General features: G+C 39.0%; 2 long non-coding RNA genes across 2 annotated transcripts; both read right to left on the bottom strand.

The window, feature by feature from the left end:
• Positions 1–42,046: 42,046 nt before the first annotated feature.
• On the bottom strand, positions 42,047–90,658 carry LOC128143371 (uncharacterized). Its single transcript, XR_008235738.1, has 3 exons — positions 90,214–90,658; positions 57,554–57,649; positions 42,047–44,403 (listed from the first exon to the last, which is right to left on the bottom strand). It is a non-coding gene; the product is annotated as an uncharacterized LOC128143371 (long non-coding RNA).
• A 91-nt stretch (positions 90,659–90,749) lies between these two features.
• Positions 90,750–124,041, bottom strand: LOC128143419 (uncharacterized). The gene is made up of 6 exons (XR_008235749.1): positions 123,982–124,041; positions 122,955–123,102; positions 117,558–117,647; positions 117,027–117,111; positions 94,184–100,631; positions 90,750–91,831 (listed from the first exon to the last, which is right to left on the bottom strand). It is a non-coding gene; the product is annotated as an uncharacterized LOC128143419 (long non-coding RNA).
• Positions 124,042–144,179: the final 20,138 nt, after the last annotated feature.

The following is a 144,179-nucleotide window of genomic DNA, read 5'->3' as shown; positions in this document are numbered from 1 at the left end:
TCATTCACATCAGCAGAACAGGACATTTATTCATTTACTTCCTATTTTAAGCTACCAGTTTTCTTCTTTGGAGCACAGGGTAATATGCTATCAGATATATATAAACAAAATTCTTATCTAGAATTTCTGAACTAAAAAGCGGAAGGGTGTCAACCCCTGCTAAGATGTTGGTTTTCCTCTGTGGCTCCTGAATAGCACTCTACAACAATATCAGCTCTGTTATTCTGGTGTTCATTATTACTTCAGTCTTGTTTAATGGTGCCACTGTAAATTGTAACATCCATTGTACAGCACTCTTTCTTAAACTGTAGTCCAATGAGCTCTTGATATTCATATGACATAAAAAGGTGGTCCATGAAATATCAGTGTGTGAAATCTGATTTATTATTTTTTTAATAAAAGCAAAATAAATTGTTGGAGCACATTGTCATAAGCACAGACAAAGAAGCAGTCAAAAAAAATTTTAAAACCCCAAACAATTTATAGATAAATTAAATTTACCTTAATTTTTATTTTATGTGAAGGTGAAAATCTTTGTATTAGCACTGTACAACATGGTCCTTTAATTAAATAATGAACAAAAACATCTATTCTGCACTAGGTGTTTGAAAGTAAATTACATGATGGTAACAGAGGAAGTTAAGTAAGTTTATCATATAATAGTAAGCTTCATGTATAAATGTTTGTAAAGACTCTGGGTGGGTTTTTTTCCAAATGTTTTTGTTTGGTGGTTTTTTGCTATAAAGGACACAAACTATTTTGTCTTAATGGCTCACAGACCAGAACTCCCTTGAACCTACAGTAATAACAGTGCTGCCTACCCAGGTCCTACAGCTTAAAGCAAAGTCTAAAATTATAAGGACTGCAAAATCCATCGTGGATTAGGTGAAAGAACATATGAGACATCCTTGGGATTGGGTGGATATAGGACAGCCACATTATCTGAGGATATAAACAGAGTCCAAGATAACTGATGATTATCCATCTACTACAAGCAAGAGAGGTTACTGCTTTAAAGCTTAGCTTAGCTATATAATATAGCTGCCAATCTTTTTAGAAAAATCTGTGTCTTGAGATTTTCATTCTAACAGTCATTTTGAAATTAAAACATAATTTTTAATGTTTCAGAGAAGACTCCAAAAGCTGTCACAATGTACACATGGGCAGCAGTCACACCATGATAACTAAAACCAACTGAACTTTCAAAATGCAAAACGAATGAATAAATATTTCAGTATCCAGAAAAAAAATTAAAAATTAGATTGGAGAGAGAGAGGGATCATTCACACTAAATAGTACTATACTCCACAGACAAATTCAAGTACGTAGAACTTCTGTAATATGGTGGTGCCAAGTACAAATAAAAGATTCAGAAAGTAACATTCAAATATTTATTTGTGGTACATAGGCTTGCTAAAATTTATTTAGCTTACCTGAATTCATACTTGGCTTAAATAAACCCAGTCAAAGACAGACAGTTCTAGATTCGCATTCTCTTTCTGTCCTACTAAATTTAATACATCTAAGTCCAATAAAAAAATCACGCATATACTTCTAATCATGGGAATTATATTACTCATATATATATGTATACGTATCACAGGATAAGTTCTAAAACAAGTTTTCTTTAAACATTGGCACATAGAACTGTTTTCCACTGTCATTAAGCTGCATGTGCCATATTTTATGAAGAAACAAACCAGTTTTAGATTAAGTAATTTATTTCAACTATAAGTTATTTTTATGCTCAATGACTCGAATAGCTTGCACCTTTCACATTTCTTGCACATTTCGTTTATATTGGATAGTTTAATGTCACTTCATATTAACATTTTAGAAGAGTCTTATCCTGGGTGTAGAAGCCCTTATGTTCATTAAGACAATAGCAAAAATCAAAAAAAGTTGCAAATCCTTTCCCATCAAAGACAGCTAATCGCAAATAAATAAATGAGAACACATCTTTTAGTTTCCCCATTTATAAAAAGTTATTCACATCTGTTACCTACCTGTACTATAAAAATTGCTTACCTTTTTACACCTGGCTCAGCAAAATAGATGCTTTGTAATTTACAGGGATGTTGAGAATATTGATTAGAATCCAGAGAAGGCTCTGGTATAATCGCTTGAAGGAGAGACTCCAGAGATGATATAGTGTTTCCTTCATTACTACATGGACTTCCTACTTGTCAGGCTTACTAGACTCTCTGTGAATTAGCCTGTTTGCATGTATACCAGGGAAACATTTTATTATTCACTCATGTGTTATTTATAGGATTAGATTACTTATATGTCAGTTTAAAAAAAAAGGCAGTTAACTGCAAAGTAAAGTTACACTTAACTGTAAAATGAAGTTTTAAGCTTTTTGAATGTATTTCACAAATATCATCTATTGATGGTAATCTCCAAACCCTGATGCACATAGCTAGTTTTGCAGATTCAACCCCCTGGAATAGTTCCCTAAACATAGGTTCACACAGGAGATGCTGTGACAATTCCTTTCTATTGACAGTGTGGAAAGATAGCTTTCAAAACCTTGGGTAGATAGCAGACTGAATTAGTCATTGTTTTCTTGATCCTAAAAGTCTATCACAAGCACAACAGCTAAAATTAAGTAACTGAAAGTGGACAGAATAAGACCCTTTGGTTATGCATTAAGCTCATCAGCCACCCTGGGGTAGGGAAGGTGGGATCTGAGTGATTTGCATTTACCTAGTAACAACTTTCCCTTAACTTTGATTAAACATGATTTGGTCAAAAGGTTGACAATAGTCTTTCCAATGGCAGCTCAACATATTTCTTGTATTATTAATGGCCCTTGATGGACTGTTACTTAATGAGGCTATGTCTTTATACCTCAAAGAATTATTTGTTAAGTGTTTTTGTAGGGAACCTACACAAATTATACTTATTCCCATTCAATCATCAGCAAGTATTATGCATTTATTTCTTCATCTTTCTCTACTTAAATAGCAGCTTAGTTGGTGGCAAAGGTGGTAATAGTTGGACTGAGGAGGAAAGAGAGCCTGTGAATGGAGAAGAAAGTTCAAAATTACATATAAAAGCTTCTTTGCAGATTGTTTGAGACATAAAAATAATTTCTCTTCCCAAGCTCACCAATGGGGTTTAAAAAAAAAAAATACCCCAAAAAACCCAATTTGGCTTGTGAACACTGAAAAATCAGCCAGGCATTTCAGGAGTGCTTCCAACTTCCTTGGACATTTTGGCAACTAGGAACCTATGTTTAGAGGTGAAAATAGGGAAAATAAGCAATAATTAAAAGTGGAAATGTTTGCTCTTCACAAATGCTGGAAGGGAAATTTCAGACTAAAATATGTTTTGAAACTGTGCAGTGTAAAGCAATACAGCTCCTTTAAAAAGAGAAGGAAGAAACACCTAGTGATTTCAGACTACAGAAAAGATTAAATGATTAGAGCAACTGACATATGAGGAGAGGCAGAGAGAGCTGTGACTTTTCAGCGCAGAGAAAACGAGGCTCATGGGTAACTTATCCATGTGTATAAAAACCTCATGGGGGACAGTAGAGAAGATGAAGCAGGACTCTTCTTAGTGGTGACTAGTGAAAGGACAAGAGACAATGGGCACAAGCTGATATAAAGGAAATTCTACTTAAACATAAAAAAAAATACTTTTTACTGTGAGGGTGGTCAAAAACTGGAAGAGATTACCCAGTGAGGTTGTAGACTCTCTATCCATGGAGATATTCAAAACCCAACTGGACAAGTCCTGAGCAACCTGCTCTAGGTGACCCTGTTTTGAAGATTCTGGCAACCTCAATTGTTCATTGTCTTAGTCTCACTTGCTGGTAACAGGAATGGCTATTTATAAGAGCTGAAAAAAATTCCATGTGCTGATAAAACCAAAAAGAAAGCGGTGTCAAGTGTATTTTTCAGATAGAAAGAACTAGATCCACAAAGGTATGTGGGTGTTTAAATTTAGGCATTTGAAGTAGATATGAAAATTTGGTCAGCTGAATAACTCTCTGTACTATTCTGGCTGTGATAACTAGGGGCTTGGTTCAGCTGGCTGAACAAAATCATCTAACACATTTGAGATTCCCTGGGTTTTCCGAGACACTGGCAATATGCTGCTTCCTACAGGAGGTCTGAGTCCCTCCAGATTGTCAGCTGGAGTCTACTTGGGATACTCTAGATCATCTCAAGTGGTACTTCATGTTCATCTTCAAGCAGACAAGGCATAGAGCTAGTATCCATTAATTTTGATTACAGCAAGGTGGAGGCACCTAGCACATAGGAAGACATGTACATGCAGACATACAACTTCAGGTGTCTTAATTTGTGAGCTAAATCTGACACCTATTATGAATTCTATTGGAAAGTAAGGATCTAAATATTTTGTAGATCTGTGCTTAAGCTCCCTAATGTGAGGAATATTTCCTGAGTCTTTGAATAGTGTCTCTCTCAGTAAGACCCTGACTTGACCAAGACCTTCTTTCTGCTATTGTATAGATGTTATGTAATTAAAAAGAGAGCCCAAGAACTTCAGCTACAATTTCATAGGCAGTAAATGAAATTATCCTGTGGTTTTTTTAACTAAACTCAAGGAGTATAGACTATTCTTAGTACCCTTAAATAAGCTTTTAATCCCACAGGAGAACAAAACTCTTGAAGGATGTGCAGGTGGTAGAAATCCATAAGCAGGAGGAAATTTATCATTGAGATAAGTGAAGAATGTCCCAATCACTTCAAAATCTATTGCATCATGTGCAAATGTCTATTTGTCTTGGGGAAGCCAGTTTGGAAGTGAAAGTGGATAAATTATGAAGAATGATCACATTCTAGCTGTTAAAAAATGCTTAATCATTTTCCTGTTGTGACTATATTAGTTTGCTGGTGCATCAAGTTGTAGATGACAAATAAGCTATACCTTGGGATGCAGTAATTACATATCAGTCTACTCCAAGAAGGCATAAAAAAGAGTAAAAGCATCAACAATTTTCTCTAAAATGAGTACCATTGAGCAGGTAATATAAAATAAACATATCTCATCATTTTGCATTGTAAATATTTCTCTGTCAAAAGATTTATAGTCTTCATTGCTATTATATCTGGAAACTTATCAATATTCTGTCCTTTTTTCTTGGGTTTCTCCATCATGTTAAAATTCTGCAGTTAAATAAAAAGAGAAAGATTAGAGCAATTTTCCTCTGTTGAAGCCCACTATCTCTGCTGAATCAGCTAAATCACTTCCCCACAGGTATACAGTCCTCACAAGTAACTCCACATAGCAGGGAGCTTTTTTCTACATGATTGGTTGAGCTTTGAAAAATGCAGAAATTTCCTCCACTGAGAAAGATATCCTTTGGTACTAGCAGGTACTCAGCAATTGTACATAATGAAGGTTGCACATTAATCAATATAGCCAATTAACTTCTTTCACAATCAAATTGAAACATTTTTACTAAGGTCAAACTCCTAGAAAGCAGTTTACCAGGTGTCTTGCCACTCCTGTTGATTGCAGTTGCAAAAAACTTAACTTTCATTTACATGGGCAAATCCTTATTTGATGCTATGCAGTCACAGCTATCCTCTTTAAAAGCCTTTGCAGCTTCTGACACATGGAGTTTATCGCAAGCCAGCAGGAGAGAGAGAATTTCATGGAAGCCTTTTGTTAAAACACTGCAGAGCAAAGCACTCAATGGAGAGAGTTGCATATCTTGCATTTCCTTGGCAGAGCCCACAACACAAACACCACAGCACAGGCTGAGTGATGGGGAGATATCTTTTTAGCCTCACTTCTTCTAGCCATTTTAGTCAGATGTCGAACCCACACAGAAAACTGATGAACGCAATGTACGTTTGGTCTCCATGGCATACCCCATGTAACATGAGAAACTTCTCTATTGAGCTGTCTCACTCAAGTAAAGGGTTGTTTATTTGGTAGTAGACTTTGTTATATCCCTACACATACCATGGCTGAATATTGTACAACTAACACATCCAGTTGGTGTTTGCTGACCACATTATTGCAGTAGCTAGCAATTTAAATGGTAACTGTGAAGTTAAATATGACATTTTTAAGACAACATTAAAGTTATCTTTTCCAACACCCTCAGTATTTGCCTTGCCAAATACCATCTCTTTGTACTGTCTTGAAAAACTTCTGAATACTGAAGACACAGCTGTGGTTTTGCTATTTTGAAATTATCTTTGTATGAGATCAGTATTTTGTGCTAGTATAAACTTACGTGTTCTTGCATTAAATCACATGTAAAATCATGAAATCCAAGCTAGGTGGAGAACACTGTTGCATTATTCTTTGAAGAGATTGCAAGGGGAACTCTAATTCTAGAGGTGGGAGGAAGAAAAAAAATACTTCTTGTCCTTCATGTCTGAGTACTTCACCGAGGACAGACTAATTTAAAGTGGGAGTGGGCTGTTCATGCAGTCATGAACACTCTGCTACAGTGGTACTTGTTCCTTCCACTTTCCACATACCAACACAAGAAGGGAGAACACCAGCTATATGGACCTGATTTGGGATTAATGTAGGGGCAATTTGGTGTACTCTGTGCAAAAGAATAAGCAAAGAATACAGCCTTGCCACAGTTATATGTAAAATCCACCACAACAGAACATCTTAGCTCTTTAATCATTGTACAAAGTCACTGTGGACTCTGGGTACAGGAGCTGAAATAAGTATTTCAGGGTGGATGGAAATCAAGCCTCAGAAAGAGAAATATTTATTAAAAGACAGTAAATAAAGAAGTGACAATTTGTCATATTAATATAATTTTTAATCATATTAAATGCTATCAATAAACTACCAATGTATAAAAGTATAAGACTTTTTTCCTTAAGGCCAAGTAACTTAAGACACATATTTAACTACGCTAAAAGGCATGTTCATGATTATTGCAACTACATTCACATATTTAGTATCTGAGCATGCAAACAATATGTTAGAGAGCTAGGAGCTCTTGGCACACATAAATACAACTGTGCAAATGCACATGCCCTTTTACAGAACATTTGGCCCCATATTAAAAAAAATACAGTAATCATCTAATTGAAACATAGGAGCAACACAAACTTTGGAGAAACAGATTGCCGTCACTCTCATAGAACAGAATACTACCACTTTCTTTTCCTTGGTTCAATGAAATACTGATTTGTTATGAAGTTATTACACAGAAACTGTGCACTGTTCAAGAGGGGAACATATCTTTCTTTGCATACAAGTAAACAGGTACACTTCAGCAGGGTATTTGTCTAGAGATGATTTAAAATTTATATTTTAGAAAAACATATCCAACAAAAGATAGCAGGAGTGATCATTTTGTGAGAGATTTTTTTAATCCTTTCTGAAATACCTTAATATTCTGTCAAGATTCTAATTTTATAAAACAAACTCCAAAACCACTACACATAAATTGGATTTTCTATGGGGGCTGTATAAAACCATTACTGATTTTCTCAGATGCATTACTGTCCAGTAAGTGCTGTGCAGTTTGATCAGTGTGTCATATATCAACCAATGTCTTCAATTCATCTTTAAGGAATTAGTTGACTGTTCTATCTGATGGTTCATGCTACCTGAGCAAAATGATAAACAAAAATTGGCATTAATCTTTCATGTTCCTGAAGTCTTAAAATATTTCATTGTAGCTCTCAGAAAGATACCAATAGCAACGAAGGTAAATAGCAGGTCTTTCTGCTTATGAACAAGACATCGAAGGTTAGCAACTAAATATACTATTTGATGTCCAAGCTGGAATTTGGGGAAGAACAGAAATGTTTGATGGTGCTGCAGTTTTCATCTGGTAAGCTTATTTAAAAAATAAAGCTTACTGTGTTACCAATAGGAGTACGAACTTGTCCGTAAGAAAGTATAAATGCTCCGTGATGGAAAATTATGTAATAAACTTACAAGGGGAAAATTTCTTCCAAGCTTGAAATTTGTTTCTCATTAATTTAATCTGTAAATTAAAGTAGTACCAAACTTGGCTCCTGAAGCATACTGCCAGACAAAAAAAATTCAGATGCTTTTATTACGGAGAGTTTATGAACAGTTTTAATTTGCCATGGGTTGGAAGGGGCAGTAACAGAGGACAACCAGAACTGCCAAAAATGTGAACTAAGACTCTTACTGCAGCAGGATTATGGGCCATATTATTCCTAGTTATTGCCTGGCACATTTTCAGCTGCTCATGTGATTTACCATGCTTTTCCCTCTGTGCATCAGAGTGAGGAATGGCACACCATTTTCACTCATCACCAATGCCTCTCATATAATAAATGCACAAGATGTAACAGACTCTGGTCTTCTACAGGGTGACATAAACAGTGCATTAAAGCATGGTAGCTCTCATTAAACCCTGGTAACTCTCTCTAGATTTAAAGTCACTTGGCATGCCCCATTATAAGGCCATATCTTAAGTTGCTTATAATTTTGCCAATTCTTAACCACTGAGTTGGAAGATTTCCCTGCTGTCTGTTTCAGTAAAAAAAAAAAAAAACCAAAACCAAAAAAAAGGCATGTCTTCAAATTTCCTAAGAGTACATCAGATATTTCTTAAAGGAGAAAAATATATTATTTCGCCTATGCTAAAACCTTTGTTAAACTGTCTTTCAGTAGCTGAGGGTGATCTATATTTTGGATCGACAGTTTGTAATTTGGTAAGGCATGTCACAAATTGTGTCTTCTCCTGTTTCTATGAAAATTCACCCTTTTCCCCAAGTTTCAACACTGAGAGCAGCCTAGAAGATGTTAAAGACAAAGGAAAGTAGGTTGGGATCAAATGAGGAGTCTGGGGTGTGGAGCACGGAAAAAAACCAAAAAAACTAGGAAGCAGGAGAGCAAGTAGGATAAACAAGATAATGAAAAATCTCGACATGAGAGAAAGAAAATGGAAATTGATGGAAAATCTCATTGCTGAGAGTGGGTGGCAGGGAAGGGGAAGAAGACACTTGATTTATTATCTGATTAAGCATCCAGGGAAGGAGGGCAAGAGTTAGCTGGACAAGGGAGAAATGAGGAAATGGAGGTGGGAATGAGAAAGACATTGAAAGAGGTACGTCCCAGGCATGCATTACAGCACTCTCTTCCCTGGTGCTTGCAGTCACACCCGGGTTTCCTAGTTTTTCCTCATGACCGCGCTCTTATGCAAGGGTCAGGAGTGCATCACATGGCTGATACAGCTCAGGGCTGTGCTGTGAAAGAAACCTGTTCTGTTGCCTCTAATCCTATCAGTATGCACCTCTGAGAAGAGTTTGGCTTTATACTCTGTGTACAGAGAAAATGTTGTAAAAATACTTAACACTACATCATTTTAAAATTTCTTTAAAAGAATAATAATAGTGTCTAATAGACCTTTTGACCCAAATCTCCCTGACTATACCCTTTGCCTTTAATGAATGGTCTCAAGGCCTCAAGACTTGTCTTGTTACTATCTACTTTGTTTCTTGTCAAGAATACCTTTAAAGTTAGTATTTCTGATTAGCTCAAAGGTAACCTAAGTTACATTATAAGATTACAGGCATCTAAGTTAGATGAGATTAATCCCTTCCAATGTCTCCATCTACTTTGGTGAAAAAAACAGGCCCATTGTCTGACCCACTGGCAAGGTGCAACTTGCTTCCATAGAGCTAAACTCTCTTCTCCTTCCCACCACTGTATGACCTCTCTGGTGAGAACAGTCCTCTGCCCTTAAAAGACGGGGTATTTGAAGCCAAGTCGAGACCATGTTTTACTTTACATTCTGGTTCTGCTCAGTTTATTAATACAGTCATAGCCAGTGGTGGCACATGATTGGCAATGAGTGGTAACAATCTCACCCAGATTCTTCTAGAAGGGCTATGATGTTTCCTGTTTCAAAGGAATAAATAGGTATCTTTCACATAGGAAGTCATGTACCCTTCAAGGGAAATAAATAGAGTCATGAACACAAAACTGAGAGCACACACTGCATTCAGGACTGGCTATCTCAGATACAGCCTCTATGCTCAGTTTTTCATCTGTGAAACAGAGAATAGCATCACTTCTCTCAGCACAGATACAGTGAAACAGTTATTATTGTCCAGAAAACGCTACATATCACATTGATAAGCACAACAGGGAACTCCACAGGGAATTTTCAGTAGTGTGAAATAAATGAGAGGCCAGACATTGACGAATGAAAACAATATACTGAATAGCTGCTCAGTCAGTGAGTACTGAGTGAGATTGGGATCTTATGAAAACAGAATGTGTTCCTATAATTAAGGGCTGTGTAATGTGCACACAGAGAAAGAGCAGTAAAAATATGCAAGACAACCTTATTTCCAGCATTTCCTAACTTTTGAGTCTTTCCTGGCTTCTGTTCTTAACAGGCTTCTAACACACTTTTTATGTGTAATACTCTGCTAATCCAACACTTAAAGAGCTAGAGCAAGAGCTGTGAACCATCTGGAACAGTTGCAAAGCAAATTACTGCCAAGAAATGTGTACTGAAATACATCCTACCCCACCCCAGGTCTGCCCTGCATCAGCTTTAAGGCTGCATGACTACAGGAGGACACATGTCCTAATTAGCCAATAACACTTCAAGATGTCTCCAAAGTCTGGAGTCTTTCCACCTACATCTAAACTTCATTAATATGTCAGCATTCAACCATTACTATGAGACCTTTAATTAAAACAGTAATAGTATTATCTCCTCTGTCACTTAGGGTCACCATCAAAGAATGGGTCAGCCAGGTGTATCAAAAGGCATTTTATAAGATGCTCTAAGTTCTAGGGTGTTCCTCTGCTCCTAGATGACATTAAATATCATACATTTATGACAACCAAGCTATGTGAAGACACTATATTTCCCCTTTACATTGTTATGTGAACTTTTATTAAGTATTCTCATAGAGAAATTAAATAGTGAAGGGGATTTTTCTGATTTATATTAGTAGCATCACTTAATTTTAATATACTGTAAATTATACTTGATTATTCATCTAATATAAAATGATTTATAATTCTGAAGACTGTTAAATATATGTATAAAAGAAGGCTACCCAAGCAGTTCCTTCAGACTACTTCACATTGCTAGACAAGCATCTTTGACTGATGGATATTATATTGACAAAGACAAATTAAAAACTTTCATGTCTATATATCCCTCATATCCCCCAAAATCCAAAAGCTCTGAGAAGTCTAGAGCTGATTGGATAGTATATAAATCTGCTTATGAACCATTAGCTAACTTAAAATATAAGTTTTGATCCTAGTTATTCAGACTGATTTAGGGCTCATTCTTTGAGAAGGTTCCTATTTGCAAAGCTTTATTAGTGCAAATGAATTTTATGAACACAGCAAGAGAGCAATCTCTTTCTTAGCCAAATCTCCCTTAACTAGAAACACTCTTTGCTCTGGGAAATGTTTATGTCATGCAGGGAAGGATTCACTTCATCTAATTTTTGGTTATTAAGGGTTAAAAATCTCAGCTTGTCACCTTAGGCTAGTCCCACAGTCTATGGGAAGAAGCAGGCCCTTTGAAGATTGCATGTGACTTACTCAGGAATGCAGGGTATTTCACAAACTTATTGCAGGCATCTGTAGTAAAACGTGTAACATAATATAACATAGAGCAGCCACAATGCATCAGCCCAAAAGCATATCTAATCCAACATCCTGCCTGTAAAAGTGGCCAAAATCAGATGCCTAAGGAAGACTACAAGAAAACACAAATGACACTTGACCTAAGTAACCTCCAGTCCTCCAGGTACCGAGGGCTCAGTGACTTCCTGGGCTAGATGTTTTTCTATGTGTTTAGTAATTTCCTTTATTTTTTTCCCGATGAACTTCACCAGACTCCCATTGAACTTCTGTAAGCTTTTAGTACACCTGAATCATGTGGAAAGGATTTCCACAGCTTAGCTAGACACTGTGAAAAAACACTTTCATTTGTTCATTTGGAGTTTGCCTCCTTCTAGTTTAAAGTAATGACCTCTAATTCTTGTATTGGAAGGGAAGATAATTGGTCCCAATCCAGATTCTTCACGCCTCTCATGGTTTCACAGATCTCTATCATATTACACATTAATTTGTTCTGCCAAATCTCCAAACTCAGAAAATGAAGGTGACTGTACTAACACATATGCTAAGCTTGAACCATGCCTGTTAGCAGCATTTGTGATCTCAGATGCATTAACTTTCCAGAATGACCAAAGCAAGCTCTCAGAGAGCCACAAATACATGACAAAAGTATAATCCCAGACTTTGGGGGAAGAATTAAAAATGAGAAGTAGATAAAAGAGAAACAATATTCTTTGAAGAAAAGATTTCAATTTCTTTTTTACATCAAAATATTGTTAATACATACAAACAGCTTCATCTACTGGCATATGAGAGAACTGGTCACATTACTCATAGGTCCGTAGATTCAAGACAGGAGAATGATTTCTTAGCTGTCCATGTCTCAGTGGTCCCTTTACGCTAATTTGGTCATAAGAGGACACAGGCCTGAAAAGTCTGAACATTAGAAATGTCCTGGGTATGTGAAACTTTTCTGAATGGGACAACGCCAGCATAGACATCTGCATTTCACGACTACTACATCCATTGTAAAAGATACATCAGGAGATGGCTCGGAGACTGGAGGCTTGCTGATGAAGGGAAACTGTGACGGCTTTAACCTCCAGTAGTAGCAGCTGATGTGGCATATGCTCTTATACTATGCAACGTGATCAGAAAAAAACACACAGGGTTGCATTTGCACCCTTGGCAGGTGTCACTATTTTCAGCTGCCAGAACAACTTTTGGCAATCCAAGCGTAAATTAGATTAGCCTTGGAGTTGCTGTAACTCAGGCCAACCCCACCACCAGCCAGAGTGCAAATACAACAAAACAAAAAGGTGACCTAAAACCACAATTGTTCTCATTCACTTGTAATGACTGTATCTCAGCTTGAACCAAAAATCAAGCCCACAGCCTGTGGAGTAGGGGAGAGAAGCGTATTCACTACCCAGAGCTAAAGCCTGCTCTTTTCAAATCCCAAAACTGAGGCTGTTTTTTGCCAGTGAACACCTTTCCTGCCCATGCTGCATGCTCATTAGCTATCATAACGATAATTGATTTGGATAAGAATAGGGCATATAAAACATTGTGGAGCTGAAAGCTCTCGTTTTTCCAAGATGCATGCCCCTTCTTAAGACACGGGAATGCAGTAGCTCTGGCCATGCATGGCTGTTTTAATATACCTCTGGGAGAACAAGGCTTTCCTGGCAAATCTTTTATAAAAGAGCCTTAGCAAGCCCCTCTTCTTTCACTGGGCGGGAGGAGTGGAGTGCTGGGTTCCACTGAGACCCAAGCATCTCACGTGGAGCACAGACAGCCTGAGAAGTTTTATGGTTACTTTGCTCTCACTTATCACAATAAGCCTTATGAGTCTTATTCTACAGAGGCACTTCGAGATCATTTTGCAAGCTTTCACACTCCGTCAACATGGAAAAAGCCAAATAAAATACATCTGTTTCAGGTAATAGTCTTAAATTAGAGGAGTCATAACAGACTCTAAGAAGCAGTGTAAGTTCTTCATTCAAGTAAAAGAGCTACAGGGTGACCTGATTCACAACAAATCCTGGTTCTCTTACAGCAGAGGAATATATAATTATAAAAAAAAAATGGAAGTAACAAGGATTAAATTACATTGCCAGAGCAGCTTGTTTCTAAAGGGCTTATTACAGGCATGAACCGCAAACCTGTGATTTTTCTTTTTTCACATGAATTGATGTCATAATGAGGTTTAAATGGAGACTCGGTGTCTACTTTGCCTCCCAAAGGAGAGGGGTTCCCCCTCTACCCTGGGCAGAGTGCCTCCTTCTGCTGTGCTACTTAATGCAAATGTAAACAAAAAGGAGAGTCAAACCATGAGAGCTGAATTCATTTCCAACTGGCTGTCATGGGTTTTCACTTTGGTCTCCTCATGGTTCACAAGGGTACCTTTCAAGTCTGGTTTATACAGAAGATGCTTATATGATAAAAGGGTAGAACCTAAAGCAGAAATACAGTACTGATTGTGAGGTGGAAACAAATCTGCTTATAGAAGCAATCCATGTGGAACCTTGATTGTAGAAATCTTTAACACTTCTGTTATTGGAACAGCTGAGAATATAGCAGGAAATCTCAAATGAACAGCTATTTTTTCTACCAGTCCTGAAAACTAATGTTTTAGTATAAATCTGTCCTTTCCAACACATACTGCATCCCCTCAGGGCTAACTCCACTGTGTAGGCAGATTAAGTGGTTGCCTATGGCAGCAAAATGTTAGGCACAGCAAAATGTTTAGAGACTGTTTATTGTGTGACTGTAAGCTGGGTGAAGCAGACATTTTCCAGTGTGTTGAGGGCTACAAAAACCCTGGAGACATCACCAGCTTCCCCGGTTCTTCCGCATAGAAGTGAGCAATAAAAATGTGTGGAGTTTCACAGCAAGGAAATCACAAGCTCAGAGACAGAGAATAGTGAAAGCCTGTACTTTTTAATAAATAGATAAAAAGAACATTGAGGAATCCAATGCTGTAGCATACCAATTAATGTGTTTTGTGCTCTAACCTTCAACAGAGTCAGAACTGTGTCATTTGTGTGTCAATCTATTAAGAGCTACAGGGTCATCACCTTGAACTTTTAGCCATGGTGTATTCAGGCAGCTGCTGAGTATTTGAGGAGGCACTTGCCAATCCCAAAGTGGAATGAATACAAGTATGAATGTTTATTTACGCTAAAAATCTGACCACAGGGACTTCTACTCACTACACTTCCTTTAAAAGAAAATTGAGTCACTATTAAGGACACACATTAAAATATTATCTTAGCAGAGCAAATCTTAAACATAGAGAAAGGATGGCCAAAGATGAGAATACAGCAGCAGGGCAAAAGAGGATATATTCTTTCTGTAATGGCACCTGCTTAGTCTCTGGTGCCAAATCTGTTCCTCACAATACAGTCCACCATTGCTCTTTCTGCTTGGTTTATACCCGCAGTCAGGGCCAGATCTGCGTGGTCGTGGGAGTGCTGAATCAGACCAAAACACGAGCCTTCAGCACTGCACCATACTCACCCCTCCATCCACGACAGATATTTCTACACTAGTACATATTAAGTATGTTGGTCATGACTTTTATTGAGTAATTAACGGGACAATGGCTGCATCAGCCAGTGCAAGTTACCAGAGGGGTGCTTAGGCACTTAGAAGAGCCATGCCATTTAAGAGGGTGATGTGGGACAAGCTTGCTTGACAAACATAACTGCAAGGTATAACTGACTGCCATGAATCAGCTCTGCGGGTAGTAGCATTGCTGAGACTGTAGTTTCTGTCAGTACGTTCATGCTAGTTGTCTGGTAGTAGCTGACTTACCATGGCACAGATACTTACGGCACCGCAGGGCTCAGTGCAGGGTCACTGCCTGGGGACTTACCCCAGCTGCTGAGCATGCCGAATGCACGCCTCTAACTGCACCAGGGGACTATGCCGGCCAGCTAGCTAGCTTACGCTAGCCTGAAGCAGCAGACACAAGCTGTGGGGATTAAACTACAGAAACGCACCCCCGTCTAGAAGCAATCCACACCTCTAGGAGACAAGCATTTCTAAGCACCTTTCATTCAGGCTGAAGTAATGAAATGCCCTCTGGTTTTGTTGGGAACTGGAGTCTGTTAAGAAGCCACTGATGTAATGAGCCATAGGCAGGGCTGCACTGTTTGGGCTAGGAAATGTCCCTAGGACAGGAATAGGGCTGTTTTAAGAGAAGACAGGGGAGGGCAATTCTAAATACTGCCTGCAATAGGCAGCCTTCTTGGAAAGTAAGTATCATATGTTGGCTGCTTTCAAATTAATATCCATGCCTCTTGGACTTGATGTCTTAAATGGCACAGACTACAACCAAAGGAATTAGGGGGTGGATTGGTGGTGAAGGTGTACCTGTTTGTTTGAAGTATAGTTTGCAGTATAGAGTAAGGGAAAGAGCAGTGAATCAGAACAAAGAGCTTTGAACAAGTAAAGGGTAGAAGGGCAGACTTGCATTTGTAGGCTGGCTGTTTCTTCTGCCTTCAAGGGAAGAAGATTTCGTGAACTTGTTTAACTAAGCAAACAAATCCACTAGAACTGTATTATCAGTTAGACCCTCCATCAAAAACTACGCAGTAATTCTAACGGTAATTTCTTCAGACAAAAATATAGCAGAGCAAAGCAATGGCACAAGCACACTTTCTCCTAAAGTTAATCAGGGTTAGCTGATGAGTGGCTCCTGCTTTGCTTGCAGTTCCCAGGCAGTCCTTAGCACAGCTGCTGGGGCTGAACTGAACCACAGGATGTGGAATGAATAAACCAGCAGCCTGGTGCACTGTCCCACAATGGGACATAGTTGCCTGCCCATCCTGTTACACATCGGATGTGGAACCCTGCAGCTGGTTTTTTCCCCACCTTGACATTTTTTGAGTCCATTCTCCGCATCCTGCGTGCCTGTTGGATCCCTGCTGTGTAACGGTTTTAATGCCTGAATCTTGAAGTCAATAAATCTACCATAGAAATCACCAGCCAGGTAACCAATGGCAGGTGCCATTATTTAGCAAGTTAATTTATTAAAAAATAATTTCCCCTCCCCTTGGCTGCTCTAACAATCAGTTCCTTTAATTGAATTGTTGTCTCCTCTCACCAGCCTAATTATCATGTATAAATTACTATTTTTGGCTCAGATGTGCAGATGCAGTGGTAGGGTTAAAACCTGAAGTCAATCGGTGTTTTGCTGTGGATACCAAAAGGGCCAGGATTTCACTCAGGGTTGAAAGTTCTGGCAAATTCCAGTAATAGCTGCATCAATTTGTTGACTGCTTCAAAGAAAGTGAAAAGATTTTATAATATTAAATCTAGTTATCAGAAATGCATTGTTTCTTTTCCTACAGATCACTTTCACAATATTTATTTTATCAGTGAATATAAAATCCAAAAAAAAAAAATTAAAAAGGATTCCAAAAAAAGAAAATTATATTTTATTTTCAATATATTTTGCTTCTATATTCTAGAATTTTCTAAATGAAGTTCTGAATTCTTATGCCAGATTTTTTTCTCCCTCTGGATGTGTCACAAATCTTAAACAAGTAAAGGTTAAAAGGGATTAAATAATTCCTACAAACAAAAAATGTACTTCAGCTAAAATTAAAGGTTTCAGATCAACTAAACTTATTATTGTAGGTTTTTGCCAAAACAATTTGGCAATTTCTGTTTTACCCCACCTTGGTCTGAAATTCATTCTCACTACTGGTTTATTTACTGGACTTAAAAATTTTATATTCTTCTATCTCTAATTCTGAGTCACAGATATTTCTTTGGACCGCTACACGCTGCTCTGAGTGCACCTCTTTGGAAGTAATAGAATCTTTTCTGAATGTCATTAGCCTTTTGTCCATAAAAATTCTCCCCCACAGATGGAAATTTCAGCTATAAAGAATATTGGGTGAAGGAAATTATAGGTTTATGGCCCGACTTTTATGTATCAAGTTCAAACTCACAAAATTGATTTATTTTTAATTTATCCCACCCCCTTCATGGGATCCAGACCGCATATGCAGGGCACTTTAATTTCTCTCCTTTCTCAGAATCTGAACGCCCCTAGGAACAGTTCCTTTGCACTCATTATGCATCTCCAGGGTACACAATTCAAACAAAAGTTACCTTGTGCTAACAGAGCGTTGATTTGCTTGTGCTCATGAAAGCAAGGAGAGTGCTTTTCAGGACGGGAGCGGGGCAGGCGGATGGGAGATGCTCTAGGCTTTTAATTAAAATATTCTTTCAGTAACATTGTAGCGTTGTTGAATGGCTGCAGATTTTTCTTTTCCATATTTTAATATTTCTAAAATGCCATTCACTCATGAAAATAGAAGTTTCTTTTCAACACATAGCTTCTATGAAAGAGTTGTCTTGAAGGATACCATATTATTTATGGTTGAAAAATATCACTCTCCTCTGCTTTTCCTCAACATTTTTTTCCTCACCCACAGCATACTGTGATTTTTAGGACTCAGTCCTCACTCTCTACTCATGCATAAACATTTGCAGAACTATGGCCTTCAGCCTCAATCCTGCAAAGATCCAGTCTGTTCCTAAGCCAGTAGATATAAAGTGGCTACTGTTAAGCACACGATTTAGGAAACCTCTAAAATTCTGGAGTAAGAACTGTATTTTATGATTTCTCTGAAGCACCTCTCTGAAATGCATTGGAGTACTTTAAAGTAATTCTCGCTATGGGATATTTTTCACATTTATAATTCATAGTCTCCATAGAGCATCCCAGCTTTCTGCTGTTCTTTTAAACAGTCATTAGACCACTTCAGAGGTGAATAAAAAATTTACTTCTCCTTAATTCTAGTAGGAACCCTGAGAAGTATGTTGTCTTTATGCCACTTGTTATGCATTATTTCCCTGTATTTCTTCCCTTATTCTTCATTGCTAAAAACCTACAGACTTACTTTCTTAGACTAGATGATAATATCTTCTCCATATATAAAAATACTGTTTTGTCTGAACCAAATACACTATTCCCTCATTTGTCAAAAAGTTTCTATTTCCATTCCTAGAGGGGGGAAGTCGAGAGCCTAATGAATATGTAGAGCTGCTGGTGAGAGTGGCAAAGGGCAGGCAGGGTTGGGGGAATGAATGCGTGTGGACCTGGATAGTCAGAGATGAGCCCTGAGGAAGGCTGTGGGAGCTCAGCGGTATGTTTATCAGTAAAATCACAAGCACCAGGCAGGCACTTAGCACTGAAATGGTCTGCCTGAATATTCCTTATAATTTCGTATTGCCTGTTCTCAGAGGCAGATGAAAAATCCTTAGCAGGCAACGGTAGCTGTGTTGGCTTTCTGCTTCCATCTTCCATTCACCTCTTTGATCCCACAAATGTTGCTTAGGCTATGGCAAGCAAGTAGGATCCTGGTGTGGGAGCCATGACCAGGCTTAATTTGACTATTTTTTCCCTCTGCTTCCCTTAAGTGGGCTAAAAATGTATTCCAACATCATTGTACAGATACCATAAAAATAACACTTGAAGAGATTCTGGCAACAGTCCAGATTCCCAGCAAATAACTACATTTGCAAGTGCATCAAGAAGTAAAGAGTGTCATCAAGGGTTAGGGGTAGACCATCCATCTTCAGAAGCTTCCATCAGCAGCAGTGTACTGACCTAAAAGGCAAGATCAGTAGAGGCAGGGTCATCAAGCAGTCAACAATAACAGTAAAGCATTTTTGATAATCACAATGGCCATCAGTACAACAGAGAACCACTCCTTGTAAAATAAGAACTGGAAAAGGGCAGAGAATACAGTGATGACCCTAGCAACTAAGGAAATCCCTGGGCTATTGATGTATGTGACTTCTTGATGCATATTAGCCACAGGTGCCATGGACCAAGAACCTTACAAGAGGTAAATATTGCCTCCTAATTCATACGGCATAGATGTCAGCATTCCTACCCCAAACCTCTCTGCTGGGAAAAGTGGAGTAATACAAGTCAGGAGCTGCCATCTTCCAAATGAAAAAGGTTGCCGCCTTCTCAATGCTAAATTGAGCACCTTAGGATGCTCTATTGCTTTGCCAGATGGACTCAGCAAAGACCTCCATGAACATTGCCTTTTCACCTCAGCATTCTCCCTTCACTGATGATCTTCCCATACTTCCAGAATGACCCTCTGCACAGGCATTGCTTTTCTCATGGCTGCAGGTGTTGCACAGAGTCAGAGCCACGTGCTTTTCAGCCTTGATTGTGGTGTTTCATGAGCTGAGGAACAAAAGCCTAGCAGTACATCTGGCTCTTCTCTTGCTCTTTCTTCTAGGCTTGTATCCTTTGTCACTGCATGCCTTCCCTGAAAAGGAGGCAACGCTTCTCCCAGCAAAACCTGTTTACACACAATTTCATCACGTGATTCTGCTGGGAAACGGCAACCTTCACAGGCCTTGCCAAGAATGGCCTCATGTGGCAGCATACTGAGGCCTGGAGCTGGGATCAAGGATGTGGAAAGCCGCAGACCTGGGTGTGCTCTGGACAGCAGTGCAGTGCAGATGCAAAGGCATCCTCTTCATGCTGATCTTCCAGAGAGCGCTTTCAAAGATGGGGCTGATTATGGACATAGAGGGTCTGCCCTAGAGCTGTGTGAAGGCATGGGTCTGTGGGGCCCAAGCACGTTGTTCACAAGGGGCCTCCTCACCGCTGGCTGCCCGTGAGCTTGAGATGTCTGCTGCATTTGTTAGTCCCAATGCATGTGTACAGCCTCCTAATTACAAGAGCAATGCAGCAACCGAGTGAGCCGAAGCTAGGAGGTAACTCAGTCTTGCATGTCAGGCAGCTATGTTATCAGCCAGCATAAATATCACATCATGCACCCTGGCTAATTCAACAGAAATGCATAGCTGTAAAAACATGTGTTCATACCTCACCTAAGCTTGTGGTCACTAATGCTCAGTCTAGACTTAATGACTGTGGGACCATGACTTTAGTCATTCTCTACGGAGTACCAAGGGCAGGTGGGGTGGGTTTACTTTCTTTCTTTTTCTCCACATAAACCCAACATGACAGGACTCAGCCAAGTACATTCCCAAGGTCATATGTATAGATAGGTGTCCTGAACACAGCTACACAAGGTAGTGGCATGTGCTACAGTAGGTTACTTGGAACATATTGCAATTCAGCATTACATGGCTTTCAACACATTTTAAAAAAAAGCAAGGTGAAGTAAAATAAGCATGTAGGAAATATAAATCTTAAGATCCTTGTTTACTGAAACCCCTGAAGTTAATCTCCAGTGTCTGCATCCTAATACTGTTTATAGCACTTAAATTTTGTTAGGTTTTTCTCTGATTATTTAAGGACTAATCAAAATTGTACCTCACTCCGGGAGATTTTGCACTTTCCTCTGATGACTAATGACATCCCAAACAAATCTGAGTACAGGCATTTTTCTGTGGGTTTTTTCCTCCCCTTAGATGGATTAGTGCTGTCATCAGCAGATGTGGGGAGAACACAGAAGCCCAAGCACCGAGTACACCAAGTAAGCAGGAACTGCATTTAAATTAATTTGAAATGTAAAGGTAGTGACTCACCTCCTAAGCAGGATTTTGGAATGCTGGAGCATCCTGGTCCCTCACCAGGAAAGGATAACTGGTGCCCAGACTGAGGATTGTCTTTCCTGGCCTAATACATGCAGCATTTTTTGAGAACTATTCACATCTGTGACATGAAAATATATATTTCCGCTATCTAGCCAAATATAAGGTTCTGCTGTTGTTGTCTATAAATATATATGTATTTGTAACATATATAAGTATAAAACAACAGCAGAACTGTATTATGACAGTTCCAATTGTAGAGCTACAGTGCAAACAGCATCTGTGCTTTAATAATATTTACTGTTAGCATCTTCCTTGTCTGTTCCCATAGCTCACGCTGGGTCCCATCTGCACTAAGACAATGCAGCAAAACCAGCCTTCAAAAGCCCCATCTACACACGAGCTACAGTAGCCAGTCTCTCAGATGGTGCTCCTTTCATCATGAGTTATACTCATTCTACCTCTTACCTGTCCCGTTTGACTCTGACCCACTGATTTTGAATGAATTTAGGGACAGCAAATTACGTGTGACCTACTGTTTAAGCCGACAGTGCTCCACCTAACCAGGGGTGCCTGAGCACCATCACCCTGTGTTTAACTTTGGTGCCTCTGATGAGTCAGTTCCCTGCTGCCCACCCTGCCAGGGGTGCTCTGACCACAGGGGTCCCTGTCACCCATGGCAGAGCAGGCGAAAGGGTGAAGTCGGGGGAGTCATTAGCTGGTCATTAGCTAATGACAGTAAATTGATCCACTAAGTCTGAGACAGCCTTCACCTACTTGTATTAGGTGTGTCTAATTCGCCAAGGCAGCCAAGAGGATTATGTAAATGGAAAATTTACTTACCTTGGAGAGGGATCTCGCCTGCTGCCCGCTGGGCAGAAGCCGTGGGCAAGCTGCAGGCAGGCAGGCAGGCAGCAGCACAGGCTCAGGGCAGAGCCTGGGGGCACGCAAGGCCCTCGCTGACCCACGGCTCTTGCCTGGCCGCCTGCCAGCCCACCCAGCAGCCTGTAGTGTTTTTCTCAGGTGGTCCGCTCAGCACCTGCAAAGCATCTTTCTCACTCATCCCCGCACTGGGCTCCTCCCGAAAGCATCCCGCTGCCCTCCGGGTACCTCACTCGGCTGTGCCCCTTCCCGTAGGGCACAGGAGCAAACCTCCACCCCTACCTCAGCCCTCAGACACCCACCAGCAGGCACGTCCCTCCCACTGCTAACATGTCTCTGCAGCCCGGTTCCAGGTGGACAGGGTGCAAGCCCCCTTCTGCCCACCCCATCCCCTCCACCCCTGCCTCGGGCCAGGTCTTCCAACTGACACTGAGCTGAGGATCACGCAAACCAACGTAATGACAGGACTGTTTTCAACCATAGCTAGAGTAACAGCCACAAAGGGACGTATGCCTTTGACACTGTCCAGCGTCCACATTTTCACATGTATTTCTACACAAATAAGAGTTCCAAGGTACTCTGAAGCAGATTTACGTTGATGCCCTTTACCAATGCTTTGGAAATAGAAAAAGGCTTGAAAGTAACTGTTCACTGCCAAAGTGATATAGGGGGGGCATATGGAAAATGAAAATCAGGGGCTCTTACATTTTGTTTTTTAATCAAAGCCTTGCAATTCATCATTTGAAGTATTCTTATAACTATCAAAATATATTCCAAGTGCTTTTCGCCACAAATGTTGATCATTATGTAAGCACTGCAAAGTTTATAAAGATTATACCTGCAGTTCCATTGCCTGTATCCCGGGGATATGAAAAATATGCCTCTGTGGCACACACACACAAAGAATGCAAGCACATCACAAAAAGCCACTTTCCATGAGAAATCAGAAGCTTTATGCAAATTCTTTCAAGTGATGAAAAATGTTTAGACCGCTGAACTGCAAAAGGAACAAATAAATGCAATATCATTAGAGTTACAAATTATTTTTTATTTTTATGTTCTTTTTCTGTTTATGTTATAAACCCTGAATTTTTAAGGACTGAAGGCCAAAGATGTAATAATTCCTAGAAACAGTAGGAAAAATTAAAATACGGAGGAAATAAGACTTCATAAAACATGAAGAAAATTCAGAGAGGATTTCCACAGAGGAGCTGCTGTGTGTTCTCGTCTAGCCCTTGCAGAATGTATACATTGTGGTCAGATTCCCCAGTTTAATAAGTTTCACCATTCCTAATATTTCTCTTTATGCCTTGGATTCCCAACCAAGTAATTACATGAGAACTGCAGTTTTCATTTCTTAAGAAAAAAGTATTTTTCTAGTCCTTTGAGAGGACTAAAATTTCCCAAAAGAATAAACCACAAATGAAAAGAAACAAAACCTGTGTAATTTTTAAACAATTCTGCATTTTGTGCAGATACACTCCTATGCTGACTGCTGTACAAAACCATGCTGTTATATTTATCACTTCAGCTCCTGGTTAACTCAGCCAAAGGGCACAGTACAAGAAAGTGTAAATTATATTGATGTGGGCTCTTTTACAAAGTCTGTCAGACTGACTTGCACCTAATTACTGATGTGTGGCTCACACCATTTCACAGCACCTCTTGTCTAGAGTTGCAGTTTCCCAGGCAGGATTCCTTCCCAAGCTGGAGGGAGATGGTGGAAGGGAAGGATGTTCTGTGGAATGCATCCATACAGATGACAATGCAAAATTGAGGTCTCAGTTCACTATCATTTCATAGTGCTAAATTTCCCATTTGTTTTCCTTTGATTGTGGTGAAGACTTATTACAAAAGTAATGAATCACGGAGCAAAATAATATTACCACAATCCCATTTCCATTCATATCTGATGCTACTCTGCATTTAGAAGAACGCTGTAGAGCTTGGGGTCTTCTCTAACTTTTGCTGAGATTAGCTTGTAGCCATAAATCTATTTCCATTATTCCATTCACTTCAGAGATATAATCCAAAAGAAACAGTGCGTAGGTCAAGATTTTTCAAGCAAGCCACTCACATTCACAGGTATTGCCTTAATATATTTAAGCTCTCAGTAAAGAATTTTATAAAACCTAGTAGGATTTCACTGCATTTTTTTGCCTGAATTTAACAATTAACAAATAAAAAGTGATTGAGTCATCAACAGAAAACTGATCAGAATGTTGTTGGGTTCATGATGTGCTTATAATGAAAGTTTAGTTTAAATCTAGGCCTAGATTAAATAAGTAAATCTGATATGCCATGGTCTTGAAGCAAGTTTTGTATGGCATCTTTAATATACATTCAGCTCTGAAACGGGGACAAACGGCATTTTCAGCACAGTGCTTTAATGAAGAATCCTTAAACTGCTGTCTTGACAATCCTTAATTTCCATGTATGTCATTGAAGATTTTCTGGATTTCTGAAATGTTTATTTTAAAATGTACTTATTTTTACCATTGTGCAGTACTAAGGCGGCTTCATTCCTACTGAGTCGGGAAATAACACCCCTCTGCAGTGCATTATAAGATAGCTGCCCTAACCATGCACATTTAATTACTTCACCTGCACTACATCTACTAGTCATACAATCCTTCAAACTCCTTAGGGCACACCCTGTTATTTTCTTCTCATGTTTCTCATCTCTTTCAGGTCCCTTTAGAATTATTTCTGTCTTTTCTGTTGTTTACAGCACCTTCCAGTTTAACATCACCTGTGATTTTTTTCAAAGTGCTTTTTACCCTCTCTTCCAGAACGCAAATTAAAATATTCCATACGATCAGTTCTGAGACATGCACTTACACTGATACATAAGCACACATTTCCAGAAAATCATTAGCCCTATCTTTCTACTGCAATGCACTGCTGCTTACCACTGGTTTGCAAAGGGGAAGTCTGTGCTGTTGTTTGGCTTTTTTAATAACATTGAATTAAGCTATTCATTCTGGGAAACAGCAAGGAAAGCAAAAAGGGTCATTTTAACTTATTGTAAATGACGTTCTGAAAAGAGTGTCTAAAATAAAGAACTAACTAGCATGTAAACAACACTTTCTGACACCTTCTTCATGGACTTTGGTATTGAATTATTGCTAGAATGGAATGGAGGAAAAAAAAATAGGAGAAACCTCATTGTGAGTCAGCACTTTCCTTGGTTAAGTTCAGCAGTAATTCTTAAGTAACTGGGTCACTAGTAAATGATGACAACTGCAGTCAGGTCTCTGGTGCTGTAATTAGCAGCTATTTGTGGAGCTCAAAATACTTGAATTCAGATAAACAAACTAAGGATCTAGGTTCTTTCTATGTAAATAAATAGGAAAAAAGACAGATGTAGCCGTATAAATACATGACAAGCAGGCAAAATAGCCATTTTAAAATGCAGAGCAAGTAATATCAATTTGTAAGCTATCTGAAATGCAAATTTTTGTTAAGAGCTTGCTGATTCCAAGAAAAGACAGTTGGCATTTTGATTATAACTACTTCATTTATTGGCTTAATGCTGTATATAATCTTTCTAAAACAAATACACCAAATTAATAATTACACAAATTCCTGCAATGCTCCCAAAACAGGATTCACTGTAGCTCAGCGTGGTGTGTGTGTATTTTTTTTCCAAGCAATTAAACTGTATCCTTTAAGATCATTAAGGCTCAGGGTCAGACAAGGCTCTTTATTCTTTTAAACAGATGTTTGGGGGATCCTGGATGCCCTTTTTTTTTATCACCTTCTGCTAATTACTATCTGCCTATTCTCTCCACTCCCTGGCTTTCAAACGGCCGGTGGGCCCCTGAATACCATCTGCTCAAAATTCTGGTCCCTGCCCTCTGTTAGACCTCACTAGACCTTAGTCTTTTTTCTTTTCCATTATGGAGATCATGCATGCATTAGGTGGGTCATGTTCCTTTTGCTATACACAGTGGCACGTGCCAATGCCCTTGAGAAATCAGCTGCAGGGCTAAATTTACAATTGGCTTGCTTCCCCAAAACAACATTAAGCTTTTGTTCTCCCACTCACAATTTCATACAATTACAGAGATATAACTGTCTGCTTTAGATTATAATGAAATTTTAAAATATCTTTTTAAAGCAACAGAGCTTAATTAAATGGAGAAAGGCTACAAAAAAAAAGAAAAAAATACCTGCAAAAATTTGCCATTTTTAACTATCTACTTTGAATCCCTGAATTTAGGCAGCTTTCTCAGCTTCCTCTGAACGAAAGCTAAAACATGCCACTTATCTCAGGCACAAGCTACCTCTCTCCACCACTTCATTTCTGTAAATTTTTTATCTAAGGAACAGTGAATATCAAGCTGAAATGAAAAGGAACTTAGTCATCTTAAAGGGCATCTATCCAGCACTGCTTGCAGCTTCTAAAGGTGGTAGAAGGAATTCTCCCTGTAATAAATAGAGTTCCCTCCTCACTTTGGTTGTCACTGTCACCATACAAATTACTTTGTACTGGTCATATACTGCAGACTACAGGAAGAGATTTAAGGAGATTTGAAAACAAAGAGCAGAGGCTGTTGCTTCCTGTACTGCTATTATGATTAAACCCTAGAGACCATTTTAAGACTATGTTATAATTTGCACATCTTTTGTATAACATGTGAGTCTTTGGAGCATCCAACAGTTCACAGTTGGTTGAGTGTCTTGCTTGAACAATTATAAAAAGGCATTCTCTCCCACAGAAGAGATCTAGCTGAAAGCCCATGGATCAGCCTTCCAAAGCCAGTGGCAGTAGCACTTGTCAGGGTCATAAAAATCTTCTCTTGCACTCTTACACTCTGTCATATTCTGTAGGATTCATCTATGGAGGAAATACTTATATTTAAATTAATCTAGTTTCAGCTGTATTATCCCCATTAGCATAGGTTGCTATTATTATCCATACCAAAACGGATTGCTATTATCAGCAAACTTTTGATCATTTCTAACTGGCAAAAGTCACAGCCACTCAAAGCTGATGCTGTTGGAATAAACAATGCTAAAATTTGCATAAATGTAATTTAAACACAACCTATTATATTTTATTCTATTTCCTGCTCCCCTTGTGCCTGTCCACCTCCACCAGACGGATTTTCATAGTCCAAAAAACCTTCCTTAAGGAAAAAACCCATCTCCTGGAAAAACATTTTTCTTTCTCTTCCAGTCTGTGCATTTCCTCCAAAATATAAACACAATTTCTATCCTGTGACACAGAAGATCTAGTTCTGGGCAAACGTCATTTTCAAACTTGTGACATGTTTGTGATGATAAAGTGTAAACACTTTCCTCTGAGCCACAAATGGTTTGAAGTAAGAACCTATTCCAAGCCTATTGATGTAATTTAAAAGACCCATATTGACTTCAGTAGGCTTTCAATCAGCTCCTGGTAATCCGTCTCCACAGACAGAGGGATAAAATGCCCAGGAAAAATTGTATGTCAACTGCTTTGATTATGAAATGTTTAGAGTTTATGGTCTCAGGAAACATAGTGCTTAGGAGAGAAGGTTCAGTCAGCACTTCATTGTTTGTCCTGTATCACTAGGAGTTTTCTGGTATGAAACCAAAAAACAGAAACACCACAGACATACAGGTTTTCTAGTTTTCTTTGTTTAAATCACAAAAAAATTGTCTTGGTTCCAATGTAAAAGTAACAAAACTAATGCCACAACTTTTCCCCATCTTGGAATAAAGCTTCCATTGTGTTATCTTTTCCAGTGTTACTCTTCCTATTCTGAATATCAGTAATATCACAGCAGCAGATCAGAATGAATAATTTTATACCTTTTGGAAAAATGATAGAAACATTTTTCACAAAAAAAAAAGGTTACCTAATTCATACTGAAGTGTAGTTTCAGGTAATTTTGCAAACAACTATTTTTATTCTCAGAAATTCTTTTGGATGTTTTTGTATTTCAATTTAATTATTTTGCATATTAGAAGACATTTAGGGTAACATTTTAAAATGACCCATGGTTATGAAAATAAGTTTCATTTTCAGGAGTGACTTAGCATTTCAATAACAATAAGGTTCCTTCAGCAGTATTGTCAAAGTCTTTAAGTGAGATGGACTTCTAGGACAGGATCCAATTCATTTAACATAGACACTTAATTTGCCCCTAAGATTTAGGTATCTAATGAACCAGATCTGAAATGCTTGCTTCAGTTCCCTCTGTAGAGAATATAGAAACCCTGGCATCCCTGAAGTTCTCCAGGGAGAAGGTCCTGTCCTCACCCTAGGACCACATATTAAAAATCTCTAGGTTCAATGAACATAAGATCAAAGAAGGGTCCAAAATTATGAACCCCAGCGAGAGTCAGCACTTACACTAAGCACCATCTTAAGGTTCCCTCTCATGGTTTTCTTGTAGTTGAAGGCTGAGGCAAACTGGGAGAGCTTGCTCCTGTCTGCGTTTTGCCTATCCTGAGAGGCTACATAATTTTATTTATACATAGGAGACAAAAGAATTTAGGAAAATGTTACTGAAGAGTCTATAAATCTGGACATTCAGTTTCCTACTCTAATCGCTCTTAAACCTGCCAGTCCGTGGGAGTTCAAACAAAAGCTAACAAATGCTGAGTCTGTATTTTCACTCAGCTCTAGCTATGCTCCACATTCGCCTTTAATATTTATGAAGAAAATTGAGAATATATTGCTTCAGAAATGTTTGTGTACCATACAAAGAGAATGAAGCAGCTCCAACACTCTCCTTGGGAATTAGATCTTTTATATAAATGAACGTATTCAAAGAGCTCAGGTATAATAATGTCAATCTGAAGAATGCATGTGTTTTCATTAAAGATTTACAGCTAAATTTGTAATGAAAGTGGAACAATATTCTGAGGACTATTTCAGAATTGTACTGAATTAAAGGGCGTGTTGCAGCTTATTTACTTATTAATTTGATCTATGCTTGTCCTCAATTCTCAATTAGTCAATTAGTTTGAAGGTTTATTCGAGACTTGGACTGTGTCTAAGTACTGATATGTCTATCATCACTGCTATAGGTGAACTTCCCGTGAATCTGGACCTCTTGTCACATAGTGAAAAGACATGGAGATTTTTTGGTATTACCTTAACAAAAAAGAACAGCCTTCCTATTTATAGCAATTGTGGCAGAGGAAGCACCCAGAAAGAGAGTCTTCCAAATGTTAACATTTTTAACATTTCACTGGATAAAATGCCAACAAAAAAAAGAAAGCAGCTGTGAGCAATGATCACAGAAAGAGAGAGTGCTGGTCATCTGAAAATCATCTCCCTTCTGTTTCTAGGCATATCTTTATACCCATTATTGGCTGGGTTCATGCTCAACAAGGGACTCACGTAAATTAGTGTTGAATCCTTACACAATCACACAAGGCTTTCACCTGGTCCAGGACATAGGTGTGGGAAGTTGGGGAACAGTACACATAAGATTCATCATCTCACCTATTCTTACACATCCAGAGCATACACAGCTACATCGGAGCTAGACATTATATGTTCCCATTGCAGCTGATGAAGGAAAATGAACATCTTTAGGATGTAGTTCATCTAATCTTTATTAAACCACTAATTCAGAATGAAAATAATGGTTGTAGTTGGCTAAAATGACTAGGTCCCCATGGCTATCAAGGAAGTCTAAGCCTATGTGTTAACGCTAAATGACTACTGCCCACAACACAGGATTATGTCAGGTCTCTTCTTGACAACTCAAATTTCTTATTAACAGGCTTTCCAAAGGTATTCTATGCAGATAACAGGCAAAGCCTCTTTTAACTGTCACATGGCAGGGCAGAAGTCAAGGGTTTTTTTTCTCCTTCCTGGAAATAAGTTTAAATGTGGGGCAGGGGAGGAAAAGCCTTGTTTCATTTTTGCATCCTTCAATATAGGAATAAAGGACAGAGGCTGATTCCACTGATTCAAGAAGGTGGAGCAACCAGCCCTTGGAGCTTCTCAGTACATTTCTGCTCCTGTGGGAGAAGCACTTTAGTGCACAGTCAGCATCCTGTGTGCCATTTCTTACTTAGTCTTATTCGGTACTTTCCACCAAAATCACATTGATTTCTCTATCTTTAAATGGAGCTTTAGAAGACATATGGCTTAAAAGATAGCACTGCTTGGGTTCCCCGTAGTGTAGCAATACAAATTCTGGACACATGGGTTGCTCTTTGATGACTTACTTTATTAGGTTTCCAAATCACGCTGATGCCCAGAGGGTGTGAATAGAATTGAAATAGCTTTACACTGCCACAGGAGAGTTGGGAAGGCCCCATTTTATGAGGCCGAGGTTAACACTAAAATAACATGTGACAGATGGTCACTTTTTGCTACCCATCTTACTTGACCAGTATTTTTGTAACAGACACAAGCAATCCATTTCTCTTTTCTCAACAGAGAATAAATCCATAGAAAATATTTTAACTGATGACTTATTTCAGCTTTTCTGTTTCTAACCACAGCTGAGGAGGAAAAATTATATACTAGCATGTCAGTAACACTTACTGGAACATTTTTTTCATGAAAAACAGTTGTTGAGTAAAAGAACATTTGTTTCACCTCTAACAGTTTTCTGTTTCTGTATTTACAGATTTATTGTTTTGAGAAAAGTATTCTACCATTTTTGTTTTCAATGTGTGATGAGTTTTATGGTAGTTAAGACCAAATTATATGTTTACTCCAATATCCTGTTTCTGACAGTAGCCAGTAGTAGATGCACAGGAAAAGAGAATCAGAAACTTGATAGGTAGTGAATGGTCCTTCTGCTCATTTACTTTCTTGGTTTCTAGAAATCAGAGGTTTATGAGTTCCTGAGCTGGATGCCTCATCTAGACCTTTGTGGCCAAGATTTATTCCACGAATTCACCTAATCCCCTTTTCAATCAGTTTATATTCTGACTATCACAACATACTGTGGCAATGATTTCCACAGTTTGATTACATATTATGGGGGGAAATTGTTTCTTTTTGTTTATTTTAGGCTTGCTGACTTATAATTGCATTGAATAGTCAACATATTTTCATGTTACAAGAAAGAGTGAATAACCATTCTGTTTAGCTCCTCCATAGACCTCACATCACTTAGTAGACTGATCATATTAACCCACGCTCATTTTAGTACAATCCTTTTTATTCCAAATTAGCTTGTGTGATAGTCTGCAACTTTTTTTTTTTTCTCTTCTCTTGGAATATTTTATTATTTGAAGCCCTAGTCTGATGGCACTAAGAGCCACAGCCCAGTATTTGATGAGAGACAGTCACCTCCAACCATGTTCTCAATTAGCTTCCTTATATATCTATCTCCTCTGAATTTAGAGAGGATAGCATGTTTTTAATTACCTTTTAACAATAAATCTTCCTCATGAGTGTACAGCCTATAGTACAGTTTACCCTAAGCCAGTCCCTGAGTAACATTTGAAACAGGCATTACACAAATTCCTATGGTTATGCCTCAGCACTTTCATGGTTTGCTTGGTCTAGTCTTTCAACCAAGGTTACCTGAATCATCTACATATTTCCAAGCAAACAAATCAAAACAGACCATAGTGTCTTCAAAATCTTAAAGTCTTCTTGATGAAGAGGATTTAAAAGTCTCCCTTTCTCAAAGCCACTTCTGGTATTCTCAGCAAGAAAAGATTTCCAAATCATTTTTCTTGTCCCATGCCAAGAAATATCCCATGCCATCCCTCCTCCTTTCACCACAGTTCTTAATTCCCTCCCTTCAGTGCTGCCTTTCTCAGCAATCCTTTATTACTCTAAGCTTCTTTATTATCCTCAGGTTTCTTCCCACTTCAGACCTCCTTCTCCTTTTTCTAGACCTCTCCAAAACAAATTTTGCAGGATGGGATATCCATGGTATTCTCCCACAATCACCCAGGTTTCAGAATCTTTTATGCTGTAGTGGAGAAACTTACTTGACAAAGAAGGAAACACACACGTGAAGGATTGCACAGATATTAACCACAAAGCACAAGGCACATGGTTAGGTGGCAAAACATACATATTTGTCCAGGAATAGAGAAAGGTTCCTCTCAGAACTGCTTTACACAGATATTCAGATAGATGTAACAAGCCTCAGAGGGGAAAAGGACGTCATCAGTCAGCTTACTCAAGCACCAGTAGTTGGAGTAAAGCCAGCAGTGCAGCCCTCCCAACCATTAATTCTGCTTCTGAAGGTGCTCACAGGTTGCTTTCAGTTCAGAGTGTAACCCTTTACAGTATGTACAATTTTTGCAACAGTGGTGAAACTTAGACTATGGTAATCCTCCATTAACATTTCTATAAACCTCCATATTCCCATAGCAAAGATGGACTCATTGTTGACATCAATAGCAAAATTTCCATCACCTCAGGATCTCCCCCTCAGTGAAGCCTATCAATCAGACTTGTTTTCATGTCTTTGCATATTGCTACACAGTTGTTTTCAGAGCTCAGGGTCCAAGACTTGCTATCAGATTCATTATCTATACACTTCATGGTTTCTGTAACTAATTAAGTTATATTACAGATGGCCTGTATTTTTCGACACACTTAGGGATGAGAGAAAAAGGAGAGAGAGCAAAGAAGATTTTGGTCCTAGCTATGAGGTAGTGTATAAGTAGTGTAAATTACAGTTAAGGAAATGAGTGAAATTATAGATACCTATAATAGTGTGCAAATAAAGTAGGTGAAATCACCATAAGGTCCTTTGATTTTTAAGAATTTCATTGCAAAGAAAATGTAATGCCACTTAAAAAGCTAAGATTGTGTCATATTTCCCATTCTTTTCCTTTTTACCATAGCGTTTTAAAGAACTTTTTTTTATTTTCATAAAAATGCACTCTGAATATTTTTATATTACAATAGCTCCTATTATTCCATTATTTTCATGCTGTAGGAATGAAAAAGTCAGTAAAAAGTCAACAGTAAACAATTAGTTTCTCTTTAAAAAGGGGAGGGAGACAAATTTTGATATTACCATGTCAATGTTTGCTATTTTTTATCAGAGATCATTTGTTTGCCCATTATTAGGCTGTATTCAGAAGGCGTTCAATAGATTTTCTTTTCTACTGACTTTTTTCAGTCAATCTTAAACAATAAATGAATGCATGAGAAATCTTATTTTAACAGGAGAACACTAGACAATACAGAAGACCAGCTGGAGTCCTAGCCCAGGCATGCCAGGTTGATATTAGCTCAGTTAGCTAATGGGCAACTTGGTTCAGCTGCTCAGAAGGAGACCTCCAGACTCAAACCATAACAAAAGAGACTGAGAATGGGAAGACCTAGAGGGGGATTCATCTTAACTGACTTCATATATCTAACTGCAGAAACAGTGGCTTCTGAAATGATCCAGCTATTCCAGACAAGCAGTGAGAATAATGGGCACATTTTAGAGCAATTTTAAGTATCCATTTTAACCTAAGATTTACAGTCTGGATTCTACCTGATACACTGCCTGGATCTCCCCTAACTAAAATGGGAGCCCGCCATAGGTTGTGTTGCCTTCCTCTTGGCATACACAAGGTGCTACTGATCATCGCAGCATGCACACTCAGTTCCTGGTGACCTGAGAAATATCCTGTCATCAGCACTGCACAACAGTTAACACAAAGAAATACATTTTCACTGATAGATAACAGCTATCAAGCTCGGGAAGCACCAGTGGAGAAAATCTGGCTCCGTTATGTGCAAATTGGTATAGCAGAATCAGATTTTTGTTTAGTTGTTTCAGAGATCATCTATTTACTTCACTGTTGCTCAATGTTTGTGAAGTACTTTGATACCTGATTCCATTACGCAGTGTATTTTCTTTTGAATAAGTATTTGTGGTAATAAGATAAATAAAGGAAATTAATACATGACATTTACTGACTTAATGTTGTGGAAAACTGAAGATTTAGTGCCCTTCAAAATAAATGTAGACTTTGGCTTTACCTCAGCAAAATATTAACTCTCATGTCAGTAAGTCTTGATGTTCATTGCTTACTTTAATGGAAGCCAATTTCAGCTTAATCTGGTTTACAGAGAAAACTATATTCCTGCTACAGTTAAATAATTTTATTTCAGCATCATAATGAAAAGCAGCCTTTTTGGAGAATCCAACAGTGCACATTTTCGTGATTATATCTTAGCCTCATGAGGATTGTTGTTTTCTCCTCCTGGAGTCATGTTATTACAGTTATCTCCTCTTTGTTCTGTTAAAATAAAATGAATCATCCACGCTTGTGGTTTCAGAAAAAATGCTTGAAAATATGAATCTCAAATGCTCAAAATGCAAAAGTTAAATAAAAAGAGCCTGCCATTTGCTTATGTTTTCAGCTCATAATTTTTGAGCCAGTACCATCATTTTTAAACACTGGGAATTGCAATCGGATAGAGCAGTTAAGAGATGTGTTGATTTTGTCAATATATGATAATAAATGATTTCACAGATTAAACTATTTATTCTGAAGACCTGTATTTGGGATAACAATATATATGACAGGTTAGACCCTGGCAATTTGGAATGTCCAAGATGATACCAGAATGAAAATATTTTTCTAAAGAGTGTATTATTCAGATACACTGCTTGAGGGTAGGGAGGCTCTACAGAGAGATCTGGACAGGCTGGATCGATGGGCTGAGGCCAGTCGTATGAAGTTCAACAAGGCCAAGTGCTGGGTCCTGCACTTCAGTCACGGCAACCCCATGCAGCGCTACAGGCTTGGGGAAGAGTGGCTGGAAAGCTGCCCGGCAGAGAAAGACCTGGGTGTGCTGGTCGACAGCCGGCTGAATATGAGCCAGCAGTGTGCCCAGGTGGCCAAGAAGGCCAACGGCATCCTGGCCTGTATCAGAAATAGTGTGGCCAGCAGGAACAGGGAGGTGGTCGTCCCCCTGTACTCGGCACTGGTGAGGCTGCACCTCGAGTACTGTGTTCAGTTTTGGGCCCCTCACTACAGGAAAGACATTGAGGTGCTGGAGCGTGTCCAGAGAAGGGCAACCAAGTTGGTGAGGGGCCTGGAGCACAAGTCTTATGAGGAGCGGCTGAGGGATCTGGGGTTGTTCAGTCTAGGAAAGAGGAGGCTGAGGGGAGACCTTATCGCTCTCTACAACTACCTGAAAGGGGGTTGTAGTGAGGTGGGTGTTGGTCTCTTCTGTCAGGTGGCTGGAGATAGGACAAGAGGAAATGGCCTCAAGTTGAGGCAAGGGAGATTTAGGTTAGATATTAGGAAAAATTTTTTTACTGAGAGGGTTGTCAAACATTGGAATGGGCTGCCCAGGGAAGTGGTTGAGTCACCATCCCTGGAGGTATTCAAAAAGCGAGTGGACAGGGTACTCCAGGGCATGGTTTAGGGGGCATGGTTAATGGTTGGACTCGATGATCTTGAAGGTCTTTTCCAACCGAAATGATTCTATGATTCTATGATTCTATACACTATTCTTTAACAGTGAAAATGCATGTTTACATGACACACAAAATTCTAAGTCTTGGCCATAAAATGCAAGTGAATAAAATCTTGAGAACTTCATGAAGCCTCTACTCAGGAAATCTTCCATTAAATTTAATAGAAGTGTATCTAAGTATACAAGTGAAGTCTTTGTATTACCAATTGAAATAAAAATAACGCCTGCCATGGCTGTATTCCCTTGGACAGCTTCCGAGATATACCAAATTCATTTAACTGTCAGACCAAGTTACTATCCTCTGAACAGTTTGCTAAATACTTTCTGCTAGGGCTCTCCTGGCCAGAAAGGTGTTACAGAAAGAGAAATTTATGTGTATTAGAGAGAGCTGTTTTCCCAGTATAGGTGAATGAGGGCTAAAGATCTGCCCTCCATGGCTCCTTCCAGCCTCAGGTCAAGTGGGAGTGCTGTAAGCACCCAACAGAGATATAAAGATGGGCACTGGTGTCTTAGTTTCAGCCTTGAAGAGCATTTGCACTTTCAGCCTTATACTGTGAAGTAATGGTCAGACTCCATGAATGAAATGTGTCTTGGATAGTACATACCCTCCCCGATGCATAATGTGTCAAACACCTAGGCTAGAAGATGTTATTTTTTCAAATCAATTGAGTAAATGAGGTGTCAGGAAATCCTGGCATTATAAAGTGAAATTTTGTAGCATAATCAGCTAACAAAGGAAAGTATAATAGTTAATGGAAAGCAGAATATGAAAGCGTAATTAAATCTGGCATGCATATCGTCAAGTCAAATTATCACTTGGTTATGGAAAAATGTGGTAGGGAAGCATTTATAAGGGCACAGCATAGCCTTAGTCTTCTTTTCAAGTGTGTAAAATTACAGCAAGATTGTGTTTTATTTAGACTGGCAGAGTTCCTAGAAAGCACTAGTTGTGATGCATGGAGCCTGAAATAGTGGCTTTTTATTTGTACTCAAAGCTCTAGAGTATTGTCTGTTCAATCACTTATAGATCAGGCTGCTCAGTAGCTTTCATAAGCACTTGAACAGTGTGAATAAATTGTACTGACAATGCTGACAGCTCCATACCCTGTCTAAGAAAGGCCTGAATGGCTTTAAACTTTTGCTTTTTCATTCATTGAAGGGTGGTCCTAGTGTACAATACATTAGTCTCCATACTTTACAAGGTTCTTCCCTTCTTCCCACATACAAAAATTTTTGGCAAAATGAAATAAGGTTCCTACCACTAGTTTCTAAAGAAAGCATTTTAAATCAATCTGTCTCTAAATAGAATTTAGAAGACCAAAGGAAAGCTATGTGAGCACAATAAAGTGTTGTTCTTAATAAATTCCCAGCTGGCAGGGGTCCAACTCCTCTGATATTTCTAATCCTTTCCGAGTTTGCTCCAGACAGAAATAAAAATACAATAGAATTTTCTTAAAATAGTATCCAGGCTACCAGTTCCACCCAACACCCATATTCAGACCTTCTTTAAAACAACTGTCTTTTTATTTTTGCTTTCACAAAATTAATTTTTAATTCCCTCTAAACTATTTTCCTTCTCCCAGATAAAGATTGCTTGGAGAGGAACTTTCCACAATTGCTGTGTAGTTGACAATTCACAATATTAAAGAGGGAGTGACAAACTTAACCATAAAGACATGGCAGTTGCAAGTTACTGCAATTAAGGAAATAAAAGCAAATGTGTTGCTAGCTCTGTGGCAATTACTGTTTTTCACAAAAATTTTAGTCACTGGCCATTTTGGAACTCCAGATGCAGACACAATAGGTACCTATGCCATATATATATCACCTGATTACCTACCTGCCTTCTTTCTTTTCTTACAGACATTTGATTGGAAACATGTATTTCTATATCTTTTAGTGAAAGGGACTGCAGTAGTTTGAAGGTACATAGCATTTTGAAGAGCTTCTAAAGCCCCACAGTACCACAGTATGCAACTGTCACTCCCTCACATTCCATACAGCAGGAATTCCCAAATTTTGTACACAAAGGATTACACTCAGCTTCCTGGGGGGCAAATAGGTCAATTTAATCTGCATGCAAATTGAGAAAGCTTATTATGCGGGGATCTACCTCTACATTTTCAAAACAAGGAAAACAGTTTTATCAATGTAATTCTATTACAGCAGAAATTTAGGAGCTAATGTCAGCTTAGTTACTCATTTTCCCTCCTCTATTTTACAGCAAAGGACAGCAGAAAGCCGAGTGCTGCAGTTGACACACCTGAGGGACGGGATGCCACCCAGAGGGACCTGGACAAGCTCCAGAAGTGGGCCCATGTGAATCTCATGAGGTTCAACAAGGCCAAGTGCAAGGTCCTGCACCTGTGTCAGGGCAACCCCTGGTATCAACACAGGCTGGAGTGTGAAGGGATTGAGAGCAGCCCTGCGGAGAAGGACTTGAGCGTACTGGTGCATGAAAAGCTGGACATGACCCAGCGATGTGTGCTCACAGCCCAGAAAACCAATCACATCCTGGGCTGCATCAAAAGAAGCATGGCCAGCAGGTTGAGGGAGGTGATTCTGCCCCTCTACTCCACTCTTGTGAGACCCCACCTGCAGTATGGCGTTCAGCTCTGGGGTCCTCAGTACAGGAAAGACATGGACCTGTTGGAGCAGGTCCAGAGGAGGGCCATCAAGATGATTGGAGGGATGGAACAGCTCTCCTATGAAGAGAGGCTGAGAGAGTTGGGGTTGTTCAGCCTGTAGAAGAGAAGGCTCCGGGGAGACATTATTGCAGCCTTTCAATACTTAAAGGGGGCTTACAAGAAAGATGGGGACAGACTTTTTAGCAGGGCCTGTTGTGATAGGACAAGGGGTAATGGTTTTAAACTAAAAGAGGGTAGTTTTAGACTAGATAGAAGGAATAAAATTTTTACAGTGAGGGTGGTGAAACACTGGAACAGGTTGCCCAGAGAGGCGGTAGATGCCCCATCCCTGGAAATATTCAGGGTCAGCTTGGACGGGGCTCTGGGCAACCTGATCTAGGTGAAGATGTCCCTGCTCATTGCAGGGGGGTTGGACTAGGTAACCTTTAAAGGTCCCTTCCAACCCAAACTATTCTATGATTCTATGATTCTAAGTTCATCTCATTGTCTAATTTACTCTTTTGACCTTAACTTACTGCTACATTGGTGATCAGTATGTTGATATTTCTGCCTCTCCCTAAGCTAAGCCTCTAGTATTTTGTGTGAAACTCCATAACGTCTGCCCCTGGGTTCAGGGTTTGCAAGCTTCTGGAAAGTAAACTGGTTTCCTAATTTTTCTGCAAATCAATAGATGATGGAAGTGTTGTACTTCTTTGAAAGATGTCACACCTGCTTATAAACAAAACAGCTAGACCATTTTTCCCTGCACTGGAGTGAAAAAGAGGAAATAATTGTGTTACACTGTGCTTCATCCAGCTTTTCCCTGTGCCCACCAGCTTTTTCACCTCATAGTTTCATTGTGAAACCTTGGGTGCATATGTTGGCTTCCTGCACTATGTATTTATAACTAGGCATGTGTGCCTACACACATGCGTTTGCATGTAGTTCCCAGAACAACGGGTCAGTGGCCACAGGTTACCACCGTTTTAATATTAATTAGAAGGGAAAAGAAGAAATGAGGCAAAAGCACAACAACATGAATGCCAGAATGCGTTATTACTGTCAGTTCTCAGACCGATATCTGAATAATTATGCTGTGATAAGAATGAAATACCAAATGTGCAAAACCAGAGCTCCACATGGTCATAAAGTGGAAGCGGAAAGAATTGTCAGAGCCTGAGTCTAAGGCCACAGTCTGTTGATTATTGTTCTATTGTGAAAAACAAACAAAAATGTAAGCTTGTACAGCATATGAAAACACACATCAAATTGCTGGCAACATTTCAGCTTCAAAATGCAGCAAATGTTGAAACATATTTAAATTTCCTTCTCAGTCTTTAAATCCTGCTTTATCTCCTGTCATTTTTATGACAGGGACTGTAATTTTTGACAGCTGAAATAGGTGCCAGTGCTCTACACCCAGAGTCTGATCCAACGGCAGCTGAATTCAAAGGGCATCTTTCCCCTGACTTCAGTGGGAGCTAGGTGACACCCAGTATCAAATGAAAAACCAATTATGAGGGGATACAATCTGAGTAATCAACTCACGTGTGCATTTACCTCAGATAATCCTCTAGTTCCCCCAACACTCCCCTCGGTCAGCCATGAGAAGAAAATCAGAGTCAGGAAGCCTGGATCCCACAACCTCGCAGCCCACTCATGAAAGGAAACAGAAACGTCACTTTCATTAAGGCTTTTTTTCTGCTGGTAATTCACGCTGAACCTCTAAGCCATTTGATGTTGCCTCACAAACTGTCCTCAGCCTACTTAGCAAAACTTCTCCATAACGGTAACGAATGAGCTTGTCACTGTCATACTCGCACAGGAGCACCCTGACAGTGAGGGGCCAGCGTGTGCATGACTGTCCCAGCAGCATCTCCCCTCTGAACTCATCCCCACCTCACTAAAACTCTCCTGACAGGATTTTAGCAGTGGGGGGTGATTTTGCTCATTATTTACTACCTGCATGTCCACATCTTTAGACTATTTTGCCTATATTTTTGAGGTAGAAAATGCCACATTAATAGCGGGAAAAAGAGTCTTTACCCTATTAGAAAAATTCTGATATTAATGTTTTTGTTGGAGACAATCATTATGAAAAAGGTCAAATGGTGAACGGTTTTGTGTTGTTTTTTTATAACAGAGTGAAAAAGTTAAGACATTCTTTGACTCAGAAGTATCAGACATTTTTTGGTTTTACTCCAATGTTGAAACACTGCTGTAGAGCTGCAGTTCCTGATGTGGCAGGCTTTCACAGACTCTCCACCACTGCACATGCACAGCTCAATGGCAGCTGTAAGCAAACTCTCCTTTTAAACCCAGCAACTCCACAACTTCAATCAGTGCAGGCATGCCCTTAGAAAATTTAAAAAAAATTTAAAAACAAAAAAAAATCAAAGAGCAAAATATATAGGAATTTGATACATAACAGGAGGTTTAAAAATTACAGTTTGGGAGAACCCAAAACATGCTTGTGGCTGCCTGGGTGGGCCCTTGGCACTGCAGCTGGGGAGGTGGAGACCCCTGGGCCACCAGGTCCTGGTTCCCAGATACTGACCCCTCTCAGAGAGCTGACACAATTGGCACAGTTTACGAAAAATTTTTTATTCTACAGAGCTAACATTGCCCAATGGAAACATCATCAGAAATGTTTTGTTCAGTTTTAATCACATGTGATGATGTGCTAGATGGAAAGACACAAATGTGCTTGCCAGAGCTCTGGATGCATACAGAGCCAGGAGTGCCAGTACATGACTCCCTGCTCTCTCCTCAGGCACAACCACATGGAGTATAAACACTGATATTTTAAGAGGTTATCATTCATGTAAAGGCAACCATCCTCTTTATAGTAATTTTAAAAGCCCAATTATTTTGCCAGTAGGGTCTTCACAAGAAAGATTAGGTAGGTCTACATTTCTGAGAACTCCATGCTGTTTCGATTGTGTCAGTAAGGAACAGATTATTCAATTCAATTGACACTGTAAACTACCTACTATTCTTTTAAGGAAGAAATTCTCATTTTAAAATTTAATAAACTTTAAATCTCTCTATTTTCATGATCTCTGCAGAAAAAAGAAAATAAGTCTATACAATCTCAGACATTCCTTGTTCAGGAGACAGCAGAGAGCAAACACTCCAAGGCTTACCAAAAAGTATGCGCATTTAAAAAAATCAGTAAAGGAGAACCTGGTCAGTACAAGAGATCCATATTCAATATACTGATATATTGTTGTGGGGGGCAGAACTGAGAGAAGCACTGAGAACAAGCAAGCTGTTTAGGATGTGGCTTATAGTATTTTGGGTGGTTATCAGCACACGTAAGTAATTGCAATGGTGGAAGGAACTAATTATTCAAAATATTCTCTTCTCAAGCTACTTGATTTTGTGGTTTAAGATGCCACAGTTAATTTCAACAGAATATGTGATGAACAGCTCATCACTGGGCTGTATGTATGACACATACTGTACAGTGATAAGACATGGGATAAGTTAATTAGCAACTACTGACATGACCAAATGACATGCATTCTCTGTAGTCATCTTATTTCTATCCCTGCTTTCATCTTTGATATTCCACTTGTGTATGATAATGACAAAGTTATGAAAATGTTGTGACGGTCTGATTGAAGAGACTGGGACAAAGAGACAGAAAGATAGAATATATAATAATGAGGCAGGTTAGGTCTCTATTTCCCTTTGTCTTTTAAAATATTTTTTCTGAATACTTTCTGGAGGAGTTTTCTTTTAACACAGCAAACAAAACATGCCATACAATTCACACACAGATGTGTCAACCTTTTGTGTAGCTCCTTGGCTTGTTGTCTCATAACCCCTACATCAATTACCATGCAAGTGTCATCTTTGGATGATTTCCAGCTTATGGTTTAATAAAAAAGACCAGTCTTCTTCTCTCTGTTGATCAGGTCTGGTTCTGTAGAATATCCAATTATGAAGAAAAAATGTTTATTATATTCTGCTGATAGTAAACATATATATACAGCTTATTTTCATTGTTACTAACGGAAGTAATGATTTTTAATTACAAATCACCTACTGTGAAATATAAGAAATTGCATAGTCATTTCTAAATCCAAATAGATTGTATTGTGTTTTCTGATATCTGATGACTTGTTCATAGAACAGAACAAAAATGGAGTGAGTCTGTAGTTTTTGTGGTCTCAAAACAGCTGTTAGTTGCAATTATTGTCCACTAATGTGTAATGCACTGAGTATCTAATAGTGTGTAACTCAATTTTCTTATCTCTCTCTGTCATCCGTTTCTTAGACCTGTAGTGGCTTTATTCAAAACTGTCACAGAGAAGCCCCCCCAAACACCTTTATTTTTATTCTCTCAGATGTCTGGTGGGGAAAAATAGTGTTATATCTCTGCCAAATAAATTAGTATGTTGCACAACAATATGATAAAATACCAACATGGAACAGCAGGCAGAGTAATGTCCTTAAGCCCTCCTTGGCCTGGAGCAAACTAACATATTAAGGAAATTCGTATTTTCTGTCTGATGCAAGTGAGGGGTTTTTTCATTTCTTTGATGAGAACTTTTGCTCTGAATACCACCATGTCTGAAGAATACCATTATGAACGTGATCCATTGCCAGGGTCAAGACTTTCAGCACTGAGGTTGTGGCATTAGTCCTTTCCATTAAAACTGGGCTTTTTTCTTCCCAGCTAACCAATATTAAGAAAAATAATCTACAGTTCCCTGTGCTATGCCCAGTACTGATCGGGGGTTTTCAATTTCATGAGTAAGCCAGTCATTTTAAAGTTGCTATGCAATTACTTTCTATTTAAAACAGGATGTCCACTTTTCCTTTATTTTCATCATTTTGCAACATCTTTTTCTAACATACTGAAACCAAACTTTTCATTTATTTCATTGCTAAAATCAAGGGGTATTCTATAACAGGGATGCACACGGATTCTCAGGGGATCATTTTTTCTGCATACTCCAGTCTGCTGTCTACACAAAATGCAATCTAAGCACACTACAGTATTTTCACTTAACACTTCTGCATCTATTGTTTTTGTAACAAGATCAGCAAGTATATAACAAACAAAAACAAGTTCTTTTTCTAAGTGAGTATATTACAACCTTTGAAGAAATATTATTTTGAGTGTTTTCTTGAGACACTTCTGCAAATAGTAACTTTGCTTTCATTCTATGGACTGCCTTTACATGAACCTACCATAAAGCTGAGATCAGTAACTGTTTTCAGTTATGCCAAACTTGTATCTATACCATAACACCTGTTATAAACCATCTTCTGGAGGGGTGATCTCTCTAGTTATGATGTAAGGAGTTTTGTTTTTTTTCTTAGTTGATATGCACAGAGATAAAATAAACAGTCAATCAGTGACATTTTTATCAGAAAGCAGAAAACCAGTCTTCAGCACTCTATAATTCCAACACCCATGTCATGAAACAAACTGTGAAGAGTTAGGATGAGGGTGACTTTAATTAATGACTTACTTAAAATTAGACTTCCAGGCTCAGTTCCATTGTCTACATATAGGTATTTAGTCCCATTTGAAATGCCTAGATCTGGCAGATATGACACAGTAGCTATAGAAGACCCATACCTTTCTGGTGTGGTGGGTGGCAAACAGACAAGATAGCTTTAGGTATCTCAAACGGCACTGAATGCCTGTGGGTGAGCAACAGAATCAAGCCTTTAGTCTGAGTGAGATGGATAGCCTAAAACAGGGCACAACAGCCTAATTTAGGAATGAGAGAGTTCTCCTGCAAGACTGATTGCTCCCTGTTGATAGCAAAGAGAGCTCAGGTGACAGCTTAGACTGGGCATCCAGAATGAGATCCATTTTAGTTAACTGAGATTTACCCTGTACTGTCAGCTCACTCTAAAACAGAAAATGACAGGTTAGCCAGTCAGCCGAATTGCTCTCAAGGTTTCCTGGGTTGTGTTAACTGGACCTCTATTAATTGTAGTGGAGACCTTGACATCTCACCCACGTGGAGATACCTGAACGTAAGTGCTTTAATGGGCAAGCTCAGTTCCATTCTTCACCTTTATAGAGCAAAGTCTATCGAACCTTTGTGACTCACTTTCTCTATTAGAAAAACTTTCCATTATTTCATACTTTGTGTACAGGACTGTTCTACATTGTGAACTTCGAATTATTATTCAAACACTTAAAGCTGCCATCATCTTCTTAGCTTTCTCCTGACACTGCTTGGTTTTATAACTATCCCTTCCAGCCACTCAGCAATTCCATCATCCACGACACCCCAGCTGCATTCTACCGCATGCTCCTTCTATTGGCAGCACTGTGCAGCACTGCTCCAGCCACAGAGGGACACCTTCTCTGCAGAGGAACTGGAAATTGTTTCTTCCTTTCTGTAGCCTCCACTATGAGGGTTAGTTTTGAAAAGCTAGGTGAAGAAAACATCAGCAAAACTCAATGAAGTGAGGAAAAGACAAATAAAGAAGTTTAGAAACAGTGCAACTCTGGAAAAATTATAGACTGGAAGTGGTGAATTTGTCATTTAAAGAGGTGAACAAAAGGATATAAAGAGTGGGAGGAAAATATTTTTTTTCGCGGTGGTTTGGTTTGTGTCTCTGACTTTCACGTGTTTAGGATACTGAGTACTTAGGTAATTACTATGCCCATGAAACAGAAGGATGGATGGAAGCACTCTGACCTGGACTTCGCCCCATATTTCTGAAAGGCCAAAGCTTTACTACAGAACTCAGTTTATAAGAAAGCTTAGAGATTTTTACACATAGAGGCAAGGTGAGTTCAGTTTGAGAGTGACTTAGGCAGTTCCTTAGGCAGTTCAGGTAGACATAGTCTCTCTAACCTCATTCTTGGAGCTGAGTTGCTTCATCATGATTACTGAAATTCTTGAAAGAAGGGATGGCCAACAAGTTATGTGTAAGTAACTCTCTCTAGGAACCAGAGAACATAATTGAAGTAAGAAAGTACTAAGACTCTGAATCATTGATTTTTTCTCCCCCAACAGGAAACTAATTTGACCTGCTAGTCCCTGCCATGTGCTGCTATTTGGTATAGAAGTAATATTATGCTTTTTAATCCCTCTCTTCACCTTCTTCCACATGGTACAATGTTACTGAATCTTATGCCTATGTGTATGGTTCCAACAAAGATGTTTTTCTGCTGTAAACTCTGAAACCTTAGGTAAATATTCAATATATACAGATACACAGGTAGGGCAGACAAGATATGCTGTTACCAGTTCCATACCTTTACAAGACACAATAAATGGTGACAAATGTCTGATCCCTACCAGCTACTGTGCCCAAGAAATGGGGGGAGGAGAGGTGGGGGAGGATGGGGGTGTACAGATCTGTGAATACAGGATTATAGAGACATAGGAGAGAAGAGCAGATCCTCTAGGTACCAGTATGTCACATTTTACCTCTGAATAGATCTGTGGCATTTTGCATGTTCAGCTACAGTCAAGCAAAACTGCATTTTGTCCCTTCTTGCTGCAGGTTTCCCTGCTGGAAGAGAACCAAAGCCAGGCAGGAATGAGGGACATACAGCATCAACTTTCCAAAGCTCTACATCAGGAGCCACGTGGGAGGAAATGCCATTGCAAAATCATTATCTCACAAAAATTACCAAAATATGTCTGTTTCAAATATATTTTAAAAAAACAACAAACCTGTCCTCTCACAGAGAAATGACACAGAAAAATAAGACACATATGGCCATAGCTGATTTCTGCTTGACTCATATATAGCTTTCTGTATGAAATTCTAAGACAAAGGAGGTGCCTCTTCAAACACTCACTTGCTGTTCAGCCCAGTTTAATTTTGTCATATCATATGATCTCTTCTTAACTGGATTTGTTGTGTAATCATTAGAGTTTACGTCTACTCTGTACTTTCTGCTGCCCTACTTTTACTCTATCCTATTTCCTTTCCCAAAATTAATCACATGCAAGTCATGCACTGGCTCATACAGCTAAAGGAAAGAGATGCCACTTTTTTTATGAGGATCATGCAGCCCAGGATAGGACCTACAGAGGGACGTGAGACATACTATTTCCTGTCCGAGTCAGATGAAGTACTCAGCATCTACACCTAATTCTTGCTGATGTCAGCAATAGGAACAAAGCCAGGGTTAGATATATTTCTCCCAGAACTGAAAAACACTTTCTGACGACATGGAGAACTGGATTCAATGGTCAAAATATCCAGAAGCCTGGCTTTTCTCTAGAGAACACACAAATTCTTCAGATTATCCAGTGCTGTATGAATTGGTGGTTTGTGCCAGTTAGTCTCCTGTAGGTTTTATCCCCTACACCAGGCTTCACATAATGCAAACATTAACTGCTTATATTGCTAGAAGAGGAAGAGATTTCTAGTCTACTCTTCCTTAAGAGGAGAAAATATACAAAACTGCAGTAGGAATAACATTCAGCCTGTGCCACAATATGCCCTCAACAACAACTTTAGCAGTGATCTCATCAAAAAAACAGTCAAGCATTTTCTGGAAAGTAACCAAAGGTCTGCTGCAAATGAATCAAATATTTCATATGCTATTTGGTTGCAAGTGTTGAACACATGGTGCTCAAAAGCATTTTCCCTCCACTGGAATGCAATAAAAGCCTCAAACATTTTGATTAAAGCATTGATCCAGTCCACTGTCCCATCTTTGCACGTGACTGCATTGCAATCTGTCTAGGTCTCTTTTTAAACTTACCGTGCAGCAGTAAATGAGGTAGGCTTTTAAAAATTTATATGTATATATATCTTTCTTGTTGCAGCTACAGTCTCTAAATTCCGACACATGTAAAGGCCAGAAAAATCAATTAATGTACCTGATGGCTCGGTTCTGCTAGAAGAGGAAAGGGTTGTGCCTGGCAATGCGTGCAATGAGGCACAGCTTGCTCCCACAAGTGTGCCACAGCTCCTTAAAACTGCACACGCAGCCTTGCCTGAATTCATAAATAAGTCTTTATATTTGCTACTGTGGTTCAGAGTCTGCTGCAGAAGTTAGAGACGCTTTCTGTGCCCTGGCCCTCACTGCTGAGGGCTCCTCAATTTCCTGCCCTGTTCTCTCGGGATGTAACTGTAACACCAGTTCTCAAACTCTGAAAAAGACCTAGATTTAGCTCACATTGTAAAGTACCTCACATGGCAAAGTGCACAGCACCGATCCCCAGGTCATATTCAAATTCCCTTCCTCTTACATTGTTCCAGTTGTAGCACAAGGTCAGTAAACCATCACACTTCATAACCGAGCTCACAGGTAGGATAATGTCACTGGCACACTTTGTAGTCTATAAGCAGAGAACAAGCAATACCTACACACACAGTGCCCAGGTAGTGCAGCTCCAGTTCTGCTCTCCACCCAGAGGGCAAGAAAGAGGACAGCCCCTTCCACCCTGAGCTGTAATCCTGTGCTTGCTAAGGTGTGGAGAATTGCAAGGTTACGCAAAGTTAGTCAGCGGCCAAATTCTCCATTTTCGTGTGATTAGGCTACCCTGAAACAAGTTCTTTGAGCAGGCTTGGAGTACCACACAGAAGAAGGGGACGGATTCATTTCAAGTTCTCTATGCTAATATTTGGCATTGAATGCAGTGAAGAATAGTTTATTTAAGGGTAGTAGTAGGAACCATGGGAGGACTTCAGCCTAAAATAATAGACCACAGCAACTTACTGCTTCAAATTTCAAAAGGTGTAATGGCTTGAAGGTGACTGAATTGAGCCTTTGACATAATATTCTCTTTGTCCACTTAAACCCATGGAAAGTCTAATAGTTCAATTTTATAGTTCAGTAGTTTTAAATTAAAAAATACTTTAGCCTTTTGTTCAATAACATTAACATAAAATCCTGGCAGCACTGCAAAATTAGCATCCACAGTAATTGGCAGCTTAAGCCAGCTACTTAGAATGCCTCTACACAACATTATTGCTTCCTCCATTTAAGATTATATTTTCCAGATTCTTTGCATAAAAAGGCATGGCAGTCCTGCTATCAGCTTGCTTAGGCAGAGATGTTATTTCAAATACATTGTCAATACTTTCTTCTCAGAAGGGATACTGGAACTAATTGTACTGACTGCACACAACAGTATATATCAAATGACCACACTTGAAAATATTTCTCTGTATTTTGTAGGTACTTATTTTTGAAATTAAATAAAGCCCCGAAGTATTTGTGGTTAAAAAGATCTGATTACTATTAAACTGTTGAAACATTTTCATGCTCAGCTGGCAAGTTCCCTCAGAAGTTCTAATTACGTTGGGCAACTTAATATTTGTTGTTGATTTTATAGGTGAAATCAGAAGCAATAGCTGTTGCTAAGGTTACCTGAAAAAGTCCAGAATAAAGACCCCTTCCCAGTTGCTTTTAATTTTGATATCCATAAATATTATCTGTCTGGAGGGGAAGGGAGTTGTCACTGGGTCTGGGGTTTGTCTCTGTGGTTCTTGTTTCCTGAGGGCAACAGGGAGGAAGAGATTAACTTCAAGTAATTATTGGAGTGCAGAGGATTGAGAAAGCTAAATTTTCATCATCTTATTGACAAGGTCTAGCCTTTTCCCTCTTTGGATCAGGCATCCACAAGAATTGTGGGATTCATGAATTGTCTGAGGTGTTTTAAAGAAAGCATAAAAGATTTTTCTAAGTTAAAATTCTTTAAAATTTTCACAAGAGAAGATGTAGAAGCAGACACAAAATAATCTAGAGATTGTAAGAACTACACTATGGCTCCTGGAGGTGTTTCAGCCAAGATCTGCCATAAAGAACATTTCCTAGGTCATGTCAGGAAAAAACATAGCTCAACTAGACAGTTATATTGGACACTTTATTAAAATGCTTTAACTAAAAAGGGGATGATCCAGACAGAAATATTTTTTGCTCATTTACACTTATATCCATAAATACTTAACTAGGATATTTACATGTGGTAGCACCTAACTCCATAGTTGACATGGGCTTTTTCTGGCCACATATTGTTTAGTATGTGTCAACAGTCAGAAAATGAGAATAAAAACATCTGATGTTATGCCACAGAGATTCATTGCTGTTCTAAGCACTCAAAGAGTTAACACTTCCATATGAAACAGGTTCAGTCCCCAGTTAGAAAAGATGTCATTTGTTGTGGCTTAACGCCAGCCAGCAACTAAGCACCACGCAGCCGCTCACTCACTACCCCCCCACCCACTGGGATGGGGGAGAGAATCGGGGAAAAGAAGTAAAACTCGTGGGTTGAGATAAGAACAGTTCAACTGAATAGAAAAGAAGAAACTAACAATGACAACAATAACAATAATAAAATGACAATAACAATAATAAAAAAATTGGAATATACAAGTGATTCACAATGCAATTGCTCACCACCCGCCGACCAATGCCCAGTTAGTCCCTGAGCAGCGATGCCCCTGCCCCTCCTCCCCCCAGTTTATATACTGGGCGTGACATCACCTGGTATGGAATACCCCTTTGGCCAGTTTGGGTCAGCTGCCCTGGCTGTGTCCCCTCCCAACTTCTTGTGCCCCTCCAGCCTTCTTGCTGGCTGGGCATCAGAAGCTGAAAAATCCTTGACTTTAGACTAAACATTACTTACCAACAACTGAAAACATCAGTGTGTTATCAACATTCTTCCCATACTGAACTCAAAAACATAGCACTGTACCAGCTACTAGGAAGACAATTAACTCTATCCCAGCTGAAACCAGGACTTCATTCCATACCAGAAAGTCCATCCCCTCCACAGCCGCACTTTTTTTTAGTCATGTCTCACCTATTTCTCCACTCTTTCACACTTTTCATAAGATACAAAAATGCCTGATTACACATAACCCTGGCTCAGCTCTCTTGGTTTATTAGATATCAGTCTTTGTTGCTAAAGGCCTGCTGGAATTGCCACAGAGTCAGCCCAGCATTTGCCAGAGCTGGATGGGAACCATTCATCTCTTCCCAGCTCCCAGATCTGGGTGATGGGATGCCAGTACAATAGGGTCAGGGAAAGTCAGATGCATACATCTGTGAGAGATGTATCGTATCTTGCCTGCTTCCCAGGAATATTTCTTTGAATTGCACAAAGCTTTAGAATTACAAAATTGCCTTGCTGCAAGAAAACCCAGGGCTTGGCATGTCAGAATCAAGTCTTAAAACAATTCTTAAATATACATATGTGGGAAAACATCAGTTTCCCTTTCCACGGAGAGCCGCTATATCTTGCTTTTTGCTGTTGCAACTACCTGTGGTCAAGGAACTCACAAGTTGCTGTCTGGAAAAGTTGATATTGTAGTTGAGGCAATATCAATACAAGAGATATCACAAAAATTATCTGGTCCTGCCAACCTACTAGTATGTGAAAAACCTGGGCTTAATCCCACGTGACAAATATAACTTCAAAATTGCCTATATTGGGATCAGAAAAGCATACAGGGTCTGCAGTGCGCTGACTAGTCTGTCAATGAGAACTTTCAGTAGTGTGTTTGACAGACAAAAGTTAAGAGTGAACAGACAAAATGGGAGCCTAATCCTGAAAACGAACCCCTGTTTTATTTCTGTGAAGGCAAGATTCTCCTGCAGGAGGCTGTTCATATGAGAAGAGAATTGCTAATCTCCCATTGCTAATCTTAGCTACTCTTTCTTTCCATGTACTCTTCACAAATGCATGTTTATTTCTTTTCTCTCTTTTGGTTATATTTTCTGACTTTTCATGACAATAAGTACAGATTGTTTATCAGGAGCCTTCGTCTTACATAATTCTGAATGGTGCCTCCATACTTCTTACACATTCCTGCAGACTATGTAAGCTATTTAAAATGGAAAATACATTTTAACTCTTAGGAGTGGAGAATGCAATACTCTGCCAGAAAGGGCCAGGTGGCAATCCATCACCAAAAAAAGTAACACATCATTATGCATTGCTCAAGTAAAGCAATGTACTTGTTCTTAAAATCAAAGGGAATCTGGTTTCATTTAATACTTATATAGGCAGGGATACAAAGATATAAAGGAGCACCCTGTTTTTAAGGAATGTATCTAAACTCAATGCAGAAAATACAGATTAAATGTATATACTGGAAAGGCAACATCAAAATGGCTTGTTTTTAAATATACCCTGTATGATGTTCTTTGATTAGCCAAAACTTGACTTGAGGAAGCTTTATATTTCTCATCATTTTCTTGTGTTAAAGTTAATTCCCCTAAAACAATGACAGTGTTTAATTGAAAAAATGTCAACATTAAAAGACCAAACCATTCTGCTGTCTGCCAAATGTGTCAATGTTTACCTACTTCTTGAGCTTCTAGCTAAAATTTATTGTGGGATTGGTTATAAGTGAATATATTCCATGCTTGCAAGAGTGAGGAAAATAGATTCACTGATCTCTGACTTCTGTGATTAATTGATTCCTTTAGGGAAAGTAAATATACTTACCACCTTTAAACTGCAAGACTCCTACAAGAAATTGTCGTATCATTATAATGGATCAGAGAATGTACAAGTAGTACTCCATGCTCTGATTTTGAAGAACATCAGGATGAGGCGAGAGAGGGAATGATGCAGTTAAAGGATGGCGGACAGCTAGAAGTGCACACCTACCTGTTCACCTCAGTGGCACACTCTCACCATTCCCTTCTCCCAACAGTATTTAGGAGTGTGTACTTTGCCACACTTGAGCACCAAAGAGTTTCAGTGAGTAGATAGCAAAATGGGAGCATCCAGCTCAGATCTGGGCCCAGTTTTCTAAGCCCATCCCTGTATAAGATTGGTCAATGCAAAAAAAACCCCTTACTTTTCAAAACATTTCAGGGAAAAAAGAAAAAACAAGGCAAAGACCTTGGCATGTCAACAGAAGTCAAGTTATAACTGACCAGAAGAAAACCTTTCTCTACACAACCTTAATGAATGCGGTTAGTTTATAGAAATTCCCAGCATTTGGAATTTTAGCAACATGTAATTTTCAAAAAACATCAAACAAATTAAAGCCCGACAGATGTTTCACATATATATTTAGTAAAAAAGAATTCTTTCAGTTTGACATTGCAAAGCTAATGACCATGTCAAATGCACAATGTTGTGAGAATATACATAAATGCACATGAAATGGGAGTCATCTGACCCTACTTAGACATCTGAGGAGTGGGTGTCTAAATGCATCACCTTACCTTCTCCTGCAGATTCCAGAGGAAAATAGTTAAATGCCCCCCACCTCCCAGGGGCAATTTATTACATCTAAAATGCTTATCTAAGACAAATCAGGTGAATCATCCTCCAAGGATAGCCACATCTCTCCATTTGTTACAAGAGGAGCGTAGGGTGACCCATTAAGCCTTTTCATACAGCTTTCAACAACTAAAAGTGACTGAGGTGAAATCCACTCACAAAGTTTTATAATATAGACGTTTTTCCTTACAGAAATGCAGATTTGAGAACAGGCATGCACTGGAAAGCATCAATCATGTGGCTGGCATCCACACTTCCACAACTACTTTCCAGGGTCCTGCTCAGCTTCACAAAACCAAGCATTTTAACTGCTGAATGGAAAACAGTTAAGCTGTTATTTATTGGAACAGACTATGATATAATGTGATCATAAAACACTCCACACAAGGAAAATTCCTTATTTGTCTCTTGAATTTAAATGAATTAAAGGAACACACGAAACTAATAGTTTTGAACTTGAGTCCCCATTAGGAAAAATGTCCCTATTGAGAGAATATTTAAACAGATGTTTAATATTAGGTCTGTGCTTAAATCCCATTGAGATCAATGGGATTCAAATGCATGTTTAAATTTAGTCTTGTGCATAGGGTCTTCCTGAATAAGAATTGATTCAGCATGTACTGAAGAGCTTCCCTGAACTCTAGCCTGAGAGATTAACTTAAATATGTTTTCAGCTGCCCAACCACAGGCACCCTAGTGGGAAAATTTAGTCACAACCTTTAGCTTGGTATATAGCTTAATGCATGTTGTTTATCACCTTACTGGTCTCACACTGTTCTTCTGGAACTATATTTTGGGAATCTGTTGGGGGTTGGGTTTTCTTTTTAATAACTGTTGTCACTTTTCACCTTCAGCCAAAGTATCAGAGGAGTGAAATTCATTCCAAGTGAGGGGCAGCTCAACCATTTTCTCCATTGCAGTTTCACACAGCTTTCCTATTCTGAATAGAAGTATAACACTTTGCTTTGCTTTGCTTTTCTCATCTGTGCTCTGAGGAACAGCATTCACTTTCTTTCCCTAGGCAATCTATGCTGCTATTTTGACATGTAGGTTATTAAGTTTTATTTGATTATTATAATATGGATACCAGTAGCATTCAGTTATGAGGGCAACCTGTTGCTGTTACTTACTTGCCCACTTTGCTTTCAACATCATGACAAACTCAAAAAGGAAGTGTGCGCCGTTTATGTGTTTTAAGTCCTGGATCAAGGACCCTAAATGGTGACATTATTAAAAGAGAGCAAAAAAAAACAAAACCAGAAATTTTACTATCAATCAGAGACATTCATCTACACAACAATGTTTGTGGTCTACATTAACTTTTTCTACTTCAGGCACACATTCTAGAAATCCAGTGGGGTTTTTTTAAATGTTTAAGATCGAGAAATAGCCCAGCTGTTTAAATTTGCTGAAAACAAGACATAAGTGCTGTTAGTGTTGTTCTCATCTTAAAAAAAAAAAAAAGCTTTAAGCAAAACATTCTCTATTACAAGTAAATTAGATTCTTTAGCAGTATTCTCTACGTCTTACCTACTTCAGTGGCAAGTCTATTTTTTTTGTCCCAGTTATTCCCATAAGTGACAGTGAGGTACAACCAAAAATATTTCCAATGCATCATAACCACCATTGCTTAGTAAATTTAGAAGACCAGTAAAATTAAATCTATACCAACCCTTTGAAAGTATCAGGCTTTGCATGTTAACCAATGGTAGCAGAATCTAACTGCAAAGCTTTCATTGAGGATGCCATAAAATATCATTTGGGATAACTGTGAATTAAGGTTTAATTTTGGAAAGTAAACTCAGCAAGTGTTTGAGTCCCATATAAATTACTAGGATCTCATATAAACACGTCTTTAAGGATACACTTGAAATGTTTTCATTAATTCATATCAGAACATTGGAATTTGATTCAAAGCCAGTCTAGATCCCTTCCAGCATGGTCACTGACATTTGGATCAGGATGTTAGATTGTGACTTCTACTGGTGCTAAACTCTTCAGCATAGTAAAAATCATGAAGAAACTAAATATTCAGAGGGCTTTATAGGTATAAGAACTATTTAAGTTAAGCACAGGAAGCATAATCTGAGTCTTTATGGGATGATTACAAACCTAGTGAAGAAATGTATCTAAAGACTAAGCAGTTTTATTTATAAGGTAATTGTCATTTTCAAAGCATCTTAAAACCTCAGTCATGCTGTGCCTTTGAGTAGTCAGTTCAGAGTATTTAGCTAGCCTTATTGCAACAATATCTTCTCTTGCTCCCCCACTAAATATATTATATTTTACTTAATATTATAAAAGCACTCTATAATATAAGGGTTCTGAATGATTTACTAGAAAATGCACATGCTGCAATATGCAGTGATCTTAATTCTTTTAATGGCAGTGATACAAGAAAATAATATGAATACACTACAACTATGAATGTTTCTAGGGCAGGCATAGTTGTTTTTGTTGTAAGATAATTTGTGTAAATTTTACAAGCTAGATATGAAAATCACTGATATTCACCCACAACTATTATATGGTTAAGCTACTAACACATGACAGTCATTTTCATTGGAATGTATCCAAGTGCCTTTTATAAACAGAGATTACATCTCTTTTCCTAATCCTTTATACTGAAAATCTTTACAGAACTGAAAGGGTGACTGAATTCATGCAGAACATATAGTAACAAGGTGAACCATAAGATGTGAGCCACATTTTTATTTGATGAATAGATAGGATTCATGTAATAGAAAATTTAAACTGCTAAAAAAATCCAATAATGTAACCACTGAAGATGATGGAGTTGAAAGCCTGTTCCTTCAATGACATTTAAACTAAAGCTAAGATGATATAAGACTGCATATTTATCAGGCTACCTTGTATATTTTAAATGTATGTCATGTGCTGTATTCACAAGAAGTACTTATAAAAATAAAGTAACTGTAAGGAAATCCAAATATAATCTTTTTCTGAAAAATCAAAACAGAACCAAACAAAAAATTGAAAAATAATTCTATACTTTAATTACATCGTTCTCGGCAATCATCTTAAATTCCTTCCTGCACAGTTAAAATAAATTAGAACACTATCACCCTCACGGCCTTCTGGTTCAGCCAGCCAGGCTTGAGTGCATTTCTGCCTTTAATTAAGTATGGATAGATAATGTCCTTTGTTCTTTTTCTGATGTGTTTGACACCTGCTGTCTTTGTAATCAGGGAAATGAGTCAGGAAGTTCCAGCAGAGAGGCTTTTAGTCAGATGCAACACCTGGGTCCCCGTCTACGCCTTCACGTCGTGTAACATGTCCTGCACCGACAACACAAGAGATAAAAAGCTGAACGAGTGGTGAGCTTTCAGCTCCAGACATAATATAGGCTCAATGGGCTGCTGTTGAAATCAATGGCAAAACTCAAGCCATATGCTAACCCTTTCTTTTGCTAAAGTGATGTAAAAACTACCTTCTTTTCTTTTTTTTTCCCCTCATATATTTTAGGATGATTTATGAGGCAATGCTGTTGCTTTCCAGTTAAAGCAAGAAGCTAAGGCCAAATCTACCAGTTCTTGTAGCCAGGTCTGTCACAATTCCTTACAATGTGATCCTGGCCAAAATCACCATTTCTGTGGACTGTCTTTGCTTCTAAGTTATCTTGAGTTATAGTAGTCCCTGTGTCAAGTTTCTTCCATGTAGTAAATGCCTTAGCTTGGCCAGGTAACGTGTTTAACACAAGCTCGCTCTTCACAGACGGTATGGGCTAAAACTCATGCTAACATGCCAGATCTTTAAGAGGTTATTTCTGCCTGATTGCTTTTTAGTAAAACCCCATGTTCACTATGCAATTTGGGTTGGCTGCACAAGTCGGACCACGGGGCATGGCGAAATAACCTATAGAGCAAATAAGCATACAGCATCTGAAAAAAGCTGTGGGATTTACCCTGCAGGTCTCAGAGGCTCCATACACTAGTGGCTATAGTCCCACTAGGAAGACTGGTGGTATTTCACACTGATCCTGTTTTCACTCAGACTAATTTTACTTGAGAGGAACTATTCATTTGTAAATAAATTCAAGCTAGTAACAGTAAAGTTACACCTAACAACTCCATTAAAATCCTGTACAAATAAGCACAAATAAAAGGGGTGATGACGAGGAGATGGTCCCTTCCAGAATCAGTACCTTCAGTTAAGAAGTTCATCTCACCTCATAAAATTTTGCATTTCCTCATTTTTCCTTTTGTTGCTGTCCACCCTGTGTGTACCCGTGTATGAAAGTAAAAAAATTCTTCTTTCATAGACTTATTGAGACAGCAGATCTGAGCCCTTGGTGCTGCAGCAGGTCTTGTCCTTCATTATAGGACATCACAAGCTCAAAATCAGCCCTGTCCCTTCAGCCTCCATCTCAGTTATTCCCTTTTCTCAGTTCAGTCCCATTCCTCCATGGTGGTCTTTCTCCAGCTTTCAGAAGCTGGCAATAGTTTTCCCCATCTTCCCATTAGCATCTGGGCACTTTGTAAAGAGAGTAATAGTGGGCTGAGCTGCTCAAAACTGCTGGGCTCTTTCTAGTACTTCCCTCCCACATTTTCCTTCTTTCCCTCCAACGTACCACCTGATTTTGAGCATCCTTGGTTAGCTGCTCGACTGCCACGAAACAGGCAAGTGATGCAGGCAGCAGATCGGAGGACAGGTAAGACTGTAGCTGAGCAGGAGAGATAAAGTTTCTTCTCTTATCAAGCCTCTGTGCAAAATCCCACCATTCACAAAATCTCTGTGAGCTGGCAACCACAACTTCTTCACACAGTATGGCTAAGGTGTAATTATTGTTTAGAAAACATTCAGAGAAAATTGTCTTTGGAAAGACACCACTCCACACAAGTGGTGACATCAGTGCCCAACCCGCAGTTTGCTGTTTCACTTTGCGGGGTTTAGACCCCTGTGCACTCTCAGACCTGAAAAAACAGCTATCTCTCTGCACACTGGGTTTTGAGATTTGTAGTATGTTTTCAGGTCTGATCAGAGTGAAAGCACCGTAAAAAAAAGAAAGGCTGGCGGTGAGAATACTATTCTGAGAATAAATTAGTCACAGGTCTCAACTGGGCGGAACCGGGTCTGAGTGCTGGCCTCCTGGTACAAATGTAAATCCAGCTGGTGCAAGCATAACGCTAACCATGTGCAAGTACTGAGGAAGCAGAAAACATAGCTGGTTTGGAGAAGGAGTTAACAGTGGTTCCCCTGTAACCTTAATATGTGAACAACATGCTAAAATGTTGTTAGCACACAGCATTTTTCAACATATTTTGCAGATATTAACTAATTAGTCCTTTCAGTGTTGAAAGCATTACAGCATTATCTCCTTTTCTTCAGAACTGAAGAGAATGAAGCAGAGGAGGTTAATAACTTACTGGAAATGACAGTGAAATAACATGGTAGAGTCAGGTTTAGAATTACTATGTTTCCACTTCGTGCTTCTGTGCCACAATCTGCACATCATGGTTTTCCTGGTTAAAAGAAAAGAAAAAAAATGTAAAAGATAGGTATAATAAAATTATATTATTTCTCTAATTTGTCATTTTCAGATTTAATGCATTTTTAGACATTTGCAGTGTAATTCCCTTCCTTCCCCCACTTTCTTAAATTTCTCTCCCAACCAATAGCTCACGAATGCTCCTAAATACTGAAGATCTCCATGAACGAATTAAGTATCACTGCCTGCTTGGATTTTCCTACACATTGATTATTCTTTAAATATAACATTTTATTTATTAGTGTTGGTGATTAAAAGAATCCTCTGCTTATGCATCCTCTTTCAGCTCTAGATGCACCAGCATAATTTTTAGTGTGCAAAATTCCCCAGCTATTCCACTACAAAATGTATTCTCTGCTTTTCACAGCTTTCTGGATTACCCCAAGTGAAATTATGGCAACTTTAGAAAACTGCTGTAATGCTACAATGCCACCATCTGGTTACAGTCAAGGATCTGATCTTGCAGGTGGTGAAGGCTCTGAGCCTCAAAGAATTCAGCAAGACACCACTGACAGTATAGGCTGGATATGGAACAGATGTATGCGCCAAATTGGTCTTGTTTATTGAGGGATTTTGATTAGCCAGAGATTGAGAGTAGTATTAAAGAGCGAGTAAAGCATCTGCTTTTCCTGTCTTTCTCTTTATTTGCCACATCAGTTCTGCCTAAGAGGCTCTGAATCCTGAATAAATCATACGTATATGTGTGATTGCACATAGCATTTAAAGAGCAGTTTGCATCCTTCGGACGGCCCCGAAGCCTTCCTCTGGGAGCCCCAGGGAGCCGTGCTGGGGACGGCCTGGGGCTTGCACCCGGCAGCCCCCACTGCCCACCCTGAGGGCAGACCGGCCGCTGGGCAGGGCAAGCAGAGCCGGGCCCTAAGCTCCCAAAATCCTACACCAAAAGCTGAAAACGTTTGCTGAGGAAATTCCAAATATTTCAACCATTGTAAACTTCCTTTTGAAAGCATATCATGGGAAGTAGTGTCACTCTTCTTGGAGCAAAATATAGTGTTTTCTTGCTTTGGAAACGCCTGAGCAAGTGGGAAAGAGCAGAAGCTGGTGTGGGAGCATGAAGCAAAAGAAAATCAAGATAAATACGAAACTACATAATCTTTGAGTGTCAGCCGCAGCCAAAAGGGGTGTCTATTTCAGTGTCTAAACCTGAGTAGCCGGAATCTGATTTTACATATGTTGACTGCAAGCAGCACTGCAACGTTTCTGCTCACTTCTTGCTCTATAGTAAAATGCTAGTTGGTGGGGAATGCCAAGCAGCCACATTTTACTTCTTGCAGCAGAGAGAAAAGGCATTAAGCTGGTTCGGAAACATATATTATAATTTGTTTCTGCTCTACTATTCTGAGTGCTGATCTTAAATCAAAACAGTTTGGGGCTGCTAAAATGATTTCTGCTGAATGTAAGTAAAACGTGAGATAAAATGGAATAAGCAGCAGGAGCAAGTCATAAGTCAAAGGTCAGCCTCTCTTACTGCAACTCGTTTTCATGGGCTAAAAGAAACAGAACAGTAATATTAAGAATATAAAGGGAAATGAAAGAGTTAACAGTGGTGTCTCAGAAAAATACATTTTTAAAATACATTTTGGAACATTAAGTCATAAAACCATCTGCTCTTGAGCACCATCAAGGCAGAATTATTTGTTTTCCATGTTTTTATTGGAGGGGGAATCAGTCTAAAGGGCAGAGTATGTAGGGCCTGGCACATCATGGTATAACAGGACCAGGAAATTACATCCAACAGAAAGGTAAAAGCAGGAGATGAAGGGGGTGGGAAGGGATCCTATTTTTCTATCAAAGTTACCAAAGGACAAAGAGGTTTGTTCAGTTTCATATCTAAAAAAAATATTATTATTCCTGAGATCTAGGTGAACTTGCTATAATTAGACGTATAATACAAAATCAGCAAAACATAGATTCATACCTAAAATACTAAACAGCAGATGGAAAATTTGTCCTAGGACACTTGTGTAAGCAAGAATTTCAGCAATTGCTAAAATTCTGTGCTTAACATAAAGATTGTAGGAAACCCAACAATGACCCAGAAGAAAGCATAAAACTGTGGATAGTGGTGAGCACAACTAAACTTGAGCACAACTAAAAGTTAAGGAGTTGTCTTGATATGTTCTAGAAGTGCAATTTATCATTGCTTTGTATCATTGCTTTTACGCAAACATGAACATCTGGGAAACAAAGGTGTAAAAACACAGCTTTTTGAATGCAGTACGTTTTGCAATGTGTAGATGAGAATATTTGGGCCAGTAATTTCTTGAACAAATAGACACGTTGGACTCCTATCTGTTGCTTTACCAAAACATGTGACCTGTTCAGCATTTTTACTGTTGCAGAGACCATGTTATTCCCACTCCATCACAACAGGACCTACTTGCACAGGCACTGTAGACTCAGTGATTTGCAAGACCACTGGGCAGGTGGAACATCAGCTGCCCAAAGCACCTGTACAGAGATATCTTTTGGGGAAGGAGATTAGCTGGGAAAGAGGTCATCAATTAGCCATGAAGTCTGTTCTCAATAGTCCATTTCTTCTGGGCAATTTGAGAATGGACTATGATGAAGTGCTCTGGCAAGATCCCAACTTGGGCTCATTTTTCGAGGTTGCTCCACCACATGACCTGCATGCTTCCATATACACCTCCACACTTACACAGGGAATCCTTACTCCTGTAGGTCTTTTGTGTCAGTGTGTGCATTTTAACAGAAAGTAAAATCAGAATTTATAAAAAACCATTCTTATTTTGCTTGAAGAAACATTGTTGATATGATTGTTTCCACATTCAGCATTTCTGAGCAAACAACTTAACTGCCTGACACAGACACACTGCACCATATGAGATGCTCTAGTTGCCTGTTCAGAGGGGCACATGTATCTCATAGGTCTTAATGGCATCCACCAGCTCCATGTGGCTAACTAAGGCAGGGTATCTTAAATAGAAACCTATCTTTAGAAAATTGAATAAAGCCCTGAATATTTCTGAACAGAAATCCCTAGTGTTCAACCACAAGCAGGTAGTGTATTCAGAAGACAGAATGGCCTAATTGCTTGGACTTTCATTTGAAAAAAAAAAAAAAAATCATCCAAACTAACATTTTTAAGCTGTACAAAGTTGGGGGAGTTTAATTATTTTCATGCAGCTTTAATTGGGATGAGAAGCCAAACTGCTGGAGTAGAAGATTCCTTTCACATCATTCTTGAACCAAGTGCAGTCGTAAAACAGAAAGACACAAAATCCAACTACTAGCAATAATTGCAAATGATTACTATTTACAGAGTATTCATCAGCATACACTTCATCAAGACTGTTACCACAGCTTTCACTTGGAATAAGAGATTGAATTGTGGTATTTCTGATGAAACAAATCTAGCTTCAAGTCCTTATCATGCTGCAAACAAATACCTTATTTTCTCCTTTCTGGGTTTCTACATTCTGCTAAATATTTGTTTTATAGGCTACTTTCTCCTTGCATTCATTCAGTCTCATTCATTCTATATTTCTAGTATCTTTCTCTGGAGATCTCTGCAGATCAATTTGTAATACCTAGCTGACACTAGTTTTGTAATACCTCTCAGGCTCATACTTAAAGAGTTTTACTATCAAAGCATTTTATGTCCTGCTTCTACCATTAACATCTTTGTTATACAACAGACTGGCCCTGAAAATTCTTGCTAAACAATAGTCCTCATGTATATGCCTACTAAAATCAACTACATGATTAAAGACTCCATAGAGGAACTACATCCCCCTAAGTGAAAAATACTTAGTGCTGACTACATGGTACCTACTAGACATTCTCCCATCACAAGTCATTGCTATTAATCATTATATATTTTATTTTAAAATAGCTTGAGATAAGAAGTAATGTGAAGATGTTCAAATCTCTCTTGATTTCTATTAAGGTCGGAAGCAGTGTTTTATGAGAATGTCTTAAATGATTCACCACAGCCTAAATAATGCAGCTACATTTTCACATCAAATAAGCCTATATACTTCCTTATATATTGTAATACAGATGTTAATATACTGGTAGTCCTGCCACCCTCTCTAAATGGGATAAGTAGGACAGAAGCACCATTCTAGGGTATGCTTGCTGAACCAGGGAAAAAGTAGCAGTCCAGTGATGGAGATTTTCAGGGGAAAAAAAACATTGGACTGAGTGTAAGATGAGCCTCTAGCTACAGGCAGATGCCTGAGGAATAGCCATTGGAAAGGGAAACAGGCAGCAGGCAGCTGAAAGAAGGACCAATAAAAGATGAGAGATGAACAGCAAAATTGGGGAAGAGCAAGCAGAGGTAAGAGGCAAATAACACTTATTGATGAGGGCCCTTCCAGGCAAAAGAGAGATCTGGTATGAGCAGGGGGCAGGTACTGAACAGCAGCTGAGTGGTACATTGAAAATGTCTGGTCCCTTTGAGCAGGGACCCATGAAATCACCCTCTTCACGCCTTCCTGGAGCTGTTACGTGTGGAAGGGCTAAGACAAAAGGAACTGAGATCACAGGACCTTCACCTAGCCAGCTCACCCATTAAAGGCTTCAGAAAAGCAGTCCAAGAGCAGGAATGAGAAGCCACATAGGACTAAGTTATTGATATTCTATGTGCTAATTTATAAACTATCCTCTATTGTTGTGTTGCTCACTGATTTTTGACCCTCTTTCTGCCATTCAGCTTTCCAGTGAAGAGCCTTTCTATACTACTTAATTCCTCTAAGGCAGTTGTTCTCAGGTTGTAGTATGCAGACTGTTAGTATTCAGAAAGGCAGAATAGTAGTCCACAAACTACTGAACGTATTCAGGTACCAACCTCATATGCATGGAAACGTGAGCAAACACAAAACGGGGAAATCATGTAAAGAAATGATATTTCAAGGCTTAGCCAACTTTTATTTGATGGTAAATGAAAACATCTGTGGTAAAGGATTTTGCCTGTACAATCTACATCTAAAGGTCAATTGAAAAAAACCTAATCCTTAATTAAAAAAAAAAATACTGTTCTCATTTTGGTTATTGCCACAAAAAAATTATCAATAATTTCTTCCTCCTCTTTTGAAAGGCTAAATTCTTAAACTGCTTATAGACTTCTGTTTAATAAAAATGTGTAAATATATATTTCTTCAAATGTTCTAGCCCTGGAAAAAGTTCCTATTTATTTATTTATTCATCTGTTTTCAAACTCAGCCCAAATCCTTTCTTTTGTTTTGTCAGGTTAGGCAACTGCATCAGTACAGAATAATATGAAGCATTAGAGACTTATTTCTTGGAGCAAAACCTCTCTTCTTCTGTAAAGTCAGAGCAATCTCTTTTTTTAAAAAAAAGGAGCGTCTTGTGGAATAACATATTCCGATGCCATTTAACTGCAACTACGTTTTTCCTATTCTGGGAGCACATACTGCTACAGTAGTTAACAGAATTTCTGTCCACTACAAGCCAATAAGGATAGCAGATGTGGAGTCACAAGACCCGGGGACCTCTACCAATTAAAGGTCAAAATCTGTCTCACTTCACAGAATGCAGCATTTGAGCGTGAGGTCTTGTGTATATTTGTCATCTTGTTCAGTCAGAAAGATATGACAACAAATAGCTGGTCAAAAGCTGTCAGGGTCAAACTAAGCTTGATAGAGTGCCCTAGGTCACCTCTGTGATTCCAATAGCAGAAATCGCCCTGGTGTCAGTTTGTATTGTAGTCAAATAGTACGTGGCACACAATAGAACTGTATTCCGTCACTAATTGCTTCTTTGACCTTCTTGTTAACCAAACATTTTGACTAGAAATATGTACCGTGCTATCACGTTCCATGGCAATGCAACAGCTACCTCATAATAGATTTATAGTATTGAACATCTTCTCACCTCATACCCAGAGAAATCACAATTAAGGTTGTATTAGAGAATTTGTTTGAAGCGAAACTGCAAGAAGATAATAAAGCATTCTATACAGAGGAGGGCATACTCCAGACAATCTTCACATTTCAATGTCCTCTTGGTAAAATAAGAAGAGATTTACATTTTTTTTTTACAGTTTTTAAGGTGGTCTTTTTAACACTGGTTTGGCCTGCAGCTAAGCAAGCAAAAAGAGACATGATTGGGTAAATATTTCAACACTTTCTAGCCAAATTATTATTTCTCACTTCTAGGAAAAACTGAAACTCCCCTGCACAATTTTTAGCATGTCCATAGAAATCGATACTGAATAAAGAAGTCACTTGATACTGCTTTGGAATTCTGAGAGGCGATTTACTAATTATTCCAGTGAACATGGCTGCAGAGAAAGGTTGGACTCGTAAAGGGTTCTGAGCTTGTCCAAGCAGACTCAGTAAAACCCAAAGGGAGACTGCAGGGCGCTAAATCCTGATCTCCAGCAGACTGGTTCCACAGCAAGTTAAAAACAATCAAAGCTTTCATGCTCACCTATTCCAAATTTTCTGTGTAACAGATCTTTCATTGCCTCCATTTTTACACACACCCCCCTTTTATTTTCTCTTTTTTCCACTTAGCAGTTTTCTTCTATTTTCCTTTTTGTATCATTTTTCTCTAAAGCAGAAGGAGACTTCTTTTCATCCAATTTACACGTTTCCACCCATCTCTTTCCCTTTTCTATTCCCCAGCTAGCATTAGCCTACTTAGAGTATAATAATCTTAAATTAATAACAACACTGCTACTACTTTTTTTTTAATGGGAAAATAAGCCTTTCTCTTTCTGTGCATGCAATAGCAAGCACATGTTAATGTGGGAAACTTAAGACTTTTAATACAAATTTTGTCTTTACTCATCTTTTCCAAAAAAAGAACATCAATTTTGGCATAATTATGTTAGAAGGTAAGATTTACAATTTAAAATTTCTTCAAAATTTATTGCCAGCTGCATTTTGTAGAGGTGGTCTTATTTTGCTTGGTTGTACTGTTGTGAATATTTTTGAGAGCATCTGTTCAGCAGAATGCATGTTTCGTTTTGCACACGTATGTAAGTGGATAATGGAAGAAAATATATTTACAGCTGCAGTGGCAGGAGTAAGAAGCCTGACAGAGATTTTCTCCACTGCAGGCTACATGCAAGTAATGCATTTGGCTCCCAGGTGTAAACCTCCAGTGGTGCGTACCCATGGAAGGAAGCTCCAAATTCCTGTGGTTACAACTACGCAGCACCCTCATGGGAAAGGCCTGAGGACAGTTGTTCTGCAGGCCACCCTAGCCCTGGGAAAAGGTGCAAAAAGCTGCTAGACACTGCTGAAAGCCCTGAGCCATTGTGCCGTTGTGGTCCAAGTGTGCAACTCTCTGTTTGCTATGGTGACCTCATTATCCCATGCACAGCAAGGAAAATATTTTAGCAACCCTGTTTCAGAACCACCAGGGAACATTTTATTAATTTCCTGTGTGTAAAATGTTTACCTCTGTGCCTTCACAAATTGCTTTCCTGGCCCCAGGAACCTTTGCAATTTTAATGAAGGAGCTCTATCTATCCATCTATGTTCTTGCATTGTCTTTTTACAGATCCCAAAGAAGAAAAATTAAGAAACAGTGAACACTTTGATTATTTCCCTTTGCAAAAAGCTTATACTATTGCGATGTTCTTTTGGTTGCTGTTTACAAATTATAAACACTGAAAGTCAAGCTGTGGAAAATAGCCCTTGTTATTGCTGCCTGTATATGGGCATGACCCTCATTTTCATAATCCTGATGCTAAGTGAACTTTAAGATGGGGAAAGGTAGAAATTATTTAAATTAAAAAAAAACCTCAGAGCAAGGCCTTGATTCTGAAAAAGACTTTCAGACATATTTAACTTTACACATCTAATTAGTCCCAGAGTAAAATCACACTGAAACCATTAATTTGTTATAAACAGAAATCTGATGTACGTCAAAATCATCTTATTGCACTAAAATAAGCACAAAATCAATCATCCACACATTTTTTACTTGAACCTTGTTATCGGATACGAATTATTCCACCATTTCAGAAGTGACCAGTGCAATTAAACACTTCAAGGTGTATAAATTTTGTACTGAGAGGAAAAAAACATAGGTCAATTAGAAGGTAAGATGGCAAACAGAAAAAGGGATTGTCCAGGCCTTGCTTTGGGAAGCACTAACATGATGTTGTGTGTCCATATACTTAGCATAAGTCTCCCTTTAGGTCACTTCTGGACTACCACAATGGGAATAAGTAATAGCAATGATACTAGCAAAGGTAGTACAGGACAGGAGGGAACTGAGGGGAGCTCCTGGTTCAGAAATACATACAGGCAAGATCCACTGTGATTAATGAAGGTACACAGAAGTGCAGTTAAATTGTAGATAACAATCCCGGTGTGGCTTATGGAGGGAAATGGTAAACTGAAGCTCTCCCTTGGGCCTCCCTGTCTGCCTAAGCTTGATCCAGAGTAACCAGCACATGCATCCATGTTCTGCATTTGCTCTTTATTCAACAGACACTTAAAAGGACATAAGACAAGATGAAGCCACTTGGCCATATGACAACACAAGTAACTGGAGAGACCAGGAGGAACTTGGACCATTTGTAGGATAAAGGGTTACACAAAGGGGTAACACACCAGGATTAGAAGAGGTTTCTATTAATTCAATAGAAACTGAAATCATTACGTTGCAAAGTAGATAGATAGGCTCTAAGGAGCTTATTTTTGCCCTTGTCCAGCAACTTTTAGCAACCTGTGTTTACTCAAGATAAAATATTAGTATTAAAGTGCCTATAATTTAAGTACAATCATAATTTTGTGTGCAAATTGCTGGTGAAATCTTACCAAGTTCCTGCCTCTTCTACTTACACTTTATTAAAGAAAAATCACAGAACCTGTCTTTGCTAAAGGCAAAGTCTTCTTCATACGGAAAGTGTGCAAAGATATACTAAATGTAAGAATGTGCTGGTTTTGGCTGGGATAGAGTTAATTTTCTTCATAGTAGCTAGTATGGTGCTGTGTTTTGGATTTGTGCTGAAAACAGTGTTGATAATTCAGGGATGTTTTCATCACTGTTGAGCAGTGCTTACCCAGAGCCAAGGCCTTTTGTGCTTCTCACCCCACCACACCAGCGAGGAGGCTGGGGGGGGCACAAGGAGTTGGGAGGGGACACAGCCGGGACAGCTGACCCCAGCTGATCCAAGGGATATTCCAGACCATAGGACGTCATGCTCAGCATATAAAGCTGGGGGAAGAAGAAGGAAGGGGGGACGTTCGGAGTGATGGCGTTTGTCTTCCCAAGTCACCGTTAGGCGTGATGGAGCCCTGCTGTCCTGGAGATGGCTGAACACCTGCCTGCCCATGGGAAGTGGGGAATGAATTCCTTGGTTTGCTTTGCTTGCGTGCACAGCTTTTGCTTTACCTATTAAACTGTCTTTATCTCAACCCACGAGTTTTCTCACTTTTACCCTTCCGATTCCCTCCCCCATCCCACCGGGGGGGAGTGAGAGAGTGGCTGTGTGGGGCTTAGTTGCCGGCTGGGGTTAAACCATGACAAAGAGTTTTCTTTCCTAATATTATTAATATGTTACTTTTTGTTTCAATTAAATAACCAGGATAACTTACATTTTAAAACTTTCAAGATCTTGCCAGTGAAGACATATTCACAAGATGTAGTGTCCTGGAAAAATCACTACATCTAAAAATTACCCTCATTAGAGAACTAGAGTTGTCTTGTTAATACTAAAATGGATTGTGGTGGGAACAATACACTGAAGAGCCATTGTTTTAATGGTCTTTAATCCTGCCCATTTGTCAATACACTGAAGTTACTTAATGAACTGTCTTTTTTTAAATATCACTCCAATACAAAATGTAACAAGCTGCACATAAAATGAAAGTCACTCTTATGTAGATTAAATGAAAGTTAACATAACCTTTGACATGCAGCTTGTTAAGAATTTACAACCATTGTCCAAATAATGAAATCACTGGTTTCACACTACCCCTGTTTAAGGTACAGTGGTTTGCGAAAAGTAAAAAGAATACCTTATAGAACAGCAGGATAAGGGAGGGAATATACTACCCTACAACTGTGAAATCAAAAAGTATTATCTACACAGAGCCATTGTACACATGATGCTTTCTAAAGAATTGAAAAGTATCTTCTTTAGTACTTTTAAAACCTAGAGATCAATTCTTGTGCTCTAGAACCAGTACAAGTCTTTCACTTAATTTGGATGCAAATTTGATTTCTGTCTTAGGTAAAATTCTGCATTACTTAGAAAAGATGACAATTGAATCTGCTTGCATTTTCACAATTCAAGCAATGGCTGTATCACAATAATAAATGCCAAAATAATAATTTCTGTTAAAAACAAATAATTGTAGCACTAAAGCTCTAATGGGAAACAGCAGTAAATAGCCTTTGTTTGATAAAATGTCTCCCTGTTGGCTTCTCAGCCAGATCTCATAGTTCAGCTATTATTCTCCATTTGCTCTTGTTTTCTAGCACCAGTCCCAGTGCCCTGTTTTGTTTCCCAAACAATTTCTTCACCCTGGTTCTATCACCTTTTCCTCACCTTTCTATACCGTAAGACTGTGCCTGACTCCACACCACAACCAAATCGATGCAGCCCCTAATACAATCTAGGTAGTAATCCTGGCATTAATAGCCAATACGTGTAACCAGCTGATTGACTGTGTCCGTCCACCGAAAGCAGACATCTCTCTAGTCAACTGATTCTAACACAGAAGTAAGATACTTATTTCACATTAATCACTTCCAAGTCACTGGGGCATCTCAGTCAAGCCAGTCGGTTACCTCAATCAAAATCAGACTGCAAAACAAATTTCATGCAATCACTAGGTTTTAGATGGATAAACAGGAACATATTATTTGCATATAGAGGCCAGGTGTGGTATATTTCATATGAAAAGGCAGAAAAATTACTTTTTAATATTTAACCCAAGTATTTTTAATGCCTTCTTACAGAAGATGAAGTTTATTACAAATATTTTCTGCTCTATTATTGTCCACATTTGCATATGCTATGAAGGAAGAAAATTATTGCAGGTGAAATTACAACTTAAAGTTCTTCCTTCTTGGCAATCTAAGCAAATGTGGTTTACAACAAAAGGACTTGCATGGTCCATGCCTTCCCCCCACTGCCCCTCAGCTGGAGCCTGAGATGTGGAGGAATGAAGGCAATTTATTTTTCAGGCACGCCCAAACCTGCTCCTCCCACTGATGCCATCTATCAGATTTCCAAAGGTAGAGTGAGCTGAATTTGAAAAATTTTGAACATTCAGAATTAAGAAATCAATCATAGCTTACTAGCAGACTACAGAAGTATCTTTTTCTGCATATTGATGTGCTTTTTCATATTAATAATAGCTAACTAAACCTCTCAGTGAAACACACCTTGTCAATCAATAGTTCTGTACTACATGTAAGAAGTAGGTTTACAGGATATTTAATGCGATAAAAATAGGCTTAACTAACATTCAATTAATTATTTTGTCCATTGATTATGCTTATCGGTATTTAATGTATATACTAATAATCTATGAATTTGTTCATTCTTTAACACAAGACACAATGTGGTTTTAATTAAACTACAGAGCAGTTCACTGTTTTACATATTTTCTTTTCACTCTTCTGGTAAATGAATGTTAATTAGTACATAAAAGTATAGGATATCATAACATCAACCTTTAATCCATTTTCAGAAATGAATATTGGTTCAGTGGCAAGATCAGCTGCCGTGGAATTCGTGTAAATCATCTAAACTAGTGAACAAAATCAGTTCATTAATCCTTCCTGACAGGTTAATTTCATTCCATTTCTAAGTTGTCAAGTTAGAACATGGAACAAATAATCAAAAACCTTTAAATCAAATATACCAAATCAAGACTAATTGAATATGCTTCAAGTATGTCAATAACTAGATTCATTTTTCAAAATCTAATAGGAACTTGTTAAACTATAAAAATACATGCCCTGCTAAGTCTGGGAGGGCAGGAAAAATGTTGGCACAGCAATTTTATTTTTTTAGTTAACTGTATTCCCTGAATGTGTGACACAATGTTCATAATGCAAATACATACACATCTCATACACACTCCTTTCATATGCACGTGCTGTGTGTATATCAAACAGCCATGTAAAGTATTGAAGTGAAATACAATTGTTCCATGAATTAAGAGCTCTTGAATTTCACATTCTGTATAATTACACTGTTTTACAGAACCACACATTTCTGCCCAGACCATTAATTCGTCTAGAATTTGGAATGTCTTTCCAAGGAAATGGGACTGGCTTTCAAATTACACTGGAGATTAATGACTATTAGTAAATTGAATAGGGCATAAATTTCCACATGTTTGATCTCCATTCTTAGATCTGATGTAAAAATTCTTTTTCCACTTAATCACTTCTAGTAGCAAGAGAAGTATAAGAAAATTCACTCAAAGGCCTGCTCAAGACATTTGCTGAATATTCCCAACTTTGCTTATACTATGCCAGATTTACTAGTATTAGTAATGATCTCAGTCCTACTGCTGGATGGAAACACTGGGTGGAGCAGTTTTACAAAACGACTCCCAAATCTAGGAGTCTACACAAGCTGCTGTCAGTTGAGATACAAGCTTTATTCTGCTTCCCACACACAGTCCTGCAGCCAGGAAATATGGTACTGTAACAGCTCATACACTGCAAGAAGTTGTTCTGCTACTTCTAGTTGCAAAGCAGCCAAGTTACTACAGTCTGGACTCTGTTGTCACCACCCCAGCTCCGCTCACCCTGCTCGGGTGCTACGGGACAGCACCCTTCGATGAGGGCACAGCTAGAGATGGGCTCACCTGTGCCACCTGGCTTGTACCCCCTGGCAGAGCTGCTCTGCCCCTGCTGATTCTCAACAGATATAGCCCACATATCTTAATTGCATTATTAACTTCATCCCCATAAATTAAATTATTTAAATTGAACAGTTTGTATTATTGTCAGAAGCATGTCATTCAACTGGAATAGCACCTGCTGCGGTCCTATTTTACTTGGACTGGCAACAAATTCTTGGATCCATATATAGAGTGTGCTCCTTTTTTCACAAATCACATCACAAATTCGAATGTGACAAGGCATTTAGGGAACCCCAAGACATTGAGTAACACCAGGCCACATGGGACTGGCAGATGTGACATGGGACCTACAGAAAGCCTTCTCAATCCTTCTCGAGTGGCAACTGGAAGCTGGGAAAGATACCCTAAGGAATCCCAAGCTGCTCTAGATATCTATTTATGGGGGAAAGCAATGCAGTACCAAGTGTCTCTTTCAGCATGACCTGAATCTCTTTCTAGGGTCCATTGATAAGCTGTCCAGAGACTACAGTGAGAGTACAGATATCCAGCCCGTGCGTAAAAGTCATGTAGACTCCTACTACTTCATGCCTTCATCCGGAGCAGAATCCGACCCTGTGCATCTGTTATACTTGCACTGACACAAACTGGGAAATACTAAAGCCAAGAATATAGCCATCAATGACTTTTCCTGTTGAACTCTGGAGAACATAGCGAACACAGGCCTGAACTGGAGTCTGTGGAGGTGAAAACCTCTGGTTCCATTTGTCTCTGCTCTCTGTCTCCAGAGATTTGTTCAAATGTGTCTACACCACAGCATTTTAATGAGTTTAAATGAGGCTGCAGACTTTTCTTGGGCTCTGTATACAGCAGTCTGTTTCATGGCAACTAAAAAATTAATCAGTGCTACTCTGCAATTAACCAAATAATCTCAGATATTACAGTAAAATTAATGAGCTCATTTCAGATTGTATTTCCTTTATGGCAAACCAGTTACATTTTTGTTTTTCTAAGTACTTATGTTTTTAAATCAAAACAAATCTTCTAAATCATTTGTCAAATGATTGGAGTTATTCCAGTAAGCTGACTGACTTCTTTGATATTTCTGTTTTGTTCCACACAACTTTCTTTACTTTCTTTCATACCGAAACAGTTTATTCACAGCATCCATTTTAGGCAGCTACAAGAACTCTGAAATACTTCAATGGCCAATTTATTTTGTGTTGTTCTTCAAAAGGTCTAGATTTCACTTCATCTTATTTCCATCTTCCTTCATTTCTATCATTAAAATGGCAACCTATTATGTAAATAAACTGAGAACAATGAGTTGACTTTATATTTTCTTCAAAAGAAAACTGTGACTCAGAAACTATATGTAGGCTTTATTTCAGCTAGCATTATGTGACTAAAAAGGAGACATTTAAGCTAGACATCTAAGCAAATCACCCTCAGCTTGTTGTGCAGCCAAAAGATGTAAGTATCTTCATAGGTACTGTATTTTGTTGTAAGGTAGGCAATCTAAAGTAGATTACATGACTCCCAGGCACCTATTTGGTGATCTGAATAGCTCTCAGCTCTTCTGACCAGAGTGCCAAAGGTTGTGCAGGTTGGAAGGCACCTCAGGAGGTCAGACAAGGTTGCTTTGTCCACTACGCTCTTGAAAAACCCCAGAATGAAAAAAGACTGCATAGCCTCTCTGAGCAGCTTATTCCAATGCTTAACTCCTGTCATGATGAAAAAGTTTTTCCTTACATACAGTCTGAACCTCTCTTTCTTTCAACTCATGCCTGTTGTCTTTCATCCATGTCCCACACTGAAAAGCCTGCCTCCGTCTTCTGGATGACCCACCCTTAGGCACTGGAGGATGTTGTTCAGGCGCCCTGAAACCACCTCTTCTCCAGGCTGAACAACCCCATCTCCCTCAGCCTCTCCTCACAGAACAAGTGCTCCATCCACCAACCATTGTGGTGGCCCTACACTGAATTCGCTTGAGTTGGACCATACATATCTAGTGCCTTTGAAATGCTTTTGGGGATCCACACTGAGCTGGCAGATATGAAACAGGACCTGTAAGCAATCTGCATCCTTCTATAGCAGCAGCTAGAGGTTAGGCAGATGCGTTGCATTATCTCACATGGTTTCAGACACCCATGAATGTGAAATTCAATTTGGCCCTACATCTCCCTTGAATTAAATGGAAGTTAAAGGAGTCAAATTACAGATAGACACATGTAGACTTCTAAATGCAGGTGACTTAACCTGTGGCTGAACAACCATCCCAAACTTCCAAATCATACAATATTGCATGTGCAGCTGTTAATGTTGGTAAACTATTGGGCATAAAAGTATCATAGAGGTAGCTGTTATATGCTACTTGCTCTCAGGATTTAGTGGACTTCTCACATTAGTTAATACAGCTTTACAATATATTTGGTAAGGTATTTAAAAATAGGGAAACAGAGTCCTATTTCACATAAATCCGAGACAGAGCTACAGGTAGAATTTAGATTTCTTTGATCTCACTTCTGGACCTTAAAACACAGGAATATACTCCGATCCAAATCCTACTGCATAATGAATTAATTAAAAAATAAGTTTTTACACACTGCGCGTGGAGTTATTTACCTCATAATCTACATTTTAGAGCTGAAAAGATGATTCTGAGTTTCCAGAAAATTTTAAATCTGAAATCTGAGAAAAAATTGGTGATGTCAAGTCATGACTCAGTTTTCATCTCACTTCTGTGTAAGTTTCACAACTCTGTTACAGATAATACTTGAAGCATTATCATTATTTTTAGTTAAATAATAGTTATTTATCTAAAACAAACTTGATGTCTTAATTCATATGAAAACTCAGCAACATAACATTAGCACAATCTATGCGATCTTTCAAATAGAATATTGCTAGAAATGGTCAGCTGCAAAAGAAGTTCCTTTCTTCCCTATGCATTCATGTTTCTACTAGAAATCATCTTTGGGGGAAGTTGCTGCAGCTTTCACTTCCTTTTAATTAATATCTTTAGCTAATATCTGGTACCAAAAATATCTGCAACATTAAGAGCTATTCTTAGTCCTTAATTCAACTCATCTCTTTACAAAGTAGAGCGATTAACTTTTCTTTCTGAACTGGAGAATTTGAGACTTTCAGTTATGATCTCTAGTCTTACAGGTTTATAATTGCATCTGAAAATATAATATATATCTATATAACTTCATTTTTGTCTTGAAAAATAAAAACATAAATAATAGATATCTTTCAGTATTTGGAGTACATAGTAAGACATGGAATTTACAAGGTATGCATAAATATTTCCAGAAATAGGACTAAAAGAAACCGGCTGTGATTTGAAATCAAGTCCTTAAGTTCTAATATATAGATATTTAAGCATCTAACACATGTGGATTTAAAGCCATTTTTAAAACTGAGGAATTCATTATATGGTCTTAGTCATGTACAAAGCTTCTAATCAGTGATATCTAAATGCTTAGTATTTGAAAATAAGTTTGTGCCTTTGTCTTCCAGGAGCACAGTAGTATATTTGCATAGTTATGGAAATAGCAGTTGCAAATTGATTACCCATTTTAAAAAAATGAACAATACAATAGTACCACATTTGAATCATAAATCTAGGAATGCACTAATCAAGAATATGCATGGATTTTCAAGGATTTACATTAACTGCTCATCTTCCTGCTTATGATATATCAGATTTCAAAGCAATAAAGGCATGTATGAGGCATGCAAGTTGTTCAAGTCAATAACATCCACCTGTGGCCCTATAAATTATGTTGCTCAAACTTCAGTGATATTCCAAGGGAAACTTGAACCAAGTTAAAAAACTTGAAACAAGTTTTTAAAATAAGCTCAATTTAACTAAAATGACTGCCTCTATATAATAAGTGTTACAGAGTTTGTGTTCTTTTCCCATACACATCCACTCAGTGATGACTAATGCTGGTGGGAACGCCCACTCACTGTGGGCTACTGTAGTGTATTTCCCATGGTGGCTGGCTGGGTGCTGGTACAGTGCACCACTCAACACAGCAGGGAACTAAGTTTCAGGATGTGTTAGAGATTTATAAAGGTCTGGTAGGGATGAATCCTGCTGCTTCCAGTGTCACAAGTATCCCTGTTTCTACCTTTCAGATATTTAGATTTCTTGCTCTGAATTTCTTGTAATAATAAAATTTCCTTCTGGAATCTTTACAGCTTTCTTACAGTGTTTATACCCTAAAGTTTCCAACATATATTCTAATATTTAAGTCCAGCTTCACAAGCTGCATCTGAAAATACTATATACATGCATAAATGTGTGCACATACTCATGAAATACCTACACAGAGGTGAGCATAAGAATATATGTATAATAATGTTACATTATGGAAACTTCTTTTCATCAAATGAGAATTTTATCTAACTGAACAGATTTAGGGTTAATGACATTTCATTTTCATGGCTTCACTTCAAGAGTATCAGGTGTATTACAGTACGTTCCCAATGGAGTGTGTTATCTTTTCAACTTGTTGGAATTTGCACAGCACAGGGTAGTTTTTGATTGAAAACTGCAGGAAGGCATTCAAGCAAAAAATTTGTCAAGTCAAATATCAAAAATAGCATTTTGTCTCCCAAAATGAATAAAGGCATATCATCAGCAATCTGCTATAGCAGAACCTTACTGAAGGTAGTAACTCATACTGCAGTGAAATTAAGAATGTATTTCCAAATTGTTTTCCTTCTAAATGTATGTATATTTATATGATAACCACCATAAAATTCAAAGGAAAAAAACCCAATGTCTAGAATTCATAACCTTAATTAAAAACCTTTGTGAGGAAAAAATGTTTTAATGAACTAATAAGTATATGATGGTTATAAATATGTATATGACAATTATAAATAAGACCAGGTTTTGCCTGAATAAAACTTCCATAATCTCTTTAGAAAGAAGTTAATGCTAAATCAAGCTCATATTTCACATATGTCATATTAGAAAGTTAAAGTTATAGTTTATGAGGTGGCAACTCATTTTCTCAGTATTATGAATTTTGGTATTTATGTCTCTAATTTCTCTTTTATGTTTTGAAATCTTTTTGTTTCTTCAACTCCGAAATTCTTAGCCTAAAAAGAAAGAAAATTAAACATTCTAGGACCTTTTAGCTGTTTTGCCATAAAAAGGGGTGAAAACCCAAATAGAATCTGCTGTGTTTGGATAATCAACTGTAAGTATGTATAGGCAAAATACTGGAATACCCTGAGCCTACATAATTATATTGGTGTACTCATGAAGAGATCATCTTACAGGATACTCATCCAACACAAGAGGTACAAATACTAGCACAAAGAAACCAGTTCCATTCCCCTTCAGCTCTACCCTGGCTGAATTCAGACTTCAGTGGAATTACAGCTTTTCCCAGTGTTTAAGATGACCATACTCTTCATAGCAGTCCAAGCAATTCTGTACCTCTAATGTTTGATGAGTTCAGGACACATTTCCTACAGCTAAGTCTAGCGACTTGAATTCAAATTTTTCAGTAAAACACTGCTGCAAAAATGATGTTATCAGTCCTTGACACGCTGAGGACAATATTGTATTGTATGCCCTTTTACCTGTGAGCTCTACCTACAGCCAAGTGAATAACAGGACACAATGCTGCTGAAGCCCAACTGCAAAACTGTCCCACTGGTCTTTGAGGAAGCAGTTTTGCTTCCAGCATTTATATGGAAAAAAAATAGTCCATAGTCACACAACACTCAGTATTCAGAGAGTAATATAGGCTTTCTTCATCAGTAACAAACCCTTAATTATGGAGAAGCAAAGATTCATGGTGCATACCCAGAAGGGTCAGAAGCAAACAGCCTGGACAGGTTCTCAAAATATTTATTTCATCTGCCTATGCCAAGGCAATGCCTCTACTAAATGGAACTTCATATAAATCACATTGCAGTTACTAGAGTGGTCAGACATTCTGTATGAAAAGTATTTAATTTCTAAACATTCTTCTGATGCTTTCCTGAGTAAGTGGCAGAATAGAACAACATCTTCTTACAATATGCTGTATTGTTTGTGTAAATCAATTTTTGTATAAGAGCCAGGGGAACTATTCTCAGTAAATTATTTATTCAGCTAATGTAGCTCCTTTTTGTTCATGAACAAACTGATTTTTGCAAATCTGCTTTACTTAGGTATTTATGCAGCCTCCATTACAATAATGTCAGAGCAAGTCACAGTCTTTTAATACACATTTATCGTCATAACACACTAGTCTACAAAGAACTATATTTGAAATGGTCTTAATACATTATTAGTATTACCAGTATGTAGTATCCCCAATGGTGGACAACAACCCCATTTTACTAGATGCTATACAAACACAGCATAATGTAACAGTCCAAGATCTATTTTAGGGTGAGCTGAGCCATTCGTAGTCTCCCCTTGCACCGTACTGACTAGGTGCTAAATTCAGTTACCCAGACATATGAGTATAGTTCTATCCAGATGGTCTAAATTATTCTGCCCGGCCTCTAGCAGCCACTCCACAAGAGTGCAGCTTCTGTCATGTAACATCTGAACATGTCTTAGGTGGTTCAGATGGCAGTAAGCACCTGTGAGCTCGTCTCCATTGACCGTAATGGGAGTTTTAACACCTTGGTCACACGTAGGCTCCTACAGGTACGCGTGTGGCATCTTAATCATAACCCCTCTATCCTAAGTAGGTTCGGGGCACATTTCCATACACAGCTGACTAGCTAATTACTGTCCTTGGTCAAGTGTTGTTTCTTCATATTTGCTTGTTTAAGAAACTGCTGAGTTTTTATTGACTGGAAATCAAGCCATTAAGGGAGTTTAAAAATGGAGACATCCAAAATCAAACCTTTAATCTATAACTGTGTTATCTCCTACTCACATTGAGCAACTGGTTATCTAAATCACATTATTTCCATTTAAGCCAGACTAGTATGGAGGCCTTACACAAATGAGATAAAGGCTTACTCTACTTTCCTTCTTTCCCAATCAGTTAACATATTTTTAGACTGCTGAAGACATTTTCAAATTTTATATGGCTGCATTTCAGATACATTTGAAATATCAACATCTGATTTTTTATCTAATTTAAGGTAATTAAGTAAATAAGTAAAAAAAAATAATTTCTGAATTCTTAGCCAAGTTTTAAGTTGGATTTTTTTCCAAATCTGTTTTTATTAGCTCAAGCCTGCCTGAGTGCTAGTAATCATACGATAGCATAGGTCAAGTTACAGTAGTTGACAGACAAAGACTAAAAGAAATCCAGGGTCTTGGACAAATTACAAGAGGCAAAAAGGCATTTGGGGAAGTCTCTAAAGTTTTAGGAGGTCAAGTCACATTGAAATCAATGAGAAATTTCTTTCTCAATCCTTTTGAGGTTTTTCTGATTGTCTACCCAGGGTTGCAGTCAATAGACACAAATTTCTATTCACAACTTGTGCAAAACTATCAAACGAAGAAATAAATTTGAAGACTGTGAAGAATTCATGTTAGAAAATGCCATGTTAGCAAAACATCATGAAATAAGGAAAACAGAACCTTAAGTTTTTAATAACAAATACCAGTGTTGGACAAAATAAAAATCATAGAATCATAGAATCATAGAATTGTTTCGGTTGGAAAGGACCTTCAAGATCATCGAGTCCAACCATTAACCAGCCCCCTAAACCATGCCCTGGAGTACCCTGTCCACTCGCTTTTTGAATACCTCCAGGGATGGTGACTCAACCACTTCCCTGGGCAGCCCATTCCAATGTTTGACAACCCTCTCAGTAAAAAAATTTTTCCTAATATCTAACCTAAATCTCCCTTGCCTCAACTTGAGGCCATTTCCTCTTGTCCTATCTCCAGCCACCTGACAGAAGAGACCAACACCCACCTCACTACAACCCCCTTTCAGGTATAGCTTTACATCTGCAAGAATCCTGAATAAAGTGTAAGCTCACTTACACTTTTCTATGTGTTTCTATGGAGTTTATGCTTTGCTTGAACTATAATTTTGTGCCATGTCAACGGGAATGATCTGTCCTTTCCCACTTCAGTTTTAGATGTGGTCCCCTTGTCTTGGAGATAAATCAAATGTCCCACCATTTGCAGGCCTTTAAGAAGATAGGAGGTACACCTACTGCACCCTGCAGGCCAGAGGTCTTCAAAACGCATCTCCAAAAAGGGAAGAAATAGCTTGGGAAAACAGCTTTTAAGAAGAGCTGGGAAGTGTGTGCTGGTCTTAAACTGGCTTAGCATAACTCCACTTCAGAATACATGTCCTTAAATTGTTGACAAAGAAACCAGTCCAGGAAAAGTCACTGCTTTATTCATAGCTGACTAGTGGATTCTGGTAGTGGATTCTGTTGTGGATAGCTGAGGGTTAATAGTGTAAGATAGTAACCAGTGAAAAGAAAATAAGGACATTACTAAGAGATAGAATAGTAGGGAAATGTAATATCTTTTGTACAAAGATTCCACTGACAACCATTAGCATTATTATCTGTGCCAACCAGGAAATGACTATCATTTTAGATATTGTTTGACAGCGCAGATTTATTCCTGGAGAACTCGACTTCATTCTCACCAATTAACATAGCAGATCCATAACCAGCCTTAGACATGCCACGTCTATTCACAGGGGATTATGTATAAACCATTTATTCCACATGTCTGTCCATTCAAAGTAGCTGTATTTTCTGCAAGATTACAGCCTCTCAACATTATTCTAAAACCAGTCACCAAACACTAAAGCCATTCTCCCCTGCTGAAAAACTTGTAGAAAAGAAGACAACATCATTTTTTTGGCAAATGTACCTTTCACCAGCTGCAAACATATTTTCTATACAGCAAATAGTCTTAGATCTCTTAAGGGAAACCATTTCGCTTCTCTCTTTCTAATTCTCTCTCTGTCTCTCTCTCTTCTCCCTCCACCCCCCAAAACGCACAAACACAAACACACACACACACACACACACGAGTAACACCAAAGGAATTTATGGATAGAAACAGAAAAATTTAAATCACTGCAATTAACAATACTGATTTGTATTTCTACCATCTTTCACCCCAGAGAAGTCTATGGTAGTTTAAAAGCCCTTTTTCTATATTAATAAATTATCTTACCCAACAAGCCCTGCTGTGACATGGGCCTTGACAGACACATAACAGGATTCAGCGATATTATTCAACTTTTATAAGACTGAAAGTGGAGAACATGATAGTCCATCTGCTTGAAACTTTAGGTAGATAGAATATACTTAGCTTCATTGACATTTGGGGAAGTCATTTATAGGATCATGAGATACTCAGATATCACCATCATACCTAACCATGAATCATCACCTCACTTAAAACATTACCTTAAAATAGAATCACATCCTGACTTCAATTGCTGCTAAAATCTGTATTAAAAGAGTTACATCACTTAAAAAATCTCAGCTTTCAGGGTAACACAGGCACTGCAGGTACTACAGGAAGTTACAGTGTTTAAGATTGCATCATAGCATACTAATTGAGCTCTATAGCTACTTTTGCCTAGTTATTAAAATACATAATAAATCCATTAGAAAAATACTGTGGCTTCTTGACAAAATTATAAACATCAATTATAAAACACTATATTATAAAAATGACAAAAGATTATTAAACAAAATTGTTCAGTGAAAAAATGGAACCTCTGTCTTAAAGTTATAATTCCTTCAAGTCAGACTCCAGAGCAGACAGAATAATTGCTGATGTGTTTCTGGCATAACAAATAGATGTTGATTTTTTAGTGAGTTTGCTTCTAACAGCTTCAGCAAAGTGTCAAAGGGGAATATGTTAACCTTAGGCCTTTTAAAAGTAAAACCTTATATTTAGCAATATTTAGTAAAAGCTAATATTTTCAAATTATCAAAAATGATTGCTAACATAACCAATAAAAAGACCCCTGACTAAGTACATCAAAATGCCACTCTAAACAGGAAGGCACTTCAGTTTGTCATATGAGTAGCTCTCTTGACATAAATGGGACTACCCAGGCACATGGTTCAGAATTATTTAAGAAAATCTAAATATGTTGCGTCTAAATTTTCAGTGGCATTTTGAACAGAAATTAATGTACAAATCACAATGATTTCACCAGGACTGAAGTTTGCTCCTAATTCATTGATTCTCTTAAGAGTCTTAAAACCGTGTTCAGCTAGTGAATTCAGGTGATCCTAATAGGTGTTGCTGAGAGTTGAAAATCAGCTGGCTGAAATAGATTGCCCACTGCACTCCCACTTCTTTAACAGGTCTCTCTGAATAGTAATGTACAGAGCAACTTTCTGTTTGCTTACTTGCCTCTCCTGCTTCTAGTGGCTAGCAGAAAGAAGGATGTCTATGCACCTGACATAAACTCTGTTGGTCATGGCCATGCAATTAGCAGAACACTGATAGGATCACTTCTGTATATTAGTTGGCATCAATGAAGGGAAGAGGACTGACACACCAATGGGCACACTCCACCTATTCACTAGTTACCTAGGATCACGGTGGAAACTGCACATATTGACAAGCCTTGAAGCACTCATATATATCCTCCAACATGTTCTCACACTGGCCCTGGACTACACAGGGCAGCATTCCCCAAAGCAGACAGCTGCCTCCGTTCTTGCAACCACTATCAGGATTTCAAAGGTGGCAGCAAAATGAGGAGTACATATGGATATGTGCAGTCCCTTCCACAGAAACTCAGTGAGAATGGAAGAATTTAAGACTCTGCGTTCCTCTGATGTGTGGCTGTACAAACCTGCACTCACAGGTACACTCAGAGCAGTCATCTCATGAAGGAAGATAGTGAGGGAGCCTGTGTAAAAAAGAAAAAGAAGAAAAAAAGAAAAAAAATTGTAAAGCTGTTTTACCAGTCAGAGCATCCAAACTTGAGGCTAAATCAAAGATGCAATAGTCTGCGAAAGTGTGAATGGAACAGCAGTTGGCAGCTTTTCTGATTCCAACAATTGGAGCATGTCAAAATCATGTAGGCAATGCTCCTTGAAACCCACCAAACTGAGATTTCATACCTTCAGGTAATATGTAAGAGCCAGCATACGTAGTACATAACCCAGTCCTTCTGGGTAGAGTGTAAAAGTGTAAACTATACTTTTCTCTTCAGAAAAAGATATTAGAAAGGCTTGTATAAACTTCTATCTAAATTCTGATCCAGAGCTCTCTTAGCATTGAATGTATGAACATTAGATGTATGATACACGTGTGGTTTAGGGAAAAGCAAAACTTATTATTTCTTGGACTGAGAGACATGCAATAAAGGATATATCTTTATCCACATGGAACACAGTTAAATTTTTGAACCCTTTGTCACTGTGTGGCTGAAAATACAAGGGGACTCCTCATCACTGAAGAAATTGAGAGAAGACAGCGCTATCAGCTGTTATTAAGTACCATGTTTCAGGGGCAGCCTTTGGCCCAAGAAGCTCCTACACTGCCACTGGACCAGAATCTCTGTGTCAGGGCGCTTTGGCTACTTTTTATATACTTGTACAGACATTGCTGAATACGAAAACCTGTAAAATGTTTTTTATAGAAATCAAGCAGATTTTAAAACTACTCTGGCTTCAGGTACCTCTACCTACAAAAGTTCTTCAAGAAGTATAAGTAAGAAAAATCACCAAAAATACAAAAGAAAATATTGTAAAAGTTTGCATACATATTGCTAAGATTTCTTTTTAAACTAATAAAAGCGACTCCTGAGTGGACACTGGTTTGTTGTCAACTGACATAAGGAATGGTAATTCAGCTGACATTTGTACTTTCATTCATGATAACAATATCTTTACCTCACACAATACTTAGAGAAAACTGGGAATGGAGCATTTAAAAGGGGCATTCTATTCCTTTTGGCTTATGAAAATAGTTCTCCATTTCTTGCTGCAAATTTTTTTTAATTTATCTCTTTCTAGGAGTTGGAAGGGGTTGACTATGTGAAAATAATTATAGCCATTTCCTGACTGACTTGGAAACATTGCACAACTAACGAACTATAACTTCATTTCTACTCCACCATTCTATCATGTCAATTACTTTGGAGGACCCCTTTCAAAACCCAGTGAAAAAATCTGATTTCTCGTGAGTTTCTCCTGATCTATGAGACAACTCAAACTTTTCCTGGGTTTTATGTGTTCAAAATAACCCATCGAAGACACACTTATGCTAATGTTTTTTATTGATTAATAATACCTGTATCATCTTAGTACAATTAAACATGCAAGTGTCCTCTTCCTGAGTGAGCCAGTATTAGGGGAAAAAAAAAAAACAACCAACCCCGAAAACCAAAAAACAACAAACAACACTTTATAACAATCACAGGTGCATGAAAGAATATAGCAAGGTGGTGTGCTGATGACTTCTCCTTGCAGTAATATGATAGTATCTGCAGTGAAATTGTCTTATGAAAATGGATTAAAGAGAGTTTTGTAAACCAATTCTCCTAAGAATAAAAGGATATTACAAAGGCAAAGGTCATTAGCTGGAAAAAAATGTTGATATAGGCATTTAAACCGTAGGTTTAAAGTAAACAACAGTTACCATCCTTTTGTAGGCATTGTGAAGTTTCTTTGGTAAAGCGCTTTCCCTTTCTATTTCTCCAAGACTTCACTAAACCTAGACAAAGTTCAATTTCAAGAGATTTGTGTGATAGGGAATTGGTGTTCAGACAGAAGGAAAGAATTTGACAGAAGAGGAAGAATTTCAGAATGTTTGAATTATTTCAATGAAATATTTCTTCCTTAAAATTATTGCATCCATAAATGATAACATTCTGTAATGGTTAACATTATTTTTGAATATGCTACAAAACATTAAGAATGCCTGAGCCAACAAGTCTACAGTAAATGTAGCATTGACTCACAGCTTGGTTAAAACTAAGATTATAATATTGAGCTAAATAGAGAATTATAATTGTAAGAGAAGACCAGTGGTAGCCTAGTCCTTGACTTAGATTGTTTAAACACCCTGGCATATCCCAAATGCAGAAGTGCTCCAAGAACTATGACAGTTCAATTCACTTTTCCACTTCAATACTTTATTAGAGAGCAGTGAGCAAGTGTGAGTAGTATGAGCATCTCTCTAAGCTGAGCAAGGCAGAACAATTTAATTCCTCACAGCAGTCTGGAAACTGTTTTAGAAAAAAAACTCCATAAATTGCTTATTTGATCAAATTCTCTATTTATGTTTGCTGTATTCATTATACCACTGTGGCATAATTATACACACCCAGACTACTTTGCTATGATACTACTGACCACTGTGCTAATAAGAGGTAGCAAACAATCTGGTTACTCTCAAACTGATTTTGAGCAAGTTACAGCAATTCAGTGCTATAAATCATGTTGTAGTGTTCTGAATGCATAAAGCCCATGCACTTCAGAAGACAGCTTATACTTTAGCTAAGTTACAGTTGATTCAGTAATTATAAAATGGAAATGTACATCAAGCAGAGGTGTAGGTGCATCAGTGCATCTTTTTCTAAGGGAAAGATTCCAAAACACTATAGCAGAGATAAAGTACATTGCCAGAACTTATATTGACATACTCTTTTCAATAGGAAACAAGCTAGTTAAATTCTGGGTGAAGAGTAAAGTATGCCTGTGGTTGTCCCTTTCCACAGGTATACAGAGAGCTGCTCTCTGCAAACAACATTCATCAAAAGGTTGCAGTCGCTCATCAAAAAAGCAGACAGCCCAGCAGAACTATTATTTTAAACTATTTAAGCTAGCCTAGTTCATTTTTCTTGGAAAAGGTTAGGGAGTGCTCACATGAGCAGTGTGCAGGCAGATCTAAGAGGGCAATCATCTTTGACAGCAAAACAAGGAGCTGAGGGCAATAACCTTTACCACCAGCAAAGCCAGATGGTATGTCTGTGCCACAAGGCTACAGAAACCTCTAGTGCTCCATGAATGCAAACCTTCAATGAGGACAAATTTTGAGCAGTCAGGACAAAAAAAAACAAATACCACCACTGCTACTGACATGCAGTAGTCATAATTCATCCTAGCATCAAAAAGGCAGATGGTTCATCTAACAAGAAAAATCAATAGTATTTGTCATACTTAATGTTGACATTTTTTAAACTTCTCTATATTTGCAGGGCAAAGGCCATCCAAGCTATGCATATTTCATCTGCTGGAAGATATGATGACCTTATCATCTTGCCCTTTTTCAACCCTGACCTTTTAAGACTACAGTGAAGAGGTAATCATCATTAAAGAAGGAATAGATATTCACATGAACCATAAACTAATTTTTACTCCAATTTGTTACCTAATTCTTCCATTTAAGGAGTAATAAGATTTTGGCTCAGTTTCCATCACCTAAAAAGCAGCTTTCTGTTTGCTTGGTTTTTTATGAATTTGCCAACTTGTCAATCTAGATTGTATGTCTTCAGAAGACCAAGGTCATTCCTGGAAAGTAGGAGCATTCCCTAGTGTTTACCCTGGCCACATCAGGTCTGGAAGTTCCATCTGAGGAAGCAGTACAGAGCGCTGGAGATTCTCAGGAAGAACATGCTCACCTGATGTGATACATCATGAACAAGGCAAGGTAATTTCCTTTTGAGATTAATTTTTTCAGTGATTGTATCAGTATATGGGCTTGCTAACAAAATACAAAGTAGCTCTGTGTCTCCATTGCCAAATGAATTACAACTTAGTTTTGGTGCAAGTGATTATAAAACAAATTTCTCCGACAGCTGCTAACAGACTTAGTCCTTTCACTTCAGTTACTACTGCTCCATTTTTTATTTGCAATTCGTGATATGAGCTACTGATTTCCTCACTATTTTCCCTCTGTTCTTGCAATCACCTCTCTCTCATTCAACCAATCACTTCTACTTTCCTTAATTTTCCTTCTCTGGGTTGCTTTCCTCACTAATTTTGCTCAGCTGCTGATGACTTAACTTCCCATCCCCCTTTAATATGTTCTAAATAAAAGGGGTGAAACCAAAAATATCTTCTTTGGTTTGCCTCTCCTTTTGTCTCCAACAGCACCTTCCTGTGATCTTTTGGGAGCTTTGTGATAGCTGTTTCAGCATGTTTTTTGGTAGCTGGGGAGTGGTTCTACTAGATGCACAATACTGTTTGCTCACATTAATCTCAGAGTGATCTGAAACTCTCAGCATCCAAAGGCTCAGGTACTGAAATGACAGGAGCCTCTGGAAAAAGGCAAAACCAAAATCCTGCTCCCCACTGAAGTCAGTAAGAGTTTTGCTTGTTTCTTCAACTAAAGCTCACTCAAAGTCTTTATTTACTGAGAAAGTATCATCTACTGTATAAATAGTGACATGAAGGCAGAGCATGACTTAAACTGCTGTTGACTTTTACATAACCATATCTACTAAACCAGAATTCAGTAAAGACATGTCCATAGAAAATGAGCTGCTTTATTACCAAATGCTTACTGAAGGCTTAACTCAATAAGACATTTAGCATGTTTATGTTAAGTAACCCTTTAAGACTAACCTACTAACTCACATTTCGGCAATATAAAAAGACTAAGCATAGTACCATATTGTGATGCCCAGGCAGCAGAAGCATTTTTAAATGCTTTCCAGAAATGAACACAATACCTATTTGTCCTAGTGTAAGTCGTTTTTTCTTACTGATTAGATTCACAATAGATCCAAATTACCTCAGTTTATTTTTTTTCTGTATGGCATGTTCTGAAAAATGAATTCATGTACTTTATTCTCTAAAAATAGACATTTTCAAATTTATGAAGGTGATTATTCCTATAATAATTACTGAAACAAAAAACTAATTGACCAGGACTTAAGGTCATTTATAATACATTCCCTTTGTGAACCATGCATGAATCTGACTCCTTAATTTTGCTTGTCTGTTGTCCATTATCTTCATTTGACTCCAGAAAGCTGTTTTAAAATAAGATATTGACCACGGAAAGTTCATGTAACAATCGATTTATTTACAATGATTTCCTTATTACAAACAAGGATTCACACAAGTGAATAACATTATAGCCACTGTGAGATAGTTAAGCCATGCTTAGACTACTCAGGAATGCATATAAGTGACTGTCTTTCTGTACGTCGATTTCTTGGATTACCATTTTATTCAGTGTTTGAGAGCGCACAGTAATAATAAAATGCATTAGGCATGATTCATTTCCAATACTGTCATCTACATTTTAATAAGTCTCAAAATTACGGAGGAGAAAAATGACAAAGACTTACGATAGTTAATACAAATTTCAATCTATACACTTCATTTTAAACAATATTCTAAGCTGTTAACTAAGGGTAAAAAGGGTTTGTAATAACAAGATCTCCTTCTCTCTCAAAAGGACCAAGGCAAAGAAAGACTGGTGCTATGTGAAATATACAGGTAAAACTGACACAAAGGTACCCTCAATTCACTAAAAATGGCAATGAAAATTGATGAAGGGCATAAAGCATGCTTGTTCATACACAGTCAGAAAGCTTTCTCGATGCTTAGTGAAATCTCCAAAAATACAAAAAAAAATCAGCTTTAGTAAGATTAGTTTATTGATATCAAAGGTGGAACTCTCACTTAATGCTATTAAAAAGGTTTGAGAGAGAGACTGATCCCTCTGGAGAGTGCTTTGCACCTTCCTAGGATGGATGTCTAAGCCCAGTAGGGTGAATCACCCTGGGGAGGTACCAATTACATCTCCACTGACTACTGAAGCAGCTGAGACAACAAGCTTAGATGAGGCAGCTAACTCTCAGAGAGCAGATTAGGAGAAATGAATGTCTCCCAGCAAAGGTTTATCTGCATTGCAGATGAGGCTGCATTTGAATACAGGAAGACATATCTGCTCCAAGTTTAAGTTTACTAGCACAACATAACAGTAATGAGAAGTTGCCAGCACAGGCTTCAGCAAGAGAGATACTCTTGCTGGTCACTGGTCTACAGTCAAGGTACCACATGATCACTATGCTGATGAGATTAAAGTCAGAGCAGGGGTTTTTACCTGTCATAGAATTATACCTCTGTTTGTTCCAGAGAATGCCTGCAGCCTAGAGGTGACCTTTTCACCTCAGCTTAGCATACACACCAAAATTTCTTCACAGAAACAGTGGCAATTGTTTCTACCTCTTAGACATGGAAGATGACAACCTACAGGAAATCCTGTATTTTAACATTTAGTTTTACCAATATGGGGATAAAAAAGTATCACAATAAATCAACATTACCCAGTAGCTAGGTGAAATAAGCTAGGTGGGGTGCCTGACTAATCTAGTGGCCTTATACAATGGAGCAACTGCATGAGTGGACAATGGGAGAGCTATGGATGTCATCTACCCATACTTCTGTAAGGCCTTTAATACTGTCCCCGACAACATTCTTGATGCTAAATTGGAGAGATATGGGTTTGATGGATGGGCTGTTAGATGGATAAGGAATTGAGCAGATGGCCATATCCAAAGACTTATAGTCAATGGCCCAAGGTCCAAGTGGAAACCTGTAAGGAGTCATGTCCTTCAAGGGTCCATACTGGGATCAATACCATTTAATTTCTTCATCAGTGACATAGACAGTGGGATTCAGTGCACCCTCAGCAAGTTTGCAGATGACACCAAGCTGAGTGGTGCAGTCAATTCACTTGAGGGAAGGGATGCCATCCAAAGTAACCTTGAGAGGCTTGGGGAGTGGGCCCAGGCAAACTTCATGAAGTTCAACAAGGCCAAGTACAAGGTCCTGCACATGGGCCAGGGCAATCCCCAGTATCAATACAGATTGTGGGATGAATGGATTGAGAGCAGACCTGCGGAGAAGGACTTGGGGATATTGATGAATGAACAACTGGACATGAGTCAGCAATGTGCTCTCGCAGCCCAGAAAGCCAACCATATCCTGGTCTGCATCAAAAGAAGCGTGGCCAGCAGGTCCAAGCAGGTGACTCTGCCCCTCTACTCTGCTCTCGTGAGACCCCACCTGGAGTGCCACTTCCAGCTCAGGGGTCCCCAGTACAAGAAAAGCATCGACCTGTTAGAGTGACTCCAGAGAAGGGACATGAAAATGGTCAGAGGGCTGGAACACCTCTCCTGTGAAGACAAGCTGAGAGAATTGTGGTTGTTCAGCCTGGAGAAGAGAAGGCTCCAGGCAGACCTTATTGCAGCCTTTTGATATATAAAGAGGGTTTAAGAGAAAAACAGAGAAAGACTTTTTACCAGGGCCTGTAGGGACAGGACAAGGGGGCAATGGTTATAAACTGAGAGAGGGTATGTTTAGACTGGACACAAGGAAGAAATTTTTTATGATGAGGCTGGTGAGGGACTGGAACAGGTTGCCCAGAGAAGCTGTGGATGCCCCATCATTGGAAATGTTCAAGGTCAGGTTGAGTGGGGCTTTGAGCAACCTGATCTAGTGGAAGGTGTCCCTGCCGAGGGGGGCCCGGGGTTGGACTAGGTGATCTTTAAGGCCCCTTCCAATCCAAACCATTCTATGATTCTATGATTTCATGATAAGGAAACTGTGTAAAACATTGTTTGGACTAGCTCTGCTAGGGAAATAAAATAATTTTATTGACAAATTTCTGCTTATAATTAACATAAGATACAAAATTAGTGAAGCAAAACTGTGTATGATATAACAGGGGATGAAGCAGATGCCTATTTAAACTTAGCTCCTGAAACAATACAGCTACAATACATTTATGTTCCCCTTGACATATTTTGTTGCATTTTGGGAGTAGATGGGATTATTCAAGTCTGTTGTAATGGTCCTGTAGATATCACTTTGATGGGTAAGAAGATGGTAACCAAGAGCTAACTAGAGGAGTCTGCAGCTGCAATATAGACAAAATTTTTTGCTGTATGTTTTTCCTCCATCCTCAAGCTAAGAACCATGTTTTCTTGCAGTTTGACACAAGTAAATAATCTTGTTTCAAGGAAGTGAAGCAGCCCATTTGTATGTATTTCATTTCTATCCTTCTTATTTTAAATCATCCTGAGTTTCTCTCTGCTGATTTCTTCTTTTCAGTCAGAATTTCTTATCTGTCTAATATCTGACTGGCATGTATGTAGGTCAGAGCAATTATATTTCTTTGTTAAGCTTGAAACAAGGGAAGCCATCTCCCTGTTACATAGCCTTAAGCAAAAATAAGCCATTCAAGCTGAAAAATTTCCTGAAGAAAAACCTAAAAAGGAGATGAGGACACTGATTATGCATGTAGGAAGAAAAAAGCAACCAGAAAACCCAAGAAATGCTAGAGAATAATTTCCTAGAATGAGCTTGGGAAAGGATAGAAATAAAGTATCATGATTCAGAGCTGCATGTTGGGAGTGGGATTTCTGACTAAAAATAATTGCTTTCTCTTTGTTCCTACTGCCTCAGCAGAAAGAGAACTCCACGTGCACTCTTTGTTGAGCAACACAATTTCACTAAGAAATGCTAGACCCAGAGTGTGTCCATTACCTTTTGGGATGGTGCAAAGAGGGTCAGCTTGGAGGTTGATTCGCTGCTATGCACTGGTTCTAGGCCCTTTCCCACTGGTTCTATATTAACCAGAAAAGAAGTTTATTCCCACTGTTGATCCTAGATGCACATCATGCATGGGCAGAGCGCTAAGCACCCTGTAGAGGACCTCACCTCCACACTGGAAGTGGGGTGCTCTAGATGGTGCCCTGCTGCATGACTTCATCTCTCCAGGAGAGAAACTGGTGGGTGCTTGAGTATCTACCACAAAACACAAAGTATATACAATAGAAATTACCAGATAGGCATATCACTGGATTCATTTCCATGTCCACCCATTTCTAAATTCAGATCTTTTGTTGAATTTCTGCAGGTTAGATTGCTGGTGGAAGACCTCACTCCACCAACTTTATGTCATGAAGGAGTTTCCTGTAAAAACAAAATTAAAATTCTGCCTGCCAACCCCAGTGATACTGTGATTCTATAAATATGTATTCTTATATAGCTGTGTCCTCACTTTCTTCTTCTTTCTGTGACATATTTGTGCTATTCCTTTTTGATTACCAGTGCATTGGGTGCAGGTGCCCAGGCGCTGGCAGCGGGGGCGGCGGGGCGGGCGGCCTGTGTGAGGAGAGGCCAGGGCTGCCCTGTGCTGGACACAGCCAGTTCCAGCCGGCTCCAACCCGCCCACCCCGGGGCACGGAGTGAAAACGTATTTTAGAAGGGGCAAAATGCTGCACGGCAGTGAGGAGTGAGGGGGAGAGAAAGTGTGAGAAACAGCCCCGTGACGCAGAGAGGAGCTGTTATGGATTGACCATAACTTCCATTCTCCATGCACCCTGTGCCACTCAAGTCGGGGAGGAGGTGAAGGAGTCAGGAACAAAGGAGTAAAGTTGAGCCTGGGGAAAAATCAGGGCAGGGAGGGAAGGTGTTTTAATTTCTGTCTTTGTTTGTCACCATCCAAATCTATTTTAAATGGCAATAAATTAAATTGATCTTCCTCAAGTCAAGTCTGTTTTGCTGTGAGAGTAATCGGTAAGTGATTTCCTCATCTTTGTCTCGACCCACAAGCTTTTGCATCTTATTTTCTCCCTCTGTCCTTTTGAAGAGGGGGACTGAGAGAACAGCTGGGTGGGCATCTGGCAGCCAGCGAAGGCTAAACCACTACAACCAGGCAGTTTCTTAAATCAAAACAATACCTTGACAAACCCTCTATCTGCATAATTCTTATTATTAAACAGTCTTACACACTCCCTCACATATTACAATGTCCATCTGCTTTGATTAGAGGTTCCTATTGCTTCAGATACCTTTTTCCATAAAGGGACATCAATGGCTTTTTAAATTAGCTTGAAACAAAGACAACGAGAACAATGATAATATTTTTTAAAAAGTGTTTTCTAAGGTGTGCACTGTAATACCTTGACCTTTCACCTGTCTTTACTTACAGCTTAAAACCAAAATTTAGGCAGTAAGTACTTCAAATAGCCTTTAGTAATCCTGTAATGTATTTTTATAGTACTAAAATTTTTTCAGTTACACAGTTACTCTTTTATCCAATTACTGAATTCAGAATAACAGGTAGGCATTTTCAGAGTACACTTCTCACATCCTGGGTAGATTCTGTTTCTTAGAAAGCACTGTTTTCTTTCAAAATAGAGCTGCTGGAGCAGTGATGCTACTTCAGTTATAAGGAGCAGTCCTTGGAGCAAGACCTGTGACCTGCTCTTCAACCATAGAGGACTTTGCTGACAACCAAATTAAAAGCCAGGTGCCCTTTTGCACAAGCACTCACTTTCTTCCTCTCCCATGAATATTACCTTCTTTTTTTTTCGAACACTTTCTTAACTCTAGGAAGAGATGTGGAGGCTGCAAGCTCTGAGAACAGATTGCAGCATGATGTTTAGAGTTGAATCCTGAAAGACAGGAGAGTAGTTTTTGAACACTTCAGGGCAAAAAGATCAGATATTAGTTTCTTACTTTCTGCATGGGCATTTTGAGGACAAAGCCATTGTACAAAAAGGTTCTACACCGCAGGTCATTGGTGGCTACGTTATGAACCTAAAAAGACTGAGTTTTGAACTGTATGATTTTTTAAAGAAATCCTCATTCTCTTGATCAGGTGTTATATTCCGAATAACTATACCTCCTGTATTTCCCATTCTGGTAAACTGCAGTGGAGCAGCTCTTGGGTTTCCAGAAATGAGAAATTGGAAATATAGAAAGAATCCTCTCTCATAGGATCCATTTTATGCAAGGCTTATATAAATGTATGCTTCCACTGCTTGTAGATTTATGCTATGCCAATACAAAACTTTAGACTCTTTACAGATGCTTCGGTATACATTTTTCTACAGAATTACAGACATACCAAGATGCCAGACACATCAAGTACTGCAAAAGCTGCTTTGATCTCTACTGATAGAATACTTACTGATCTGTTCCACATACCATACCAAAGTGCAAAACCAGGAAAGCCACATTAATGGCACTTAATACTATAATGCAAACTGAATTTATAAAAAAATGGCAAACAACATAGCAATGCTGCTACTACAGATTGCTATATATCATTCTGGAAAAATACCATTAACATCATTCCACTTTTGAATGCTATAATTTCACCATGGGATCAAGGAAGTTCCAAAATTAATCTGCCTCTCTTCAAAGACATCAATTTGATGCCTTTTCCAGATTCTTTTCCATAATGTTCACATTTCTAATCTCCATGTAAGAGAGCAGATGTGTACTGGGCTGGTGCTCAAATACCCTGCAGAGGGAGAACTGAATAAATATTTTCTTGAAAGTTAATTTATTACTCTTATGTTGCTTCTAAAGATCAAGACTTTAAGTGAGCATCTTGACAGCCAAAACAGATGGACAGCTCCACAGAGTAAACATTTTCCAGAGGAATGTCCCTTGCTCTCCAATTTACTCCACAGTTTCAAAGCAGTGTTCATTCAGCTAAGTGGTATCTATTATATGCCATACAAATAAATGACAATACAGAATTTTGGGGGCATGAATGAGCAGTCCAACTGCCTTTAAATACTAACAGAAGTCAACCAAGAATTTACATTTAATATGTATAGCTTCATGCTTTGTTTTCTGAGTGAAAAATAGGGCAAGTATTGCTTTGTTGATTACATTGTACATAGAAGTCACACAATATCAAAAGATCCAATGGTCTTTTATTATTTACATGCATTGAAGTGCCTAATTATTCAGCTGTATTTATCTAGATGCTTCTATATGCCTCTGTATGCAAAGAAGTAAAGATAATGATATTTGTTTCAATGTGCAGCTACACTGAAAATACTAAAAGCACCTTTTCTCTCTCACACCAATAGCATATAAATTTTCTGAAAACACTTTAAATGGAGCTGTGGAGCTTTGAAAAAGCTCCAGATTCTTCCAGAAGGATAACCACTCTTTAAAAGTTGCATACATCTGAGAATGGATTAATATTTAAATCCATTTTCAGCTAGAATTTCATATAATTTTTCTATAGTAAAATGAAAGCTTTAGATCTCTGCTAGCTGATACATATATTCTACTCTGCCAAGTCCCAAATTATCATTTGTATGAGAGCTTCTGAACCTATGACCATTTGCGCAAGCACTCAAAAATACAGCAAAGTCTCTGCCCCAAAATCTATGGTATGCACGAAAAAGTCTGAGACAATGAAGTGTTAATAGCCTTAATTATAGGTAATTGTAGTTAGATATAACTCAAGTGACTTCCTGAGGGAGCAGTTTAAGTTGCCTTCGTGTAGTAATACATACAGATCTTATTAAAATGATTGTGAATTGCTTAGAAAATTAACATGTACAAAGTCCTAAAGATTCAGTTGAGTAATAAAAATGATATATACATTACTGGCCTATGTACGTGACCCTATTTCTCATCAGAAAGCAAAGAAGGAACTGTTATCTGGGCTACCTGAAGCAAATACAGTCAGTCACCTCATTCAAATATTAAGTGAAGGATAGATTCCATAAAATTGATTAAACTTGTACTAATCTTTTTGGTACTGAGGAACACTTTATAAACTGAATTTCAACATTCCATTTATTTGTATATCCACATACTTGGCTAGCATTCTTGGATGAAAGGGGTGATTTAAAACCTAATATAAAATTCCTGATAATATTTCAAAGATATACAATAGTATATATTAAGCAACATTTTTCACACAACATGTAGAAAGACTAGGCCAATGAACAGAGCGCAAGATGGAAGTTTTACCGTGCACATCTTCAACATACCAGCAGCTCAGTGTGTCAATGAAGAAGTGTCACAGCACCTCTGGGCCATTTCCTTCCGATGTCTACACTGAGAGAGACAGCCCGGTGGATGGCTCACAATTGTTAAAAAAACGGTAGGAAAATCATGCAGGAGCATAAAGTGCTTATATTTATTCTCCTGCCCAGTACAAGGTATAAGAAGAACTCAGGCAACTACTCCTTCACTTCAGTACAGTCCTGCAAAGGGCAATGAGTAGAAAATTCCTCCACTTCATGCACATACCACACTTCTATGAATCCACACTCATCTTCCAGCTAGGCTGCCACAGCAGAATATCTACAAGGACTCTGCAAAGAACTTGTTCTCCTTGAGAAAATCTAATCATTTCCACACAGCTCCAAGGTAGACACTTCCTCACAACCTAAATTTTACCCTCTCTGCCTCACCAGAAACTGGGTACAGGGAGTAAATGCGACCAAAATATGCAATCACTTTCAGTGATTTCCTGTGGTGGTGCCCTGGGTTGAAATGGTTTGTGCCACTTTGCCAGAAAAGATCAAAGGCTTTAGTCCATTCCTGCTGTGTCTCCATTTGTCAGAGCGGTGGTCTTCACATAGTCTAACATTTTTTGCCTCAACCAGTTATTCCAACTGGGATTTATCCAACTGGGACAACTGGCAGTGGAATGCCTTACTCCATACGGCAGCTCCAAGCAACTCAATTTCCAACTGCTGTTTGGGTCTGCTCTCCAAAACAAGATGCAATCCTAGACGGGTCTCACAATAACACAGAATATTAAATATGCACCCATGAAATCTTAAATGAAGGAAAAAAACTCCATCAGCCAGAAACCCTGACTGCAGCACACCACATGTATTTGCTGAAGAAGTAATAAAATAAAATAGATCAAGCTCTTAAAAATAAAAGGGGGGGGGGTCAATTTGCCAGGCACCTTTTCACTTCTTAATTTTTGTCTGGTCCCAATCTGCTGTACTGAGGAGAATTCATAGGTATGAGAGAATCATACTGCTGGATCTCCTTCCCCCCCTTCCTTTTCATTTTGGTGATAAAATTCAAAAGCTAATAAAATCAGACAGATTATAGCAGCATTGATGAATGGCCATGTCTGGATTTCCTGTCTGGAGACCGGAGCAGGCAGTGTCTGAGAAAGAAGACAAGGCAGTCACTGCAAGAGAGAAAAGGAATATCCAGCAGATGGATTATGTCTGGCTGCTCCCATTATTAATACTGATCTGTATCAGGCAGTGATGAATACATAGAAGCACTCAGAAATACTAATGGTTTCACCCTTTAAGTACTAATTTCTACCCTTCTATCCTATTTAACATTAAAAATGCTCTCTGATCTTGTCATTGATGGAAATGGTTATAATGAAGAGGCAGAGCTCTTGGGAAGAAAGAATATACTAGATTTAATGAAAAATATTAAAATCAGCTTTAGAGGTAGAGAAGTCATAAACTACAATCACAGAATATCAGAGAAGACTCTCTCCCCCTAAACAATTTATATTCTTATTTAAATGTAACTTTTAACTCCTAAATCTAAGGATATTTTCAGTTATCAAGACTCTGGACTAAATACATTCTGAGGCATTAAAAAACTAAGGAAGACAGGACATATTAGTTAACAAATAGACAGTAATATAATCAATTAAACAGCGTTCATGCTGTACTGAAGTTAAGCTTAGCGTTACAAAAATCTCTAAATCTCCATTTCCTTGGACCTTTAACTCTTTCAGAAGGCTCCCTGAAGAAGTCAAAGAATGTGTAGGCAGTGACTGCCAAACAGGTCAAAAAAATCTCACCTTAAGGCCTGAAAGTGCCTAAATATCCACTAAATCAAACTGGAAACAGAAGCAGCTCACCAGTCTGGAGGAGACAGCTAAAAAAGACCAACCAGGCTGTAGCACCTACCAGTAGCACTTACCTAGGATGAAGTAGGGGAGATCATTTTGATCGGGACGGGGTTTGGGTGTTGACTCTCAGACTTCACAGTTCTTGTTGATTATTCTGCCAGGAGCTATCTGGGGTATTAATCTGACCCAGGACAACAGGATAGGCTCTGGCCAGCTGAAAACATTTTCTTGTGACCTCCAGCTGCTTCATGACACTCCAGCAATTTTCTTTTTTGACATGAAAAAAAGCAGGGTGACTTTTCCTCCTGAGGCACACCAGGAGCTGTGTGATATGTGTTTAGGTACCAGGGAAGGCTCTTAAGATCTAGTTGCTGAAAAAAAGTTGCTAAAAGAGAATGCAAGCTTGACTTGATGGCTAAGGAGAGTGGGGGAAATGTAAACAGCCACAAATGTAATCTAGGTGGTATCTATCAGCCAAGATAGAAATGAAGGAACATAACTGAGCGTGACAACAAAATTTCTCATAGGGGCTCAGTCTGAGGATTGTAGGCACCAGGTTCTCAGCCACCAGGTAGCTGAAATCTGTAGATCTGCATTGTCACGTGCCACACCAACCATTTGCGTTAAGCGAGAAACTTCTCCTGGGCTTAAGCTTCCTTATGAAATGCCCCACAAATAGATGTATAAGAGGGGAAGGAAAAAAGAGGGCTCTGTCATTTGTTCTCCCTCCTCTTTTTCCTGGAAATACAGGTAAGCTTTGGTCTGGATCATGCAATAAAGGTAGGCAGAGCAGAGACTCCCATAGCTGCCCTGGTTCCTGCCTATGCTACCAATACAGTGTTTCCTGACTCCTTTTTCTGTGTCTGAGATCCTATCCCTCAGCTAAGAGTATTTATAAACTTAGTTGTCAGCTAAGAGAGGACATAAAACTGTGGAGGGAGGCCACTAACTTTACAAACCCTGCTAGCTGAAGCATTTCTTTCTTTCTAGCCAGCAGGTAGTTCTGTTGCAGTTTGACTCTTTTTGTTTAGAAAAACAGGTATCGTCTTAAAAATCTCAAATAAGTCTCAAATAGCGGATAGTCTTTTAGACTATCTTATTCCCAAATAGCCTTATGGAATATTTTATTTAGAGCAACCTTCAGGAACTCAAGTACTGTTTTGAACACAGTGTCATAAATTCAGTGTCCCAAGAGGTCTCTAAGAAAGCCTACTTCAGTCACAAAATATGACTTTTCAACACAAATTTTCCCTGAAATGAGACTTCATTCTCTTGAATACAAATAACATTTTCTTCATTTTGTCTGTCCTTTGCCACTTTTAACATCAAATTTCAATCACGCCGGAGAAGCTGCGGTTCCATGCTTAAAACCAAGGACAAGAAATGAATAGTTTGGGTTATTTTCATTACTCTGCCAGTGACTTTGTGGGTAACACCAGGAAAATCAGTGTCTGCTCTGTTATTCTTTCATTTTTCTGTAAAGTAGAGGTACTAATAACCACTTGTTTTTTGATATTTAGTTGCAAGCTTATGTTATATGAGCTTTTGTAAAATGCTTTGACATTTCTGGGAAAAAATCGAAGCCATAAATGCCATCTTCATATATATAGATATTCAACTGAATCATTCTTCCCTTCCTTTTACCCCTAAAAATGAGAGTTTTATTCTTGTTTTGTTAGCAAACCTTTATTTTTACAATGAAGTCTTTATTACTACACACATGAACTCCCCAAGAAACAGACTATTATTTTAAGAAACATTGTCTCTTTTCCTAGAACCTACATAAAAACTTTTTTAGTTTTTCATTTTTGAGGAAAAAAAGGAAGAATATTGTAGAACCTTTCCGTAGGCTTTCAGGATACCCAGAGCTCTTTGCAGTTTCCTGAAGAAGCCATTAAACATTGCAAGCCTTTCTCTCATGTGAACATTATTCAGTCACGCAAGATGTTCTATACAATCATTGGAAAAAACTTTGATACTGTTATTAATACTGAGTAATACTTAACTAATAGGTTTCAGAAGAAAGTATTACTCAACATAAGATTCTGAACAAGTAAGACTATTAGAGTCAGAACTTTTTATGTAGACTTTCCAGGATAATTTATCTGAAAATATTTTTAAATCTAGACATAAACAAAATCAAAACAATGCACATTATTAATTCCAGAGGAAAAAAAAATAATTTTTTTTGACATCTCTGTTTTACGGCCTTGTGGATACTATCACAATATCATTCCATACACAAGTTTTGTCTTCAGCTTTTCATCGTGATTTTAAAAGCATTATACTTTATGTATCAATACATTTAGAACCACTACATTAGAAAAATTAGTGTTTCTTTATACATTTGAGTATAAAATTAAGTTATTGAAATAACTTGAATAATTTGGGAAGGGAGGCCACATTTTTCAAAACATAGCACAAGCCATTATTTAAAACAAGTATTTTAAAAACAGCTCTACCAATGTGGACGGAATTTGTTTAATACCCTTGAAAAGCCCATGATTTATGATCTCTGTCAAAAGGCATTATGGATTTTTACAGTTCCTATTCAGATCAGCATATTTCTAATCTCATAATGTAGTATGGAAAGTAACTGCTTGGACTTCTCCATTTTGCATTTCTATTTGCAGTCCAACACATTCCTTTAGGAACATGAAGTTCCATATGTCTCTCTTCATTAAGTCAACAGTAAAGCAAGATGTGTTTGTCTAAAGCCTTTACAGTTGTCTTCTATTTCCAGATGTTATTGTACTATTGGGTATTATATAGTCTCTGAAGAATGAGGTCTCTAAACAGTTATTTCAGGTGTGTATGCCATTAAAACCAATAACTATACTAAATATTCAGAAAGGTCAAGGCAAAAGATAAATGAACTGCTGCAGGGTTTGGGAGTTTCAGTTATAAATCAACATCAAATACTTAAAGGTACTTCTTATCTGCTGCTTATCCTAATATATCAATAACATGCTGCTTGTTGTAGCTGAAAACTAGGGCTGAAGTTCTAATTTTTCTCAAGTCAGTATCAAGCCTCCTGACAGCTTTACACAGAACTGTGATTAGCAGAACCCACTAATTCCAGCATTTCAGAGAGGTCTGATATTTAAATATCTGTAGAGTTAGCAAACCTGGAACAGCCACCCACACATACTTAGCAAGGAAGAATGATGAGCTGGTTAATCAGGGGGAGGAGTTTTATGAAGGCATTTTGTAGCTCCTACAAACAGTTCAATTTTAGCAGATATTTGCCTGTTATCAATTTCATGCTTGCACACAAATAGACTCACAGATAGTTTCTAAAACATGGTGCTGTTTATGGTGTTAACATTGGCCTTCAATTCATTGTACCAAAGGAAGATTTGAAGAGCGCGTTCTTTGTAAATTCCTTCTGCACTACTCAGTTTCTCTCAGCTGTTGCATTACTGTTTCAGCTGCTCCAATCAGATACGATTCCTGGTTTTTTTGGAGGACCCCAATGTTTGTTTCACTGCTATTGCATAGCTCACCACATCCAAGTGTTTGCTACAGGTGAGATATATGACCAGTGGCCATTCTCACGGTTCCTGGGAATGTTAAAAGGAACAAGACTACCACAAGCAAGGAAATAAAGCAGATCTTTTTAAACCATAGTTCCTAAAAGTTTCTTTAAAATTCTGAAGGTTGTACTTCTAATTTGCAGACCTCTCCTCAAACAGGAATGCTTTGTCCAAGTCTGGAATGTGTCTGCAATACTCTTCTCCAAAAGGCAACCACCCATGCAGTATGTCAGGCACTCTGGTTTGGCTTTGACAAGGTTAAAGAGGGGCAGGAATCCAACTGGAATGAAAGCTGAAATCAGACTTGGTTGAAGTTGCCTGCTGTGAAGAATGCTGTGGGTGAAGAAAGACCACCCTCACAAGATGGTAATCACAGCACAACATTAGCTAAACACAATAGTTATGCAGGGTGACAGCGCTGCTGTCATCCTAACAATGGAAAATCCAACTACTTCTATGGAGCTCCCATTAGGACTTAGGATAATAGAAACAAATGCATGCTTTCAATACACTTTCAGAGCACTGAGTGTAGTTTAAGCCAGTCTGTCAGCCTGAATAATTTGGATCCTCACTGTAGTCAGCACTGTACTTAGCATTTTTCTACATGATCTTTTTCATGGTGTCAGCCTTAAAGGTATCTTTGCTTCTTTTTTCCTTCTTTTCCAGTAAAGAATTTTCTCTCCTTGATGCTATACTAATCAATCCATTTCTAAAAGATCCTCCAAAAATTAAACTCTCTCCCAAACTCAAAAGTCAGTGAAACTTGAGGACACCCACTTAATTAAAAGTGCTGATCTTAAGTGTGCCAAGAGCAACACTGGTACCCAAAACAGCAGATAAGAATCAAACTGAAAACAGGAGGAGGTAACTCACAGCACCATTTGTGGCTGAAACTCAGTCTCTTCTCAGCTCTGCTGTGACTGACAGAAGCCATCGACCTTTGGTTAGTGGCATTTCCAGCCCTTACCCACTAATGGAAGAGGTGCATTTAGTAGCTCCATTGTCTGGTTTCTTGCTTTTGGTTTTAAATGCAGGCTCATACCTCACAGAAGCAACCTATAATAAAATCAGAGAACCTATATTAGCATAGCTTTCAAGATGTCCTCCTAAGTGATCCTAAGTCAAGAAATGCTAACACAAGGCTTTGTGAGGATAGTCAAACAGGCAAGCTGAAAGTCATGAAGGAAATGGTGGAGAAGAGTTGGATTTCTGCCTCATTAGAAGTCCCTATCACCTCAGTAAAATGACAAATACTGTCTCCACAGAGATCCAGTATGCGCAGCATAGTGAAAACAGCACAAGGGAAAACGCAGACTCATCAGAAGGTCAGTTCAATCAGCAGTGAGAATGCCAGATAAAAGCTCCCCTGCCTTTCACCACCCACAAAGGGAGAGCTGTAATTCTGGAGTGTAATAGTCTTCCCTGTACTCCATATCTAGTCATAGGGCTCTTCAGCTTTCTGTGGTTCACTGCAAAGACATACATAAAGATAAGGGACAATAAAGAGCAGCTAAATCATAAATAATATTCTCCATCCATGGCTTGTCACTAAGATACATATAGAAAACTCCTGCTCTCCCAAGAGAGCAGAGTGAAGGCAGCAAGAGAGAAGCAGTCCCACCTGTGAAACCTGTTTATTACATATCAGGTTATTTTTTCACTGAGCAGGCCACTACTAAGGGAAAGTGACTTTGCCACTAGAGCACAAGGAGGAGGGAGCACAATGCGGCAAATGAACACCAGACTTCAAAATATGCGCTGTTAATGCAAAAAAGATAACGAGCTCATCATATAATGTAAGCATTTCTGGAAAGGGATCCGTGTTAACAGATTTTTTTTTCCAATTTAGGATTGCTAGTTTTCAATTAGTCAACACAGTTGAAGCTGGAAAAATGAGCTATATAAAACCTTAAGAATGATATAACAATTCTAACAAACAGTGTTTCCACCCTTCCTTCCTCCTTTGTCTCGCACAGCTTTGAGGAAATACAGTACACACACATAAACAGCTGTACCTGCAAGTTGTTACATTTCATTTGTGTTGCCTCTATTCACTGGGTCCTTGCTTACACAATAGAATTGGACAGGTTTATTCTGTTAGAATTTTATAGGCAATATAAATTTTTAAGTCTTGCCTGTACTGTAAGTCCTGTCTTGAAAATGCAATCTGCATTAACAGGATTTTGTAGGAAGGAGCATCTAAATCAATAAGGTGAACCCAAAACACCCCAGGTTTTGCGCATTCATTTTTGGATAAGTAACTGGAGAGCATGGCAAAGCTTTTTTGCATGCCAGCCTCTTTTATCTTCAAACAGATCCACAAATGGATTATTTATAGATGTGACAGCAGCCCTCCGAGTAAAGCATAAAGGGCAGAGATTACAAAAGATTGATTTCCACAGCTCGTTACTGCCATAAACCTATAACCCAAGCAGATGCACAGGGGAGAATTCTCTTCCTTAGGTCAGCTGTTTATTTCTGGCACGTGCTTACAAATCTCTGGGGAGGACTAAAAGGACATCCATATACTACAGTTTGAAAGGGCTGGTAAAGAAGTCTTGTTGCTGTAGTTTCCTCCCGTGTTTGCTTCCATTTCATGAATCACATGGTTAACCCAGAGAAGAGATCTATTTCTACCTGTAGTGTAAGCCATATGCACACTTATATGTGGAAACACCACCACAAGCCTTGTATTCAGTGTCTTTTCTACTGAATTCACAAACTTTATGAAAATCAGCAGAATGAACTAACAGATGGATTTCAGGTTATTGCCCCATTCAATTTAGTAAGCAAAACACCGACAGGAGTTTTTCCTGCCTCATTTCCCTGAACAGTGAAAATATATAACATAAAACACCCCTAAATTTAAAATAATGTGGGCTTGGACATCATTTCAATTGCTCACATCATATGAATGCTTTCATGAACCTAGGACAGTGAGTTGTACAGGCCAGGATCAACTAAATGACAGTCAGCAGTGCTGGGTCCTGCTCTAACTATACATGTAATGGAACACTCTCATGATTATACCAGTTCAAGTCCTCATTTTCATTTTTTACAAATTTTTCATCTTTCCTATTTGAAGCAGAGATATAAATACACTTCTGCTAAGACAAGTATCCATTCTACCAATTTTAATTGATTCAGCTTTTCAAATAGGTTCAATTCCTCTCTTTGCCTATTTGTTCCTTAGAAGTCAAGAAAGCCAAGGGTAAACAACAGCAAACTAAGCTCCTGGCTGTTCTCAAGAGAACTCTTCTACAGAATCAAAACTAATAACACTAAGTGTTCAGACACTTCTGCCAGCTGACAAAAAGATATTTCAATTCCCTTTTTAAACTTAATCCTTAACAGGCTTCTTTGTTCTTACATTTGTTACAGTTTCCTCCAGTCTGCTCAGTTCAGGCATAGATCCCAGAACACATAAGGTACGGTTTTCATTCATTGTGTCCTAAACATAGGAAGAAATCAATACATTCAGCTTTCCCCTTCTGAGCTAAAGAAGCAGTGCCTAATTGGTACAAGCAGTCTTCTGTCAGTCCGCTGCAGAACCATCACTCTGCAATGCTACAAACAACTCAAACACAACCCACTCAGCAACATAAGCAATTATATTGAAAGTTACTAGATATTCTTCCCTCACCACTTTGAATATAAATCACAGCTTCTAATTTAGCAGCTAGCCTCTTGAGACACACACACACACACAGGAAAAAAAAAAAGCCCATAATGGCAGCTGCTTTTGTGGCCAAAACTCTGCAGCTCGCATTCCTATGGAGAGCATCAATCCAGTATCAGCAGGGCTCTTCTACTTCACACAGAGGCCAACTCTTAGTTATAAGTGTTTTCAGAACAAAAACAGTCAGAGTGCTTTACTAAAAATAATGATCTAGGCCCTACTGCATTTTGGCCCGTATTTCATGTTCTAAGACAGCTCCTCATTATTACTTCTTTTTTTCTTAATAAAAAGTTTGTAGACTTTGAGGGGGAGTAGGGAGAGGGAAAAGAGGAAGGGACTGTGATATCACTCCAACGTGCTCATATGTGACAGCTGTGAATTTAACTCTCCTCTTAATCTAGCAAGTAGGCATTCAGCAATTGTGGACATTAAGCTCTCCACAGTCACTTTCTTAGCCTTAAAAAGACAGTTGCTACAATTAAGCAAGGTACCTTCAGCAGATGTACTTAATATAGTGTCTAAGTGGCTTTGATCAAAGATATTTTTTATTTTACATAAATAAATGTACTCAGTGTGGTGAAAAGCATTACCATCTTGATTTCCATGGCCATGTGCCTTAATTTGTATTAACTGGGTGAAATTAACTACTGGCCCTTCCTAAAATTTATCAACCAGTTAATATGTAGTAACATACCAACTTGTGCTTGTGTCCTGGCTATTTATAGGCTGGCTAATATTCTTCTCCCCTCCCTGTTTCCCTCTGCTCCTGCCTCATCTGTGTCTGGAGACATAGCTAATAAAGTCACCTTGAAAGGATAAAAGGAAAAAGTGGACTCAGGGCAATGGGTGGCTGGTTCATACCTAAAGGATAACTGAGTCTGGAAATCCCAGATCTGTATAGCACGAAAGAGCCACTGGTTTATAAGAAAACTTGGAACATCTCACATCAATAAATGAACAGTGAGGCACTGTTTCCAAGTCTTACATCAATACTTTCTTTTCTGACAGTCTTTATAAAGGCCATATTTAAAAAATAACATTCATATTTTAAGAATTCATTGGAATTGAATTGAATTGACAAAAAATGCTTACAATTGTCTTTAAAAGTACATTAGATTGTATTATTGTGGCTACAGTTGGAAATTAAAGGCAAAATTATTGTTAATTCTGCACACTCAGTCTAATGGAAACCTTTCAAAGATTACTATATGCACAAGAATATGGTAAGTCAAATCGCTCAAGTAATTTCTCCATGTCAGACTTCCTAAATAAGCTCTTGTACAAAGATATAATGAATTTTAATTGCATACAGAAAATGTCTGAAATCTAACCACAGGTATAACATATTGTGCCAGCTATTTCAGACCTGCTTTTTTTGTCCCTTGCATTTCATTTTGATCACCCTGTTAAGAATAAGTTCATATGCACAAAGAGAATAATTTTTCTTTTAAATTATTAATTAAAAGATTAATGCACACCTTCAGATCTCCCTTAAGAGCAATGTTCCAATATCTGTACAGCTTTTAATGAGGTGAGCAAGAGAGATCCAAAAACTATTCTTTTCTGTGGTCATATTTTCAGTGTTAATAAGAAAATTTGGCATCCAGTGAAGCACAAGCCTCAAAACCTGCTACAAAATATCACACAGACTAGGTTGAGATATGGAAATAGCCTGTTACAGAAATGCAGAGAAATGGCTAGAAATGAGAACTGCCCTGTTTGACATCCCAAGTGTCCCAGAACAACTTTACTGAGTATTCAAATCAGGAGGAGATTACTATATACTGCTGCCACTCCACACCAATCCCATATTTTACCATGGGCTTACTGTTCCTACAGGGAAAATTATACAAATCCACATTATTTCAGTTGATTGGATATGCAAAATATCCCATTTTTTTCAAGAGGCATTAGACAAACCTTCTAGACCAAGAATCCCAGCTCATGGCATGTGTAATTTCATATGTCTACCTTCAAAATGCCTAAGCAGCTCAGTTCTGTCAGTCCTGCTGTGCCAGCTCAAAGGCCAGTGCTAAATATGCACTTTTATCTTTTATTTGTGGCTTCTCTTTTGAAACATATACTCATTTCACAACATCCCCAGGGCCATCTGGTATCAGGTTGCCTTTCTAGGTATATCTGTCCATCCCCAAAGTATTACCTGGCTTGAACTCAGAGGTTAGGAAAGCTTACAGATAGAAGAAGGTAAATCAGATGTTAGTCAATAGAGAAAGACATAAATAAGTTTTTAAATCTATTATGTTACCGTTCTCACACTGTGGACATGACTGATTCCTTTTCTGCTCATTTCTCTAAGCCAAATTTTTTTTGTATTATAAAAGACAAATTTTAAACTGCAGCAAGTACAAAGAAGTCACTGATCTCTCTTTTTTTTCTTTATGCATTACTATTATAGGAAAAATATAATATCGCTTTGGGTCAATCTTCTGTGAAAATTCACGGAGTATTAAATAGCCTTACTTTCAGCATCCATAATTTTAAATTGCATAAGCAACAGATGGGAACAAGGGTCATTTTATCCATTCTAGTGTGCGTTTTTTAAGTGTTGTACTTCTAGTTGTAGAACCTCTTAAATTGAGGCTTTATGTAAGAAATTACATAAAATAGCAGTTAGTTAAATTCACTATGGGAAAGAAAGACAAGAAGAAATAAATATGATAATAGGATGATTTAGAACAGCATGATCTCTTGATTGCAGTCTAAATATTAATACCTCTGTGTTTACTGTCCTAGTGCATGGAGAGAAAGAGAGGACTCAGGATGACAGACTGCAGCAAGCACTCTTGGTGCGCAGCACCCAGGGAGTAGGACCACTATTAATGAGCTGTGGACACGATTTGATTTGCCCATTCCTGCCATACAGAAAGGAAGAGGACTTAATTAATGACAAATTATCACTTATCTGATAATGCATATGGCTCCTTGCCATACTCTGAAAATTACTTTTATAGTCTTAAGTTGCTCTTACTGTTTTGAAAGGTGAGGTGTTATATATTGACAGAAACCATAAAATCTTGGTTTTAATCTTGTTCCATAGTAGAAAGCAAAAAATAGCAAAAAATAGCAGAACAAAAAAAAGCTATTTTCGCAGGTAGATTTTGGGCTGAATTCAGATTTTCATTTAGTTTCAGCTACAGAGGCTCCCTTCTTTATGTTATGTTATATGAAATTCCTATTCTGCCATTAAAGCAGTCTGGTAAACTACTAATTAGAACTATTAGCCTTAAATATCCTTTGAATTTTGTACATTCAGTCAGCACCCATCCCAAATTGTGCTTTGATCTTTGATGCAAATGTAGGAAGCATTCTCACGTCCTCCCTTGAGGAACATAGTCCTGTCACTTTAACTTTATGGTTGATGCTGCCTGGGGTTAATAATGGTATTGCTCCCAGATGCAATAAAGGAAGAGACCATGTTTTGCTGAGAAAGAGAATTAGACTCACAGTCCCTACAAACTCTTGAATTCTAAATGTCTTATTTGGTATTTGAAATATTTTATTTTGCACTGTATTATAAAAAGAAAATAATTTTAATATTTTTTATTGTCCGCAGGTAAAATGCAATGCTTCATTCTGCCACAGAGTCCCTTTTCCTTTAAGAACAGCTGTATGGATGACTTATTTTGAAAAGATTCCTTAGAGAACATTTTGTAAGACAACAATTGTAAATTAAAGCACAATTATAATTTACATTGAGTCCTTCTGGTCTTTTATGGTCTGACTCTTTATTAGAGCTACTATTAGCAACTCCCTGCAGAGCCTCTTTTTGTAATCAAAATGACAACTCATATCATCAGTGGTAAACATTGTTTGAAATGTAATACAACACTTCTTTGAGAGAGGGACAGGCAGTTTTAAATTTACAGCCTAAGCCTACACTATCAAAATCAATGGAAAATCTCATCAAATTCAGAGGGCTTCTGATTAGGACAAGAGCCACGTAAATGAGTAAGTGTTTCAAGTGGCATTTTTATACTGATAAGAAAATCAAATCATTCCTTTGTGAATTCGCTGTCCTGGGGTGTGATCCTGCTTTCCAGTGCTGCTGATGCACTCCTTCCAATAAGTCCTTAACACAAACACATAGGCAACCCCAGGAGCATCCCTTCTCCTCCAGTAATATCCACATGAGTGTCCATACTTAGGTTTCTACTTGCTTTTCTGTGATGTCTCTAGCCCATGATTCCAGTGCTCCTTTCTGCACAGAGGAACTAATATTGTCACAGGTGAAATTGTTCACCCTGTGAGCTTAGACTCGCTTGTACCCTGATGGCCATGGCACTCTTGTGAAGTGGGAGTTCAGGATTCATGTCTCTAATAAAAGTTATGAATTCAGTCCGAGGTTTTCCACTAAGTGCTCCAGCCATTATGTTACTCAAAGGAGATAGTCAGTGTTTCTTTACTATGAACTGAACTCATCATCTACAGTGTGTATTTCATTTGCTTGATAAATCAAGCCCTTCCAAGGACTTATGCATAGTTTACACACTTCTCTTCCTACCTCTGAGATACAACAGATCTTGGATGGGGACTTCATATCTCTGAACAGTGACATGAGAGCAAGTAAACAGTCCACATGGCAACTTTAGCCCTTAGTGACTTGTGGGTGCCTACTCTCATCTCAGTCCCTAATACATTTTAGTTCAGTCTGTCTGTCTGCACAAGTCCTTCTGTATCTGTCAGACTAGTGCAAAAGTGATTAGTCCAAAGATATTGTACATTTGATTTTTAATACAAATACATGCAACTAGCACGGCATTTTCAATTCTTCTTTCTATAACTAAGTAGCTAGATCACATGCATCTGCAAGAATATCAATTCCTCCCCAGTGTCCTGAAGAAAGTAGTTTTATAGTTCAGTAAAACACATTAAAGTGTGCATTCAAAGTGAAAAAAAAAAAGTAAAAAAAAAAAAAAGTAAAAAGGATCACCGTTATGAAATCTGTGGAGGATTTGCTTTTTTCTCCCTTTGGAAGTCATCCCTTGCTGTTCACAATTATCTTTCTTTACAAGCAAGGAGCTGCAATAAATGGAATTATATTTTCCCTGAAGATAGTGCCTCAGTTCTAAGGGTAATGATTTTATGTATTTATATTGGGAGAGTAATTTGAATTGTGGGAACTACTTTTTTTTTGAATACACACATTTAATACAAATGACGAAATGACAGTATTCTTATATATGGTGTTAAAAAAAGGACTTACTGAAAAGCATTTATACGTTTTGTCTCACAATTACATAATTCTTATACTAACCCTGCTGCCTACATCTTCACATTTTCAAGAGGTGTGAATTTGACAGATCAGATGTCAGTTCAGAAAAAGTACACTAAAACTTGCAAAAGGTTGGATGCCATTCTGGCTACACCGATTAAAGACTGACACATATTTGGAACATGCCAGTTCAAGATTGAAGATGACAACAAAGGAAAGTATGAAGACATGGAAGTTGTGATTGATGGGTGGTACATTATTCTAAATTAATACTTAAACTGGGAGCTGACATAGTGGAGCAAAGAGAAAAATTATGTATTTTATCTGATATGTTGCCCCTCACAATAGCATATACTGAAAGTTCAGAGAAAAATACTATGCCTTTTATAGTAAACACAAAATATCAGGTTAACTCTTTATAAAAATCTCCTTTATAACACAAATCATACAAGCAAATGCCCACTTGATTTTTATAGTTGATTATGTATTACCATTTACTCTGTCAGACCCAACCTTACGATTCTGACAGCTTTAGTATCTCTGTAACCTCGGCACAGTTATCTGCAACTCAGAGACTGCTGTCAAGGTCAAGGTCAAGAGTGCCAAAACCCAAATACCTCCTTCTGGACTCTTCCACTCTTCCTTTCACTTTACCCCAGTGTCTCTAACTTCCCTCCCAGCATGATCTCCTTACCTTTATTTCCCAACATCCACGCCCCTGCCTACATCCCCTCTATTTCTATATCACCTATTTTTAATTTTCCCTCTCCAGCGTTTTCAGACACCAGCACCAGGCTGCCTAACCCATGCTTGTCAAGCAGTTTCTGATGCAGGGTTGGGGCAAGATGGGAGGACACGTGCACTGGGAAGGGGACTTCACGTGTCAGTGATCAGCTGGGCAATCTGACCACCTTTCCATATCACCTATTTTTCCTTGCATCCTCAGATCCTTTCCTCATGGCCAAAAGAATTGTTCAGCAGGCTACAAATTGTGCAACCCTTCTCTTGGATTTCTAGCTGCTATGTAAAAGTGCCTCATAGGACAGATCCACATTGCATATCAGCAGTTGGCCATGTCTGATATGCAAAAATCAGTATGAATGTCCTTATAAGCATCTTCATAAGCCTGTAATTTCTCTCCTTTACTTCCTAACCCGCTCACAGAAACTATAAATGCCTCCAGCCCCATAAGACACTTCTATCTGCAATCTCCTGTGATATTTTAAGTTACACTCTGCCTCCAGTGTCAGTGTTAGTCTTTCTAAAACAGAACAGTCTCCCTAAAACAGTCTAAGGTCTCTTAGTCAAGTCTAAAACAGAAGAACCCAAGGCTTTAACTTAGAGAATTCACTATGGATCATAATCCCTACATCCTGTTTCTCATCTGAGAAACACTTTCATCATTTCATATTTTGAGACACAAAAGTAGTATTAGAAGTAGGAATCGGTTTCAAATATTAAAAAACAAAGTTATAGACTCCAAACTCAGTAGGTTTGATTTTTTTAAAATCTTTATATTCCTTTCTCTTGTTAAAGAGTCTTTGTTCCATCTTTTTCATTCTTTATCTTTCCTCTCCCTAGTTTAATGTCCCTAAAACTTTTAAAGAAAGGAATAGACATGAAAAATACATCTGCTTTGGCCTGTCTGTGCAAATGTTAATCAGAAAGTAATAAGCGATGTTTTGTATGTGTTTCCTTACTAGTACACCACAACATGGTCAGTGCTAAGGCTACATGTTTTCAAGGGGAATATAGAATATTAAAAAAACAGAACAGTGTATTCTTTTTGCAGTGCAGAAACTGTGAAATTCCCAAACATGCAAGTAGTACAACCACTTCCCTTGAGAAATGGAAATTAGTATGAACATGTGATGAAATATACTTCCATAAAAGACAGCCAATTTATCTGTTTTGGTAAGATCCGTTTCAATATTCCACTATTATTATCTAATGTAGGAATTTTATGAGGGGAGTAAAAAAGCAACTGTTAAGATTCACTTACACTGCAGTGAGGTGCAATGTAGCTACCTCCAGTTTTACATGTGATTGTTTGAATACCATCCTAAGTTTAACCACAGTTTTGGAGAGAATTAGGTAAGCCATTTATTTCTCTGATGAGGACATGCAAGTGAATTAAAAAATCTGCAGTGAAGTCACTACCAAAAATGTAGTTCTGCCCTTTACCTGCCCTAACAGTGTGCTTCCTCCTCTCCTTGCATCAGTACTACTACCAACATGCCCATCAAGCCTCCCGATCCAGCTGTGAACTAACTTTTTTTCTTTTCTGCTATAATTATTTTTCAGTTAGATCAGCAGTTTGATTCAACTAACCATAGAGTGCCAAAAGCCAATGCCAATACAAAGGTGGAGGTGAAAATATGTAGTCAGGGATGGACAGGAGGGTCCTAGCATCCCTTTGGGCAGCATCATGACCTGAGTATTCAAACTAAACTCATGATACAGCAGGTTAGCCACAGACACACACTGGGTGCTTCTTGTGTCCATATGCACTGAATGTTAGCTTTGATACCCTCTCATACAAGACAGTGTGCAACAGACACACCTTTTGACAAACTGACAAGCAAGGTAACAGATTTTAAAGCCACAAGGGAAATTTCTCAGAGCAGCATTCTGCTTGCAAGTAAACTGCTGTAAAACCCCCTCTGCTTTTGGAAGCCGAGCTCTTTCCTGCAGAACGATCATGGGATGCTGAGTGTCCCAGCCCCAGCATTGAAAATGGAGAGTCAAATTCACAAGTATAAGCCTGTATTTTGAGCACTGGAAAATGAGAGGGTTTCCTCTACTTGCAAATTCTTTCTCCAAGAAGGGGGGATAATCAAAGCAGCTCTTTAGCAGTAGAACTTACACTACTATCACAGTTCCTATCTATTCTCCACCCATCAAAATTTCAGTAAAACCCTGATATGTAAGACAAAGGCTTTTACAACTCTTGTTTTAGTCATCTCCTACAATCTAATTCTTCCATGACTGTCTTTTTTTCATTCTGTAAGTGACATTTACTGCAATTCTTCATAAACCCCTGAGAATTGGATTCCTTACTCCTGGAATCGAATGAAGTATGTGCACAGCCTGTCAGCAGGTCACATGTATCCTGCCAACCTACATCTAATAGATTTTTCACTTTTCATCAGTGGATTTCAAGACAGTATGTAGTCTGCCAAATTTACTAAAAAGCTTGCTACAGTATCGCACTTTCAAAATGTGCAATCTGTCAAAGCCAGAGCTCAAAATGTCTGCTACGATGAGAGTCTGAAAAATCTGCTACGGTGTTGGCATTCATTCAGAAAATAATGAGTATATCAACAGAGAAGTAGGGGAAAGGAAAAAAGTTGTGCAGGAGGGGGAAGAAGTGGAGAGGAAAGATTACTCCTAAATGTAATTTGCTAGAATCTGAAGAAAGTACAGGAATTCTTTATGCAAGTGTAATCCAGTTTCATACAAATTCCTCCAGGATGACAGCACGTTAATAGATAAATAGTCTGAGTGCTACATTTAATAATACTGATGAAAAGATAATTTATCATAGATTTGACCACAACTGTACATAGCAAACCTTAATATTGATTCAAACACTGAATACATTTAGCAAACAGTAGAAGACAGCAAAATTGCTTGCACTGCTATTGAATATTATGAGATGCTATATAGGGAGAGTATCATAAGAGATAGGTGGAGAGAGTAGGGATGCTTAATTTATTAACAGAAATATGAAGGAAACTGAAGCAATTTCTGAAGACTTGGAAGTAAAGGCAAACTTCAGTTTTAAAATAGACACCACCACTAGCAACAAAATATCCAAGGACTGTGAAATGCAATTCTGAGAACTTTCCTTGCCTGTTTTCCTTCATCCTGTCTTTTAGAAAATACATGTTTACATTCAAAGAACATAAAAAGAGGCAAAAAGAGGGGGGAAAAGACCATTTAGAAAAGAAGAGAATATTTGCATATTAAAAACAAGTTCTTGTGTACCTACTTGAACAGCTGACAACACAGGCAAGTTTTCCTGAACATGATGCTAAGCTAGTGAAAGGACTGCAGTAGAATTTTGAATTCAAAGCACTGCAGAAGAGCTGCTTTACTCCATGTGATGTACCTCTGAAAACAGGAGGCTACAGAAAGTTCCTTGAATATAGGAAGCAAATGCATCCTTAACACCATAGCATTAACATGTCTGAATCCAACCACTTCTAGAAGCAAGCAAGGAAATTAACAGTAAGAATACTGACCAACAACAAACAAACAAACAAACAAAAACAAACAAAAAAGCCACACACACACAAAAAAACCCAAACAAACAAAACAACAACAACAAAAAAAATACCCCCAATTTGGAGAAAGCTTGTGCAGTTTGCTGCAATCAAGAAGGCTACCAAGCTGATTGAAACCAACCAAGCAGTCTTACAATGGGCAGGAGACAACTCACATAAACAGGGCTTGTGAACTAATTTGCATTGCTAGTTTGAATTTCTCTATTAAAAAGTTAAATATTCACTTTCTATTCTAATAAAGTATGGATTCGTTGTTTATTTTAAGTGCCTTAGGTCTTATTTGGGAGTCTCACTAAGAAGATTATGGTTTTTAATACCTAATATTTTGAAGCATCTTTAGTCCCTCTTTCTTTTCCCCTCCTGCTTCCATACAAATATCCTGAACAGGGGGTTCATATCCATAACTTTTGTTTGCATAAGCAAACCACGTTGAGGAAGAGTCCAGTAGAGTTATTGAAGTTGAATGAGTACTTCATAATTTAGCACTATGGCCACAAACTGAGATTCTATTCTACAGGCTTCAGAATAGTGATTTCTTCCCAAATATAAGTATAGTAACTTAAAGTAGATAAATTGCAAAGTTTGTCCTGCAATCTGTTAAACAAATGCAGCCAGAACACATTAAAAAAATATGTAATTTTAATGTAGTCAGCATCATGGAACAACATCACAGCCAGGTCTCTTGAAGCTCCTGCAAACACTCTTATTTTCTAATAGAGACGGTCTATAAGGTCCATTTTCCCCATCTTTCTCCTGCAAAGAAGTTAGGAAGTGTGTGGGCTTCATTTCTTTTACATACATCACAGTTTTGTATTGGCAAACTTAGAAATCACATTTAAATGTTTACAGGTTCTGCCCTGTGGGATCTTCAGAAGGCATCTTCGAATTTTGTTAAACTGTGCCTTCAGCATAAGTATTACAAAATTGTTTCAGTATGTGGAGAGAGACCACACATCAGCTTAACAAGATTTAGAATTTCTTTTCTCCTTCTCTGTAGAAGACCATCAAAACCAGCAGCCTTGATGATCAACCTGTGCCCTGCTTCCAGGTTTATGTATTGTTTTATATTACAGTTCTTTAAGTGATTGCCTCCCACAGCACAATGTAGAGACTTTGGATTGCAATTAAGATGCCGTCATTTCAAATGTTCTTCTTGCAAGTGTCAAAAAGGTACAATAGTTCACTAATGAGTCAAAGCTGCAAAGACTCAAGCACCTATTGTGTGTGAAGAATGTCAGCAGTTTTTGTTGACTTCATTAAGTAGGAGTGTTCAAAAGGCTGCAGATTTAGGCTCAGCAGCTGAAACTTTAAAGCATATGTCTACATAACCGGTTTAAGTTTGACCAGAATGCAGCTTTCAAAGGGAATTTCCTAATCATCCCCATTTAGAAATCAAATCCCATTTGATTCATAGTGCAGAGCAGTATCAGTGTCCGAACTCTGCTTCCACATAAAATGTTTTGCCTGAAATGTTTTTTGAGATCTCATAAGTTTCCAAACTGATGTGAACAACTGTGCTCCATCACAGCCTTTCCCACTCTTAAATGGTTTGTTCTCACTTGAGTTTCTCTACTTGTCTAAAAAGGGACTTCTCAATACGCTACAGGATGGCCAACATGTACATAGATGTTCTTTGTAGGACAACCTCTCTGTGTTTTTTCTTTAAAACTCTAAAAAAGAAGGTGCAATTTGAGAATCAGCTCTTATTTTGGAGTGTGAATGATAGAAGAAAAAAAAAACACAATAGAAAAACAAGCCATAAAATTAAAACAATCAAAAACTAAGAACAGACTTAGGGCATGTTCTTTGGAAGACAAAGCCCACACCATCCCTCAAGGAATTCTGGGCTTGCCAGAGGACTGCAGACTGGATCGGCTCCTTTCCTTTATCCCAGAAGAAGAATCCCATCTAAATTAGCTTTTGATGATGTATAACATTAAGGGAGAAAAATATACATTAGTATTATAAAATCATCTCTGTAGAGTGATCTTTTGTTCCACCAGCTAACTAACCCACTTTTAGTAAAACTATTTGGTTGCATACCCTAGAAGGAGAGAAATGGAGCTCAGCTGGCGCAGTTCCATAATAAGGAGTTAACAGAAGTGGGATTGTACCTGTGTCCCAATCTGGAAGGGACAGAAGTGCTTTTGTTTCTTTGCAGTGGAACCCTGCAGGAAAGTTAAATAGCAGAGAGAGAACCCAATAGAGAAGTGATAATACTACATAGGTTACAACCTGTGCAATGCCCAAAGATACATGTACATACCATGGAGATTATTAACACTCTCCAATTTTAGGCACCTAATTTAACCACTTACTCTCACTTACAGCCAACAGAAAGAGAAAGATATCTTTTTCCAAGGGGAAAAAAAGAGATTCCTTGATCTAAACTGCCCCTGGAGCTGACTCCTTCTTGCTCACTTCCTGCCCTGACTATACAATGGAAGTGCAGAGAACAGCCAGCTACCTTAAATGCTGAGAAATTTGCTGATGTAAATATCCGCCAGTGTGCCTACATTTCCCAAGTGCAAGTACCCTGAAATCATCTTTGAAACCCAACTTCTGAAATCCGTAAAGGAAGCGAAAAGAGTGTTTTCCCTGACTGATGCCTATGAACAGTCTTTGAAGTGAAATTTTATTTTTCAGTATAAATGTTTTGTCAACTGCTTCCTTTCTCACTTACACACACAGTCATGAAGTTCATCACGTATTGCCCCATATTGAAACATACGAGTCACACAAGCCACCTGGCCCGTATATTCCCCTTATCTACTCACAGTTCATTTCATTTATTATGCTCTCTATTGACACAAGTTTCCATGCAGTGGTTCCATCGGGCACCCTTGCGTCCCCGCTCACATCCAGGGCTCAGCGCCAGCAGTCACAGCAAACATCCCCTCGCAGCCAGCGACCAGGCGGCAGCTCCCGGCCGTGCTTCCCTGGGGCTAACCCCGCGGGGTGGGAAGCGGCACCTCTCCCCAGCTCCCAACAAACGCTAGAAGCAACAACCTCCTTCCCAACCGACGAGCCTCACTTCTAGCGCTACCAGCCGCATTTACAATATTTTCCCTTCAGGGGACTTTTAGCATTAGATGTGCCAGGAATTTCATTAAAACGCAACAATGACTTAACAGCTCAAGTCTTCGGCGGTTTTCCCTGGGAAAAACTGGCAGGATCGATTCCGAGCTGCTCTTCCCGTTACACAACGCCACGGTGCTTCCTACACGCGCCACTGAGTTACGAGGATGCTTTAAACATGCATTACTCTTCCCACTCGAACGAGATGTCGGTTTTAATGTCTGCTAATAACACAGAAGCATTTTGGTGATTCAGAGTGTGGCGGCTGACTCACAACTCACTTTGCGCTATTGAATTCAATGCAAATTGCCAGAGAGGACGAAAGCCTTGCGAACGTGAGCTTCGGTTTGGAAGAAGAGGTTTGCTTCTGGAAAATGTTTAAGCTAGGAAAAAGCCTACTTGATTTTTTTTTTTTTTTTTTATGAATATGTTGTTGATAAACATTCCCATTATCAAGGCGCCACGAAGGCTGGTGGGTCCCTCAGGGTCAGGCACGGGGAGCGGTGAGGGCTCCCCCGGAGAGCCAGCCGGGCAGGGCCTGGCGGCCAGGGCCTGTCCCATTCCAGGAGCAGGGAAGCCGGGGGCAGCCCCAGGCATCAGGCACCTCCCTGGGGACGGGGATGGGGCCGGGGCCGGGGCCGGGCTGAAGCCAGGCTGGAAGGTGGGCCCGTGGGTGGGCCCGGCTTGGCGAGGCCCCATGTCCGGGCAGGGCAGGGCTGTGGGGAGCTGGAGAGCGGCCCTGCTGGGGCATCGCTGGGGCAGGGGCTGACGGCCCCGGGGGGCTGACGTGGGGTCCTGGGCCCTAGACAGGGTGGGGGGAGCCCCGGGGGGCTAAAATGGAGCCCTGGGCCATGGGCAGGGCAGTGCATGTGTATAACTGCTCACAGAAGGGAAAAAGGAAGAATCGGCCCTTCAAGGCTACACAGCAACTCAAACTCCTTTAAGAACGTTTACCCCAAAATTGCTGCCAGCCCCACATATCTCGCTGCCCAGAGTCTCCATTGTATAAATATCAGGTAACAGCAACTATGGACTTTTGGAATACAGGACTGCAACACACAGTACATTGAAATTGGAAGCACTGTGCAAGAACCTGAATTTTGCATAGAAAAGCAACATACCCAGTGATCTGGAGTGATATCATATGCCCACACATAACTGAGTCAACAGACCTTGTTTTTAAATGGACATAAATCTTCCACACAGTGTTCACATTTGCTCTCCCAGAGTGCCTCAGAAACCACGCATCTTCCGCCCCTGCCCCGCAAAAAAAGGAAAAAAAGTGACACACTGATGGAGAACTGAGCTTTTTTTCCCTTTTTTTCTGCTTTTAAACGAGATAGTAAGTGGTTCAGAGCAAGTATTTTCTAGATTGGAAGAGTATTTCATTATTGCCTAATCCAAAGACATTCATCAGAAACCCTTCATCTTACAGGTTAAACTTGTAATGAATGCAAGCTTTACTTGTTTCACTGAGATTTTGGCTTCTACCTTCCCACCTCCAGTGCAGTTACTGTCTCACATAGCTTAAAATGGGAAACAAGAGGTTGTTTTCTGCTCCCCAGCACTAGTTTCTTCCCAAGCCCCACATCTGCCTTCAGGTCCCCAGAATGCTCCCTCTTCTTCCCATAGCGGTGGTTGCGTTGGTCGAGGATGGGGCTACCCCATGCACCTCCGCTAGCCCTGGGGCAGGTGTGCTTGACACTACCATTCCTCAGGCCTTTCTGCTTCTTCTTCCTGGGGAGACCTGTAGGTTCCCAAGAGTTCTCCTTTCTCACTTTTCAGATCAGCAACTGTAAGAAAGGGGAAACAAGAAAGAAGGGAGTAACAGCAGCTTAATTTCAACTTATTCTTTTCATGAGAATAGGGGAGCTGATTTTCCCCAGGTTCTGGACCCTTTTTGTTCATTTCACCATTCTCCTCAGAGAAACAAGCAAATTCCTGTATTTTGTTAAGGGGTTGGAGCCAGCAGAAGCTCCCTCCTGACTCAGCTGTTTTCCTCCTGGTGGCAGGGAAGTGCAGAAAGCAGTCAGTTCTTGTGACTTTTCAGTCCTCTGGAATAACAGTAGTACCCAGCCCATCAAAACTTCATTTGCAAGAGCATTACCCATCTATGTAATGTTCCATGAACTTTCAGAAACATTTCCCAAGTCTTCTAGGAGTACAGACTTGAACCCTCAGGATTTAAAAAAAAAGGGGGGTTAGGGGGTTTGAATGACAGTACATCAGCCACATTGTACCTTACACATTTGTAGCAAGAGTGTCACTACTTCAAATTACTAAAAATATTGAAGGGAGTTTCCTAATATTAGCTTTTTTCTAATACACTAGAAAGCCTGCTGTGATGGAAGACAATGTTTCCTCAGCTAAGACACATGTTTTGTGGTCTCCCAGCTCTGAGTTCTTATTGTCTGTCCTTGACAAAGCCCATGCAATGACAGGAAAACTGAACTCTGCCACCAATTAATATTCAGAATAGATGAGCATATGCCCTGGTAAATATTATTAATATGAAGAAAATCTTAAAAATAATTACTTGCACTCAAAGGGAAAGCATAAATATCAATCCAGACATTTAGAGCTTGAAAGTTTTTCTACATAAAAATCATGCCACTAATTTTAAGAAAAATCGAGTGGTTTGTTTTAGGACAGGTCAATTTAAAATTAAAATACTTTTCCTTCTCTTAAAACTTAGTGAACAATGTGACATAAATTATAGTATGTTCTTTTATTGTCTTTCCCTAAAATAGAATGGTAGGAGAGAGGAAGACATTAACATCTATATAAAATGTGAACCATTAACTGTAAACTAAGAAACAGATTTAAAAATGCACAAACAATAGGAAACAGAGACTACTTACTGTTAAGTTGGATACAGTACATGATTCCAGAAGTGAATCTAGAGCTAAGAGAAAAAAAAGTTCCAATTTCTGTTCACCCAGTTCAAAAAGTGGGGCGTAATATTCACATTTAGGATCCACGTTTCTCTCTTTCTCCCTTAGTAAAATCCAAAAACTTGATCCTATTTTACCATAGAACACAACTATCCAAAGCCAATACATGTGAAGGGGAAGAAAAGATTCTGAAATTCCTTCTTCTCTAGCAATGTCTTTGAAACAGGTCTGTTTACTCCATTTTTTACTGCAGAATTTCTTAGCCAAGAACTATCTCTATGTCAATTATGCAGACCTTTCATACGCTTAATCAGGTATTTTAAGCTAGCAAGGGGTATCCCAATTTAACGTTTATTCTCCAAAGTTCTGCCATCTCTGCAGAAAACATGTTTCAAAACAGTGACAATGTCACATTGCCATCCACAGTTCCTACTGTTCATAACGGCAGCAAATCTTTGGCCAAATACATCTCCAAGTGTTTTCAGTTAACCAGGACTGTACATCCCAACAACATGTATATTCACAGCAATAATATGAACAAAATGCAGACATTTTTGCTTTAGAATTATTTCTACTGCTTAAATGTAAAAAGAAAAAGTTCCATTATAGATATAAGCAGTCAGACACAGCACCTATTTATCAAATAATTTTCTCTCTTTACTCAACAACATAAAACAGTCACCCTCTTTAGTCAATACATCATCTCTAGTCTAAAAACTTCCAACAAATACAAATATTTCTGAGAAACAGGTGCACAGATTCTCTTTTAGCAACATTTGTTTACACCAGAATGGAATCTGTGCAGATGAAACCTACAGTTCATCTTAAAGTATTTGGACAAACTATTGCCAAGATTTTCCACATAATTGTCTCATTTATTTTAATTCATTCTCCTAAGCTCAATACATGTGAAATAACCCATAATCTTACATTCCTAGTGACCACTGGAATGACTTCATAAAATGTCATCAATATAAAGCATATGGAATAGAAGACTAAGCGTATATCAATGCTGTATTAAAGGAGAAGGGAAAAGTGCACTTTCAAACATTTCTGCTTTGCCATTCTAGCCTACCAGCCATTTAGCCTATAAATCAGCGGATTTACTCTTTTATAGACTCTATTCTTTCCTTCAAAAATGGACTGATCCATCATTATTCAAAAACGCTATGTTCATTGGCTATGAGTGTCTTTCTGCAAGGACACATCAACTTTAAAAAAAAAGCCAGGCAAGCAGACCATTAAAATCCCAAAATCAGATATAAAAGTGTAACAGTAAATTTAGTTGAATCAGTGTTGGGTTTGATTTTTGGCTGTTCCTTAATTTAATACACAATCACAGTTGTAATTACTCTTATTCCGAAAATATTTGATGCACTCATGCAAACCAATAGATCTTGGAAACTAGGAAGTGCATACCTTTGTGTTCATGCTTTAAATTTTCCTTGAAGGTGATTTGCAAGACCCATACCTCATACAAATAAAATTTTAAAAAAAATTTAGAAAAAAAAAACACAACCGAAAAATCCTAAAGGTAATTTGTATATCAGGTGGACTTCATTGATCAATATCATCTCTTTCAATTATGCAAATACTGCATGCTTAAATCTATTGTGTAAGATACTCAGCTATTGCAGGTGGGAAGTTAAGCATTTCTAAAGGAAAACAGTTTTGCTACCTACTACTTGTTTCAGAACTTTTTTTAGGAATCAGCTCTGATTTTGACAACATTAGATGCACAGCAGCCGGAGCAGCAGGCGATCCAGGCCCTTTAAACACAATACCTACAAACACACAGGTGACTTATAGAGGTGTCCACATTAATATTTTCACTTCCTAAGTTCATGAAAGGAGATTTTGACTGCAGTCAAAGGTTTGACTCAATTTGAATGATTACTTCCTCATTAAATGTTAAATATATTAAGTAGCCACTACGCCAAAAGACCTCTTTCAGCAATTACACCTTCCTTTTACTAAGAGCTGATATACAGGCAAAAGCCTCAGTTTGAAATAGGCACGACACTAATAATTGAGAAGATACACAGGCAAAGGGAAACACATAAGAGCTGAAAATTAGCCTTTTGCAGGAAAATAAGAGAAGGTTTGTGGAATTAAAAGGAAATGTATGCAGCACCCATACATTCAAGCAGATGGCAGCTATTTATTAGTGACCCACAGGACTGTGGTTTCAACATTGAACTTGCATCTGATTTATCCTTAAAAGCATCTACAGTAACACTAATTCCTCTGTGCAATGAAGCAGACTTCTCTGCTGTGATAAGAGGGATGCCACTGTATCCTTCTCTCGCTATAAATACCTTGTGTATACAGCAGTTCAGATGACCGAGGGTTTCAGTATGAGATTTACAATAGGAAGTTAGGCCACAGGAGCCCCAGCATACTCTAATATTGTTATGGAACACAAAGGCTGTGGACAGCAAGCTGTAACATAAGGCAGCTGGAGTGAGACTGTGCATTTAAAAGCATATTCTTACCCAAACCTATTCCCTTGACACTTCAGAACAGAAGAAGATGTATACATTCATTCTGACTTCTTGACTGATGAGAGCTTTTCAGGACAGAAAATTCTTGCTCTGTATGAAGCTTTGTATAACAGAGTTGTGCTGGTCAGATAATTCAGTGCAAATGGAATAAGCTTGCTTAGAGGGATTGCTGTGTGTAGAGTTCACTCATTGAGGAAAACCAAAAAGCTAAACCATGAGTCAGCCTCAAAGGATGCTGAAAAAGAAGAGGCTCCTGCAGGCTGGTTTTGCATTTTTATCCCCTAAACAAAGCTTTTTCTAAAGGGGGCAGTATGATTTCTCAGACTTTTTGGTGGCAAAAGAAAAGATGAAATAACAGTAAGCTGGAAAAACAGCTGAGTTTCCCAAGGCACTGCAAAAATCATGTAATTTTTGGCATTTACAGAGATGAGCTAACTTGTTTAAAAACACATGTATTAAGGTTGCTTTGCAGATGACCAGTTCTCAATTCCTTTGTGTAACCATGCCAATGACATTCTCAGCTAGTTGGATTAAAGCCTCTGAAAACTAACTCACTGAAAGACAGATTGTGCCATGTTCTGAACCAGTGCTTCAGGTTTCCAAGCCTTTTACATGTCTTTTCAGTTTCTAGTATAGCTGTTAGGCTCCTAGCAGTCATTGAGCACAGGTCTGGAAACTAAAATGACCTAGTGAGGATCAGGAAACCTTCCTAAACGCAAACGACAATGTGTGGGAAAAGGGAATAGAGAAAAGAATGGGGGGAAATAGGCATCACAGCATTCAATTCTCCCCATACTGCAAAAGAAAATGTGATTGCCTGGATTCCAGCACCTCCAGAAGTTATGAATGAGACATACATGGCATCAGCTATGGTTAAAAGCTCCATTTTATCCTTCATAGTTTGACAAATGTTACAAAATGGGATGTGCTCTTATATTAAATGTAAGAAGCAACAAGTTACTGACTGAGGTACTGGAAACAGTCAAAGCTCTAGGTGGCAATGACAGGGCAAGTGCAGGAACAAAATCGTGAACAGAACATTCAGTAGTATTTCCACTGTTCCCCAGTGTTCTCCTTACACTGGAAGATGGGAGATTTTTGATCCTTCCTCTTGAGAGTTGTAACACAGTTGGGCTAATGCAATTTCTAGGACAAAGAAATGATAAAATTAGACAAAAGCTAAATACAAACAAAAGATATAGATGGTTCAAAATTTCTTCACAATCTCCTCTGTAACAGATCAGGGAAATATAGCAGCAGAAACAGACTATTTTTCTGGGGACAATATCAGTGAGATCAGTCCTTGGACCATTTACTCAAATCCTGAGAAGTGCTGAAATAAAAAAAAACCCTGATGTGCATTCAGCATATTGCAGAGAATTTGGCTACTGGCAACAAGATAAAAAATTTAAACAAACACAATTAAAAAGAAGACAGAAATCAGGCTTACTGTTACTGCCAGTAAGATCACTTACTGTTTTTTCTGAATCGTTCATTGACAATGCAGAAGTTAAACTCCCTCCTGAGCATGTATGCTCAGTTGCCTCGATGGAGCATTCCCAAATCGCTGCACAGAGCTACTTGCCCAAGTCCTCCTAGCCAGATCAGGAACAACATTCAGACTCCTCTGCTTATAAGGATGGGGCATATACTTTTTAAACACTCACTGAATGCTGTTGCTCCTTCCCCATGACCACCTCACCGTTTCATCTTCCTTTGCTCCTGGGATATTCCAAGTCCCACAGCCAATCCTTCTGCCTTGCTGAAGGTGCTGTTACTGTTCAGGTAGACAGAAAACTCTCTTTGACTTCAATGATTGCAGTTCACTGTACACTGAATTGTTTCAGTTGCTGTAAAACACAAATGGTGAGCTCTAATTCACTTTAAATGTGATAGAGAAGAACTAGTCATCAATGCTTCACATGTCGAAGCTACATACTTTCAACAAAGCTGGCTGAGGATGGCAATGTCACAGGAAAAACTGATTGCACGGTTGTGTTTCCCTGGCAATTTAAAGATACAAGTGAATCCACTTGTTACTTTCAACACTCCTCAAAATTCTACCAACTGTGCAAACAATATGTCTAATGGCACTAGACTAGCAGAGCCTGCTTGAAATTAGGTATGTGCTCTGAATAAGAATATCATTGGAAAGCCTGTAACAAAAACTCCCCTGAAACTACAACATGACGTGAAGTATGATATGTCCCCTGCTATCTGCAGTGGAATCAGAGCACCCATGAACCCAGATCCACAACAGCATCAGCTCCAAGGAACCTGAACCCAGTTCATGTTTTGCAAGAAGTCATAACCTGTAAGCTAAATCAAAACCGAATCTCCAAAAGCACTCATTCTGGCCTTATGATATACTATTACATGAGAGGTAATAGTTCATGTAATTAGAGTTTGTATGCATAGACTGAGACGCCAGGCTGTAGAGCAACATTTACTTTGAGCAGGCTTGTGACTTGGATTACATTTCTCTGTGGAAAAGAAGCATTACACGTTAGTGCAAGTGGAAGATTTAGGGCATAAATAGAGCACCCATTTACTCTGATAAAACACAGGTGGGGACACCTTATTCCCCAGGGAAAGGAAATAGTTGACTACTGGTAAGGGTAAATCTCAGACCATATATATCTTGCAGCACTACAGAAAAATATGGAAGAGAAATAATGAGGAAAATATCTACATTAGTGAGTAGAAAATGGTAATAAATGGGATCCCACCTCTCCCAAAATTAGAAAGATCTTCCTCCTGCACAACATGCATGCTGTGTGAAACTGCATGGACAACCCAACTTTCCTGGAATCTGCATCATTCACATAAGCAAACAGAAAAGAGCAAGTCAGTTACCCATACAAATGGGGCATGCCATTGCAACAGCCTAAGGGTTAAAATTCTGTTCCTCTCTATATTGGAGACGAAGCGATGCTCACCTGAAGCTCCGCATCTCAAAGAGTTTCTAATGAGATGGCACATGCTGCCGACTGTGGATCAGAAATCCACTTTAATCCTCATGGTTTGACAAATGTTGTAGAGTGAGCTGTGGTCTTACCATACCCCAAGCAGGAAAACCGGATTCAAGGCATTTCTCAGATGCTTTGCTTTCTCTAAAGATTGTCCTCAGAACCAAGCCTGAGACTACAATGAAGCAAGTAGCACACCCCAACATCGCTGTTGAAACAGCTGTTCCATAAAGAATGGAATTCATGATCTGTAAGTCCAGAAGAATAGATCAAGGAGGACCCTGACAGTGCAGACCCATTGTTCACCTGCTCTAAAAACCTGAGGTTCTGCCAATCCTTCCCAGCGTAGCTGCTTTTGCATGGGACAATTACCGGGTAAAACTGTAGTATCAGCAGCAGGGGCTATGATCTATTGGCTGTGCTCTTTGGAAAGGAATAGCTTAATCACCTTTGAGCATCAGTGGGAATGCAAACTAATCACAAGCCATGAGAAACAATCCTGATAAGCCCACAGAACAACTGCAGCACTGGAAATGGAAAATAAGGTCCTGTAACCTCACGGCAGACATGCTAAGCAAGGCATGTTTCCTGGACCAGTAACACAGATCTCCCAGTGAAAGAAAAGACTGAGAAAATCAACTATATCATCACCCCCTCTCTGCTGGGAGGCTCCAGGTCATTTGACAAAAGTCTCAAAGTCACAATTAAAGTCAGTCTGTGTTAGGCCAATCACAAAAAGCCAATGCCAGGGAATGTTACACTCTGCTACCAGGTGACTATTGATCTCTAGATGCAGTGAAAGCTGTGACTTCTTATTTAAAGAGAATCCATGGAGATTTAAGAACCCCAGAAGCACAGACAGAAGTTTCAAAACTGAGAAAACTCTGACATGCTTATACCTAGTCAGAGAGCCAAGAAAGCCAGGATTCGTGTTGTGCTACATATGCAGCTAGGTGCTGTCATTGGAGTGCAAATTTGGAAGAATGTAGGTCCCCAGTTTTTCATAAAAGAATCTGAGTTCCCTACAAAGAGGTGTCTCTGAGAAAGCACACTCTTGAATCTGGCAATAAACCCATCTTCTCAAAGTAAAACACAAACCATGAGGTTTTATCCATAGTTTAAAATACCACATAGTTCCAAGGATGTGCACCTGAAAGAAATGAAAACAACTGTGATCATCCACGGTGAAAAGATTTAGTAGGTTAATTATAGTCTCTCTCTTTCCAGCGAGGAATATATTTGATGATATTTGGGCTGAATTTTGAAATACTTATCATGCTTCTCCAAATATGACATTAACATTTGCTCATGCTGTGCATTGGATCTCTGTTTGAAAGAGAGAGGCAAGAAATATTTATCAGAGTGAACTCATAATACGGACATGTTGTTCCAAAACCTGCAAGGAGAACAAAGACATTATTCTGAAATTAAATGCACTACCTTAATCAGTAAACCACTTGAAATTAAGTCTAAGAATAACTGTACTTTCAGCAATCTCCTGCCTTTTCAGTTGTTTAAAAACAAGTAAGTATTTTCTTTTATGATGTCTGCATTTTTAAACTAAAATTGAGTTTTAAATATTTAAACAACAGCTAAATAACATTAATATGAGCTGATGTGGAGGAACATTCGCATTTGGGAACTGCCATCATTGTGTCAATAATAGTTTAAAACACTGGAGAACTTGTCTTGCAAGACATAAATGTTTAATCAACCTATGAACCATTCGTTATACATTAATTCATATTGAAAATGGCATTCCCATGTCAGAACCACACAAAGACAGGCCTACCACGACATGGAAACCATCTCCACATAATCCAAGTTACTATTGTTTAGCAATAGCTTGATAAGCTAGAGGTCTGCTTAAATGTGTATAAGAGCCATTTCTTTTCATCACATCCTAGTTCTGTCAGACTGACTTTATGACATGAAAAAAATGTAACCAGATTATGCAGCACAGCTGGACAGCTCTTCCAGGCTTTCAACCAAAACACTGTGTAAAATTTATTGTCAAACACACCTGTCCATTCCATTTGCTTATATGTCGGTGCACAATCAGTCCCTACAAAGCTCCTACTTTGTAGAGCACCTTGAGACACAAAGCTGGTTTAGACAGCCAGGTTTTATTTCACATGAAGTTGATAAGATGATAAAAGTAAAAGCATCTTTCCTTTAAGGACATTTGTAGCTATTAAAGCAGTGAACAAAGACAGTACTTGGTCTGAATTTGCTCAAGATCACATACTTGGAGATAAAGAACTGCAAGTCACATTCATGTGCAAATGCCCACATTAGTCTTTGTAGTTACGAGCATTACTCCTGCTTTCTTTTACTTTTCTCCATTATAATTACTTATCATTCAAAACAGTAAGTATTCCTGCCAATTTTACTTGATCTCCCACCAGTCTCTGATGTTGAGGTACTGCTGATATGCCTGCAGGACCTGTTAAGGCTGAGTGAGATTACTTTAAAATAGCTCGTTCACTCCTGTTTGGTTGCTACCAGAAGGTTGTGATGGACACTTGTGTCTGTTCCCTAAAGGCTTTCGTGAGTTTAGTCTTATATCTTTCACAATGAGGCTTTACATCTTTCACTCTAGTTCTCTCACAGGTGAACATCCTTGAAGGAATCATCAAGGAAAGTATTTGGGCTTTTGTACTTGCAATACAAGAGGAGGCAGGAAGGAAGGAAGAGGAGGAAATAAATAATAAGCACCTCCTCCCCATATCACACACATTAATAGTGCAGTGTTAGAGTATTTGAAAGATACAGGATATTTGGCGTTAAGATTATTTGGAGGATACAGGACCCCTCCACTTCCTAGGGGCAGTTAAACTCTTGTCTCCCACCTCCCGGGGAGAGTTTGAACCACTCCAAGGTATACTTGAGTGTGTTCTTAATTTCTCCTATTAGAGTAGGTCCACTTTATATGAAATATCCATCAGGGTAAAGAAAGAAAAAACAGGCAAGACAACTAATTTCCTATCCTTTCTCCACCAAAAAGTGTAGTATTCTATGCAATACTGAACATTATTAAGAAGAGCACTTGAGAGAAATCCACTCTGGAGTAAGAAATACAACAGTGGTTAATGAACTCTGTTGTGAGATATGGGTTCAAAACCCCTTGAATTGCAAGAAAATTGAATCTGGGTTTCTCACATCTTCAAAAATTGCAGTCCAGAAAAGAGTAATTTTTGTGTCTGGCTGTTTAGCGAATAATGTTTGTCACTTTGTTATGCTTTTACCACAAATTTGTAAAAATACAGTTGTCAAAGCTTGTCTTTTTCTTTTGGACACAATGTTTTGGTGAGTTTAGGATTAAATTTGCTGATAGTTTTGACAACTGAAATAAAACCCCAAAATATTTTTCCTGGTTTAATTTATAGTTTAAAAAAGAGAGCACGCAAGGATTAGATATCTCAAGTTTTACTTCTAGTAAAATACGTATGAAGGCAAGGACACTGAACACGTGCATTACAAAAGACTCTCACCCTGACTACCTCCCCAGCTCTCCTTGCAACTCTTTCTTACTTTGCTGCCTCACAGTTTGGGACCCATTTTGCCAGCCATCTTTGCCAGGAAGACCTAATGAAACACTCCAGCACCCACATGTGTATTTATCCTGGCCCCAATCTGCTTTACTTCGATGCCAGAGCTAAAGGAGTAATTTTCCAGCCCACCACAGCACTGGAGTGCAGGAGATATAGGCGTTAGGGCTCATTCCTGCTCCCCAGCTCACAGTTCTGCTATAGGACTGAGGCAGAAGCAGCCTTGGAGTGAGTTTAAATGCAGCAAGCAGGCTCCAGAGATCCCATAATTTCACCTTCTGTAAATAGAGCCTGCCCTACCTACCACCCCCAATCTAAACAGACTTCACAAGAAACAACTGGGTGCTGTGCAACATGCATCACTGAAGAGCAGATGCGGGAAGGGAAATTTCCAGAATATATTTTATTAATGTGTGAAGATTTCCTCTATCATCAATCAAACTGTTACATTCTACAACTTGTTTTTGCTTTGCAGAGTGCTCCCTGCAAGGCACCAAAGAGAAGGCTCTTCATGGTGGGTTGAAATTCAACCTTAGTATGATGGGAGACAACAGTGTTTGTCATCACGATGATCCAGATAAAATCCAGATTGCTTTCCAGAATTCCTTTGCCCTCCCTGGCTAGGGGTGGGCTGGGCAGGGAAGGGTCTCACACCCAGATCCCACCACCATGTATTGATATATTGGCCAGCTGGCAAGGGGTATATAATAACTGGCTAGGTACTGCTCCCTCTCAGCTCAGGGAAAATCAATGAAATGGCTTCAGAAATGCTTCTGCCCTCTTACAGCTCCTCCTGCTATCTCAGCGGTGCAGGGACCATTCCCACAGACTCACTGAATGTACTGCAGCCAAGAGATGCAGGGATGTAGACTATTTCTTTATCAGCTATTTAGGACCAGAGTGAAGACAGGCACTGAACTGAGAATAAAAAAATCTCATTTTTCTTATGCTTGTCTCTCCCATCTGCTGACAACCAGTGTTGAGGAGGAAACCACTAGATCTAAATATTTTGCAACTTTGGTCATATTCTTACCTTTTTGTATGCGTAGTTTTCTAGGATTATTAACAAACACAGTGAAAAGCTCCATTGTTTAACTCCATATTAAGCACCCATACCAGACCTCAGAAGGGTTGCTTTACATGTTTTTAAGTGTACATCACTAGCTAGTTGACTGCTAGCCATCTTTTTGTTCTGTATAGAGGTCAGAGGTATCTGCAGCTTTTGTACTCCCAAATGCAAGATTATCTCTAAAATCTATTTTCCCATCTTACATTTCTTTTGTTCAGAACAGTGAAAAATAGACTGCAATAAGGTTTAGTACTTACCATGAATACTACATACATTATGTGAATGAAACAGGTCTAGCCTGGATCTGTAACTTCCATAATTTTTTTTAATTGTTCTTGTCTTTGCCAAGTCCCCAGAACAACATAAGTTGATTTCATATCATTCGAATGACTACCAGTATTACATGCTTAATATAAACGAACAACGTCTGAGGAAAAAAATAAGACCAGATGAACATAAACACCAGAGGATGATTCATTCTTGGTGTAATTTCTGTGTCAATGGAAAATACACCAGGTATAAATTTGGCCCCGTGACGCAGAACTTCCAGGAAACATGAAGCTATTGTAACTAGAGATCTCTACTGACGTATGAATTGAAAAGCAAAATAGAAATGAGGCAAATTCAGCATGGGCATAAAAGGAGAGAAGCCAGCTCTACTAATTACCCAACTGAAAGAAAATAAAAGCCTGGATCAAAATAACCTAATGCACAGAAAGAAAAGGATGAAAACATGAGGTAAGAACAACAGAATGATGACAGATTTGAGAAGCAGCACATAGTAAATAGGATGACTAAAATGGAAAGTGTTTTCCATGACATTCAGCACAGAAGACAAATCTTTGACTTCTGAGAAACTCAGTTCAGAGAGTGTTCAACGAACTACATCTTTCAATAAACATCCTTTATGCCTATTAATAACCAAAGTAATACAGCTTTTGCTAACACCATGGTCATACGTAAAATTGTGAAGACATGGCTTTTGATCTGATGAAATTAGGGTAAAGGTGATCCGTTCCTATGTAATTGGTACTGTCATTTTCATAACTTCACAAGGGCACAAGTACCAGTTTGTCTCAGGAGATGTCCCACACTTTCAATTTAAACTCTTATTAGTGTAAAATATAGGTAGTAGAGTGGGGTGCTGAAGAGCAAAGGTCAATATGCATTTTATTACAAATAAACCCATCTTATTGGCACATTTTTTTCCTAAATTTGATAAGAGAGTGTCAGAATCATCATTAACCCTACTGTCCTAATCTTCTGCCGTGGAGGAGCTATAGGAAAATGTCACACCTCCCTCTTTCCCTGTCTGCCCTCCCTGCCTGGGTTTGCTGCCTATGGAGGATGGGGGGGGGGGGGGGCCACCCACATCTTACTCCAGGGTAGAGTTAGACACAGTCAAGACATGCACTTGGTGCCCAGGACTGCCTGTAGCAATTATCCATTAATGTGCACAGATTCTACTGTGAAGAGAAGATAATTCAGGTCAGAGAACAGTGGTGAAATTTTGCTTGAGTTATTTTTAAGAAACCAGCATATTTTATTATCTAAGGTTGTTCCTAACAATATCTAAGGTTGTTCCTAAACCAGTTAACTTATTAATGGTGTCACCAACTGTATTATAAACCCTTACGTTCCATGCAAGCTGTGACAAGTCAAACTGTAGATTCTTTTTTCTGATAGTTTATTAAAGGCAAGAAATAGTATCATTAAAAACTCAGGTTGACAAGTTCTCCAAGAGCAGTGAGGAGAGGTTTAGGCTCACTTCCACTCATGCATTTCTCCTCCTAGGAATTAACAATCAAAAAGGGATGGGAGAGTGAAGAAGGAAGATAAATCCAGATCTTCAAATGGCCTCTCTCATCCTCATAACAAGGTAATTAAGCTATGGGCTGAGAATTTACCCTTGTTAAAACATGAACCTGTCCTTCCTGGTGAAAGCTGAGTGCTGTACACCATGTACACTAAAAAACTACACCATGTAATCATGAGCATAGCCACTGTGTAAACTTATATAAGCACAAATTAAATATCCACAGACAGACAATACTGAAGATACAACCTAGATGTAATCTGATTTCTCTATGTTCTCCAGGATGGGACTAAGTCTTATCATCCTTGATAAGTGAGCTTTTTTCAGTTGTGTTATTTAAAATAGCGTAATCAGAGGGAAGTAGCACTTTGTGATAGCCCTGTATCAGACTAATATTTACTAGATTGCAGATCTGGAATCTGAAATCATTAACAGCCTATTCATGACTATCTTTTGGCCTGTTAAAAACTACTCCAAATAGACATATTTGAGGAAGATTTTGGCAATTATGAACCTATGTCTTTCAAAGTACTAAAACTGCAGTTGCTGTGAGTTACTACATAGAGTTGAATTCTCAAATAACAGACTTTCTAAAAGATAAAGAAAACAAACAGACACGTACAGAAAATCCTTACTGAAATTTTTATCATGGAAGTATTTCCATCTAAAACAATGAATAGTGTTCTTGCTTGGCTTTATTGTCATGAATTATCTATCTGTTATGATTGTCTGAACTACAAAAGAGATTTCAGTGTTTAACAAGTAACGTTTATCTCTTGATTTTCCATTATCACATTAATATTACCTAATTTCTAAAATACTAATAAATAAGGAAAAGAAGATAGTATTCTTCTCAGTCAATCCAAAATAGGACATTTTTGTCCAACAGAAAAACAAATCATATGTGTTATTAACTTGGTTGATTTGTTCTCTGTCTTACATTTTGCAAGGAAGACTTGAGGTGTAACAGGCAGGGATTTAGTAAAAGCCATTTTCTAAATAAATAAAAGTGAATTATTTCCCTGTGGCAACCACCCTGAAGAATATCACACAAAGACTCCTACATAGTTTGATGCTTCGTTTTACATGATAAATGATGACCATCTGTCCAGGCAAGGATCAGTAGTACGGTTTCTCTTACAAAGTAAAGCAAGGTCAGAAGTTTATGCATCCATCTTTATGTGTCTGAGATGGCAAATAGCACCCTCAATGTATTACAAGCGCATCAGTTTGCATCCCTGACCCAAAGTGAAAACATTGGTGCAGATGATGCTATTTACTACTTGAACAACATGAGCCAATTTCTGTAACAGTGACTTGATCCTGAAATCTACCTTCATGTAGCCTCTCAACATTGCCAATGGGATACTTGTAAAAATATGAACTATTATCTTCAGCAGCAAAGAATTTAAGGAGTATTGCCCTTCTGAAGACTTCTATCGTGGATATGACTAACTAACCAACAAAAAATGATCCTTTCTATTTAATAATCCCTAAAAACAGCAGCTGGCAAACAGGGGAACTGGACAGGAAAAGAGTCGTGTGGTTGGGTAAGAGAGACATAAAGTGACAACTTTAGGACTAGAAGGAGTTAGAGTACTAGTACAGGCACCTGTTTTTCATTCAGAAGGGGGACAGAGATAGGAAAGGAATTTCCCATCAGCCTCCCTGATCTTTCTTCCCTTGTCTGGTTTCCCACAATCTAAGGAGAGAGGAGGAGAGGAGGGTTAGAAAAAAAAAGTAAGCAGAAGAGAAAGGGGAAAACACATTGCTAATTTCTTCCCCTGCTCCTTCTTATCCGTGACAGGCAATACCACGGGAACAGTAACAAAACAACAGCAGGTACAAAGGACCAAAGCAGGCTAGAAGGACCAAGAGGGAGGTGTCATGGGGATACAAGGGATCACCAGATCCCTTATTATTGCTTGGCCCTGAGAAACTCCTTAGCAACCCAGTCCACATACAAACATAGACTTTACCACCATTAAAATGTTTGGACGTGTCTCTGACACTGCTAAATATTCAAGGTAAAACCTATCCTATCCCTTTGTAACAATTTTATATAGATCCTTCCACATTTGAGTCCTGGCTTCCAAATTCCCAATACAGGACAATATCACTAACTTCCCTACTTCTGCTTATTCCAGGAAATTCTCCTACTGCAGGAAAACTTCTCTGACTGGCCATTCTAATTTTCCCTCCTTTTTTTTTTTTTTTTTTTATTTGTATACGTAACTGGGAATATTTTTCCAACAGTGAATTAACTTGCAGTTTTCTAGACTTTCTGTGTCCCGTGTGCCTGTGGTCAGAGAAAAATGTCTAATATGATTTGTGTTAGATTCTCAACAGAGAAAAACAGAATTTGATCTTTGCTTTTAATAGATATGTAGTGTTACCACCTTCTGTTTTGCATATAGGTTAGCCTGTTTTAGTGGTGAGGGCTTGAAGTAATGCACTTCTGTGCCAGAGCTGATTCAGCACCTAGTGGTCTGATTTACTAGTGTAAATCAGGACAGCAACATTGCTGCCTCTTGGTATACTCTCTTTCCCCGAATCCTCACTCCAACCCACTGTCATTTCTAGATACGTTCAAGGCATTCGGCATCTCCATGCAGAGAAAATAATTCTTTGCACCATGTCTTACCCACATTTTCAGCTCAATAATATTAAATTTCATAACTGGGCTATGGCAATCACAGCTGGAGCAGAAGGAACCTAGAGGATTTGAGGAACTATTGCTCTGGTTCTAAATAGCGCTGTTCTTGTCTCTCTGAATCACCAGGTTTTTTGTCTGAGGTCTCCTTGCTTTTAGTTACCAAATCACATAACCAAGCATATCTTGTCTGAGATTATAATATAAAACTACAGTAGAAGATTAAAATGCAACAGTCTACCCTACACTATTTACATCCCTGACATCTAGCAAAGGTTTCTACAAAGCACTTACAATTCTCTATTAACTCTGTATCTAGATACACCTGCTAGGTCACTGTACAGGAGATGTGCTTCAAGAGACAGGTTGCACAGCAAGCAGAAGGTAATGGAATGGTCACATTAAATTTAACAACAGAAGCACCTCCTAATTATAAAGCAATATCCATTATTTTCAACATAATTTTATCTCTATTAAAAATAACTATCAGTCTGTGTAATCATTATATGAGTAGTGCTGCAGATGAAGCTACCCAAAGGGCTATTTTTTCTGTATATCTGAACTAATTTATTTTGCCTACATCTAATATTCCTAGTATATTACCTTGCCAACAGATATATGGACATACTGTTCCATACAGCAATGTATGAATTGGTGACCTTGTTAAGAAGTTAGCAATATATTAGCCCCATCTCCTGTGGGTTTGTCACGTAAAGAAATTTATGCCACACTAGTCACCTCACCAAGAAAAACATAACATAGAGAAATTGAGGGAGAAAATTCAAGGAAAATGTGATGAGAAAGAGTAGGGATATCAGTAGAAACCATAAAAATATGAGGATTATTTTCCTTAGAATGCAGGTGAATAAGAGGCTATGGGATTAAAAAAATACAAAGAACAAGACTGAGAGATTCATTTTCTCTGTGTCAAAGCACAAAGGTAAGAGGATATTCAATCAAAACAGAATATCACTTCACATGATATTTACTCAAACTCTGGAACTACATTTCCAGATGTCACAAGCATCAGGACAGTAGCAAGATGGAAAAGGAGATTACATGTTCAGAGGTAGCAGAATAAAATATGGAACAGAGCTAACAGCATTTCAGAGGAGATTAATCTTCATGTTTCAGGGTGTAGTGAAACAGCGTCTTAACTTTTCTGAGGTATCTGAGCTGGCCACTTTCATGGTAAGACTGAATGGCTGATCAGGCCACCTAACTAGACTGCCATGTTAGATTAACCCCTAGAATAGTCTTCACCTGCAGAGTAAAATGTTGAGACTGAGCTAAATTGTTTTCCTGTGAAAAGCCAGCCAAAACCTACAAATGCATTCACTTTTCCACCCCGGTGTTATACCTGCCTACTATCCATACAGTGAGAGACTGCATTTTCCTTCCATTTTAATTATTGCAAAAAATTATGTTAAAAAGGGAAGTTAGAAGGACAAAAATAATTTGAAAGATCAAAAACACGTGTACAGATATGGAAGGAAGATGCCTACCTTCACCTTCTGAAACTGGATTGAGGTTGGACTGATAACCTCTGTAGAAACCCAGAAAGAGCTATGTATGCAAGCTATGGGACATAAAATTCAGTGCTCTTCATCTTAGAGCCATTTGGTCTGTGGAAATCAGCCACATATTATCATCACAAAGAGCTGGAGGGACATCTAGTGGACTTGTTTACAAGTAGGAAGGCCTTTGTGCTATCATTTTACTGCACCACTCCACATCAGAGGTGTTAATGTCAGTCTCCCTGTTAAATGAGGATACGAAATGCCAGAACAGTACTAAAATCCATGCCATGCAAAACAGGCAGCCAGCTATAAAACATACTGTCATCTACTCGAGATCTGTAGTCCAGTTCTCATATCCACACCGAGATACAATTTAAAGCCAATCTACAGCCTACTGACACTATTAGATCAGAACTACATGTTTAAAATACAAACCTGAGGCATTTTAACTATAAATATGTATAGTACACATTGTGCCAGCCTTCCAAAAGGTGTTTATGGTTTAACACCTATGAAAATTCCTTTACAGGCCGCAGGCAAGAGATAATTCTATTTTAAATATCTTCTTTAAGAGTAAGATAGAACTGTCTTCCAACTTCACCCTAATCCTATTGGCTTCAAGAGGAGGAATGCATTTTGGAGAGCAGAATGAGACATTCAGCGACATGTATTTTATAGAAACTTTATTCTTATCCAGGCTATGAATATTTACTTCCACTAGCCTTGCTCAATAATATACCTGAACATTTCCAGGCTTCTTAGGAATGGAGATACAAGTGTACTTACACATTCAGGGAAGTGGACAGAGCAGAGTTGGGGAATGCGCTGATTCTCGGGAGTAATCCTACTAATTTCAAGTACCTTTGAAAAATCCAAGAGACACTGTATTTGACAGTCTAAACATTTTTGGTGCCTGAGTCCAACGATGTATTCCAAAATAGTTCATCATCTTAACATCTGTATCTTTAAGAATATCTTTAGCTAATCTGGTAATTACCACAAATTTTAATTTGAGCTTCTTGAACTGCAAATGTGTTCAACTTTGTACCAGACATGGGCAATCAATTTTCTGTTTAACTGAACTCTTGAAGTATTTTAGTTTAAGAAGCAACTGAAGGAGAATCAAGCAACAGCCATTTCCCTCTTCTTTCCACCTGAGTGAAAAGCTGTCTCAGCTTTTCTCTCTCTAGTTTTCCCTCTATGGTTCTCTATAGTTGAAACTATAGAAAGAGAAAAGTCCCCCAAATGGTGAATTTCAGTAACATTTTCAACTTCTCAAATTTAAAAGTTATTTCATTCTATGGTCTGTTTTGAATAATGTGAAATGGGCCAATATCAAACTAGGCCAATTTAGAAAATTAGAACGGAAATCAGTTCTGTTGAAGAAGCTAATAGCTGAAAGGAAAAGGCCAACTTCTCTCAGATATAAACTTCCTAATTTACTGAGCCTTCCCAATGTGCAGAGTTATACTAAAACCACAGCTCTTGAAAAGCATGGAAGTCTCAGGGCAATGGAAACAAAGCCTAGGAATAAAACAGGTAGGGGTGAAGAAGAAATCTTTATTTAAAATTTTAAAAAAAACCCTCATGTGTCTGTCATGATTTTTCTAGAACTTAGCAGATGGCTCTTCAGTCCTTGACAATGAAGGGCCTACAGGTACAACCTGGAACTGCCTGGAAACCAGGCTATCATCCATTTAAGTTCTCAGATCTGTTGTGCTTCCATCTGCAAGTTTTGTCCAGGCAGCCTGTGCAGACTTCAAGAATCTGAGTCAAGCTGGTGGTCATTCAGCTGCAACTCAGCAGCTGAAATAGAGTCATCCCGATACAGATGGGATTCAGTAGATCCTATTTTGTTTATGCACTCCACGCCAGTCTGTGTGCCTTGGATCTGGTGTGAGTGGTTTGCTCACTATCCACGCCCATATTTCAGTCTGGAAGATGAGATAGAAACACAGCAACCCTACAATGAATAACGAAAAGCTCTACGAGTGCCTGCTTAAGCTACAGTCCCTGGTAGGAACCTTTCTTTTCCTCCAGTTCTCACCAGCTTAGCTCAGTGTCTCCCAGGTGTTTGTGACGCTGCCTGGAAGAGGGAGGGCTGCCTGCATCCAGTGATCAAAGATATTACTCTTGTCCTAGTCTGAGCATAAAATTCACGTCACATAGGGTAACTTCCAGCTGGCTGTCCCAACTCTGTGCTGGGACACAAAGCTAGGAGACCCAAAATGCTGTGATTGAAAGGACAGAGACTGACCAGACTCTGATCAGTTTCTAAAGGGACAGTCTGTCCTGTCATAGCAGCACACGCCACAAGAAAGATCAAAAGATCTTTATCTGAATAATGGTAATTTTTCATCACATTAGTGAAAAATACAATGAAAAATGCTAATTTTAGAAAACAATTAGTTTTTCAAGCACCTGCACCTTTCACCCCACCCTGTGGCCCAGAGTTCTTGGTGTTGGCTTTGCAGAAAAAATCACTAGGATTTCTCCCAGATGTTTCTGATCTTGCAAGGGGAATCTCCTCCTTTTCTAGAATCATGTATTTTGGCTACAAAGCAATAAGTGAATAGAATCAATGTGACAGAAGGTAGACATGCAAACAGGAAAACTCACACTTGGAAATTTTACTACCTTGTTGGTTGTTTCATACAGAATAAATATTTGGTACCACAACATTGATGTGCTATAGGAATACAAATACTGAATGCATCATACACAAATAGGAGGCTGGGAGCAATCTAACCTTCAAGTAATTCTGAATTCACATGTCAAAGAAGATACGCTCCTTCAAGAAAGTACACTCTCTCTGTTTGAATATATTCCTTATGAAAAGTGCTCATTTAAGGTTATTTTGCCATACATTAATAACATGGACATTTGTAGTCCAAGCACATGTTGCTACACACCCGAATGCACCTAATGCCCTTCCCATCCCTCGATAGATTCAATTCCAGGAGGAATGACCTGACACTGTTTCTACCTCTTCTATGTTCCTTTATTATGTTTTTCAGTCAGGAGACCTCATCTACTTCTTCTTCCTGTCTGTAGCAGACACCCGCCACAACACCCATACTGATTGCCCACTAACCCTAACCCATAAGCTCTCAGCTGGCTCATCATGCATGCCTAGGCAAAGTTCATCTACAGTGTGTAAACTCTGTACAAGAAGAAAGCAATATATCTTCAGAAGACTGGCTTTCTGAAACAGAAGTCTGCACAATAAAAAGAACATAAAAGAAACATATGCTTCCTGTTGCACCAACACAGGAACATTGCAACTTCTACTGCCATGTTGCCTAATATAGGCCGACATTTTATAGACTACAAGAGTGTAGAAAGTATGGTTTCATAAGCAGACAGCATTTGTCCACGGCAAGCTCTGAGATGCAAATACAGATTATTGAGCAAGACACTTGCTTCCATTGACATTTTGACTAAGGTGCCTAGATTTGCTTGAATCCAAACATGAAAGCAAAGGTTCTGAAATACGCACAGAAAACTGAAAACAATCTCATAAAAAAGCCCAGAGAAAACTGGCCAGATTTCCATTCCTGTAATTTTTTTCACATTTTGCCCTGAATGGACTAATAAAGCCTGTCACAAACAGAGACAAAATATCTGACGATCTTTTTTCTGACTCTGCTAGTGTTAGATTTGTTCCCATCTCACAGTGTTTTCATGGATAGACATAGGAAAGGGGAACAACACCAGCATTTGGCCAATGGATTTTCTAACTGGACCATATAAAGGACATCTCCTGAAAGCTAGACAGGATCAAAAGTCAGCTCTGTGCATTTACTACATATGTAGTATTTATGGAAAAGTTATTAAGAGGATCAATAGTTACCCAAAAACTGAAGCTGAGGTTTTCCTTGGATAAAGATCTTGCAATGTGCAGTTTAAGAAAGAGAGGCTGATTGCTGTGTCCCAGTTAATTTTGGGGAGCATCCATTTGGACTGCAGGAGCGAATTGCTGCACTCTGTATTGCTAGATGTTCTAAATCCAAGTCCAGACCTACAGTTTAAAAGTAAATTTTCATTTCTGTGGCATTCAAAATACATAGTTACATTGAATTTCTAAAAGGTTGCAGTGAACAAGCCCACGCAAACTATTCAAATGGTGAAGGTAGCTTATACCAGCCTGAAGATGACAAATAAACCTACTGCTAAGCTCATTGCTGAAAAAGGCAGCCAGCCAAAACACAAGGTTATTCCCAACAGATTTACAGGCCAGCAAAAAAAAAATCCCCATCTCAGGCTTGCAATCCTTTTGACTGAGTAATAATAGAAGTGTTATTTCTACCAGTGCCCTTCCCATCCTTATTCGTATTTCCACCCAACTCAATTCAACAACAAAGGAGAAAAAGAAAAAAAAAAAACCACCTCTTATCTGTTTCAGTCTTTAGGATCCAGAGAGCAAAGGAAATCTTCTCCTCTCTCACTAACTTTTTCTTCTTCACCTTTCTTTTAAAAAAGAAGACAGGTCTCTCGCTTTAAAAACACTTTTCCTGGAACCACAGGATTGGCTGAGGCTGGCAGGGACCTTTGGAGATCATCTAGTCCAACGTACCTGCTCAAAGCAGGGTCACCTAGAGCAGGTTCCTGTGGACCACGTCCAGCTGGGTTTTGAATAGCTGCAAGGACGGAGACTCCACAGCCTCTCTGGGCAACCCATACCTGTGATTGACCACCCACACAGTAAAAAAGTTTTCCTTATGTTCGAATGGGAATTCCCATACTTCGGTTTGTGCCAATTCCCTCTTGTTCTTTCATTGGATACCACTTAGCGCGTGCGTCTGTCTTCTTTACTGTTCCCCATCAGATATTTGCACACACTGAAAACAGCCCCCTGAGCTTTCTCTTCTGCAGTCTAAACAATCCCAGCTCGCTCAGCTTCTCCTTGCACATCAGGATTGCCTCTAATCCCTTAATCGTCTCAGTGGTCCTTTGCAGGACTCGCTCCAGCATGCCCATGTCCTTCTTGCCCTGGGGAGTCCAGGCCTGGACAGAGCACTCCAGCTGTGGCCTCCCTAGGGCTGAGCCAGGGGCAGGGGGGAAGGATCACCTCCCTCAACCTGCCGGTGCCACTGCCTAATGCAGCCCAGGAAGCTGCTGCCCACCTTTGCACAAGGGCGCATTTCTGGCTAATAATGTTGGTTGTACCCCAGGTCCTTTTGGGGAGCGCTGCCACCCAGCCAGCCAGCCCCCAGGCTGCGCAGGTGCAGGGGGACCTGGCGGTGCCACGTGGCAGGCAAAAACTCTGCCACCAAAGTTTTCTCCCGCTGTCTGTCTGGGGCCTCACGAATGCTTTCACGTTGCCCTCCCTTATCACCACTAAGACAGACCAGTGTAGCCAGTAATCATTTGAAAGCCCAGCATGGAAACTTCCATCTTTTTAGGAGTCGGGCCCTCTGCCCTGACAGACACCATGGGCAGCCCTCACCACTCCCGGCCTCCGACCCGCGGGAGCCCCCCCAGCCTGTGCTGCACCATGAAAGATACGTGCAACGTCAGCATACGTAGGAAAGCTGCTATGCTCCTGTTATACCGCTCCATTTAACAACGCATAGAAGATATAATTCTCTGCTGAGCACTGAGAGGCTTCGGGGCGCTCTCTGTTCGGTCTCCTCGGTTAGTTCCTGGTAGATCTGCCAGGCACGGTACACACCCCGCCATCCATCTGCACTCCCCGCGGCAGTTTACCCCACGCCTCGCTCGGGCCGCGGGCAGTCGGCGGCCTCATGCCTACGGGCGGGACGGAGCCAGGCGGCAGGGCGACAGCCGGCGTGAGACCGATCACCCTTCGCGCCGGCGCGCAGCAGCTCTTCGGTAGCAGCGCCATCCACGCGGCAGACTGAAGAGGATTTTGCCGCGGCGGCCTTCGTGCCCCGGGTGCTCGCTGCCACCGCCTCCCCCGCTCCCCGGGAGCGGGAGGCACCAGCCGGCAGCGCCGCGGGGCGCCCCGCCGCCGCCAGGGGGCGCCCAAGGGCTGCGGCGCGGGCAGGGGCGCGGGCGGTGTCTGGGCTCGGCCCCCGTGCCGGGCGGTGCGCGGCGGGCGGCGGGCGGTGCGCGGCGGGCGGCGGGCGGTGCGCGGCGGGCGGCGGGCGGTGCGCGGCGGGCGGCGGGCGGTGCGCGGCGGGCGGCGGGCGGTGCGCGGCGGGCGGCGGGCGGTGCGCGGCGGGCGGTCGTGCCGCCTCGCTCAGCTGCGGTGCCGGTCCGCAGGGTCCTGCGCTTCCGCGTGAAAAGCGGTAGGTGGGGAGGGGAGGAGGGAGAGGCCGTGAGCCTCCTCGGGGTGCCGAGACTCTTTTGTTTATTTTCCTGGGCAAGAGCAGATGAAATCCCAGAAATGCCATTTCAGATATTGTTGCCAAATGATACTGAGCTAATCAAAATGTGGTAATGAGTTGCAACAGTAGAGGATCGTCTCTGGGACACAACTCTGCAAGAATTTGTACGTTTCAGTAAACAGAACTTGTGTGGTTTGAAAAAAGTGGGGGTGGGTTTGGTAAAGCGGCTAACTTAGGAAGGGGTACGTTTCCACGTAAGACACCATCTCCAGGAGTGTCCTGTGTTGCGAAACCAATCATTTCCATAAGGGGGTTTTTTGATTCCTTGATGTCAAAGCAAGAAGTGAGTATCAACGTGGTGCCATTTGTACGTGAGGTAACACGCAGAAGGGTTGAGTGCCTCGTTTTAGGTCATAAACTAAGCCACGGGCAAAGCACAGCCCAGAATTCCAGTCCACTTTCCTATCCAACACAAAACTCTAGTACCATACTTATGCAGCAATTCACACCCTTCCGCATCGTACAGTTTGATGCTTCTCATTGTAATACTCTTGCACAGCTTTAATTTCGTAGCAACTTTGGTAAGATACCAACCCTGAAAACATGTCTTGCAGAGGCAGAAAAGAACCGTTATCAGCTTGAGATACTAATTCTTATTTGCGGTCTCAACAGATTTCCACAAATGGAGGTGGTACCATGGTTCTCTTAAAGCCAACTCCTGCCATTTCAGAGGGGGCAGGAATTCATTCTCTTTGTGAAACACGAAGAGCATTAAAACATTTAGTTCAGTAGTGCTGGGACTAGATCCTTTTCTCAGTGCAGGGATCAAACCCTCTCTGAAGGTGGGGTTAAATTTAAATAGAATGGCTAAAGAGACACAGTCTCTAAAGGAGGTCTTCTTCCTGCTATCTCTGCATCTCTCTCCATGAAGCCCTAACTTATCTCTAATCAAGCAGAAGACTGTTTTTTCCCTGGGTCAGTTTTCTGCCAAGTAAGGGAGTTAAATCAGCTCAGGGTCTGACGAGTGCAAATACATGCAAGATTAATAGGGAAATCATGCAACTGAGAGCAAGGGGAGACAAATGTAGGATGAAGGACCTCATCCTTCAGCTGTGATGGCTGGCCCAAGCCATCTTAAGCCATCAACTTCACCACCAGTAGCTGAAAAACTGTATATACCAAACCCTCCTCCCTGAGTGAAGATTACCTTTGGAGCTTGTCACATCTGGACTCCTCTCCTTCTGTAGGTGACCTTAGCTTAAAAGTATACATGATGTTGCCAGAAAAAAAAACAGACAATACAGTTTTCAGTCCTTCCACGGGGGCTTTTCTCAATGAGTTCTATTAAAAGACAAAGTTCATGCACAAATAAAACCTCCCTTTGTCCCAAGTGCATGAGATTTAAGCACACATTCTGCCCCCTAACTTGACAGCAAAACAGTGTTGATTGAACCATCTTCACAAAAAAATGGAAATACTCACTACTCATGGATGAAGTAGCCCCATGTTGTGTTGTAACTTCCTATTTTCGCTTTTTTCCCAGTTCCTCAGAATGGTACTTGCACAGGAAGGGCAGCATGTACCACTCCTGCTTTTGACTTTACTTTTTTCTTAACCATTCTTGAGAAATGCTTTGGGTTTCTACCAAAACTTTCTCACGCCTCACTGGAGGACAGTAGTACACTTGGCAGTGCTGTGGATTCTCACGGTGGTGACCATGACCTCCAGAAGAGCAACAGTCTTGCTCAGTGCCATGTTCTTCACACACACGGACACCTGCTTGGGTGATGTTTCCATTTGCTTCAATGGCAGTGCCACTCAGGTACCAGGAGGAGGACACTTTGCTTCTGCATTGCTGTATGACTGCACATGGAACTATCATTTGTCAAGACACTGAATGTTCCTCAAGATCTGACATATACTTAAAAAGGAAGTATCACCCAGTCAGAGAGGATCTGCAGAAAGAGTGGGAATATCAGCAATGAAGGCTGAAGAGCAAAGGCAGCAAGTTCAGGCACATCTCAGCTCGGATGAGCAACAGATGATACCAGCAGAGAGGAAAGTGCAGGTCCCTGCCCTTCAGCTGCTGTGGGACCATGTCCACAGTTTATGGACAAGTCACAGGAACACTGTCTTCCCATTCACAAGTGCAATTTCTGCACTTCTGCTTGTAAAAGATAGATCTCATTGACATGACCTGAATGTATCTTCACCTAGTTATTATCCTATTAAGATAATTATATCACTGTTTTGAGCAGCGAGAATATTTGTCCTATACCTTCACACACATTAAGATCCCCTGCTTGCTATAGTGGATGCAATAAGCATTTATTTCATTAGGATCATGTCTTGGTTTTATTAAACATCCTTTGTATTGCAGTTATGATTTCCATGTCCTTGGCAGCATGGGCTTTGATGTGTAAATTCTTCAGACGGGTTCTTGGAATAAACAACACAGCTTTCTGAAATAGCCAAAAATAATCTGTTCTGAGCAGAGTCCTGGAATACATGTGAGAGGCTGGGAGAAGGGGGGAGGCAGCTCAGACTGGCCTCTGCTCAGGGATTCCGAAACCATATGAGCAACTCGTGGTGCACAAGATATTTCAAAACATCCCCCATGAGGGAAGGTACAGAGAGAAACTGCTGCTGCCAAAATGCAAAAGAGGAACTCCCAAGTTTAAATCCTTTCTGGGTTGGTTATGAAGTTGGCCAGGTAATTTCTAGTTACTATGTAAAATGAACACTCTGAAAGAGGTTTCCTCTACGACTAAAATTCCTGTACTTGAGCTAAGACAGCCACAGTTTAAATTATTTCCCTGTTGCTGGGAGCCCAGCAAATATGGCCAATTACTTCTATATTGGACAGATAACACAACAACATTACAAAACTTTACCATGGAAAAATTACTGGTGAATAGCTCGTATGAAGGGGCTTATCTTTTGTCATTTGCAGTGGAAAGAGTTGGACTGGGAAGCTGGTTCATACATCAAATGTATCTTTTTGCTCTTCTTGTTGCATTCATTTCTTTCATTGTCTTTGTCATATAAAATACTAA

This window comes from Harpia harpyja, chromosome 6, assembly GCF_026419915.1.
Source record: "Harpia harpyja isolate bHarHar1 chromosome 6, bHarHar1 primary haplotype, whole genome shotgun sequence".
NCBI classification, from domain to species: domain Eukaryota; kingdom Metazoa; phylum Chordata; class Aves; order Accipitriformes; family Accipitridae; genus Harpia; species Harpia harpyja.
Note: the sequence above shows the minus strand (reverse complement) of the source record. Positions and strands in the feature narration are given on the sequence as shown.